This window comes from Leptopilina heterotoma, unplaced genomic scaffold (genome assembly GCF_015476425.1).
Source record: "Leptopilina heterotoma isolate Lh14 unplaced genomic scaffold, ASM1547642v1 Lhet_222, whole genome shotgun sequence".
NCBI classification, from domain to species: Eukaryota; Metazoa; Arthropoda; class Insecta; order Hymenoptera; family Figitidae; genus Leptopilina; species Leptopilina heterotoma.
This window is the reverse complement of record NW_025110940.1, coordinates 1-142,606: the sequence shown is the minus strand read 5'-3', so window position 1 is coordinate 142,606 and position 142,606 is coordinate 1. Positions and strand designations below refer to the sequence as shown.

The window sequence follows — 142,606 nt, the reverse complement described above, 5'->3', positions numbered from 1 at the left end:
CAAAAAAAATTTATCTACTAAAATAAAATTGTTTAAATTATATTAATTTAATAAGAAACATTATTTTTTAAGTTTTTACACGCGCGAATTGTTGCTAGTATTAAATTATTAAATAAACAATAAGCTAATTAATAATAATATTAAATGAAGGTCAAGTAATTAATGCATAATAATTGATAATTATTTATTAATAAATACTTAACAATAAAAAGTTGAAATATATATCTTTCGAAAATTTATAAATTTTTTTCCTTTTGTCACCGCATGGTCATTAACTTTTATAGTGAAAAATTATTATTAACAGGTCGTAAATTATATATTATACTTATGTAGTTTAGTGATTTTAATTTTGATGGATAATAAAGATCCATGAGCGTGAGGGATGTCCGGATATAAAATATATAGAAGGAAAATTAATAATACATCTCGCAGTCGTGGAGAAAACATTATTTTAGAAAGCCACAGCAGACTTTTGACACTTGCAGAAGCGCGACGAATCACCTTTATGGTACAATGCTGCTCCCCGCAAAAACAGTCATAATTCAGATTTGTGCGTGCGTGATTGCGTTATAAGGGAATGGAGAACAATAAGATTCTTATATATGTACTTGTGTCAAAAAAGAAGAGAGAGAGAGAGAGAGAGAGAGAGGTCCCCCTTTTCTCGTATTTTCACCCCTCGGAAAATTTTATAAATGTGGGCGTTCCAACTTTAATTAAGCATCAATTCTTTTCTCTTTATTAATAATATCATCATTTTTGTCGCATATATTCTATTTGTTAAAGTTACAAAATAATTTTATATTTTTACTTGAAAATCTTTTTTCCCGGCAGAGTCAGGGAAATCAGGGAAAAGTTAGGGATTTTTATTGAAAGTACTGTAAAAAATTAAATGTTTAGAATTTATAAGAAAATTCTGAATTTTTGTGTCTTTTTGTTTCCATGAAATTACCACGAATTCTAAAAAATCCCCTAAATTTTTTCTATTTCTGATGAGAATAATTTAATTCAAATAACTTAATTCCATTGAAAAACTGCCATAAAGTTATTACTTATAAATCATTTAATGAAGTATTACTTTGAAAAATTTTAATTTCAATTCTGTTGAAATTAGTTTCATTTAATTATATCAAAAATTGTAATGCAATTCTTCAAAAGAATTCAATTATATTGATAAGTAACGAAATTCTTGTCATAAATTAAATTATTTTCAGTTATTTTAATAAAATTCTTTGCAAACTTCAATTATTTTATAAAATAACAATATTCATCACAAGAATTTAATTATTTTCAAAAGTAATAAAATTTTTCGCTGAAATTCAATTATTTTGAAAACTTTTTTTTTAAATTCTTAAGATTTCAATTATCTTTATAAATAGCAAAATTCTTCTCAGAAATTCAATTATTTTCAGGAATTTTAATAAAATTCTTTGCAAAATTCAATTATTTTCAAAAGTAAGAAAATTTTTCGCTGAAATTCAATTATTTAAACATTTTTTTTTTAAATTCTCAAGATTTCAATTATCTTTATAAATAGCAAAATTCATCTCAGAAATTCAATTATTTTCAGGAATTTTAATAAAATTCTTTGCAAAATTCAATTATTTTAATAAATATCAATATTCACATTTATTTATTTATTTATTTATTAATATTAATTCCCGCATTCAATTATTTTCATAAATAACAATATTCTTCACAAAAATTCAATTATTTTTAAAAAATCTAAAAAAAATTGTCAACATTTCAATTATCTTTATAAATGAATAGCAAAATTCTTCTACAAAATTCAATTATTTTCAGGAATTTTAATAAAATTCGTTGCAAAATTTCAATTATTTTCAAAAATTTTTCTGAATCCAATGATTCTCAATATTCTACCTAAAAGAATTCATCTATTAAACAAAAATTCTGATACTTATTCTACACGAACATTCAATTATTTTCCAAAAAAAGAAGAATTTCACAGGAATTCAATTATTAAAAATCTTAAAAATAGAATTTGACAGGGAGTCAATTATTTTCATAAATAATAAAACTCATTGCAGAATTTCAATTATTTTTAATAAAATTTCAATCAAATTCCTCGAAAAATGTAATTATTCTTAAAAATTTTATTAAAATTCTTCGAAAGAATTCAATTATTATTTAATAATCTGTTGATAAAATTATGTATAAGAATTGAATTTTAAGAAATATTCAATTATTCAATAAATTATCTATGTTTGTATTTAAATGATTGAATTCTCGTAGAATTTTCTAATAAAATTTGATTTCAAAATAAATTTCAGTTATAGTTTTATAGATAATAATTGAATTTCGGAGAAAGTTACTAATAATAGCAATTTTTAGAAATAATTGAATTTTGTAAAGGTTTCAAATTAAAATCTTTGAAAATCTAAATTTTTTATAATTTTAATTAAAAATTCTATGAAACTAATTTTTTCCAAAAAGCTTATACCCAATGGGAAATTTACAACTGGCGTAGTACTGCGCCAGCACTGGCAGCACTGGCGGCAAGGCTGAGAGCCAGCACTGGCATGGCACTGGGATGATAACGCCGTCTGGCGCTGCCGAAGTACTGTCTGTCAGTGCTGCCAGACAGCGCTGGCGCAGCACTGGACCAGTGCTGGCTGAGAATATTGCCGCTATAAATGCCGTATTGTTATTAATTAGTCGTAAATTAATAATTATAAATAATTTAACAACAAAATGGTAAATAATATTAATAAATAGTTATTATTCATAAAATATTTCTCTTCTTAAAGAAATTGTATTAAAGATGGAGACTAACAATGGATATAGTAAATGAAGTAGAAAAAAATTGTTTATAACATTTAAAAATTAAATAATAAACAATTACAGTAAGTGTGCATTAGATTTTCATATTTTAGTACCTAACGATTGGAATCTAGAAATATCGCAAACCTATGAAAATAAACAAAATTGCTGACGAGGGGATTCGAACCTACGACCTACGGACTAACAGACTAACGCTCTAACCACTATGCTAACGACACATGTGTACAGAAAATTATTAATATCTCAGTATCATTCAGACATAAAATTATTCAGTCAAAGATGAGAAAAAAATAGGGATACGTTAGAAATAATAAATTGAAGTAAAATAAGTTAAACTAAATTTTTAATAATTAAATTAAATTACTTTATTTATTGCATTTAACATTTTACGTAATTCTTAAATTACGTGGTAATTTTTTAATAATTTTTTATTCATAGTAAGAAGTATAATAGTATTTTAATAGGAACCAAATTATTATTGAGATTAAAGTTTAAATTTTGTTTATAATTTTAATTTGTTTAAATAATTTATTATTTACAAAATTAGACAATTGTGTTAAATTGTTATTATTAAATTTAATAAGAATAAAAAATGAACAACTGAAAAGCAAAATATTAATTTTTTTCAATAAATTTATATTTATAAACATTTATAAACTTTTTTTATAATTTTTTTCAAGTTTATGTCAAAAAAGCAATGTTGGCAAAGAGCGTTGTGAACAATTTTTCTATACTCAGCCAGCACTTGCCGCCGTGGCTTGTCCAAGCTTTGGCGAAACAAGAATTCTGTACTGCGCCAGCACTAATTGTCGAGGCTCGGCTAGACTACGCCGAACAATCGTCTGAGTACTAAGCCAGTGGTGAACATCGGCACTACACTGGCATTTCCCATTGGGTAATAGAAATTTTTTAAAATTATTGCAAATTTTTATTTTCTATTGGTAATTGAAGAATTTCCGAATAATCGAAATCACGTAAAATTGAATTATAAACAAATAGATTTAAAAAGTCTTAAAGAAGAACTTTTTAAAAAGTTCTTAAAAATAATTGATTTAAAGAAGAATTTTATTTAAAAATTCTAGAAAATAATAATTGAACTAAAATGATGAAAAAATAATTTTGAAAAAGTTACAGTAACAAAATTCTTATTATTGTAATATAAAAATAATGATTTTATCACTCGGTCATCTTTAATTTATTATATAAAACATGAAGAAAGCGATCACTCCTAGTCGAAGACTCGGAGTGATCGATATCTTCATGTTTTATAACAAATATTTTTATTAAATATTGAATTTCAAAAGGTTTGAATTTGAATTTTTGAAAATCTTAGTTCCCATGAAAAAAAAATTATTATTTATTTAAAAAAGAAGTTATTGATGTTTTCGAATAATTTTACAATAAAAGAAATTCGTAATTGTAATAGAACATTTTTTTGAGTATCTAATCATTTTTAGAGTGAAGCAGAATATTCTTTAGGGTGAAGGAAAAAGTCAAAATTTTATCTGAAAATCAGGAAAAAACAAAGTTAAATTTTTGTGTCAACCTTGCTAAGATTATTATATTTTATTAGATAATTATTTAATCACAGATATAATTATTATTATATTATTTTCAAAAAATGTAAATAATAAAATTATATAAATATATCTATAATAAGGATAAAAGAAAAATTAAAGAAAATTTTTAAAAAAGTGTGTTTAAATGACAAATTTAAAGATATTTAAAAACCACTTTAGTCGGGGATTCACCATAAATTATATTTTGTAATAATACAGTATTCAATGTTTGTAAATATAATAATAGACGATTCAAAGAAAGAGAAAGAGAGAGAAAGAGAGAGAGAGAGTTGTTGATTTGTTTAGAGGAATTTTTCGATAAAGTTATTTATTCTATTTGGACTTTTAGGTCACGTGGCGTCGACATATTGTTCAGTCTCAGTGGCAACAACACCATGTAATACGACACGTGACCACACGAACCCCATGAGTGCTCTATTGCCAGCCATTAAGAACTGTTTACTTGATTTTAAGAGTCAATTCACTTTCAATATGTACACACATTGTATATTGAAAGAAAAAATAATAAAATAATAAAATTAAAAAAGTAAAGCAAAAATAAACAGTAAATATATCTAATAAATAAATAATAAAACTGTAATGAAAATAATAATAATAATAATAATAATAATAACAACTTTAAGTAACAAACAATAATAAATATTAAAACAAATTAAAAAAAAAATTTTTTTAATTTTTTTATGTAGATAAATAAACATAAGCCAATAAGCCACAATAATAAAAACATCTTTTCTCTATAAAAACAAAAAGTAAACGAAAATAAATAATATTCTAGAATTATAATTAAATTTCTGTTGCTTCAAGAATCAAACATAAATCTCAAAATTAGGTCAACATGTTAAGTTGCAAAATATAAAGTTTATCCATATATACATTTTACAAGAATATAAATTTTTCTAAACTATACATATCATCAATCAATTAGGTCAAAAGTCAAGCTGAAAAGAAATTCTTTAAAATTAGGTCACAATTCATAGGTCAAACCGCAAAAATAATCTAAAGATATATATATATATATATATATTTCTAAATATACACCGCTCTGAATATAGATCCAGAGTCGAAACCAAAATTTAAAAATAGGTCAAATGTTAAGTTACATACATATAAACAACAAAAATTAGGTCAAAATTTATTGGTCGATTTCGGTCGATTTACAAATAAAAACAAAAAAAATTTTAAACAAATTTAACAAGATCAAAAATAAAATAAAATTTAGGTTAAAAAAAATTATTCCATGATGGTCAATATATTCAAGTGGTCAATAGTTGAATATAAATAGAAAATTTTGTCCACGCCTGTAGGTCAATCAGTAAGCATAATTTTAAAAATTTTGCCAAATTTTTAAATAAAAATATTTATATAATTAAAATATTGTGTCAAATATCAAATTGTGTAAACTTTAAAACTAAGTCATAAATGTAGATTTTTTATATTATAAAAATTTAAGCTGTTTTAGGAAAATTTAGTTTTGGTAAATTTAGGTCAAGATTCGTAGGTCGAACAGGAAACGTATAACCAAAATATGTTTTGTACACATACTACAAACTTGAATTTAAAATTAGGTCAACATAACCTCAAAATTAGGTCAGAATTCGATTCACACACGAATCCTTCAAAAGTAGGTCAAGATTTTTAGGTCAAAGTAGAAAACATAACTAACAAATCTTATTTTATTTCTTTAATCGTATGGTTATAGGTCAAGAACTAATTAGGTCAATTAGGTCCATAACTTGCAAATTAAGACAAATCTAAGAGGTCAAAATTTTAAACTTAAACTTCAAAAGGTCAAATATTCTACCAACTTTTACTTAAAATTAGGTCAATATGTGTAGGTCGGTAAACGAATATAACTTCAAAATTAGGTCAATAGGTAGGTAGGTAAACATAACTTCAAAAATGTGGCCAAATAATAAATGAAAAACTCAAAATCTTTCTAAATTCACATTCTACAAACATTATCTAAAAATTAGGTCAATTTGACCCAAATCTGTGATTAGGTAAAAAAACCAGAATTAGGTAGGTATGTAGATTACAAGGTTATGTTTACAACTTGACCTATGAATTTTGAACTAATTTTGAAGGCTACGTGTCTGAATGGATTTTTGACCTAATTTTGATTAGGTGATAATAATGATAACCATCCCTTCCAAACTAAAAAAAGACCTAAGAGGGCAAATTTTAATACGTAACCTTCGAAATCAGGTCAAAATGCTAAGGTGAACTAAAAATCTTCCAATTTACATTCTATAAACATTTATTCAAAAGTAGGTCAATCATAGGTCAATCGGCGAACATAAATTCCGAATTAGGTCATAATTTGTAAATTATATTGTAATAGACATGTTAAATACGTTAAAATTGTAAAAAATATTTTTTCTTTTAATTAAATTACTTTAATTTAATTTAATCCTCATAACAATGGGATATCTTGAGGATATCCTCAGGATATCCTGAATAAAATGTAGAATATCCCAAAAAAGTCCACAGGATAACCTAGAATATCCGAAGGTTATCTATAGACTATCCAAACCGGGTTGAAAGATATTTTTGTGATATCCTTATGATGTTTGTAGGATATCCTCAGGATATACGAAATATATTTGAAAATATCCTCAGGATGTACTGAGAATATTTTAAGGATATCCTCAGGATAGGTTGATAATATTTAAAGGACATCCTCAGGATATACGGAGAATATCTCAAGGATATCCTCAAGGAAATACGGAGGATTAACTTATTTAATTTAAAATTGTATTTTAATTTCTAGGATTACTTTATATATATATATATATATATATATATATATATATATATATATATATATTTGTTATGATGCTATCCTAAGGATATCTTAGGATTAATATAAGGATTCCTGCGATAACTTAGGAATGCCCTTAGGATTTTTTTGGATGTCAAGAGGATATCTAATGGTTATACTAGGGACATCCGAAGGATATCATTATGATATCGTAAGAATAGGATCCAAACTGTCGGTCTCTAGGATATACTAAGATTATTCTAAGGATATCGTATGGACATCCTTAATATATCTTTAGGATATTTTTAAGATATCTTCAGATCATCCTTGTATATCTTTAGGATATAATTATATAATTGTTCTATGGATATCCTTATGATATCTCTAGGATAACCCCAGTATATCTAAAACGTCAATCTCTACGATTTCCTAAATTTATTCTAATGATATCTTTAGGATATTTTTAAGACATCTTTAGAATATCTTTAGGATATCGATATATTTAGGATATCCTTAGTATATCTTTAGGATATTGTTATGATACAATTATATAATTTTTCTATGAATATCCAAACCGTCGGTCTCTAGGATATCATGAAATTATTCTAAGAATATATTTAGGATATCGTTAGTATATTATATATTTTTAGGGTATTTTAAAGATATCTTTAGGATATCCTTTCTATATCTTGATTATATTTTTAGGATATAATTATATAATTGTTCTAAGAATATCCAAACCGTCGGTCTCTAGGATATCCGAAAATTATTGTAAGGATATCATTATAATATGCTTAACATATTTATAGGATTTGTTTAAGATTTTTTTAGGATATCCTTAGTGTATATCTGTAGGATTGTTTAAAGATATCCTCAGTATATCTTTAGGATATTTTTAATATATCTTTAGGATATTTTTAAGATGTCTTTAGAATATCCTTAGTATATAAGGAATATTTAGAATATTTTTATGGTATAATTATTTAAGTTTTCTATGGATATCCAAACCGTCGGTCTCTAGGATATCCTAAAATTCTTCTAAGGCTATCTTTAAGATATCCTTAGTATTTCTTTAGGGTATCCTTAGTATATCTTTAGGGTACTTTTTAATATAACTTTAGGGTATCCTTAGTATATTATCTTTAGGTTATTTTTAGGATATAATTATATAATTGTTCTAAGGATATCATTATGTTATCTTTAGGGTAACCCTAGAATATCCAAACCGTCAGTCTCCAGAATATCCTAAAATTATTCTAATGATATCCTAGGGACATCCTTAGTTTATCTTTAGGATACCCTTAGCCTATATTCAGGATATCCTTAGTATAGCTTTAGAATATTCTTAGTATAGATTTAGGACATTTTTGGATATAATTTTATTATATAATTGTTCTAAGAATATCCCTATAATATCTTTAGGATATCTTAATGATAACCCTAGGATATCGAATCCGTCGATCTAAAGGATATCCTAATATTATCCGTTGGATATCTTAAGGGCATCCCTAGGATATCCACGGGATGTTTTTATGATACCCTGGGATATCCAATGCTGTAAGGGAATTAATTTCAATTAATTTAAATTGCAAATAATAATTTACGCAATGCATTGTAAAATTTATGCAATAATTTATATTTATTTATTTTACTCTCATGTGATGGCAAAATTAAAAAAGAAAAGAAAACCTGTCTCCTTCAATCATGGTATTATATTAGATCAATCATAACAGGATGAAATTTTATGGAGGGCATTGATGTTGGTACAGTTTTAAAAAGCCACTCACCCTCTTTTAATTCTCCTTAGGTGACCAAAAGAGCGGACACAGCCGCAATATATATTTTTCAAGGGTGCGAGAGAAATAGGGGGAGTGGGGGGGATTCGTCTCTCTCTCTCTCTCTCTTTCTCTCTATATTGTATTGGATTAATTTAAGCATCAGGGGTCGTAGTTTGCAACCACATTTCAGAGGCCTCGGTTATATATATTATGTTCACAAAACTTGTGTGCCAAGTGAATCGTGTTTTAGTTATAAGGGAGAAAAATGGGGAAGAGATGAGAATGTCACATCCATATCAGAGTTGGGATATGAGATGCAAAGGGGGGAACTAATACTATTTTGTCACGTGACGCTCATGTCACCTGCCTTTGCACACGTGATTTTTCTAATTCAAATACCAAACAACACGAGATCTTTAACTTATAACAATATAATTGTATTGTATTATTATAATGCTTATGAAAAGATTTCAAAACCAAAGTGAAAGAAAATTATGGATTTGAATATATATAAATTAATAAAAATAAGAATAATAAAAATTTAAAGGAATTTACAAATTGTTGTTTTTATTAAATGATGATAAAATTGTTAGGAGATACCTTTTTAGAAACTTACATTTTTGGAGAATCAAAAGATTCGATTTTCAGTCACGGTCCAACCCTGGCTATAAGGGGTCGATTTCGAATTTCATTTTCATTTTTTACTTTCACAGATTTCTATTTTTACTTTCACTTTGACAGTTTTATATTTTCACTTTCATTTTTTCAGATTTCTATTTTTACTTTCATTTTTACAAAATTTCTATTTTCACTTTCACATATTTATATTTTCACTTTCATTTTCACTTTTAGTTGGAAAGATTTATATTATACAATTTAGTTTGTTCACATTTTTAGATTAAATATCCACAGCTTATAAACAAGACCTTAAAAGAAACAAAAATAAAAATATGTAAAAAGTAAGAAATGAAAGATAAAAATATATTAAAGTGGAAATGAAAGTGAAAATAAAAAGTTTTAACAAAATACTGCAAAGTGAAAGTGGTTATAGAAAAAGTTTCGTCAAAGTGCGGAAGTAATAATGTGACAATAAAAAAGTTAAAAAATATAATTCTATAAAAAAAAGTGAGAATACAATTCTATCATAATTATAAGTGAAAATAAAAATGTATCAAAGTAAAAGTGAATGTGAAAATGAAAGTGAAAATATAAATGTCAAAGTGAAAGTGAAAATTTGTCATAGTGATGGTCAAAGTGACAATAAAATGAAAATAAAAATCTGTCAAAGTGAAAGTGAAATCGAAAGTAAAAATAAAATCTGTCAAAGTGAAAATGAAAATGAAAATATAAATTTGTGAAAGTGAAAATATAAATCTGTCAAAGCGAAAGTGAAAATGAAAGTGAAAAGATAAATTTTGACTTTCAGAGTGACCACTTTTTTCATAAAAAAGAATTTTTTTAGAACTAAAATAGATTTTTTTCAAATAAATATTTTATTATTATTATTTTGGTGGCATTGGGGAAGGTGCATGAGGTGCTTCGCAGTAACCTGCGTTTTATACCTAAGCCCTTTATTAGCCCAAGCAAACCAAAGTCGAATCCTGAAACTCCTAGATCGATGTCGCACGCCACATCTAGCGAGAGCAAGTCCATCGACCCAAGGAAGCGCCCTAGAGAGTATGAAGGTCCGGAGACTGATTCTACTGTGACCACTCCCAAGGGTAAGAGGGTTAAAAGCAAAGAGACCAAGGCAAACCCTACTGCTATGGAGACGGAGGTGAGTAAGACTGCTTCGGCCAGGGTTGCTTCTTATTCGGAGGCTACTGTGGAAAATAAGCCTGAAAACGAAAAAGACTTCGAAACCGTCTCCATTAGGAAAAGGGAGGCCCGTAAAAGAAAGGCCTTGAAGAAAGCAGAAGAGAGGGAGAGACTTCAGAAGCGCCCCCCCCCCCAAATTAGAACCACGGAGGCAATAAAAATTTCGGCCCGGAATCCAGAGAACTACTATGATCTTATAAAACTGGCAACAACTTCGGTAAAGCCAGAGGAAACTGGCACCGAGATTCTGAAAATTAGGAGAACTTTTAAAAAGGAGGTTCTTGTTGTGGTCAAAAAGGGGGGTGAAACTTCAAAGTTCGCTGAGAAACTTACCTCCGTCCTTTAGGATGTAATTATTTTCAAAATTTCTGATAAAATTATTTACAAAATTCAATTATCTTCAAAAGTAAGAAAATTCTTAACAGAAATTTAATTATTTTCAAAATTTCTTTTTAAATTCTTGTCAAAATTTCAATTATGTTTATAAATATTAAAATTCCTCTGCAAAATTCAATTACTTTTAAACATTTTTGAAAAAATCTATTCAAAATTTCAATTATCTTTGTAAATAATAAAATTCTCCTCTGAAATTCAATTATTTCTAAAGAATTTTAATAAAATTCTTGTCAAAATTTCAATTACCTTTAGAAATAATAAAATTCATCCTCGAAATTCAATTATTTTCAAAAGTAATAAATTTCTTGGCAGAAATTAAATAACTTTCAAAATTGTTTTTTAAATTCTTCTCAAAATTTCAATTATATTTATAAATATCAAAATTCTTCTGCAAAATTTAATTACTTTTAAACATTTTTGAAAAAATCTATTCAAAATTTCAATTATCTTTGTAAATAATAAAATTCTCCTCTGAAATTCAATTATTTCTAAAGAATTTTAATAAAATTCTTGTCAAAATTTCAATTACCTTTAGAAATAATAAAATTCATCCTCGAAATTCAATTATTTTCAAAAGTAATAAATTTCTTGGCAGAAATTAAATAACTTTCAAAATTGTTTTTTAAATTCTTCTCAAAATTTCAATTATATTTATAAATATCAAAATTCTTCTGCAAAATTTAATTACTTTTAAACAATTTTAAAAAATCTGTTCAAAATTTCAATTATCTTTATAAATAATAAAATTCTCCTCTGAAATTCAATTATTTCTAAAGAATTTTAATAAAATTCTTGTGAAAATTTCAATTATCTTTATAAATAATAAAATTAATCTTAGAAATTCAATTAATTTCAAATATAATAAAATTCTTCTCTAAAATTCAATTATTTTCAATTTTTTTTTAAATTTCTCGTTAAAATTTTAATTATCTTTATAAATAATAAAATTCATCGTGGAAATTTTTTTTATTTTCAAAAGTTCTGATAAAATTCTTTGCAAAATTCAATTATCTTCAAAAGTTAAGAAAATTATTCACAAAAATTAAATTACTTTCAAAATTGTTTTTTAAATTCTTCTCAAAATTTCAATTATATTTATAAATATCAAAATTCTGCTGCAAAATTCAATTACTTTTAAACATTTTTAGAAAAAAATCTGTTCAAAATTTTAATTATCTTTATAAATAATAAAATTCTTCTCTGGAATTCAGTTATTTGCAAAAATTTTAATAAAATTCTTGTCAAAATTACAATTATCTTTGTAAATATCAACATTCTTTTGCAAAATTCAATTACTTACTAATGTTTTATAAATTTCTTTCCAATAGTTCAATTATTTTCATAAATAATAATATTCATCACAAGAATTCAATTATTTTCAAAATAAATAAAATTCTTCGTAGAAATTAAATTATTTTCAAAAAATTTTTAAAAAATTGTCAACATTTCAATTATCTTTATAAATGAATAGAAAAATTCTTCTACAAAATTCAATTATTTTCAGGAATTTAAATAAAATTCGTTGCAAAATTTCAATTATTTTCAAAAATTTTTCTAAATCCAATGATTCTCAATATTCTACCCAAAAGAATGCAATTATTAAACAAAAATTCTGATACTTATTCTACACGAACATTCAATTATTTTCCAAAAAAATAAGAATTTCACAGGAATTCAATTATTAAAAATCTTAAAAATAGAATTTGACAGGGAGTCAATTATTTTCATAAATAATAAAACTCATTGGGGGTCGTCCATATACCACGTGGACACTTTTAGGGGTGGGGGGGGTTAAAAAAAGTTTAAAAATGTCCACGATCCCATGTATTTTTGTGTCCACAAGGGAGGAGGGGGGGGGGGTAAAAAATCTTTGAAAAACTGTCTACGTTGTATATGGACGACCCCTTGCAGAATTTCAATTATTTTTAATAAAATTTCAATCGAATTCCTCGAAAAATGTAATTATTCTTAAAAATTTTATTAAAATTCTTCGAAAGAATTCAATTATTATTTAATAATCTGTTGATAAAATTATGTATAAGAATTGAATTTTAAGAAATATTCAATTATTCAATAAATTATCTATGTTTGTATTTAAATGATTGAATTCTCGTAGAATTTTCTAATAAAATTGGATTTAAAAATGAATTTCATTTAAAGTTTAGATAATAATTGAATTTCGGAGAAAGTTACTAATAATTGCAATTTTTAGAATTAATTGAATTTTGTAAAGGTTTCAAATTAAAATCTTTGAAAATCTAAATTTTTTATACTTTTAATTAAAAATTCTATGAAACTAATTTTTTCCAAAAAGCTTATAATAGAAATTTTCTAAAATTATTGCAAATTTTTATTTTCTATTGGTAATTGAAGAATTTCCGAATAATCGAAATTTCACGGAAAATTGAATTATAAACAAATGTATTTAAAAATTCTCAAAGAAGAACTTTTTGAAAAATTATTAAAAATAATTGATTTAAAGAAGAATTTTATTTAAAAATTCTAGAAAATAATAATTGAACTGAAATGATGAAAATAATTTTGAAAAAGTTACAGCAACAATATTCTTATATTGTAATATAAAATAATGATTTTATCACTCGGTCATCTTTAATTTATTATAAAACATGAAGAAAGCGAGTGATCAATTTCTTCATGTTCTATAACAATTTTTTATAAGTTATTTAATTTTAAAAAGGTTTGAATTTGAATCTTTTGAAGAATTTCAATTCCTATGGAAAAATGATAATTAAATATTTATTTAAAAAAGAAGTTATTGATGTTTTTGAAAAATTTGAAAGAAATTTGTAAATAGATGTAACAGAACATTTTTTTATTCAAACTTTTTCCTTTAAATTAAAAAAAAAATTTTTTAATTTCATTCGCATTTTACTAAAAAAAATCTCGAATAAGTCGATTAGTTGCATTTTTTCACAAAAATGTCGAAAAAAGTCACATTTCCTTATAGAAAAGTCGAAAAAAGTCGAAAAAGTCGCACAATCCGAGCCCTGAACTTTCATAGAAAAATGGTCCAATTTCCAATAATTTTCACCTGCAGAATGAATAAGAAAGAAGGGTTATTTTTAACATTTAAATAAATTTTAAAAAATATTAAAAGAAAAATAAATAAAATTACTATTAGGTTCTTTAAAAATTTTCTACCGCAAAAAAAAAAAGAAAGAAGAGAAAATAAAAATATGTCGTCACGGTTAAAATTTGTATTCTTCATTCATTTTTGAATTGCCTGCAATGTTTAGGGAAATTAAGGAAACAAGTTGTTGACTGTATAATAATTTAAACTCGAGGTAAAAGCATTAGAAATTTTTGGTGATGACCTCCTCTTGCTTTTAAACACCAGTGAACCCGCTGACTACCAGCGACAATCAAGATTATATGGAAGAGTATTTGTAATAGAACAATGACAAGGATTCCTTTCGCTCATTTCTCTCATCGGTAAGTTTTTCTCCTGTGGACATCTTGACGAGACGTGCCTGATGACACCGGGGGTGGTGGCGTCGCCGTTTACCGACACCTTAATGTTCATTTTATTATCCTCTCGCTTTCTCTCCTCTCTCTATACCTATATAGTTACTCTCTCATTCATTTTTTTTTTTTTTATTTTATTTTTTCTTCTCTCATTCATTCTCTCTTATTTTACCTATATGAGGGTTACCACAGGTCAGGGAAGTCAGGTCAGGGATTTTTATTAAAAAAGTACTGGAAAAAATTTAATTTTTAGAATTCATGAGACAATTGTAAATTTTAGTGTCTTTTTTTATGGCCCCATGAAAAGTATGAAATTACCATGAATTCTAATTAAATTTTTTCTATTTCTGGCAATAATTTGTAATAATAATAATATTATAATAATAATTTAATAATTTAATAATTTTTTTTTATTAAGGGTTACGACAAAAAAAATACAGAAAAATACTAATAATAATAATAATAATAATAATAATAATAATAATAATAATAATAATCATAATAATAATAAGAATAAAATTATTACTTAGAAATTATTTAATAAAAAATTTCAAAATTAATTGAATTTTAAAAGAGTGCTGCGTTTACAATAATTCATAAATAGATCAACTTCCAAAGGTTTTCATTTGAAATTTTAAAAAATTTGAATTTTGAATGAATTTCATTAGAAATTTTCAAAAACTTAAATTTAGAAATATTTTAATAATATTCAAATTCTTCTGAAATTAGTGTAAATTTTTTAAATTTAAAAAAATGGATTTATAGAAAATTTTTTGTTAAAAACACTAAAAAAATTAAATTTTGGAAAAGTTACAAATTATTGCAGAAATAATTACAGAAATTCAATTATTTTTGATAAATTATAACAATAATTCAGTTATTTTCATAAATAATAAAATTCTTTTCAGGAATTCAATTATATAAATAATAACACACGTCGCAAAATTTCAATTATTTTTAATACAATTTCAATCAGATTCAATAAATTATATTTATTTTTCTATTTCAATAATTGAATTCTCGTAAAATTTTCTAATAAAAATTGATTTAAATATGAATCTTAGTTAAAAACACTAAAATAATTGAATTTTGAAGAAAAGTTACAAATGATAGCAGAAATTCAATTATTTTTAAAAGTAATAAAATTCTTCCCAAAAAATCAATTATGTTCATAAATCTTTTAAAAATTCTCGTCACAATTTTAATTATCATTATAAATAATGAAATATTCTTCTCCAAAATTTAATTACTTTAAAAAAATTTAATAAAATTCCTTTGCAATAATTCAATTATTTTCATAAATAATAAAATTCTTCTCAGGAATTAAATTATTTTTTTGAAAATTTTAATAAAATTCTTAGCAACAATTCAATTACTTTCGTAAATAATAAAATTCATCACAGGATTTCAATTATTTTTTAAAAGTAATAATTTTCTTCTTGGAAATTCAATTAATTTTGAAAGTACTAAATTTTCTTCTTGGAAATTCAATTATTTAAAAAAATTCTAATAAAATCGTTCACAAGAATTCAATTATTTTCATAAATAATAAAATGCTTTTCAGCAAATAAGCAATTCAATTGTTTTAAAAAAAAATTAATAAAATTGTTTTCAGAAATTCAATTATTTTCAAAATTTTTTTTTATAAAATTCTCGTTAACATTTCAATTATCTTTATATAAATAGCAAACTTCTTCGCCGAAATTCAATTATTTTCAGGAATTTTTATGAGATTCATTGTAAAATTCAATTATTTTCGTATTTTCAGGAATTTTAATAAAATTAATTGCAAAATTCAATTATTTTCAAAAGTAAGAAAATTCAATTATTTACATAAATTTTAATACAATTCATGGCAAAATTTCAATTATTTTCAAAAATTTTACTTAATTTAATTTTTATCAATATATTCTACTATTTTAATAGAATTTGCTAAAAGAATTGAATAAGTAAACAAAAATTTTGATAATATTCTACACAAACATTCAATTATTTTTCTAAAAAATGAAAATTTTACAAGAATTCAATTATTTAGAATAGAATTTGTATAAATTTTATCGAAAAAATCAAACGATTTGAAATTTGGCGTTAAATTCATCACAAGAATTCAATTATTTTCAAAATTATAATAAAATTTTTTGCAGAAATTCAATTATTTTTAAAAGTAATAATTTTCTTCTTGGAAATTCAATTAATTTTGAAAGTAATAATTTTCTTCTTGGAAATTCAGTTATTTAAAAAAATTCTAATAAAATCGTTCACAAGAATTCAATTATTTTCAAAATTAATAAAATTCTTCCCAGAAATTCAATTATTTTAAAAAAATCAAAAAAAAAATTGTAGTCAACATTTCAATATTATCTTTATATGAATGAATAGGAAATTCTTCGACAAAATTCAATTATTTTCAGGAATTTTAATACAATTCATTTCAAAATTCAGTTATTTTCATAAATAATAGTTTTCATCACAAGAATTCAATTACTTTCAAAAGTAACAAAATTCAATTATTTTCATAAGTAATAAAACTCATCGCAGAATTTCAATTATTTTTACTACAATTTTAATCGAATTCCTCGAAAAATGTTATTATTCTTAAAAATGTTATTAAAATTCGTCAAATGAATTCAATTATTTCAAAAATGTTGATACAATTCTTTATGAGAATTCAATTTTAAGAAACATTCAATATATATTCAATAAATTATCTATGTTTTGTGTTTAAAGAATTGAATTCTCGTAGAATTTTTAATTAAAAAACTGATTTAAAAATAAATTTTAGATTAAAATTTAAAAAAATAATTGAATATAACTAAACCATTCATTTGGAGAATTTACAAATGTTTAATTATTTTCAAAAGTAATAAAATACTTCGCAAAAATACAATTATTTTCAAAATTTTTAAAAAAAATTCTCGTCAAAATTTCAATTAATTTCATAAATAATATAATTCTTCTCCGAAATACAATTATTTTCAAAAAATTTTAATAAAATTCCTGGCAAAATTTCAAATATTTTCACAAAATTTCCTCTGCTCAATCATTTTTAATATCTGCTATTGCAATAAAATTTTCACACAGAATTCAATTATTTAAAGAAATTTAAGTAAAATTCTACGCAAACATGTAATTATTTTCATAAATAAGAAAAAATTTCCCAGGAATTTAATTATTTCCTAATTTTTGTTATAAATTTCTTCGCAATATTCAATTTTTTTTTATTAAAATTTTTTTAGGATTTCAATTATTTTTAATTCCTTGAAAAATGTAATTATTCTCAAAATTCGTCGAAAAAATTTAATTATTTAAAAACTTGTTTATAAAATTCTTTATTAGAATTCAACTTTTAAGAAACATTTAATTATTCAACAAATTATTTCGTTTCGTACGTAAATAATTAAATTCTCGTAGAATTTTCTATAATTAAACATTTAAAATTGATTTGGAAATAAATTTTAGTTAAAATTTTAGATAATAATTGAATATTAAAAATAATATAGCTGGAATTTTTAGAAATAATTGAATTTTGAAAATGTTTCAAAGTTATTCAGTAACAAATTCTCTAGAATTATAATTATTTTAAAAAAGTCAAATTGAATTTTTTTTTTTGAAGTTATAATTAATTAATTTTTTTATTTTTCAGTACAATTTTATTTTAAAAATATTCAAGATTCTTAAAATTTATTGAATTAAAATTTCTTAGAAATCCAAATATTTCATAATTTCAAATAAACTTGATTAAAACTTAAATAATTTTTTTTTCACGTAATTTAATTATTATTATGTAATTTCTTCACAGCACTCAACAGTTTAAGGAATTTATAAGTTTAAAAAACTTTATTAAATTTAATTATTTTTTAAAATTGAAACTTTATTTAAGTAATAAAATTTTTCTCTGAAATTCAATTATTTTCAATTATTTTCAAAAATACTTTCTTCAATTCAATGATTTTCAATATCTGCTATTTTAATAAAATTTTCCAAAAGAATTCAATTTATTACTTAAAAAAGCTAAAATTTAATAAAATTCTACGCAAGCATTTAATTATTTTCAGAAATAATAAAAATTTTACAGGAATTTCAATTATTTATGTACAAATTTTTTATATGTAAATTTTTATATAAAAAATTTGTAAATAATTGCGAATAATTCCTGTGAAATTTTTATTATTTCTGAAAATAATTGAATTATTGCGAAGAAATTCGCAAAAATAAAATTTTTAATCTTTTTCATGTCAATTTAAAATAAACTTTATAAAAATTATTTTAGAATTTAAATATTTACAGCAGAAAGAAAAATTTAAGGCAATAAAGTTTAAAATTCATTGCGATATTATGAATCAAAATTTTTTATGGTGAAAAAAAATTTTCTAGAAGAAATTAAGTTTTTTGTTTTTTAAAAATAAATATTTTTGGACATCAAAAAATATAGAATTTTTTTGTAATAATTTTCAGAAGTTTTGTTATATTGCCATAGTATTTTTGATAGCATTCCCTGAAATTTCCTGATTTTCATGACTTATGACTTTTTTTAATTTTGTATTAAAAAAAAGAGATATTAAAAATTAAAATAAATTTTAATTATTATAATAATAAAGGGCCATCCATTAATTACGTTACAAATTGGGGGGGGGGGGTAAAAAATCTACAAAATAGTAACGAGGGGGGAGGGGTCTAAAAAATCTGAAAAATTGGTAACGTAGTTTATGGACGTCCCCTAATAAATATTAAATTTAATAAATATTAATTAGTAAATATTAATTATATAAATTATTTGAAAACTTGAAAGGAAATTTAAAATTTAATTTACCGCAATATAAGTTTAGCACGTGCACGGAATTTCTCATTCTCATTCTTTAATTATTTCTTTTTTTTCTCTCACTATTTTTCTGACACTTTATATTTTCTTTCTTTGTCTTCCTTTTCCATTCTCTCTTGCATTCTATTTCTCTCCGGGGTACTCGTAATGATATTTTTCGAAAATGTAAATATATATTACCAGACTATTGTAAACTATTTGCGTGATTAAAATCTCTTGTCATTACTATTTCATTTGTGGCATTTCTTGTATATTTAGAAGTACGCCTCATTTAGAATTTTTGCACCTGTCCGTTTCTAATCGCAGGTTTTCCACAGGTTCTAAGGTAATCTAATAATAGATCATCGTTTACGATAAGATACTTGCGGGATTTTCTTTTAATGTATTTTCATATTTCATTTGTCACAGTAGTTGCATTAGTTCAAAGTAATTTTTTTCACATTAATGATTTACTTTTTAAAGAAATAATTATATTATTAAAATTTTTAAATAAAGAAATTTCAAAAAATTTCTTTTTAAAATAATTCTTTATTTTTTAATTTTTTATTGTAATTTTTTTTTTATTATAATTATGGTTTCTGAATCATTTATATTATTAAAACTATTTGTCTAATTAAATTGTATTAAAATTACATTTATTGTAGAAAAATGTTAAAAGAAGTTTTTTTCTACTGTAAAAATAGAGGAGGGGGGAATTCTAATAAAAATCTCAAAAGAATCTAGAATTTAACAAAAATTATTATTTAAATTAAAAATATTTTTATACAAATTCTTCACAATTTAATTATTTTCACTAATAATAACATTTTTCAAGGAAATTCAATTTTAAAAAAAAATTCATAAAAATTCTAAGCAAGAATTCAATTATTTTCATAAATAATAAAACTCATCGAAAAATTTCAATTATTTTTTTTTCATACTATTTCAAATTAATTAATCGGAAAAATTCAATTATTTTCACAAATACCTAAAGTTTTTCACAAGAATTCAATTATTTAAAAAAAATAATTTCTTCATAATATTTAGTAGATATATATTTCCAAAAAAATTAATTATTCAACAAGGTTTTTAAAATTCTTATGAAGAATTCAATTATTTTTAAAAATAACAAAATTTTTCACAGAAGATCAATTCTTTTTAAACATTTTAATAAAATTTTTTGCAATAATTCAATTATTTTCATAAATAATAAAATTCTTCTCAGGAATTCAATTATTTTTGAAAATTTTAATAAAATTCTTAGCAACTATTCAATTATTTTCATAAATAATAAAATTCATCGAAGGATTTTAATTATTTTTAATGCAATAATTTTACATATAGGAATTGCTCGAAAGATGTAATTATTCTTAAAAATTTATTTTCAATTCCTCGAAAAAATTAATTATTTAAAAAAATGTTTTTTTAAAATTCTTCGAAAGAATTCAATTATTTACAAAAATATTAGAAATTTTCACAGGAATTCAATTATTTTCAAATATTTTAATAAAATTGTTCGAAAGAAATCAATTATTTTAAATACAATTTTAGTTAAATTTTTTTTTAAATAATTTAATTTTTCTTTTAGATTTTAATAAAATTTTTCACAAGAATTCAATTATTTACATAAATAATTCTTCGAAAGAATTCAATTATATCGATAAATAACAAATTATTCCTGAAAATTCAATTATTTTGAGGCATTTTAATAAAATTCTTTGGAAAATTCAATTATTGTCATAAATAACAATATTCATCACAAGATTTCAATTTTTTAAAAAAATTTTTGTATAAAAATCTTATTTGTAAGAATTCAATTCTTTTTATAAATAATTCTTCGAAAGAATTCAATTCTGAAGTAAAAAAAAATTATTCCCGATAATTCAATAATTTTGAAGTATTTTAATAAAATTCTTATGAAGAATTCAATTATTTGCATAAATAACAAAATTATTCACAGAAATTCAAAGCATTTTAAAAAAAATTTTCGCAATAATTCAATTATTTTTTTTATAAATAATAAAATTCTTCTCAGAAATACAATAATTTTTGAAAATTTTAATAAGATTCTTAGCAATTATTCAATTACTTTAATAAATAATAAAATTCATCGCAGGATTTCAATTATTTTTAGTACAATTTCACAGGAATTGCTCGAAAATTTTTTAAAAATTTAATTTCAATTCCTCGAAAAAATTAATTATTTAAAAAAATGTTTTTTTAAAATTCTTTGTAAGAATTCAATTATTTTCAAAAATATTCTAAATTTGCACAGGAATTCAATTATTTTCAAATATTTTTAAAAAATTGTTCGAAAGAAATCAATTATTTTAAATACAATTTTGATTAAATTTTTTTGAAATAACTCAATTGAGGCCTTGGATCCAATAACTCGCCCGACGCTCGGAGACTCGCGCTAATGCCAGTCGGGTAGCAGTGAGTGGCCCAGAGGCGCTCACTGCTCACTGACTGGTAGTTGCGCGTTCCTCCGAGCGTCGGGCGAGTTATTGGATCCAAGGCCTCAATTATTCTTTTAGATTTTAATAAAATTCTTTCGAAGAATTCAATTATTTACATAAATAATTCATGGAAAGAATTCAATTATTAAAGATAAATAACAAAATTATTCGCGAAAATTCAGTTATTTTGAGGCATTTTAATAAAATGCTTTGCAAAATTAAACTATTTTCAAAAATAACAATATTCATCACAAGAATTCAATTATTTTTAATAGTAATAAACTTTTTCTTGTCAATTCAATTATTTTAAAAAATTCTAATAAAAAATCGTTGTCAAAAATTCAATTATTTTCATAAATAATAAAATGCTTTTTATGAATTCAATTATTTTCAAAACAATTTAATAAAATACCACACAGACATTCAATTATTGTAAAAAATTTTAACAGAATTCTTTGTAGAATTTAATTATTTTTAAAAACTTTTTGCAATTCAATGATTTTCAATATCTACCATATTTTCATAAAATTTCGAAACATAATTCAATTATCTAAAAATTTTTCGTAACAATCTTTTTAAGAATTCAATTCTTTTCATAAATAATAAATATTTCGCAGGAATTCAATTATTTAAATTAGAGAATTTGCATAAAATTAGTAGAAGGAAATTAATTATTTAAAAATTTTTATAAAAATCTTCATAAACATTAAATTATTTTTGTAAATATTTAAATTTACTAACTTTTTTTCATCTACTTTTTGCTACTCTTTTAAAATTAATTATCAAGTGTGAAGTCTGCTTAATTTTAAATTCAAAACTTGAAATCAATTTTTAGGTCCAAATGGTCAAAAATAATATAATTTTATTTATAAAAAAATTTTTTCCTCATTAATTAAGAAATTGAATAGGTATTGAAATACTGAAAAAATATTGTGAAAAAAAAATTGAAATCCAATATGTTAAACATATAATATATTGCAAACCATAAGATTTTTTTCCACCGACTTTCGATTTTTATCATTAAAAAAATATTTAAAAGATGATTTACGAAAAAAGATATTTCTATACACAAGTTTTCCAAATTTTCTCAAATGACACAAAGTAATTTACTTATAATTGAAAATTATTATCGTTTTTTGATTATACATTCGTCATAATTAGTCAAAACAAAATTCACAAAGATGACTAATTTTTTTCACGCTTTTACAAATTATCGGATTTATCACGTTAAAAAAGAGGCCAAAAAAAAAAGAAACTTTTGCGAGAGAAAAGCTTTTTTTTGTAATTAAGGTACCGTAAAAAATCGTTTTTCGGAATTATTTCTTTTATCTAAAAAAAAATAAATTACCTTCTGCTCATTTTAGTCATAAATCCTATGCATTTATCCAATGGGAAATTTACAACTGGCGTAGTACTGCGCCAGCACTGGCAGCACTGGCGGCAAGGCTGAGAGCCAGCACTGGCATGGCGCTGGGATGATAACGCCGTCTGGCGCTGCCGAAGTACTGTCTGTCAGTGCTGCCAGACAGCGCTGGCGCAGCACTGGACCAGTGCTGGCTGAGAATATTGCCGCAATAAATGCCGTATTGCTATTAATTAGTCGTAAATTAATAATTATAAATAATTTAACAACAAAATGGTAAATAATATTAATAAACAGTTATTATTCATAAATATTTCTCTTCTTAAAGAAATTGAATTAAAGATGGAGACTAACAATGGATATAGTAAATGAAGTAGAAAAAAATTGTTTATAACATTTAAAAATTAAATAATAACCAATTACAGTAAGTGTGCATTAGATTTTCATATTTTAGTACCTAACGATTGGAATCTTGAAATATCGCAAACCTATGAAAATAAACAAAATTGCTGACGAGGGGAATCGAACCTACGACCTACGGACTAACAGACTAACGCTCTAACCACTATGCTAACGACACATGTGTATAGTAAAGTATTAATATCTCAGTATCATTCATACATACAATTATTGAGTCAAAGATGAGAAAAAATAGGGATACGTTAGAAATAATAAATTGAAATAAAACAAATTAAACTAAATTTTTAATAGTAAGAAGTATAATAGTATTTTAATAGGAACCAAATTATTATTGAGATTAAAGTTTAAATTTTGTTTATAATTTTAATTTGTTTAAATAATTTATTATTTTCAAAATTAGACAATTGTGTTAAATTGTTATTATTAAATTTAATAAGAATAAAAAATGAACAACTGAAAAGTAAAATATTAATTTTTTCAATAAATTTATATTTGTAAACATTCATAAACTTTTTTTATAATTTTTTTCAAGTTTATGTCAAAAAAGCAATGTTGGCAAAGAGCGTCGTGAACAATTTTTCTATACTCAGCCACACACTAAAAAAAAAGTCTTACTTTCAGCCTCTTTTTGAGGCTGAATTTAAGGTGTAAACGGAGTCAGCCCCGTTAGACAAGGACAGACTTATGTGAAATACATGGGCTGAATTTAAGGTGTAAACGGAGTCAGACTTTTTTTTTCCAGTGCAGCACTTGCCGCCGTGGCTTGTCCAAGCTTTGGCGAAACAAAAGTTCTGTACTGCGCCAGCACTAATTGTCGAGGCTCGGCTAGACTACGCCGAACAATCGTCTGAGTACTAAGCCAGTGGTAAACATCGGCACTACACTGGCATTTCCCATTGGGTACCTAGAATTATTAATCGATAAAAAAAAGAAATTAGTGAAGACGTACATTTTAAATTTTAGGTCAAACTCTTAGGTCAAAATTAGTGGTCAGGACCTATAAAAAACAAGTTCAAACAATTGTTAGATTGTAAAAAATTTTGAAAATAGGGTAAAAAAAATTTTAATTTTTAAAATTTAGGTCAAAATAATAGGTCAAATAATGGTTAAATTAACATAATCTCAATCAGGTGAGTAACTCCTTATAACTGACAAACTTGATACTTGATTTCAAATTCTAGTAAAAGAAACAAAATTTCAAGAAAAAAATTTAACTTTTTATTTTTATTGACCTAAAATTTAAGTCAAAATATCATAAAAATTTTAATATGATTGTGAAAAACGGACAAAAAACGCAATTCAATTAACAAACTTAAATATTCAAAATTAACTGAAAAAAACTACATTTAAAAAAAAGATAACAATGTAATTTTGATTTGCAGGTCACAAGGCGAATATAATGAAGAAAGAAACATAATAAAATTTTTATTTCTTTATTCACTGCATTTAATAAACACATTTTTAAAATTAAAAAAAAAAGAACAGCCTTTTTCAACAAGAAATTTATTGCACACAGTCGTTTTATTTATTTTTCCTTTTCTGTTGATGTATTTATGATAATTCCTTTTTTTTCATTGTGGTCAACGTAAATTAATTTTTGAAATTAATTTTTAAATCACAATCCAATTAAATGTCCACCTGAGGTATTGAATCTGAAGAAGATAAAAATGTTTCTTATTTATTTTTATTACGTGTATTATACCTAATAATAATAATAATTATTATTATTAATATTATTTTTGGGCCGTCCGTAAATTACAAAAAATATTTTTTTTGGAAAATTTGACCCCCTTGCTCCCCCCTCGTAAGATATTTTACATACATTAGCGCCATTTTTTCCATTGTTCGTAAGAACTAGCAAGACACCCCCCCCCCCTTCCCCCTAAATGTCTCACGTAATTTATGAACGATTCCTTTAAAAGATTTTCTTTTTGAAATTTAATAAAAATTCTCTTAATTTTTTAAAAAACGTAATTTTTTTAAGTTTTTCTTAAAATTTAAAAAAAAATTAAGAATTATTTAAACAACTCGTGTAGAAATCGCCAAGATATTTCTAACAATAATTTGAATGTAACATATTTTTTATTGAATAATTAAACTTTCAAAAACCACTGGAATATTCTGGTAATAAGTTCAATTCTAAAGTTTTTTAAAATTCAATTATTTTCCAAATTTTTAATTAGAATTTTTCAAAAATACGAGTATATTTCGAAAATAATTTTTCAAAGTAAACAAATAAAAGTCATTAAAATATAAAATTTATTTCAATGAAATTTGACAGAATTTTCAATTGTTTCAATTTTTTTTTTAATTATTGTTATCGGAACTACGATTATTTTTAAAAAGTTCTATTTACTTTTTTTCAAGAAACAAGTTTTTTCGGTATTTCTAAATCAAATTATTCAAAACTTAAAAAATTTAAAAACTTATTATTATTTATTTTTCCCCACAGGAATTAAAATTTCAAATAATTTCAATGAAGAAACTTTTGAAATTTAATTATTTCTAAAAATTGCAACTGTAATTCTTCCAAAATTCAATTATTGTTTTTTAAATTATTGAATAAAATTATTCAAAATTTTAAGAATTATGAAATAAAAAAAATGTAATTAAAAATTTTTTTAAATAAAAATTATTTATTATTTAATATTTATTAATCTTTGGATTGAAGCTGAAATTTGTCAAATTAAAAATTTTAAAATTTGAGATGAATTTGAAAATAAATTGAAATATTAAGATAAAATTGAAATTAAACTGAGAAAATTGAGGTAAAATTGAAATTAAAATTGAAAAATTTCAGACGGAATTGAAATTAAATTGAAATTAAATTGAGACGAAATTGAAATTAAATTGGAAATATGGTTAAAATTGTAAAAATTCAGAGGAATTTGAAATTAAATTGAAGATTCAGATACAATTAAAATTAAATTGAGAAAAATTCGGGCAAAATTGAAATTAAATTGAAAAAATTGAAAATTAAAATTAAAATTGAAAAACTTGAGACAAAATTGAAATTAAATTGAAAATTTGGTCAAAATTAAAAAAATTAAGAAGAATTTGAAAACAAATTGAAAATTAAGATAAAATTCAAATTAAATTTAAACGAAATTAAAACTAAATTGAAAAATTTGGTTAACATAAAACTTAAAATTGAAAAAATTCGATACGAATTTGAAATTAAATTGAAAATTGAGATACAATTGAAATTAAATTAAGAAAAATTCGGGCAAAATTGAAATTGATTTGAAAAAATTGAAAATTGTGGTAAAATTGAAATTAAAATGGAAAAATTTGAGACGAAATTGAAATTAAATTGAAAAAAATGAAACGAAATTGAAATTAAATTGAAAATTTGGTCAAAATTGAAAAAAATGAGAAGAATTAGAAAATAAATTACAAATCAAGATAAAATTGAAATTAAATTAAAATTAAATTGAAAAATTTGGTTAACATTGAACTTAAATTTGAAAAATTTGAGACAAAATTGAAATTAAATTGAAAAAATTGAGACGAAATTGAAATTAAATTGAAAAAATTGAGACGAAATTGAAATTAAATTGAAAAAAATGAAACGAAATTGAAATTAAATTGAAAATTTGGTCAAAATTAAAAAAATTGAGAAGAATTTGAAAATAAATTGAAAATTATGATAAAATTGAAATTAAATTGAAAAAATTGAAACGAAATTGAAATTAAATTGAAAATTTGGTTAAAATTGAACTTAAAATTGAAAAAATTGAGAAGAATTTTAAAATTAACAGAAAATTGAAATTAAATTGATAAAATTGAAAATTGAAGTAAAAATGAAATTAAATTGATAAAATTGAGCCGAAATTGAAATTTTATTAAAAAAATTGAAACGAAATTGAAAATATGGTTAATGAAATTAACCTAAACTTGAAAAAATTAAGAATTAGCAAATAAATTGAAGATTATTAAGATAAAATTGAAATTAATTTTAAAAAATTCGTACAAAATTGAAATTAAATTTAAAAAATTTAAAATTAAAGTATAATTGATATTAAATTTGAAAAAATTGAGACAAATATGAAATTAAAATATCTAAATATAAAAAATACTTTGTAAAAATGAGAGAAAATAGAAAAATTAATTTTAAAGAGAGAAAAAGATCGATACAATTAATTTTCAATTGGTGACCCTTTAGGGATGTTTTGTTTGTTTGATGAGAGAGAGTAGGAGATGGAGATTCTCGACTATGAAGGGATAGATTTGTCGTGCAGCTGTGTACACTGCTTAATGTAGAAAATGTTTAACTGGGGGTTATTTCATTTGCTGGTTAAGGTGTCCCTAATCCAATGCTAACTAACCTTTCGCTTAAAACCTTGTATCGGATCAGGAAAAGAGAAAGAGAGAGAGAGACAGTGCTAAGATCATTGCACACAATTAGATTTTAATCTCGATTTTAATCGGATTTTTCTGTTTTCAATAATTTCCCTCTCTCATCTCCCTCTCTCGCTCTATCTAATCTTTTCTAAATTTTTTAACCTCTATTACGTTTTTTTTATCGTAAATAATTAAAATTTTGCAAAAACTATTTCTGAAAATTAGTTTTTTTTTACCTTTCTTCTAATTTTCATCTTGATTTGTATTAAATGATTCCTGGGATTGATTAGAAATATTTTCCAAAACTATTTCTTTATTTGTAATTATTTTTTCTGCCTCTCTCGATGAATCGTATTCTTCTCCAAGTCTTCTGTAAGTTTCTGCTCGATTTTCCAAAATTTCCTTAATAATATCTATAAACAAAAAGAGAGAATATTTTATTTAATTTTGTATTTTTTTGTATTAATGTGCCGGTCAATTAAATAGATAATGTAATTTAATATCTAAAATTAGATTTTTACAACAAAAACAATTTTTTTTTTTTTTTTAATTTGAAATTCACAAATATTGTCAAAAAGCAATTTTTCATATCGCTCTTATTTTTACAGTTGCAATGAATGTTGGAAATAAAAATTTTTTAACATTATTATTTAACAATGTTATAAACAAATTAAGAATTGACAACAATTGAAGCTGAAAAAATAGTTATTTTCTCCACCGACTTTTTTTACTGCTTTCTTAATGAATCTTTGAGATAAAAATAATTCATCACAATTATTTAACAACTTTTTAAACAATTTCTTTATACAAATTCCGAATTAGCAACAAGTGAATAATTTTAATTAAAAATTCAAAGAAATAATTGAATTTTATAAAAGTTGCGCTTTTAATTTTTATAAATAATATATGAATAAGTATAGGAAAACTGGCTATTTAATTTATTATAATTATGTAAATTACATACAAAATTTTTTATTTTCAAAAATCAACTTCAATTTTTGATTAATTTTAGATACAAAAGTAAAAAAAGAACAACTTTATTACAATTCTTTAAAATAATTTAATTATTTTCAATACAATTTTAATTAAATTTGTCGAAAAAATTTGAAAGAGAGAAAAAATTTCACATATAAAAAATGTGAAAAATAAATCAATTTAAATAAATTTTTTTTTTTGCAATAAATATCAGAAAACTTATTCTCTAAATTTGAATTAGTAAAAATTTAAACTAATTAGAACAAATGTGATGCAAAATTTCTAAAAATTAATTTCGAAATAATAAATAAAGTGTAAATAAAAAAATAAAAATAAATAAAATTCTGTTTTTCTTAGAAAATAAATTTTTAAAAAACTACTTTGCATTAATTTGAATTCGTTTTTCTATAATAATTTATAAGTAACTATTTTTATATTTCAGAATATATTAAATTAATATTACTGATATTATTAATATAGATTGAATTTCAAAAAGTTTAAAATTAAAGTTTTAGAAAAGTTGAATATTTTAAAAAATTTTTAATGGAAAATTCTGAATAAGTTAGTTTTTTTTCACATTTTTTTTCACATTTTTTTGAAATTACTTATATTTTTAAATATAATAGAAAAATTTTCAAATTATTCGAAATTTCATGAAATTGTCTTGTAAACAAGTGGATTTTAGAAATATTTTAGTTTCAGGTGAACTTTTTTTGAAGAAATTGAATTTTTAAGGAACTTTTTAAAAAAAATATTAAAAATAGGTGATTGAATTGGAGAAGTATAAATTTTAGTTGAAATTTCCAGAAAATAATTGAATTGAAATCCGGAAAATAATTTTTAATAAGTTATAGTAGCAATTCTTATAAATTATTCAATCTTAAAGGATTTAAAATTTGAAATTTTTTTTGAAATCTTAATACCTGTAGAAAAAAAATAATAATAATAAAATATTTATTTAAAAAAAATCTATTTAAGTTCCAAATAATTTTACAATTAGAGATATTTAAAAATAAATACGTATTACAAATTTTTATTTTAAGTTTTAAATTTTTAGAAAATAAAGGAAAAAATTTTGCTCAAAAAAATGTTCTTATAAGAATATTTTTATAAAACATGAAGATAGCCATTGCTCCGAGTCGAAGACTCGGAGTGATCGATTTCTTCATTTTTTATTATAATAATTAAAGATGACCGAGTGATAAAATCATTGAATATTATTACTGTAACTTTTTCAAAATTATTTTCATCATTTCAAATCAATTATTATTTTCTACAATTTTTAATTATTTTTTCTGAAAATAATTGAAAAAATTTTATTATTTATAAAAATAATTGAATTATTGCGAAGGAATTTATAAAAAAATTTATAAATAATTGAATTCTTGTGAAATTTTTATTATTTATGAAAATAATTAAATGTTCGTGTATTATTTTGGGGAATTTGAAATTGATTTGAAAAGTTTGAAAAGTAATTGAACTTTGGGGAAGAATTTTGTTATTTATAAAGATAATTGGGATTTTGACAAGATTTTTTTTAAATTTGAAAGATAGTTGAATTTTATATGAAGAATTGCATCACTCTTGAAAATAATTGAATTTCTGCCATTATTTGTAATTTTTCAAAAATTGGATTTTTTCTAGTGTCAATTATTTCGTCCGCCATATTGTATCCACCATTTTGAATTTTAAAAATCTGACAAGAGTCGCACATTTAAGAAAGAAAATTAATTAATATTAATTAAATATTAATTAAATTATAATATTAATTAATTATTATTAATATTTATACAATTAATATAATTATAACTATAATATACTTATAAAAATAATTAAATAAAAAAATTTTTTTTTCTTTTCGTAAATTTTTTCACTTGATTTAAATTGCGATGAAATTATTCCAAGTGTATTTGCTTAAATAAAATAAACGTTAATGAGGGTCTTTTTCCATTTACGATAATTACAGGTGCGAAAACCTGTGAGAAAATGATGTTTCAAACTTAATAAGTATTTCGAGAGTTCTAGAGAGAAAGAGAGAGAGAGAGAGAATTGAAGGAAAAAAATGTGAAAACTTTACTTGACGATACACAGCCGAAAGGTACATGTGTTGATGGTTGATTATCATATTATTTATGATACTTTTTCTCTTTCTCCCAGCACTTTTACTCTTTCGAGAACAAGTAAGTAATAGGCTTTGAAAAATTTTTGTGTGAAAAGACGCAGACATTTTTGATCTTGAAAGATTTCAGAATGTCGCGACAAATTTTACCTGAGGGCTGGTTTTAACATTTAGAAGTCGATGGTTCGTTGAAAATTATTTTTATTTTCCAAGGATTTTGCAATTAGGATGAAGGAACCATAATTGTTCAGGAAATTAGTGACGTTACAAAGATATAAATTTATTACTCGAAAAATAAAGCCATCAATAGTAAATTAAAAATCTTGATTTTTAAAAAAGAACAATGAATATTTATTGTTTTAATGTAATTACTTTTTTAAAAAAATGTAATTATGAATAATAATAATAATAATAATAATAATAATAATAATAATATTTTTTACAACTTGTATGCTTACGAGAAATTTTTCTAAATTTAATTTCTTTTTGAAACATAAACTTATAGTTAAAATCATTTGGAAAAACATTATTATCATTGAGAACACCACTAAAAATGCTTTGAAAATTGCTATATAAAAATTTAAAAATTAATAAAAATTAAACATACCAATTAATAATTCCCTACTGTCGATCATGGAGCCAACTTCCTTTTTGACTTCTTTCATTAACCACGGCATAAAACCATCTTCCACATCTGAAAAATAAAATAAAGTTTGAAAATTTATCATACAGTTAAAATTAATTACTCTAATAAATTATTAGATTTTACTACACGCCGCAGAGTTAGGATTTTCTAAGGGCCCCCTCATGAGGGTCGTCACGTTACGTCAAAATTTATAGGTCAAATGTGACCTATTGTTATTACGAATAAATATTATGTCAGTTCTTAAAAATTCAAAATGGTGGATCCAATATGGCGGACGAATTTTTAAAAATTGATTAGATTCGTTTGAAACTTGTTACTCGGGGGTTTTTGGGTTCGTTGATTACAAATATGAAATCAGTTTTTCAAAATTCAAAATGGCGGATCCAATATGGCGGCCAAATTTTAAAAAATTGTTGGATTTCTATAATAACAAGTTTCAAACGAATTCGATCAATTTTTAAAAATTCTTCCGCCATTTTGAATTTTGAAAAACTGATTTCATATTCGTAATCAGTGACCCAAAAAAAATGAATTAAGCTATTTTTTAAAAAATAAAATAGAATAAGTGGAACATCTATATTTTAAAACTCACCAGCCTTAATTTCGTCTAATAAAACTCCGGACATTTTAAGGCCTTCAAGAACGGCCGGAAGTAATTCTGCAATATAACCGGTGAGAAGAACCGATGCCGCGACTCGATCCTCAGTCTCTTGTTGCACTCTCATTGCATCCTCGTGTTCTTTTACACGGCGAGTCTATAAATAATTTTAATTTTTAAATTTATTCTCTTTTTTTCATTTCTCTCTGTTTAAAAAAAAAGAAAACTTCTTTCTTATATATTTTTATATATTTATGTATTTATATTATATATTCTTATATTTTTTTTCTTTTCTATATTTTTATTTTTAGGCTAGTTTACTCCGTATTGATGACGTCATAATACCCCGACTGTGTAATCTAACTTAACTATAATGTACATAGTAAATTGTGAGGTATTAAAAAGCGTTGCAGATTAAATTAACACCAAAAAGGATTGAAATAATCTACATTGGTGATATTTCTTACTATGGCTAAAATTTTACTTCAAATCAAAACTTAGTTACTACCTAAGTTACTAACTTTCTAAGTAACTAACTAACTAACAAACATACTTACTAACTACCTACCTACCTAACTTACTAACTACCTTATTAGCTAACTAACTAACTTACTAACTGCCTTACAAGCTTAATTACTAATTAACTTACAAACTTAATTACTAATTAACATACTAACTAACTTAAAAACTAACTTTTTAAATAACTTAATAATTAGCTAACTAACTAAGTAACTTAATAACAAACTAACTAACTTACTAACTTAACTTACAAACTTACTAACTAATTTACTAACTGCCTTACTAACTAGCTTACTGATTAACTTACTAACTAATTTTTTAACTAAATAACTTAATGACGAAATTATTAACTTATTAAAGAATTTTTTAACAAACTTACTAACTAACTTAATGCTTAACGTACTAACTAACTTACTTACTAACTAGCTAACTAATTTACTAATTGACTTACTAAATAACCTACTGACTAACTTATTAACTTACTAAAATAAATTTTTAACTAACTTATTAATTAAATTACTAACTAACTTACTGATTAACTTACTAACTAACTTACTTACTAACTAGCTAACTAATTTACTAATTGACTTACTAAATAACCTACTGACTAACTTATTAACATACTAAAATAAATTTTTAACTAACTTATTAATTAAATTACTAACTAACTTACTGATTAACTTACTAACTAACTAACTAACTAACTTACTAACTTAACTTACAAACTTACTAATTAATTTACTAACTGGTTTACTAACTAGCTTACTGATTAACTTACTAACAAACTTACTAATTAACTTACTAACTAACTTACCAACTAACTTAAAAACTAACTTTCTAATTAACTTACTAATTAGCTAACTAACTAAGTAACTTACTAACAATCTAACTAACTTTCTAAGTTACTAATTAACTTACAAACTAATTTACTAACTAACTACCAACTGCCTTACTAACTAATTTACTAACTAACTTACTAACTGCCTTACTAACTAACTAACTTATTAACTTACTAACTGACTAACTAACTTACTAACTACCTTACTAGCTAACTTACTAACTAACTTACTAAATGACTTACAAACTTAATTACTAATTAACTTACTAATTAGCTAACTAACTAAGTAACTTACTAACAATCTAACTAACTTTCTAAGTTACTAATTAACTTACAAACTAATTTACTAACTAACTTACTAACTGCCTTACTAACTAATTTACTAACTAACTTACTAACTAACTTGTTTAATTACTAACTTAGTACGGTATTAAATAACTAAGTTATTTCATAACGAAGTTAAGTAGTTAGTTAGATAGTAACAAAGTTAAGTAAGTTAGTTAGTAACTAAGTTAAGTAAGTTAGTTACTTACTAAGTTAGTTAGCTAATTAGTAAGTTAGTAAGTTAATTAGTAATTAAGTTTGTAAATTAGTTAATAAGTTAGTTAGTAAGGTATTTAGTAACTGACATACTAACTAACAAACTAACTTACTAACTTACTAACTTACTAACTTACTAACTTACTAACTTACTAACTGACTAACTAACTTACTTAACTTATAGTTACTAACTAACTATAGTTAACTTCGTTACGAACTCACTTAGTTACTTAATACCTTACTAAGTTAATAAGTAAGTGAGTAAGTTAATAAGTTAGATAGTAAGTTAGTTAATAAGTTAGTTAGTAATTTAGTCTAAAAATTAGTTAGTAAGTTAGTAAGTTAGTTAGTAAGATAGTTAGTAAATTAGTTAGTAAGTTAATTAGTAAGATATTTAGTAAGTTAATTAGTATTTAAGTTTGTAAGTACGTTAGTATGTTAGTCAGGTAGTTAGCAAGTGAGTTAGTTAGTAAGCTAGTAAGTTAGTTAGTAAGTCACTTAGTAAGGTGGTTGGTAAATTAGTTAATAAGTTAGTAAGTTAATTAGTAATTATCTTTGTAAGTTAGTTAGTTAGAAAGTAAGTTAGTATGTAAGTTAGTAAGGTAGTTAGAAATTTAGTCTGTTAGCTCGTTAGTTAGTAAGTTAGTTACTAACTAACTATTGTCCCTATTAAAGCTAAATTCGTCGAATTTTGTCAAATCGTTGATTTCGTGTTTGATTTAAAGTAAAATTTCATTCACAGTAAAAAATAACACCAAAATGGATTATTTTGATCTTTTCTGCTGTTAATTTAATCATAGAGGGATTAAACTATTGTAGATTATTTTAATCCATTCTGGTGTTATTTTAACACCTCACGATTTACCGTGTAATTTTTGTAAGACAAAATTGTGTAATTTATTGTATTATCAAAATTGTGCGAAATAACTTAGTTCAGATGATATTGCATTGTTGGTCACATTTCACCCCACTGTGTTGAATTTTTATCCCGATATTAATTTGAAACTGTGTTCTATTTTTAGAGAAAGGTAGATTATGCGATTGCATAATTGCATAATTTTTTAAAATCAAGTAGAAACATTATAATATTATGTTAATTCATGTTTTAAACCTTTTACAACATGTTTCTAGAGCGCATAATATTGCATAATTTTTTACTCACTGCATAATTGTACTCTTTTTGCATAATGATCGCATAATAGGCTAAAAATTTTCAAAATAGTGCTTTTCTTATTTAAAAACCATGAACATTTTTTTCAGTTTCTTTATTTTTAAAATATTTTTTTAAATTAAATAATAAATAAGTTTTTAAACTGTTAACTAACTTGTTAAATGTTATTGAAAAATTAAATAAATCTTAAATTTTAAAAAGCAGTAAGTGCTATATAATTATGATGAGTAAAATCGTTTCCGGTCATTTTCCCGAATGTCTAATTTATCAAATGTCTAAAATCTCGAATACTTTTATACAAAATTTTGTATGAAGATGTTTCCGTTGTTAAAATTTTTTTTGGAATCTTAAAGAAACCACAGCAAAGATTTGTTTAGTGTTTGCCTCATTCAATTTCGTTTGGTCGTTCAAAAGTTATTTAATTATTATTATTTAATATCTGTTGTGTTAACAAAAATTTGTATAAACATAATATAAACAATTGTTTCGTTTTTTTTGCTGAATTAAGTGTGGTGGAAACATTTCTTTTTATGTGTAGATTAAAATTCCTGAATTTTATTGCAATTGTTTTACTTACTCCGAGAAAACTAAATTCTTACTTGGAGTCGCACATATATCCATTTCATAATAAAAAACAAAGAAATTTTTGGGTACATAAATCTTCGGGAAATTAGATTCGGGAAAAAGGTATTTGTAATTTTAGACATTCGGGATAGGACCTTTCAGGAAGTTGGTTTCGAAAAATAACCAGTAACCGTTTCAAATCAAAAAAAATTTTTCAAATGCAACATAATTTTGTAAAATGAACATTTTTTAGCGCATAATTGAAGCAGAATTCTTTTTAATTGCATAATTCTGCATAATCATGCTCATTTTAGCGCATAATTAACGCAGAATTAATTTTTTGGTCGCATAATTCCACATAATTGTACACAATTTAAGCGCATAATTCCGCATAATTGTGCACAATTTTAGCGCATAATTAGAGGGACTCAAAATGCATAATCTACCTTTCTCTATCTATTTTATTTGTAACCATATAGATTTTGTTGTAATATTCTCCTCCTGATTGTTGAAGTGCAATATTACCCCAGTTGGGATGAAATATAACTAAAGTCTGGAGGTCTATATAGACACCATTTACGTATGTAACATAATATGTAAAGTAATGTGATTTAAATAAATATTCTGATTTGTTGGGGCAAAGTGTCATAACAATTATTATAATTTTTTTATTTAAAGGGGTAAAAGCTAGGGTGATAGTCTTCACCTAAACAATAATGGGGTAATATGACACACAGTTCCCTTTTTCGTAGAACTGAAATTTCACAATTTTTGTGATTATTTTAACTTCCCTAGGGGGTAAAACAGTACAGAATAGTTGCTAAATAATATAAATAGTAAGTATAACATAGTAAGTATAAAGAAAAATATTTTTTTCAAAATACCTTTTCCTCTCGTATACGTTTGTCTTGATCCTCCAATCTTTGTGTCTCCTCCTTTTCAGCGGCGCGAAGTTCCATGAACCTTCTCTGTTGTTCTTTTAATGCCGCAATTTCTTCCTCCTCCAAAACTTCCATTAAAGCCTGTTCAATTGTTTTGCCGACCAGAACTTCAAGAATTGGTTGAACCTCACTGTCATAGTCAAATAACTATAAAAAGTTTTTTTGATTAACTTTCTAAATTCATGAAGCTGAAAAGAAATATTGTTTACGATTTTATGATTTTTTTAAAATAATTATTGTTATTAAAGACAATTATTAAAAAACAAAAATTCAAAAATTGAGCTCGACATAGATCGATTGAAAATTTAATGACGTAGATTTAGAAAGTGAAAGTGAAAGTGAGAATGAATGTGAAAATGAAAATGAAATTACATAATCGACCCCCTGAAGTAAATTTTTAAGAATTCAAAATGGCGGATCCAATATGGCAGATATATATTTTTTTGAAGAGGTTAAAATATTTGAATTAAAATATAAAAAATCGAGACTTTTAGTCAAAATTTATAACTTATATTATTCAAAACTATGTTTTTTTTTGTTTTTTTTTGACAATTCGAAAGAGTGCATTTTTGAAAAATTTGAAATATTAATCAATATTGCAGGAAGCTTGCCGTGATATTAAATATGCTGTATTTGAGAACAGAAGAAAATATTACAATTTTCTTTGTATAGAGAAATATAATGCAGAGAGTTAGGGTGCTTGACACGTGTATTCATTTTTTTTTTTTATTGATTTGATATATAGAAACTAGTTATGTTTAAAGACGTTATTAAATGATAATATATAATGTGAATAATTTAATATAAAAACTCACATCGCCGGCTTCAATTTGTGTGCATGCGTCTTGTCCAATTTTTTCCGGATAAAAAATTGGTGTTGCCGGCCGATCAACATAATGATCCGTTTGCGTCGCTACTTCTAGTTCATCAGGTTTTTCATAAAGCTGAAAAAAAGAAATTAAGAACAATATAAATAAAATTTTTTTTCATTTATAAAAATTTTAATTTTTACTCCGTCTTAATTTATCTTAAAAATTTTATTTAACATTTATAATCTTTATATCAATTGGCGAACATAACATTAAAGTTCGCCTCTTGGGGTAAAGTGGCGAACATAACCTCAATGTTCGCCTCTTGACATTAATTGGCAAACATAACCTCGAAGTTAACCTCTTGACAAAAATTGTCGAACATAACCTCTAATTATTGTTTCTATTAAATTTCAAATTAAATATGAAAGTTTAGGTAAAAAAAAATTGACTTAATTTAAAATGATGACAAAATTTAAAAACAAAAATTAAGAAAATAAAAACAAAATTATTTGTTTATTGAATTATTTGTAAATAAATAAAATAATTAAAATTTGTTGAAACTAGAACAAAAATAACATTTTTTTTTTTATATAAATATTTATAAAATTTTTACTTCTTCGAGATAAAGATCGGTTTGTACTGGTTCGTGTTTTCGGCCCAGTACAGGAGGAGGTGAACCAATTCGCATTAGCAGGGCCTTTGTCGCCTGTGAACGAGCTTTTCTTCTTGCCATTTCACGTTTTCTTATTTCCGCGTTTCTCATTGCTTGCGATTCGCCATCCAGCTAAAAATATTTAAAAAAAAAAATTTTTTTTTAATTCTCTGCCGTTGTTAATAACTTATCCCCACCAGAAGTTCAATCTAACGATTTCTGACCATAGCGGTCGTTAGCAAAAGCAGAGGATTAAATAAAACAAAAATAATTAATATTTACTAATAATTAAAACTTTTTTTACATTTTATTATTTTCATTTATTATTACAAGATTGACATAAAAATTAGATTTTGTTTTTCCCTTATTTCCTGACAAAATTTTCACTTTTTCCCTGACCCTAAAAATATTCTGATTTTCATCTCTAAAAATTATTATAGATAATCAAAAAAATATTCTATTACATTTATTTACGAATTTCTTCAATTGTAAAATTATTCAAAAAAAAAAAAAAAAATAACTTTAATTTTAAATAAATATTTAATCATTATTATTTTTCAATAGGAAAAAAGATTTTCAAAAATTTCGAATTCAAATAAAATTCTCCTTTAAATGAATTATTTTTAATAATTTTTGAAAAAGTTCTTCTGTGAGAATTTTTAAGTCCATTTTGTTTACAATTCAATTTTACGTGAAATTTCAATTATTTGGAACTTCTTCAATTAAATATTTGTTAGAAAATAAAAACTTTAAATAATTTTTAAAAATTTCGATTAAGTTTTTTGAAAAAAATTAGTTCCATAGAATTTGTTAGTTAAAAGTATATGAAAAATTCAGATTTTCAAAAATTTTAATTTGAAACCTTTACAAAATTCAATTATTTCTAAAAATTTCAATTATTGGTAACTTCTCAAAAATTAAATTATCTAAAACTTTAACTGTAATTAATTTTTAAATTAATTTTTATTAGAAAATTCTACGAGAATTCAATTACTTAAATAAAAATGTAAATAATGTGAATACTTCCTCCGAATGATTTTATTATTTATGAAATTAATTAAATCCCTGAAAAGAATTTTAAAATTTATGAAAATAATTGAATTACTACGAAGAATTTAATGCCAAATTTTAAAACATTTGATTTTTTCGAAAAAAAATTATGCGTATTCTATTCTAAATAATTGAATTCCTGTGAAACTTTTTTATTTTTTTGTAAAATAATTGAATGTTTGTGTAGAATTTTATCAAAATTTGTGTTTAATAATTGAATTCTTTTGGGAATTTTTATTATAATAGTCAAATATATATTGAAAGTCATTGAATTAAAAATTTTTTTTGAAAATAATTGAAATTTTGACATGAATTTTATTAAAATTTTAGAAAATAATTGAATTCTTGTGATAATGAATACTATTATTTATTAAAATTCCTGAAAATAATTGAATTTTGTCGAAGAATTTTCTTATTCATTTATAAAAATAATTGCAATGTTTACAACAATTTTTTTTTAGATTTTTTGAAAATAATATTGAATTTCTGCGAAGAATTTTATTAATTTTGACAATAATTGAATTCTTGTGACGAATATTGTTATTTATGAAAATAATTGAATTTTGTTAAAGAATTTTACTATTTATTTATAAAAATAATTTAACTGTTGACAATAAATTTCTTTTAGATTTTTTGAAAATAATTGAATTACTGAGAAGAATTTAATGCCAAATTTTAAAACATTTGATTTTTTCGAAAAAATTTATGCAAATTCTATTCTAAATAATTGAATTCCAGTGAATTTTTTTTTTTTTTAAATAATTGAATGTTTGTGTAAAATATTATCAAAATTTTTGTTTAGTAATTGAATTCTTTTAGAAAATTTTATTAAAATAGTCGAATATTAAAAATCATTGAATTAAGATAATTTTTGGAAAATAATGAAATTTTGCATGAATTTTATTAAAATTTTTGTAAATAATTGAATTTTGTCGAAGAATTTTGCTATTCACTTATAAAGATAATTGAAATGTTGACCATTTTTTTTAGATTTTTTGAAAATAATTTAATTCTTGTCATGAAGATTGTTATTTATGAAAATAATTGAATTTTACAATGAATTTTATAAAAATTCCTGAAAATAATTGAATTTTGCTATTTATAAAGATAATTGAAATGTTGACGAGAATTTTTTAAAAAATGTTTGTAAATATTTGAACGTCTGGAAAGAATTTTAATATTTATGAAGATAGTTGAATTCTTTCAAAGAATTGCGTTGAAATCATTTAACATTTATTATTTTAATTATTATTAATTATGAATTTTATATTTTGAATTTACAATATTTTATATTTTTTATTAAATTAATAAAAATAATAATAAAGATGAAAGAAGTTCAAAATAATAAAATTTACTTTATTAATTATTGTTAATAACAATTTAAAAATTTAAGTAACAAAAACTAAGCGTGCATCTTCTGAGTAGTGGGGGTAGAGCACGACCAATCAATAGGCGCATTTCAACGCTCGGCAACGACGTAAACTTAGAACTCTAGTTAATTTAATAATTATTGACTAAATACACGAAAAAATGTAATTATAGAAAGTTCTTTAATAGTAGAGTATATAGAATAATTAATTAATCATCTTTATAATAAAAATATTTTTAGAAATGGCCGTATTACATTTTTCCTTTGTAAACCCTTTTTTATTTTAAATAAATTATTATTATTATTACATTTTTTTATTATAATTGTACCTAATAATTTTTTTTAACATTCATTTTACGTTATACAAGCATAAATATAAAATAATATTAATAAAAATAAATAAAAATAAAATGAATGTAAAAAAGAAAAACTTACGTCACCAGTGGCGGAAGCAAAATTACTTCCACGCGCGACTCGCCGATCGAACATGATGTTCCCAAAAGGAACAGAATGATCACTGCAATAAAGAAAAAAAAAGGAAAAATTATTCACTTAAACCCCTTTTTATCAATAAATCACTAAATTAATTAATTAACTATTTTATAATAAATATAATTAACTATTTATTTCAAATATTATAATTAATAATTAATTAAATAATTAATAGTCTTTCAAAAGCTTTCGTGTTACAAAAAAAAAATTCTACACTATTTTCACACCGTGTTCGAAAAATATATTTTCGAAAAAAAAATTTTATAAATCATTTTTTTTAACACGAATAATGTATTATTAAAAAAATAATTATCAAAAATTGCAAAGAGGAAATAATCAATAGTTATTTTTGCATTTTTTTTTTATTTTCTTGTCATGTTTATTATATGAAAATAGAAGCGAAAATGAGAAAAATTTGCTTATTTCGAAGGGCAGGGGGAGGGGGGGGTGAAAAAGATTGAAATTAAAATACGTTTTTTAAATAGTTCAATTTTATTTTTTTTCTGTTTTGAATTGAAGTAATTTAGTAAATAAAAAAATTTTTTTGTTTATTCAATTAAATGTCAATTATATATAATTATTTAAAAATGTATTTTCATGACTAATACAATACAAAGTAAACTGAGTTATTTTGTTTACTCAAAAAGCGATCGATTTTGAATCCTATTTTTCAATAGAGTCCTACTTTTTTTTCTGGGACAACCTTTCTTAGTTCCTAGACTTTTATTTTATCGCGATAAGAGAGAAAAAGGTTTTATGTAACACTTAGATCGAGATTAGAAACTATGCCACTGTGTTATGTCTTCTAAAAAGACAAAAATTGGTTTTTTTTTTGTTTAATTACTTTTATTTTATTTTTTAATAAATTTTTTTAATTTATAGATTAATATTAACTTTAATAATTAAATGTGTTTTAAAAATTTAATCTTTTATATTAATCTTTTATGTTAAGTTTTTATTTATTTTTTCAAAATTTCCAAAAATTAAAAAAAGAATTTAATTTTTGTTATATAGTAATTTCTATTTTTTATATTTCATATATTAATTCAGTTTTTTTTATAGTTAATTCATTTATTTTATTTAAGTTCGAGAGTTGATAAATAATATTTAATGCAATTATTTTATGGTGGAAAAAATATTTTTTTTAATAATCTCCTTTTTATATTTACTCTTTTAAATATAAAATTTATTTTATTTACTTTATTTATTATGTATACTTCATGAAAGTTTTAATGAAAAAAAATAATGAATAATTTTGTTTTTGTTGAAAAATTCAGAAAAAACTTCTAATAAAAAAAAAATGCCGTCAGGATTCGAACCCCTTAATATTACGCTGAAAATCGAATGCGCTAACCAATAGACCATGAAACTCTTTATAAATTTATTTTTTTTTTCTTATAAATTTATTCAACGTCAAATTTTAATTTATTAAATTTTATTATTTGTTTTTCGTTCAATATTTAAAAAATAATTCAAATAATTATTTAAATTTTTAGTAATAATTTAATTTGATTAAATATAAAAAATGTAATATTATATATATTTAATGAAAGAAAAGTAATGAATCAATAAAAACAATTTATCAATTTTCATTTTTTGTTTCTTTTAGAATTAGAAAGTTGTAGTTTTTCGTACAAAACAGAATATTATAAAAATAAAATATAATTTTTTGAAAACAAAATTTTTTTAATCCAGGTTCAGAAAACAAAACTAAAACTGTAATGCAGAATATAATAAGAAGCCGTAATTCTTTACTAAGTACAAAAAAAAATATTTATCACGCAAAAAATAATGTTGTGCCAAATGAAAATTTTTCTTTCAATTTCACAGTAAAGAATTTTAAAATGTGTATCAAAATTTAGTTTCAAAGTTTACCCGCGTATTGGAAGCGTTTTCATTGTCCCCTCGATTGGTTCCAACTGTTTGGGTAACGCTCGTGGCGTCTGAGGGAATCTGCTAAGAAAAACAATTCCCGCTCTTACGTACTTTATAAATTTTTATTTATTTACTCGAAAAAAGCACTTATTTTGGGTTTTCTCTTTTATTTTTTTAAAAATATTTTTTATTAAAATTTTTGAGAATTAATTCTTTTTTTTGTCAAAACTTGTATGTCAATTTTTAATGCAAATTTCAACATAAATAATGTGTCGAATAATAATTTATTTATATTTGAAATAATCGAAAAAAAATGATAAATAAATAATAAGTAATGAAAATTTTTTTTTGAAACCTAAGGAACAAATTTTTTCAGAAGTGTGAGAAGCAGATATTTAAGAAAACATTTAAAAAAATAAAAAATTATAGACATTAAAATGTACATAGTTATGATTTTACAAAAAAAAATTAATTTAAAAAATTTTATTTTCAAAAGATTTTAAAATTTATTAACTAAAATTTGCAAAATCTCAAAAAATAGTAGAATGCATATATATTTTGATAAATTTTTCCAAGAAAAAAAATATTAAAAATTTTGTTAAATAAAAAATTATTTATGATAAAATTATTAAACTAATTATTACTATTACCATCAATTAAATATTTAATTAATAATTAAGCTAATTATTACGCTAATGATTATTATTGACATATAAATTGTTTTTTACTTTCAGTAAATTTACAATTAAAAAAAAGTCCATTATTTGCTAGGATTCGAACACATTGTACTGACGATGGCAGACAAGTGCGTAACTACTGAGCCATTTCGCCATTGTTTTAAAAATTTTCAAATTTAATTTTCTCGATAGAAATTTCTATGGTGCGTTCTACTATTTTCCCCAGAGTGAATATTTAGACTTGACTATTGTAAACATTTATTTGAAAATGAAAAAATTTCATACATTTTTTCAAAAAGTAAAATCATGGAATTTTTTTCTTTTTTATTACAACAATAAAAAAATACTAACAATTTTTAATTTAATTTGCAGTTAGAGAAAAAGAAAATGATTTCTCGGCGTTAATTTATTTTTTTTATTTGTTCGTGCTCAAAATTTTTTTAAACTTACGAATTTAGAAAATCGTTTCGTCTCATTCGTTTGGAACGCTCGTCCATCGATGATGCTGTTGTTATTGAAGAAGCATTCATTGGAAGATAATAGAAATCCTCAGTTGCCTTGAGTGCCGCCTGGCAACGTGAATTATGACTACTGTGACGTACTTCAGGTTTTTTATTAATCGACGCAAGATGTCGAAATCGTGTTCGATGAAAAAAATCAGTCTCGTCATTTGTCTCGGGAAATGGATTTCCATAAATAAAATTTGGCGTGATTCCAAGTAGGGCAGCAACTTCAGGTGGTGGCATTAAAAATTCTCCAGTCTTTACGGTTGTGAAGAAGGGTTTTGGATGTATCACTTGCTCGGAGGTCTTTTTCATTTTGAGAAAAGAAAAAAAAAATATCGTCAATTATTGTGATGTTCTTTTTATTTTCAGGAGAAATGTTTTAAAAATAAAATTCCTATACAAAATCCTAAATCTGGACAGTCGTAGGAGTTTGGCTTTAGGGTACTACTGATTGGATTTTATGTTTTAATTAAAGGATCCTGAATGGCTGATGCAAAATAGCTAAAGTTTTAAGTAATTGAAGAAGGAGAGGTGAGTGGATGATGCAGAATCGGAATGTTGACTGTTTGCTAGAAGCTGTTTAGTTGGGATTTAACAAATGTCAAATCAAGATTCAAGAAGAAGAACCTCTTAGTGGTGAAAATATTTTCGCAGGTATCCGAAAAGCTCTTCTGAAGAACACAACAACTTTTCAACACAACAAATTTTCGTTAAGACACAAAAATCCTTAACCACCAATTATGAACGGTTAAATTGTTTTTAAATCATTGATTAATTAATAATTTTTAATCGGGGTTGGTGAAACTGGCCCTAAGTTTCGCTACTTGACGATTATTTTCCGAACCCAATTCATAAACTAACGGAGCTCTATCAGATGATTTTAAAATCCAAATTTCTACATGCAGTGGTTGTTTGGTGGTCTAGGACTCAACTTATAACTCACTGTAAATCGTGAAGTGTTAAAATAACACTAAGGTGGATTAAAATAATCTGCAATAGTTTAATCACTCTAGGATTAAATTAACACCAGAAAAGATTAAAAATAATCCATTTTGATGTTACTTTTTACTGTGAATGAAATTTTACTTTTAATCAAACACCAAGTCAATGATTTGTCAAAATTCGACAAATTTGGCTTTACAGGGACAATAATAGTTAGTTAGTAACCAACTTACCAACTAACGAGCTAACAGACTAAATTTCTAACTACCTTACTAACTTACATACTAACTTACTAACTGACATACTAATTTACTTTCTAACTAACTTGCAAACTAAATTACGAATTAACTTACTAACTTATTAACTAATTTACCAACCACCTTATACTAAGTAACTTACTAGCCACCTTACTAAGTAACTTACTAACTTACTAACTTACTAACGAACATACAAACTTAAATGCTAATTGCTAATTAACATACTAACTATCTTACAAATTAACTTACTAATTAACTTGCTAACTAATTTATTAACTGTCTTACTAACTAACTTACTAAGTTACTAACTAGCTTATTAAATAACTAACTTAATTACTTACTAACTTAGTAAGGTATTAAGTAACTAACAATTTAGTTAGTTCGTAACGAAGTTAACTATAGTTAGTTAGTAACTAAGTTAAGTAAGTTAGTTAGTAAGTTAGTCAGTTAGTAAGTTAATTTGCTAGTTAGTATGTTAGTTACTAACTACCTTACTAACTAACTTACTAACTAACTTATTAACTTATTTACAAACTTAATTACTAATTAACTTACTAATTAACTTACTAATTAACTTACAAATTTGTAAGTTAATTAGTAAGTTACTTAGTTAAAAAATTAGTAAACTAGTAAGTTAGGTAGTAAGTTAATTAGTAAATTAGTTAGTGAGTTAGTTAGTAAATTAGCAAGTAAGTTAATTAGTGAGTTGGTTAGTAATTAATTTTAAAGTTAGTTAGTAAGGTACTTGGTAAGTTAATTAGTAAGTTAATCAGTATGTTAGTTAAAAAATTTGTAAAATAGTAAGTTAGTTAGTAAGACATTTAGTTACTTAGTTAATAAGTTAATTAAAGAGTTAGTTGGTAAATTAGTTAGTAAGTTAATTAGTAAGTTAGTTAAAAAATTATTTTAGTAAGTTAATAAGTTAGTCAGTTAGTTAGTTAGTTAAAAAATTAGTAAAATAGTAAGTTACTTATTAAAACAGTTAGTAAATTTGTTAGTAACTTAATTAGTGAGTAAGTCAGTAAATTAGTTAGTTAGTATGTTAGTAAATTACTTAGTTAGCTAATTAGTAAATTGGTTATCAATTAAGTTTGTAAGTTAATTAGAATGTTAGTAAGTTAATTAGTAAGTTAGTTGAATAATTATTTTAGTAAGTTAATAACCTAATCAGTAAGTTAGTTACTAAGGTAGTTAGTAAGTTATTTTGTAAGTTAGTAAGTTAATTGGTGAGTTACTTAGTAATTAAGTTTATAAGTTAGTTAGTAAGTTAATAAGTTAGTTAGTCAGTAAGCTAGTTAGTTAAAAAATTAGTAAAATAGTAAATTAATTATTAAAACAGTTAGTAAATTTGTTAAAAAGTTAATTAGTGAGTTAGTTAGTAAATTAGTTAGCAAGTTAATTAATAAGTTAGTTAGTAAGTCAGTTAGTTTGTTAGTAAATTACTTAGTTAGCTAATTAGTAAATTGGTTAGTAATTAAGTTTGTAAGTTAATTAGAAAGTTAGTAAGTTAATTAGTAAGTTAGTTAAAAAATAATTTTAGTAAGTTAATAAGTTAGTCAGTCAGTTAGTTAGTTAAAAAATTAGTAAAATAGTAAGTTACTTATTAAAACAGTTAGTACATTTGTTAGTAAGTTAATTAGTGAGTTAGTTAAACATTTAGTTAGTAGGTTAATAAGTTAGTAAGTTATTTAGTAAAGCAGTTAATAAATTAGTTAATGAGTTAATTTGTAAGTTAGTTAGTAAATTAGTTAGTATGTTAATTAGTAAGTTAGTTAAAAATTATTTTAGTAAGTTAATAAGTTAGTCTAGAAGTTAGTTAGTTAAAAATTAGTAAAATAGTAAGTTTCGTTATTAAGACAGTTAGTAAATTTGTAAGTAAGTTAATTAGTTAGTTAGTTAGTAAATTTGTTAGAATGATAATTAGTAAGTCAGTTAGTGAGTTTGTTAGTAAATTACTTAGTTTACTAATTAGTAAGTTTGATAGTTAGTAAGTTATTAAGTTAGTAAATTAGTAAGTTAGTTAAGAAATTATTTTAACAATTTAATGAGTTAGTCAGTATGTTAGTTAGTTAAAAAATTATTAAGTAAGTTAGTAAGTTAGTTAGTAAGTTAATTAGTGATTTCGTTAGTAATTAAGTTTGTAAGTTAGTTAGTAAGGTAAGTAAAAATGTTAGTTTGTAAGTTAGTTTGTTAGTAAGTTAATCAGTATGTCAGGTAGTAAGTTAATTAGTAAGTTAGTTAGTGAGTTAATTAGTAAGTTAGTTAGTGAGTTAGTTAGTTTGTTAGTAAATTACTTAGTTAGCTAATTAGTAAGTTAGTTAGTAATTTAGTTTGTAAGTTAATTAGAAAGTTAATAAGTTAATTAGTAAGTTAGTTAGGTAGGTAGTTAGTAAGTTAGTTAGTTAGGTAGTAAGTTAGTTATTTAGTTAGAAAGTTAATAAGTTAGGTAGCAACTAAGTTTTGATTTGGAGTAAAATTTTAGTCATAGTAAGAAATAACATCAAAATGGTTTATTTTAATCCTTTTTGGTATTAATTTAATCTGCAACGCTTTTTAATAACTTACAATTTACTGTGAGAGACAAGTAAAGTATTCTTCTTGTGGACAAATTATTAAAGTTAGAAGCATTTCTGGTGATGAAACCTAACACCTTCAGTGAGTTATTTATTATGTTATTTATGTGAATTTGAAAGGAGAAATTATATCAATTAAGGACTATGGTTGTTCTGAGTTGAAATATATTTGTTAATAGTTATTGGTTGGTGTTTTGGTTAGTTTTTGCGAGCCTAATGTTATTGTTAAATTGTTTGTGTATTTGATACTAAAGTGTTGTCGTTCTGTATCAACTTATTTGTCTGTATTCAGAACAACGAGAGTATTAGTCTCTCTAGACTGATGATAAAAATAATATCTGACGGTTGCATAGGAGTCTGTCAACCAGGCTGCAAATTATGTTTATATTCCTGACAACAAGTCTAAAAACTTGTTGGACTGAAAATTATGTTTATATTCCTGACAAGTCCAAAAACTTGTTGGGCTGCAAATTATGTTTATATTCCTGACAACAAGTCCAAAAGCTTGTTGGGCTGCAAATTATGTTTGTTTTGCTGACAACACAGAGAAAAACTGAACTCAAAATGAGTCGAAAAAGTGACTCATTATGAGCTGCAACAAAAATGAACCTCGCAGATGGCGCTACGTTCTATGTCATTTAACATGGACTCATTTTGAGTTGCAACAAAAATGAGTCCAAGTTTTTTCTGTGAACAAGTCTAAAAACTATCTGAGTTCAAGCAATCATTGACCCTGAGCAAGTTAGCAACTTATCGATACAAGAGATACTGGACTTCTGAAGGAGAACAGGACTCCGAATAATTTGTACGAACTGAAGTTTGCTACAATGGATATTAACCTAAGTGTCTACTTTCCATATGAGAAATGCAGTTCGACTTCAAATTAGGAACCGCCACAAACCTAACTTCTTAATAATAACCAAACAACTTAAATCTAATTAAAAAAAAGAAATAATCACTCAAGAGACCTGTGTCCTCCTCGAACTTCTCTTGCTCAATTGTCCCTCCTCCTGTTCCTGTATTCTCCTCAATTTCGCATTAAGCACCTCATTAAAATCCTCAGTCGATAATATCATTGATGCTTTCCTCGGTTCCTTATTATCATCACTCTGTAAATTACCATGACTCTTGCTCTGTTGTCGTATTCTCAATGGATTTGATTGATGACTTTGCAAACTAGCCAATACCAAATGATCATTTGATTTGCTAATTCGTCTACGTGTCTGGAAGTTATTCTTGACATTTTGGCTCAAGGTCATTGTCCTTGCGGAAGCTCTTTTAAAATTATCACCACCATCATCATCATTATTATTATCATAATCATCACCATTAACATCATAATCATCCAGATCCAGCTGGAGAATTGGTAGGGAAGATTCGAGATTGTCCTTTTGTAATATTGTAAATGCTGGTGAATTATTTTTTTCCAATTTATCATGAAATCCATTTTCCATTGCTGCTGTTGGTAAAATGGATATTCTCGCTGGCATTATACGAACTAACAAAAAAAAATATTTTTTTGTTTAATTCATCAATTTTGATTTTAAATTATTACCATTGTGTTATGAATTCATGAATATTTATAGGCAATTATTTTTTGGTATAAATAAATGTCTTTGACTATTTTTGATATCCTTGAAAATAGATATGTGATCGATCGTGATTGGTAGGTGGAGAGTGAGGGGGGGGGATTGGGGGAGGGGGGTCAATATACAATGTCGCGTGACTTGTCACAATCGGCTCAAGGTCTCAAATATATTGTCCATTCACGAAGTCTTGTGTCTCGATTTTACAGTTAATCTGCTGACCAATCCTGTCTAATATCTAATCTGTTGAATTGAAAAGTTAGTTTAGATAATGTTTACTATTTGACACAGCAATTAAACACAATAATGTAAATAAGTATAAGAAAAAATTAAAAAAAAAATATTTTTTTTTTTTGAAAAAGGGAAAAATTGAAAAAACAGTTGTGGAATATTTTTGAAATAAAATATTTGCAATATACAGACAGACAAATAGACAAACGCGGTTTGCCTTCATATATTCGGGAGCATAAAAAAGACAAATCGTTACAAATTTAAAAAAAAAAATTATTCTAATTAAATCCTTAATTTAATTACTCAGTTAATAAATAATAACTAAAACAAACTATTGCACTAAGTTAATTAGTTTAACTTCATTTATTTCTAATAACAAAAATAATAATTTCAAAATTTCTCTTGTCCTCGCTTGTCAGTTAATATTTTATATAAATAATAATTTTTAATGTTATGAACAATTTTATAAACAAATTCAATTTTTTTGTAAATTTTCTTAAATGCACAATATATTTTATAAAAACTATTTTTTCACTGTTTTTCGATAGAAAATAAATTCTCATTTTGATAATAATCGAAAATAACTTTTTAAAAATAAAATATCGAAGTTTAAAATTTATTTACAATAAATAAGATTAAAAATTATAAATTTTTAACAATAGAAATAATTATTTAGAACTTTATTTTTAAATTTAAACTATTTTAATAATTGTTGCTGAATAATAATAATATTAATATAATAATAATAATAATAAACAAATTCTAATTTGTTTATAAAAATGATTATAAATAATAATAATGATAATAATAATATAGATGTGATATAATGTTTTACAAATTCTAATTTGTTGAAACAATTTTTTTTATGAAATTTTTTATTAATAATTATGAATATTTCTAAAAAAATTTATAATAATTCAAATTATAATTATTTATTATATTTATTTAAACAGTGAAATTACAATATGTACACAAAATTTTAATTTATTTATAAAAATGATGAAGTTTATAAATTTTGAAAAAAATGTAAAAGGAGGTCGATTATGTAATTTTACTTTCACTTTGATAGAATTTTAAATGCAGAAAAAAAATTATTTCAAAGAGGAAATGAAAGTGAAAATAAAAATCTAAGTGAAAGTGAAAGTAAAATTCTGTCAAAATGTAAAAAATTAGAAGTGAAAATAATATTCTATAATAGTGAAAAGGAAAGTGAAAATAAAAAACGATCAAAGTGAAAATGAAAATGAAAGTGAAAATCGAAATAAAATTACAGATTCTACTCCCATGAATAATTATTATTGTTTTGAATTGATTATAAAAATATATTAATAGTCATAATAATTAGTATAAATGCAAAATAATTATTTTATTTGTTTATGAAAATATTTACGACAATATTATAAGTATAATATAAAAAGATTATATTTTAATTCGTTTATTAATATTTTTATAATTATTTTTAATATTACAATATTATAAATTAATAAAAAAAAAGATTTTTATTTTATTCTCTTACTTTAAAAGTACATTTATCAAATAAATAATTTATTATTAAATAAATTTATAATAATATAATTTTTTTAATAACAATTGTTAATGAAAGAAAAATCTAGTAAAATTTACCATAAAGGAAATTATTATAAAAGTAATAAATTTTTGTAATTTGTTCAATTTCTATAATAATTAATTAATAACATTATATTTATAAAATTTTTATAAGCTTATTACTTTTTAAGTCTGCGTAAATGTATTAAATAAATATTTGTATTAAAAATATTTGTCATAGAAATTAAATTTGTTTATAAAAACGTTAACAATCATCTCTATGTTAACAATAATTGTGGTAATGACTATTATCTTACAATAATTTCTTATTTGTTTATAACAAAAATATTAATAAATTTCATACATGACAAAATATTAATAAAAATTGTAATTATAATTTTACACTTTTATTAATTTTCGATTTTGTTTATAAAAATGTCCAATAAAAATTGTGACTATAATTATTATATTTCAATAATTTCTTATTTGTTTATAACAAAAATATTAGTAAAAATTGTGCAAAAATTGTAAGTATAATTTTACCTCGACTTTACATTCACATTGATTTTTAAATTTGTCTAGGAAAATGTTAATAACAATTGTAATGATAATAATTATTTCACAATAGTTTTTTATTTGTTTATAACAAAAATATTATTCAAAATCGTTAATATAATTTTACGATTATATTATTATTTATATTACTTTCACTATTATTACTATTATTACTATTGTTATTATTATTATTATTACTATTATTATTATTATTATTATTATTATTATTTATATTACTTTCACTATTATTACTATTATTACTATTATTATTACTATTATTATTATTATTATTATTATTTTTAATTATAATATAATTTTTTAATTTGTTTATAAAAATTTCAATAAAAATTGTAATTAAAAAATTATTTAACAATAATTCTTTATTTGTTTATAATAAAAATTTATAAAATGTTTAAAACAATTGCTTATTTAATAATCAGACAGACAAACATAAAATTCTTGATAGTTGTATAACAAAAGTTATAGCAAGTCATCAACCTGGTGTAAAAAGTATTTCTTTGATCGATCAATACCTACTTGAAGTTTGCGTCTAAGATAACACGTGTCACGCATGCAGGACAATTAAAAAAATCACAGTTAATGAAATTAAAAATTGAATTCAAGAATTGTTGAATCAGTATTTAAATTGTTTTTTAAATAAGAATTTAGTTGTTTAAATGAAAATCTAACTTTTTTCAAAATAAAAATTAAAATATCTTTTCAATTTCAATTATTCTTTTATTTTAAATTATTACTTAATTCAAAATTGTTTTTTTATTTTGAAATTCAATTATTTCTTTTTAATTCAAAATTTATGTTTTCTTTCAATTCCAAAATTAATAATTTTTTTTATACATGCGTCTATTAAAAAAAAATTATTTAAAAATCGAATTTTAACGTCAATAACATTTTTTATTATTTAAATTTTTTCTAAAAATTAATTTGAAAATTGTTTATTTGTCTGTCTATTTTGTATATATAAGTTAAATTTTGAATTTTTTTGAGTATTTTAATCTTTTTTTACTTGTAGTATTTAAAAAAAAAATTTTTTTTTTTTTAAATATTATTTGAGAGAAAATTTTTTATGTTAACAATGTTTTAGAAATATAGAGAGGGTGCATTTTTAAAAAAAAGTGCATTTAAAATTATTCTTCAAAAACCTACTTGTTGGATAAATTTTTTTTTTTTTATTTTCTAGATTAATAGTCTGTAGTTGTTCGGTGGAATTTCGTGACACTACTGAGCTGTCTGATAAAAGATCGTAGACTGGACAATGTCCTAAGAGGCAACGATTATAGAACAACCCTGTATATTTTTAAACACAGTCCACTCAATACCACTGACCACTCGCTTAGTGCGCATGCGCATTTAAATGTATTCAAAGCTATATGGAAAATTCTGTGCAAGCAATGTAACGTACGTCTCAGGTGAATGTGGGGAACCCCTCTTAACCCTGTAAAACACTTCAAGGTGAAAACCTTGAATCTTCACTGTCAAGTAAAAAACGAATTCAATTCTAATTTTTAACCCCCTAAATTTGTTTTTTTTAATTCTGTCATCGGTGTATTCATTTATTATTTATTTATAATTATTTATTTATAATTTATTATTTATAATATTAAAAATAATAAATAATTTTAGTAAATAAATAATACAAATAAATAATTTTTTGATTAATTATTATATTCTAATAATATTAAACATATTAATAAAAACAATTTACTGTTAATTCTTTATTAGCATAAACAATTAATAACAATTTATAATAATATATAATTTATAATTTAATATAAATATTTTAAATATTCGAGATTATTAATATTATTTATTATTTATGATATATTATTATTTATTATTAATATTAATACATTAGACTGTTAAAAATGATTTAAAAATTAAACTATTTATTTTATTCATACTTATTCAACATAATATGCGTGACTTTAAATATTAATTTTATTCACATTATTAACTTAGAAATTAATTATTAATTCTTTGTTTTTTTTTGTTTAATTTGTTTTAAGGGGAAGAAACGTCGATATTTTTATAACAATATCAAGAAAATAATTTAAATATTCCACAAAATTATTTCTAAGATCATTTTTTTGTGGGGAAAATAAATAAAATAAAATCGGACAGAAAATATTTTTTAATTTTTTAAATTTTTATTTTACTTAAAAATTGATAGATTTTGATATCCATGCGCGTAATTTTGTAGAATATATATATATGTTATCTTGAATGCACATTTTGATTACCAAACACCCAACATCCACAAATTTATTTTACTTTGTGAAAAAAATTTATATTGCAATAAAGAAGGAACAATTTTTTAATTATAAGAATAATAATAAAAGAATGTTTATGGCAAGATTTACAAGAAATTGACAAAATCGAAAATTAAATAAAGGGTTTTATTATTCATGAAAGAATTTAAATATTCATAAAAATAATTTAATTCTTGCGAAGAATTTTATAAAAAATGTTTAAATAATTGATTTCTTTCGGCTAATTTTATGCAAATTCTAATTTAAATAATTAAATACCTGAGAAATTTTTATTATTCATGAAAAGAATTATAAATTCTTACGAAGATGTTAACAAAAAATTTTTAAATATAATTGAATATTCTGTTTGGAAATTTTATGAAATTAGTAGATATTGGAAATCATTGAATTGCGAAAAATTTCTAAAAAATATAATTAAATTTGACAAAGAATTCAATTAAAATTTTTGACAATAATTGAATTTTTGTCAAAGATTTTGTTAGATTTTTTTTAAATAATTGAATTTCCAAGAAGAAATTTATTACTTTTAAAAATAATAATTGAATTATTGTGATGAATATTATTATTTATGAAAATAATTGAGTTTTGCAAAGAATTTTATTCAAATGCCTTTATAAAATAATTGAATTTTCGGGAATAATTTTGTTATTTTACGACATAATTGAATTCTTGGGAAGAATCTAAAAGAATAATTGAATTATTTCAAAAAAATTAAATTAAAATTGTATTTAAAATAATTAATTTCTTTCGATCAATTTTATTAAAATATTTGAAAATAATTGAATTCCTGTGAAAATTCTAATATTTTTGTAAATAATTGAATTCTTCCAACTAATTTTAAAAACACATTTCTTTAAATAATTGATTTCTTCGAGGAATTGAAACTAAATTTTTAAGAATAATTACATTTTTCAACAATTCCTGCAAAAATTGTATTAAAAATAATAATTGAAATCCTGCGATGAATTTTATTAGAATTTCTGAAAAAACAATTAAATTCCTGAGAAGAATTTTATTATTTATGAAAAAAATAATTTAATTATTGTGAAAAATTTTATTAAAAAACTTTTAAAAAGAATTGAATTTCTAGTAACAATTTTGTTATTTATAAAAATAGTTGAATTCTTCTTAAGAATTTCATTAAAATGCCTCAAAACTATTGAATTTTTGGGAATAATTTTGTTTTTTACTTCATAATTGAATTCTTTCAAAGAATTATTTATGAAAAGAATTAAATTCTTATAAAGATTTTTACAAACAAATTTTTAAATAATTGAATTCTTTTTAGAAATTTTATGAAAATATTAGTAGATATTGAAAATCATTGAATTGAATAAAGTTTTTAAAAATAATTAAATTTTACAAAGAATTCTATTAAAATTTTAAAAAATTGAATTTCCAAGAAGAAATTTATTATTTTTAAAAAGAATTGAATTCTTGTAATGAGTATTGTTATTTATAAAGATAATTGAATTTTGCAAAGAATTTTATTAAAATGACTCAAAATAATTTAATTTTCGGGAATAATTTTGTTATTTATTGACATATAATTGAATTCTTTCAATGAATTATTTACGGAAATAATTCAATTCTTAAGAAGAATTTTAGTCTAAAAGAATTATGTAATTGAATTATTTTTAAAAAAATTTAATAAAAAATGTATTTAAAATAATTGATTTCTTTCGAACAATTTTATTAAAATATTTGAAAATAATTGAATTCCTGTGAAAATTTCTAATATTTTTGTAAATATTTGAATTCTTCCAAAGAATTTAAAAAAAACATTTTTTTAAATAATTGATTTCTTCAAGGAATTGAAATTAATTTTTTTAGAATAATTACAGTTTTTGAGCAATTCCTGTAAAATTATATTAAAAATAATTAAAATCCTGTGATGAATTTTATTATTTATGAAAATAATTGAATAGTTGCTAAGAATTTTATTAAAATTTTCAAAAATAATTGAATTCCTGAGAAGAATTTTATTATTTATGAAAAAAATAATTGAATTATGGCGAAAAATTTTATTAAAATGTTTAAAAAAAATTTAATTTCTGTGAATAATTTTGTTATTTTTCAAAATAATTGAATTCCTCATAAGAATCTTATAAACATTGTTTTAAATAATTAATTTTTTCGAAATATAATATATACTATGAAAATTTTATTTTAAATAATTGAATACTTGTGGAAGACTTTATTTGTAAAAATAATTGAATTTTTCGATTAATTAATTTAAAATAAATAATTGAAATTCTTAGGTGTTTTATTATTTACGAAAATAATTGAATTCTTGCTTAGAATTTTATCAAACATTTCTTTTTTAAATTAAATTTCCATGAAAAATGTTATTATTAGTGAAAGTAAATTTAAATTATTCTGAAGAATTGTATAAAAATTTTGTTAAATAATTAATTTTTTCGAAATTTTTTTAAAAATGCTATTCTAAATTAATTATTGAATTCCCGTGGAAATTTTTATTATAATTATGAAAATAATTTTATTTGAATTTTATCAATTTTTTTTTAAATAATTGAATTCTTTTGCGAAATTTTATGAAAATACATAAATATTGAATATAATTGAATTTTGAATATTTTTTGAAAATAATTGAATCGTTTTAAAGAATTTGATTTGATTTTTCAAAATTTTTGAGAATTCTTTTTTGATTTCTACTGTTAGCGAATTTAAAGTAGTGGAAATTCTAAAAAAAATCCGAAATAGTAGCGTTTAGTGGCTAATTTAGTCGCTAATTACAAATCCGATGTCAGTTTTTCAAAATTCAAAATGGCGGATCCAATATGGCGGACGAATTTTAGAAAATTGTTTGGATTCGTTTGAAACGTATGTTACTCGGGGGTTTTTGGGGTCGCTGGTTACGAATATGAAATCAGTTTTTCAAAATTCAAAATGGCGGATCCGATATTTCGGACAAATTATAAAAACTTGATGGATTTTTATAAAAATATGCTTCCAAGGGTCTGTAATTTGCCTACTTATTTGTATAATTACCAAGATCAACCACGAGAAGGTTACAGAAATTTTATCCCATTTTTAAAAACTCATCCGCCATTTTGAATTTTGAAAAACTGACATCGGATTTGTTATCAGCGACCACAAAAACTTCCGAGTGACAATTTTCAAACGAATCAGATCAATTTAAAAATAAAATTCCTCCGCAATATTGGCTTCGCCATTTTGATTTTTGCAAAACTGATTTTATATTCGTAATTAGTGACCCGAAAAATCCCTAAATACAAAATATAACAAAAATTACACTTTTTTAAAAAAAAAGTCGGGCGTTAAAGATTTAAAATTTTAAACAGTTCAAACAACGAATTGTCCAACAACAAATGTAATTACACCAGTCCGGATGTCAATTTTTCTTCTTTCTTTTTTTTAAATAACTGACCAGAGAAATACACTCGATAATTTGAATATTATTTTTTTCTCTACTTCACCATGGATAAAATAATATGAAACATTTCGTGCCTTGGTTCATTTTCACTATTTGTATTTTATGAACTCTTGGTGTTTTAGAATAAGTGAGAAAGAGAGTAGGGAGGGGGGGGGTAGGGGTAAATAGGAGGAGCTCGTTTCTGAAACAAATTATATCACATCGTAAATTTTCTGATATATACATTCTCACTTGTTTCTTATTCTTGGCAAATTTTCTCGTTCGCTATTCTCATTTTGTTAAATATTACTTTCAAATGTTAAGTACCTGATTATTCTTTTGAGAATTATTTAAAACTATATATGTGAGAGAGAGAGAAGATCGCGTGTGCAATACCTGCAGAAATTATATTTCTCCGCGCGTATAATAATCGTACCGGAAAACAATTATTATTTTACTTATCGGCGACGAACGCATCAAAAGAAAATCGATTCGTATTTGTAATGGTCTTTTTACATGACAAATTTAATATTCGGCAATTTTCGATTGCGCGGTGAACTTGTGCGCAATGTTTGGATGCGCAGTAGACTTGTGCGCAAGGTTGGCATGCGCAGAAGAGTTGTGCGCACTTTCTACGTGCGCAGTAGACTTGTGCGCATTGTTGGCATGCGCAGAAGGGTTGTGAGCACTTTTAACATGCGCAGTAGACTTGTGCGCAAGGTTAGCATGCGCAGAAGAGTTGTGAGCACTTTTGACATGCGCAGTAGACTTGTGGGCATTTTTCTCATGCACAGTTTAATTGTTCTCAATTTTTCGCTGTCCACAAGTACTAATTACAACTTACAGCAGCACAATAATGGTCAAAATGATATAAAATCGCATTTTCATTATAAAATACAAACAGTAATTACTTTTTCTAAATTATAAGCTAATGTTACTAATTTAAAATGAACCTTCAACGTTTGACACACAAGGAAACCTAATAAAATAATAAAAAGAATTCTTTTTTTAACATTCTCCTTTTCAACTTGATAAATAAATAATAATTAATCAGTGTCGATTGGATTTCGTGACTTGAAAATTGTACTTCGCATTTTCTGTTGTATTGAGCTTGAGTTATAGGGTGGGAAGGAAGATAAAGAATAAAGAAGCGATAAAAATCGTAGTTCACCGGTCATTCCCTTTTCTGACGCTAAAACATGTGCAGAAGCGTATACAGTCCAGTCCCTGCAGGTGGTCGGTGCATTATCGATGTATTTCCTTTTTACAACTTTTGTCATAATTTTCTCTCTCTCTCTCTCTCTCTCTCTCTTTCCTCGAACTACAAGCCATTCAAGTGTTTATCACTATTTTATTGTATCGCTGATCAAATAGAAAAAAATATATAACGCATAATCATTTATTATTGGTTGCAATATAAAAGATTATTATTCTCTAAAAGTAATAAAAAAAATTATGTATTTATAGAAAAGCGAAATTGTTATTCAATTTTTGCAATATATTTTACTGGAAATTGGTATTTCAATTCTTGGATTGTAACCGAGTGATCTAGTTATTTTCCTTTTTTATTCTTAATAAATAAACAGTTTGCTATTCTAAAATAAAAAAAAACCTTTAAAAAAATCGTATAAAGAAATTTTTTATTTTAAGTTACATAACTTTTAATTTTAATCGAAAATAGCAAATATTTTCTAACGAGATTATTTTGATTATAAATCGAATTAACACTGAATGTACAATCGTATATTTTTCAGGTCTATTTATATATATTTGAAAAATTAGTCTACTCCCTCGGTGACCTTATATAAAAAATTGCATAGATTATGGACACTTTATATTTTTATTGTCCTTTTAGATTAATAGAAAAAAATCTTTTTCCTATATAATAAAACATTACTCTAAAAAATGTTATTTTTAACGTAAAAATTAGGTTAGATTTAGGTCAAAGTCACTGGGAAAAAAAAAACAGAAAATTAGGTCAATATTAAATAAAGAATATAGTAAAATGACCTTAAAATACAGGTCAGAAATTATTCGACGAATATACTTTTAAATTTTTCAGGTTAAAAAACGAAATAAACATTAGAAGAGAAACAGAAAATTGTGCGAATATAAAATTCCAAATTTAGGTCAATTATCACAGGCAAATGAATGCAATTTATTAAAAAGTATAAGTCATAGGTCAACAAATAAAATATCTAGAAAATTTCAAGTAATATCAGTATCTGTTCGAAGGTCAAAAAATGCAATAACTTTAAAATTTAAAAAAAGCTATAGGTCAAAAGAAATTAAAAATTTAGGTCAATAAACAAAGGTTAATAAATGCAAAATTTTTAAAATTAAGAGACAAAGGTCATAAGACTAATAAAACATTTAAATGTTGGTAAAAAAAATTAATGAGTAGTTAACCTTTATTTTTTAGGTCAAATTCCATAGGTCAAAAATCGATATAACTTAAAAATTAATATTTACAAATCGGTTAGCGATTATAATTCGCAAATTTAGGTCAACATTCACAAGTTAAAACATGCAATTTCATAAAAAATACAATTCGCAAGTCGTAATAGTAATATGAAATTGAATTTTAGGTCAAAAGTTGTAAGTAAAATAAGGGAATAAACTTAAAAGTTTTAGGTCAATTTCAGAAGGTGGAGAAGTGAAATATCTAAAATTAAAATGAATAAACTCACTTTGGTCAGTGGAAAAATAAGTTTTCATTTTAGGTCAACAATCACAGGTCAACGAATGAATTTTCTGAAAAATTTCAGAATTATATGTTGCCGACTAATAGAATATTAAAATTTAGGCCAAAAGAGACAAAAGTACTTGAAAATAAGTCCATGGCAATTTTAGTCAAGTTACAGGTCAATAAGCGACTATGACTTAAAAATTAGGTCCAAACTCAAAATTAGTACTCAAGTAGGTCAAAAAAATGACATTAGTTCAAAATTTAGATTAAGAGTTAAATACAGGTCAAGGGGATAAGAACTTCATAATAAGAACTCATAAAATTAAGGTTCAAACTCGCAAATCAATGGGCGAATATAATTTTAAAATTTAGGTCAATATTAATAGGTCAAGTGGTTGACATTTTTTTGAAAATTTACCAAAAATTCATACATAGATAAATACAAAACAATATAAATTTTTTTTTTAAATTGAATAAGAATTCAAAAATTTAGGTCAAAACAGGTCAAATTTGGTAATTAATTAAATAAATCCTAATCAAATATAATTATTAATTATAAAAAAATTTTGTTTTTAAAAAAGTATTATTTCATAGTTAATATATTAAATAAAAATTGAATATAATGTGCAAATAAAAATTATAATTACAAAATTATAATTATAATAACTACAAAATTAAAAATATTGACATTTTAGAATTTAAATTTGCCAACTAATATTTTTTTTGACATAATAAATATTTAGTTAAAAGAAAAAGAAATTTTTTTTTACCTAATTTTAGTTTATATTTTTAAAAATATTTTTTAAAATAAAAATGTTTATTTTGACATAATATTCTTCAAAAAGAAAAGAAATTTTTTTTTGCCTTTACATTTTGTGAAGAGTTTGAAATAAGTGCGTATATATATATATATATATATATATACGGTTTTGTGAGAGTTTAGCCACGCGATGCTCAAATTAAAGGAATTATAGATAAATTTTTTTCGAAGAAAAAAAAATTTCCTTTTTTTCAAACCCATACTTTTTGGGGGATAATCTTTTTTTCTTTTGATTTTACGATAAGAGAATTTTATCAAAAAAAAAAAAAATTTTTTTAAGTAAGGAAAAATTTTTTTACTGCGAAAGATATTAAACTTTCGCAGTAAAAAAATTTCAGTAAAAAAAAAACTTTTGATTAATTATTGATCAGAAAATTTATACTTGAAATTATTAAAATCTATTAAATTATTTAAATAGTAATAAGAGATTAAATAATTTTTTTTTGTTTTTTCTATTTGTTTGTATAATTGAAATAATAATAATTATTCAGTTTGTTCTGTTTAATTTTAGTTTAATTTGCTTTTTTCATTGATTTTTAAAAATTTTTTGATTAATACAAACTTTGTTTATTTTAATAAATTTATTCATATTTAAATTTTATAATAATTATTTTTTATAATTTATTTTTCAAATTTACCGTTGCCAGTTAATAATTAATATTATAATTATAATTATATTATATATAACATGTATAACTATAATTATAATATTATGATATATATAATTATAATTAAAATATTATTAAATATTATAATTATAAAGAAATGTAAATAATTATAATAAAATATAATTATAATATTATTTAATAAATGAAAATAATTATTATTTTATTCCCGTAATACCGTTTACACAAGAAAATAATTAAATGAAAAATAACGAAGAAGTAAATAAATATAAATAGATAAATAAACGATGTAAATAAAAAAAGTTAAGTAAAAATTGCTCTTCAAAAATTAATTTTTAAAAGACTCTAATATTAAATGAAATAGTGATAAATAAAAATAGCAGTTAATAAATTTAATTGAAAATATACTTACAGCGGTGGATTTCGATATCGTTTTTGAAATTGCAACATTGCCTGTGAGTTTTTTACAAATGTGTAAGTATCCTTTTTCTCCGGCAACGATGGAATGCGAAACGATTGTAATCCTCGATTACATATTTGGCACTGTTGGGCTTTTGTAGCCATTTTTTTCCTTCTTTTTTCTCTTTCCTTTATAACAAACTTGCTTTATTTCAATAAAATCTCACAATACAAAAACAGTCAAAAAAAATTACACTTGTTTGTTGGTTAAAAAGAAATATATACTTATAAACAATTAAATTTACACTTTACGATTTAAAGTGCTTTTCATTTAATATTGAAATTGAAGATTTTTTGTTTATCAAAAAAAAAAATATATTCTTTACAATGTATTTCACTTTTGACAATTGTATTTTTACGGTTCGCGTTTTATTTCGTGTTTCTATAAACAAACGGATCACATGGACTAAAATAGAGATATGTTATTTTACTTTGTTCCTGAATGTTGAACTTGATTTGTTGTCATAGTAACAAAACAAGAGATTCTCGTCAATATTTTCCTCATGGCAATTTAAAAGAGTGTCATTTTATGTTTGAAAATTTTATTTAAGTACATAATTCTTTAAAATGCATATAATCGATGATCCATTAATTATTGTAAATTTTGAATGTAATGTAAATTATTAATTTATTTAATTTTTTAATTATTTGTGTAATTATTGCTTACAATTATTTATTTTTATAATTATTAATTAAATTATTAATTATTTCTATAATCACTTATATTCACTAACTTAATTATTTAATAACTAATTTATAAATTTATTTGTACATTACTTAAACATATTTATTATATTTATTTATTTTATAAATGTATATAATATTTAACCTAATACATTATTCGAAAATTATATTTTTCTTTTATTAATAAAAACAAGTATGCAGGACGTAATATTACTGTAACATTACAAATAACCTATTTTTAGGTCCTCATTTATTAATTTATTTATTTACATAATTTGTATGTATTTATTTATAAATGCATTCCTATACATTTTGTTTTCTCCTTTAGGCGAGTAAAATTACTCACCTAAAGGAGAAAACAAAATTTCAAGTCAAAAACGTGGATTTTTAGTCGGTAGCGTCACTTGTGATTTTATTTTAGAACTACAAACAGAAATCAGATGGTAACGTATTATAATTTTGAAAATTATGTTAAATTTCTTTTTTACTAAAATCAAAATTAGTCTATTTAAAAGTAAAATTTGAAATTAATGTTTCCCAAGAATTATTGACAATTTATTTTCAACAATAATTTTTATTTTTCAAATACCGTATTGGGAAATGGTAGGAATTTTTCAACTTTGCTATTCATTTACCGACAGAACTGGATTGCTCAAGAGAGATTATTTATTACCATTTGTTGATAGCTTACCCCCTATTTATCGACTTAGTGAAAAGATTAAAAAAATAACAATTAATTTTAAGAATAGAGGTTTTGTATAGTTTTTTGAATAATAATTTGAAAAAGAAAAATTTGTAAAAAAAGAATTCTATTGTTTTGGTCAAGAAACATATTTTTTTTTTCTTTCAATCGTAGGATCATAAACGTTGTGAACTTCACTGACGTTAAATACTAGCATATACTTCACAAGAAAATATAAACATAACTTGTAAAAAAAGACAATGATGTAGTAGATATGTTTCAAATGAAAGTGTCAATAGAAAAATAAATTGAAGAACTAAATTATCAAACGTAAAAATCATTTGTTGGCCCTGAAAAGGGCCGATTGTTTGGTGAAAGTTGGGTAAAAATGCCTTCTTGGGCAAAAGAACAGCTTGGATGTTGGGGAGAACACCACCTTGGACGATGGTGACTCCAGAAAGAAGTTTGTTCAATTCTTCGTCCCCTCTCTGTGCCGTGAATGGCAGATGATCACAGTGAGTGCCCGCACCAATAAAAAGGCTGCAGGCGGATATAAATACGATGTTGTCACTGCGGAAAGTATCGATCGATCATCACCTTTCTGCTATGCATGCGTATGGATGAAATGTACAGTAAATTTGACAAAGGCGTTTGGCGGGTGTCAAATTTGCTATAAATATGATAGACTCCTAGTCCGAGACTGGGAAAATCCAAATATTAAGAAATTCAAACCCTATGACAGGAGCAATGTGGAGAATAATCAAATCAAAACGAGCAATCGTTATGAAGTAGTCATAAAGTAGAAAATGAAAAAATGGACCAGGATGAAGTAAACAAATCTGATAACAAACCTTCTGAAACTGAAAGTGAAACTAAAAATAAAATTATCAAGAAAACAAAAATTCCACCAATTATAATTCAAACCACAATTGATGACATAGGATTCTTTATCAACCTCATACACGAAGTAACCTCAGGCGACCCTGTGTTTACTAGAAATAAGGAATCTACAAAAATTACTATTTTACCTGATGCAGAAGAAGATCATATGAAAATTCAACAATTATTGAAAGCCAAAGAAATACCTTACTACACTTTTGAGAAAAAGGAAGAGAAACCTGTCAAAATGGTACTACGAGGACTAGCCTTTTTTGCAGATGAAAACGTTAAATCACTGCTTGAACAAGGAATTAAAGCAGAAGTAATTAAAATGAAACAAAGAAGTGATCTCCAAAACTACAATCCCTTGTTCTTAGTGACATTAGGCAAAAGTGTTAAAATCAGTGATGTGTACAAAGTGAAAAGTGTGTGTTATATGAGAGTTTCTTGGGAGAAATTTAAAAACAAACAAATCACCTTTGCCACATCCTGACATTTTTGATTTGTTTGTAAGTTAACGAAGTACACACAACGAAATATTCGAGGAAAATGATGTTCTGCACCTGAAATTCGCCTACTTACGTTCGATTCAGTAGAGTCCCCCACCAGTGCGCTCCCCTCTCTGTGCCGTGAGTGGCAGATGGTCACAGTGAGTTTCTGCACCAATCAAAAGGCTGCAAAAACCTACAAACTTGCAGTTTTTCATAATATTGCAATGTATCAAGCTAAGTGTATTATTGAAAAATTAGAAGTAACTTGCAAGGTTCTACGTGCATTGTTTTAAAAAAAGTAAATAATAATAATCGTTTGCCTTAACATTTACTGAATTTTTAGATTCATAAAATATCAAATTCATTGCAATGTTGGATTCAGTAGTTTAAATTTTGAAAATCCGACTCTTTATTCGGAATCAGTGACCCCAAAAACCCCCAAGTAACGAGATTCAAGCGAATCCAATTAGTTTTGAAATTTTTGTCCGCCATTTTGTATTTTGAAAATCTGACTTCAAATTCATAATCAGCGACTCCAAAAACCCCCGAGTAACAATTGATTTAATTGATGAAAAGGTGTTACACTTTTTTGACCCAGTTTATAATATTTCAGCTCCACAAGAAAGGGCATTCTAGAGATATTTTTATTATATATCCTTAGGATATCCTGTCCTCTACAAATCCCGATAATATTCTAGAGATATCATTAAAATTGGAACTTCTTTATTTTGTCTCAGGAGAACCATGAGAACAACAATTGATTTACAACAAATACAATATATATATATGTGACACTCCACGAGAAAAGGGACCTTATGGCAAGAGTAAATAAGGTCCCTTTTCTCGTGGAGCGTCATATGTATATAATACAAACAGTAGATAATTATACAGATCACGAAAAAAAATTTAAACCAAAAGAATCACAAAAATAAGGATTATAATGCAATCATGTTACAGAACAAAGACGCAAGACCTGCAGCTTTAATATATTGAGCATCATGATATAAAGATTACACCTATATCTGAACATTTTAGTTCTAAACCTCCTAGAAACTTATGATATTAAATAGAATCTGTCGTTTTATCACAAGCATATACTGTAGAATACAAATTAACGCATTTAAATTCTAATATAAATTATATAAGTACAGAATCAAATAAAATTAATCATGATAATTTGTAATTTTTTTATTTAAAGTGCCGACTTTAAATCGCAAAATAGAATGATATAGTTTAAATAATTACATGGATTTCAATCAACATATTTCTATTAGTTTAGAAAATCTTAAAATTGAAATAATATTTTATATGTTCTTATGATAAAATTTTACTTAAGAACTGTAAATTAAGAAGTTTTTGAAATTCTTTAAGGGTTCATACCACTTTGTCAACTTCAACAAATTAAATTTTTTTACGGATTTTAAAAGTATAGAATATCTCAAAAATGTTGTGTAAAATTTTAGGAAGATCTCAGCACTTTAAATATATTATTTTAGGTGACATTTGAACGCGTACAAAGGCTATGTACTTACATAGTTACTAGTTGAATCAGTAAATTTTTATATTATCAGTAACTCAATTCACATTTTTTCATGTTGTGTATTCTATTGTTAAATTTTAAATAATTAAACAATATTTTTTTTAATAAAACGACGTTTTCTATATAGTTAAAGAGTGTCTTTGTTAAAAGAAAAAAAATACCTAGATATAAAAGACCTAGATCAATAAAATTCACATGGATCGTAAAAAAATTCTCCAAAAAAGCTAAATTTTGAGGCATGTATAGTGGTATGAACCCTTTATTAACAAAGTATGACTTTCGTTTTCGACCAATCACTGTTTCTGAAAATGATCACCGTCAGCGGATTGATCGGAAAGTGAATGTGAATAAAAATAGAGAAGGCATAATTAAATATTTATTCACAATCTATATACATATTTTGATTTTTATTCGAAATGGTCAAAATTACGTACTTTTCCTTAATTTATGTACTCAGTTCGAGGCCTGTCTAATGAAATAAAAACAAATTAAAAAGAATGCAGAGAACTTTGAATTCAAACGTAAAACCATTTGTTGGCCCTGAAAAGGGCCGATTGTTTTGAATGATGACGATGATGAATATGAAAATTAACCGCCGAAACCGTAAAGGGTGCGGCCTTGACGTTTGAGAGCATAGACGACGTCCATGGCGGTGACGGTCTTCCTCTTGGCGTGTTCGGTGTAAGTGACGGCGTCACGGATCACGTTCTCAAGGAACACTTTCAAGACACCACGGGTCTCTTCGTAAATCAATCCTGAGATACGTTTCACTCCACCACGACGAGCCAAACGACGGATGGCGGGCTTGGTGATACCTTGGATGTTATCACGCAACACTTTACGATGGCGCTTTGCTCCTCCTTTTCCCAATCCCTTTCCTCCCTTTCCGCGACCAGTCATTTTGGCAGAGAATTAATTAAGTACGTTCAAACAGAACAGAGAACAAACTCGGAATGATGCTAAGCCGGCGAAAGTGCGCTGTTTTATTCCCTCTGGAGTTCCACTGCTCCCCTCCACGATCTGACCGACCAATCAGGATGTCAGTGTCCCCTTCCTCTTGACTAACTGGTGCAAGAGCTTCTGAAAGCTATAAATATGTGCGTTCATATCGCCGAAACCATTTTCCAGTCGTCCTTTGTACTTTAAAGTCGTAAGCAATGGCTCGTACTAAACAAACCGCGCGCAAATCCACTGGTGGTAAAGCACCAAGGAAGCAACTCGCCACCAAGGCCGCTCGTAAGAGTGCGCCTGCAACCGGTGGAGTGAAGAAGCCCCATCGCTACAGGCCCGGAACCGTCGCTCTCCGTGAGATCCGTCGCTACCAGAAGAGCACCGAGCTCCTCATCCGCAAACTGCCCTTCCAACGCTTGGTCCGTGAAATTGCTCAGGACTTCAAGACCGACCTGCGCTTCCAGAGCTCCGCCGTGATGGCCCTCCAGGAGGCCAGCGAGGCCTACCTCGTCGGTCTCTTCGAAGACACCAACTTGTGCGCCATCCACGCCAAGAGAGTCACCATCATGCCAAAGGACATACAATTGGCTCGTCGCATCCGAGGAGAACGTGCTTAATTTCTTTCACCTTCAAGAACAAACAATCGGCCCTTTTCAGGGCCAACAAATTTTTTTACGTTGAAATATTTTTGATTCTCTAAGGTAGTCGTACAAATAAAAATATATATTATTATTAATTATTATTATTTCTTATTGTTCTGCGAGTATTTTATAGAAAAATGTCGTCGGTTGGATATTTTATATTAATAAACTCAATGTAATAATTAACATATTCAAAGACTGGTTTAATTAGTTACTATAATGTAAACCAAGTCCGTTTCTGGGCCAATAGGCTAAAAAGTTACTAAAAGTTCTGACTATTTTGACAAAAACTACAGGTTAATTGACTATTTGATTAATAAAATCATTACTAATTTAATTTATAACGGACATTCTGAATAATTATTTTTAGCTAAAAATAAGAATTTCATGCCTTTGGACTTTTGACTACAAATTTCCATTTTTGACCACTTTACCAATATTATTGATTTCAATTTTAGAAATTGGAAACAAAAAGTTGGTACTTGCCCACAAAATTGAATTTAGAAAAGTTATACAATATAATTAAATGTGCTTTTCGATAAATATTTCGTTATTTTTGAACTGATGAAATTTTCACAGCATCCAATCAGTAATAATTAAGATCTATGGAAATTTCAATGTTTTACAGTTATTTTCACTCCAAGTTATTGAAATTTCACTAATTGTTTTTATTTCTCAATAAAAAATATGTGTATTTATTTCAACTTGAGAAAGACAATAAAATTCTTTTTTTATCTTATATTCAATACATACGATTAAATTTCAAGTTCTAGCCTAACTTCAATTTTCTTCAACTTTTTTCTTATTTTTTAGTAATATTATTCTTTGAAAAAGCTAAAAATTATTTAATCCATATGACTGATTGTTCAAAACAATGAAATAAAAGTTAAAAAACAATTCCATAAGAAAATAATAAAAATAAAAATTTGAATTCTTTCCACAATTTTGGATTCAAATAGCAAATTTATTAAATATTTCTTTACTTTCTAAATTTCCATGATGTAAAACGTAATTTAACATTGTCAATAATATTAGAAAAGATATAAACAGCGTAAATTCATATGGCTTGAAATAAAGAAGTTGAAGTCCACGACTTTGATCATTGAAAGAAATCTATTCAATAAATTTAAATATTGTTTATAATTTAATGGTAAAACAATTATCATCAAAATATAAACATGAATTTATTTTTATAAATATTTTTGTGGTGATATGGCTGCGTTATTTATAAATAATTTACTTAGTGAACAATTTTTTTCTTTGATCAACGTTGTGGACTACAACTTGGTGAAATATTACTGGCCCGTCGCCATAATTATTTTAAATATAAAAGTTATTCTTTTACAAATTTATAGAATTATTGAACATTCAAATAATAAATGTAAGGTTTTTACCTATTAGTTTTTAATTGTACAAAGTATAAAAACTAAAAAAAAAATTTAAACTTTTTTCAAGCATAGTACAGGTATACAAGAAAGTACAAAACTGATAATTCAGTTATACGTCACGAAAACATACATTTGACTGTTTTAAAATTAATCATTCATAGTAAATTTCAATAATATAATAAATTATTCTAAAAATTTAATAAATTATACATAAATGATGTTGAAAAATTATTAAAAACTTTTTATTATTGATCTAGACAATGCACTCTATCCCACTGCATTATGTGCCGAAAGTAAGAACTCATACCCGAACTGAAGCAACCGTACCTCCTTCAATTTATAACTTAAAGTACAAAAAGTTTTTTATCCGAAGAGGGAGATAAATAGAGCATTAAATTAAAAGGTTAATTTTTTAACAATTCAATTTGTTTCATTGTTTTTTATAATTTTCTGAACTTGTTGAGAATGATCACTAAAAGCAGAGTCTTGAAAATTGCTCATTTTTACAGAAAAACACAATGACAGTATAATGCTTTTTCTTAATATTAGACAACTAGAATAATCGTATAATAGAAATCAAATCTATTTGCAAGTGGAGAAAAACAATTAAAGATCAAAAAGGTGAATAAAGTTTTGAATGGTGTACCCAAGTTACCTAGAATTCAAACGAGAGAAAGCCAACGAGCGCTGGGGCCTTTCTTCACCGTCCGTGCGTTTTACTATGTCGATGAGCGCAGGGAATTGTGTTTATTACTGTTTGAACGCTTGTGTTGAAAGCATCTCCAAGTTATTGAACACTTTTTGTAGTTTTCCAAAAAAAACTTTAGTACAATGGCAGACAAGGTAGAATCCCCAGCTGTACCTGCAGTGGCAACTCCGAAGAAAGCAGCCAAGGCGCAGAAGCCCCGTGCCAAGGCCAGTCACCCACCAGCGTCTGAGATGGTGAACGCGGCCATCGCCACTTTGAAGGAGAGAGGCGGCTCTTCGCTCCAAGCCATCAAGAAGTACATCGCTGCCACCTACAAAGTCGATGTCGAGAAGCAGGCTCCCTTCATCAGAAAGTACCTGAAGGCTGCAGTCGCCAGCAAGGCTCTGATCCAGACCAAGGGCAAGGGCGCTGCAGGGTCCTTCAAGTTGAACGTCGCCAAGGCCGAGGGCAAGGCCAAAGCCAAGCCCAAGACCAAGACTGCCGCCAAACCCAAAGCTGCTGCAGCACCAAAGGCCAAGAAAGCAGCTTCTCCAAAGAAGGCCGTGGCAGCCAAGACCAAGAAAGCCGTCGCCGAGAAGAAGAAGACCCCGAAGGTTGCGGCCAAGCCACCGAAGGCCAAGTCCACCACCGCCAAACCCAAGGTGACCAAGGCTGCTCCCAAGAAGGCGGCCAAAGCTTCGCCCAAGAAAGCTGCAGAGCCCAAGGCGAGGAAGCCCGCGGCAAAGAGGGTTGCCAAGAAGTAAAGTGAAATAAAATTGATAGTGGATGATTGAAAACAAACGGCCCTTTTCAGGGCCACCAATTACTTTTTACGAAAGAATTTTCTTTGTCTCAAACATAATTATTCAGAATGGTATCTCCATTTACCAAGTTGAAAATAATTTATTTTAAAGATTTTGTAATCTTAAATTTCGTTTTTCATATCGATTATAACACAAACAGGGTGTCTACTAACCGGGAAATAGCCGGGAAACGAAATATCTAAATAAAATTTTTATCAAATCGTGTGCTATGTAAGGGAACAACTGTCATTGGTCGATATATCAGGTCATTAAAAAATTTACAAGAAAAATAAATCTTTTGCTCGGAGAATTTTACCTATAAGCATTGAGTATTAGAGGAAATAATTTTTCTTGTGTTTGAAATTATAAAATTAAAATTTCTGTTTTATTTATAAAGTGTTACTAAAATGTTTAAAAGATTTACTTAGAATGACGTTCAATTGTTAAATCCTGTACGGTATTAAATTTAAAAAGGGATGGCAACCGAAATTTTATCGGTTTCGGTTTTGACTTTTCTGTATTCTTCTAAAAAAAATTCGGTTTCGGTATTTCTGTTACGGTTTTTTTCAAAGAATTAGGGCTTCTGTATTTGGGTTTCGGTTTTTAATGTAAATAATTACAGTTACGATTTCTTAAAAATTTCGGATTTTTGGGTTAAAGCTTTCGGTTTTTCGGTTGTTTTCCTCGGACAATATATGAATGAAAATATTTGTGTGCATTTTAATTATTTAGAATTAAATATGTATAATAATTACTCATAATTTGTTTATAAATTTGTTTTATATTTTATAAAATGGCCATAGCGTTGTCAAGGAAAAAAAAAATTCTAAAAATTTTTTGAAAAAACGTTTTTCTCCCTAACTTTTACATTATTTGACCTAATTAGCTAAAAATTGGTATATTAGTGTATTTTTACAGGCTGATCACAAATTCGATGGCTGCTAAATGAAAACACATTATTCGCGAGAGCGTTTATAAAACACGTAACTCACGAAAACAAATAGAAAATATGCTTATTTAAAATGACAGATTTTTTAAGGCTGTGTGACAATTTTTAATTTTTATTATTTTTAAAGTGTTAACTAATTGCAAAAATGTAAGTTAATAAAATTGTTTTATTAAAGCTAAATTAACTTTAAATAATAAAAATTCTTTATTTGGCATTTTATATTCACTTAAAATGAATAACAAAATTTTTAAAAATTAGCCTAAAAACGATTTCAGATGAATAACGCTTTTTCTATTTGTTTTCGTGAGTTACGTGTTTTATAATTTCTCTCGCGAATAATGTGTTTTCATTTAGAACCCATCGAAATAATTAATTTAAGAAAATTTTTTTAATTAATTATTTGTAATCTGCTAATTTGTTCGTCTTTCTAGTTTTCGGTTTTTTAAAAATTTCTATTTTTTCAGTTAACGGTTTCGGTTGCCATCCCTGAATTTAAATAAATTATATATGTAAAATTCTGTATACTTTTCAAGTGTAATTATTTATTGACAATGAAACGGTGTTATTTTATAAACAAAAACAAATTTTTAGTTTCTTTAAAATTTTGTTTTATACTTGTTTATTATGATTAATATTAAATTATCACTTAATACATTAATATTGAAGGTGTTATTTGCTTCATCATATAATTGTAGTGAAAAAAACGTTAATATCTTAAACCGGGAAATAACCGGGAATTCAAAAACTGAAAAATAGTAGACACCCTGCACAAAGAATGCAAAAAAGTATTATGTCCTTATGTTGAATATGTCAAATGTCAGTGAAACAAAATTTTTGTCAGTAAAGTCAGGGAAACGAATTTTTTGTCAGTAACGTCAGGGAAATTAATAAAATGTGAATTTTTTCGACTTTTCTTCCAAACATTGCAACAAAGTACAACAATTTTTAATACTTAAAAAAGTCCAACTTATTTTGATTTTTATAATGCGAAAAATAACTATAAACAAATATTTAAGAAATTGTTTTTGAATCATTTTTTAACATAATTAAATTTTTCAAATATTTCTATAATAAAAACCTTTTTGAGTAGTTGAAATTTTGAAAAAATATTAATTTATTTCAAGTATTTATTTAAAATTTTTGAAGAATTTGAATTGCAAATTTTGAAAATAATTGAAATATCAAAAATTTTAATAGAAAATATTTAAAGGTAAATTTAAAAATGAAAATTAATGAAAATTAGCTTTTAATTTTTTAAAATTCAATATTTTCAGTATTTTCAATTACATATTTCCAAAACTTCAAATACATACAAAAATAATATTTTAGAATTCTTGGAGAATACAATTATTGCAATTTTTAGAAATTATTCAAATTCATAAATTTTACCCATTTTCTGTAAACATTCATATATTCCTGTAAAAAAAATTTTGTCAGGTAAAGTCATTTTAATGTCAGCAGGGTGGCCGCAAAATTTTATTTTCAAAATTCCCTGACTAACAAAATTCCCTGATTTTCAGTTTTTCCCTGACTTGCGGCCACCCTTAGTCAGTAAATTGTCAGGGAAATTGTCTGCAACACTACAACCAATATTTCCTACATTGAAAAAAAAATGTTTTTCAGCGCGTTTGTGCTAATTTATTACTGCTCAAAAATAACGTGTATTTAGATGTTATGTTTTCTTGCAGCAACTAAAGTCTTTTTCAGTTTCTGTAGTAAATCAGAAAATTATAAATGTGTGCATTAGAGCTGTGCAAAATAATTCGAACCGAACTGTTTGCATTTTTTCGCCTAGTTCGAATGTCGAATATTCGACATTTCGGCGCCGACTCTATTCTCGCGATTTGAATCAATAGAATTTAACTGAAAATCAGTTAAAAATTACTGTAATATCAGTCATTTTTCACAGTTCCCCACTTTGTTCCAAATCATGTTCTGAGATACACTAAAATACATAAATGTATATGACATACTAAAGGAAAATTTTGCACTTGGTAAACAAACTTTTTGCATCCTGGGCCTGAAAACTTTCGTACTAAAAGTAAAAAAAACTCACACGTTCAATAATAGTTACTATATTCTATTTATATATAAAAAATGTTGGTTCTGCTTTTAAATATTAATGCAAAGAACATACAATTCAAACGTAAAAATATTTGTTGGCCCTGAAAAGGGCCGATTGTTTTGTGTGAGGGTGAGTATATGGAAAGTTTAAGCTTTCTTTTCTGTCTTCTTCGGCAAAAGAACAGCTTGGATGTTAGGGAGAACACCACCCTGGGCGATGGTGACTCCAGAAAGAAGTTTGTTCAATTCTTCGTCATTTCTGATGGCGAGTTGAAGATGACGAGGGATGATTCTGGATTTTTTGTTGTCACGAGCTGCGTTTCCGGCCAACTCCAAGACTTCAGCAGCCAAGTATTCCATAACTGCGGCTAGGTAAACTGGAGCACCAGCACCAACTCGCTCGGCGTAGTTTCCTTTGCGCAAGAGACGATGGATACGACCGACTGGGAACTGGAGTCCAGCCCGGTTGGAGCGGGTCTTTGACTTTCCCTTGGTTTTGCCACCTTTGCCACGTCCTGACATTTTTGATTTAGTTTTGAATTAACGCAGTACACACAACGAAGAATACAAAGCGAATGATGTTATGCGCGAGAAATCCGCCTATTTACGCTCTCCCCACAGGCCACGCCCTCCATTGCGCTTCCCTCTCTTTGTCGTGAGTGGCAGATGGTCGCAGTGAGTGCCCGCACCAATCAAAAGGCTGCAGGCGGACATAAATACGATGCCGATCCTGCGGAAAATATCAATTCACCCTGAATTGCCTTTGTGTTCAGACGTACACTCTCTGAAAACAACTATGCCTCCTAAAGCAAGTGGTAAAGCTGTCAAGAAAGCCGGCAAGGCGCAAAAGAACATTACCAAGACCGACAAGAAAAAGAAGCGCAAGAGGAAGGAAAGCTATGCCATCTACATCTATAAAGTGTTGAAGCAAGTGCACCCCGACACTGGAGTCTCCAGCAAGGCCATGAGCATCATGAATTCGTTCGTGAACGACATCTTCGAGCGCATCGCTGCCGAATCTTCCCGCTTGGCCCACTACAACAAGAGGTCCACCATCACCTCCCGGGAGATCCAAACTGCCGTCAGGCTTCTCCTTCCTGGTGAACTCGCCAAGCACGCCGTCTCTGAGGGCACCAAGGCTGTCACCAAGTACACCAGCTCCAAGTAAATTCTGTCCACCTTTCTCGAAAAACAATCGGCCCTTTTCAGGGCCAACAAATATTTTTACGAAAGAATTATTTGGTTCTACAACAACACAGTTTGTGTATGCAAAGTGTTGTCATTTTTCTTAGTACTAATTCGTGGGTTCCGGATGTTTACATTCGCCCGGTGCATGGTTATCGATACATTTTACACATATATATTCTAAGAAACAATTCGAAGCTATACATGACCCAATGTCTGACATTTCTTACACTGTATACTTTCTCTTTTTTCAATTTTTCCCACCTGATAACTTAGTGATTAATGTATTTAATTTTATAAAAGAAATTTGATGTTAGCTGTTCTAAGAAAAAATGTAATGTTGTATTCTCTTTTTGAGATGTAAGGTCTTAAAATTTTTGAAATGCATATAATCATAGAAATAATATTTTACTTTCTGACACTATTTTTAAAAAATTTCTAAGAGTTCGAAAAAAACCAGGAAAATTTCGTTTTCTTACACAAGTCCTGTTGGAGACACGTAAAAAAGGCTTCGGAAAGAAAATTATTTATTGTAACTATTTTATTAAAAATAGAAAAAGAAAAAAAAGCCAACAGCACGCGGTATTCCCAAGCGGTCACCCATCCAAGTACTAACCGCGCCCAAAGATGCTTAACTTCAGTGATCGGACGAGAACTGGTTTGCATTTGCATTTGTAATTGTTTATTTATTGCCAAAATTAATAATAATACAAGGTTTCACAATAAACGATGAAATCATTTTTACATTATTATAAAGGACTTACTGGCTAATACAAAGCTCTCGAAGTCGCGTACAATATTTTATGCCCACGAATGCATATATTAGTTAATATTTTTATTCTATATTAAAGATATTTTTTCTAATTCCCAGGAGAAATATTCAATTTGCTTTTTATCGATCAGAAAGGGCTTAAGAAAACTGATCATTTCGCTATTTTTGTTTTTATTTTATGGATAATAATGAAAGAAAATAACCTGAATAAACTATATTATAATAATTAAATTTAACAATAACAATGAATAAGAAAAAAATGAGATAAATAATTAAACTAATTTATGAACTAAGAATATTTACAATGTTAATCGATGATTTTCTTTTAATAAGATACAATTAATATAATTGGTTGGCTAATAGTTAATACATATTTTACATAATGGATAATATTTACAATAATTAGAAGTATAAGGGTAGATTTATATTGTTTCTAATTCTTATTTACAGTTTTACTTAGAATAATAACTATTTACAATATCTTAATAGTTATAAATTTAATTTTTTGTTTTTGATTTTAAGAATGGGATTTTAATTTAGCTATTCGTCTAACCAAAAATATTTTTTGATGTTTTGTCTGTGTTTGTCTTTAATTTCCTTGTTTGTGATGAAAGTGGTATATCGCCATTCATCATTTGGTATAGTAGTGTCTAAGTGTTTGTCGTACAGAAACGATTTCTTCCTAGCATTTCTTTTGTAATGGTATATTACTGGGGCACCGTGGGTGTCCTGTATATAACCATTTTTGTCCAGGTAAGGAAACGCTTCTGGAGGGACAAAATTGGTTTTTATTACGTTTTCAAAATAGTTGTCATTTGGATAGTACATAGAATAAATTAAGCTATTGTCAGTTACATTTCTTATACTCGCAAAATAATTCCTTGTTATTTTAATTATTTGTGTGTCAATTTTATTAATATTAGCTAGGTTGTAAATAACTTTACTCGATATGTATTTTTGGAAATTCGACTCAGCTGATCTATATTTTCCTAGACATACTCTTAGGCATTTTCTTTCGAATACTCTTATTCTTTCTACAATGGATGCACTTAAATTGTACCAAATAGGACATGCATATAGTAATATGGGTCTTATGAATAACATGTAACAGTTGATTTTTATTTTATAATTTAAATGTTTACTATACATTAATCTTCTTAATTTATTGAAAACTTGTTTTGCATGTTCTATTTGTGTGTCTATGTGTTTTATAAAGTAGAGTGTTTGGTCTATGTTTAGTCCTAAATATTTTACAATTTTCTTATTAGGCACTGGTTCGCCATCATCTTTTCTTTCTTTTATTTGAAAGTTTTTCCAGCATTTTTTTACGTTTCGATTGGCTTCGGAGAGGGGACCTCTAAACAAAATAGTTTCGCATTTGGAGACGTTAACTTTTAATTTCCACGTGTAAAGGTAATATTGTACATTTTCAAAAAGTTGTTGTAATGTTTCTTGTATTTCTGAGACTTTTTTTCCAACGACGTATATTATCATATCGTCTGCAAATGCGATACCTTTTTTGTTTTCATCTATATTTATGTCATACATTTTTAGTATTTCGTAAATAAAGATGTTAAATAATATCGGAGATAGAACTGTTCCTTGTTGTAAACCGTTTTTAACTAAGAACTCTTTATTTAATGTTGTGGTACCGTCCGTTACTATAAAACTTTTGTTTGTTATCATATTTTTTAATAATTTTATTAGATGTTTAGGGAAAGAATTTTTTAATAACTTAAATATTAATCCATCTGTCCAAACAGTGTCAAAGGCCTTTTCAAGATCAATTAAACAAGCTCCTACACATTTTTTATTGTTAAGAGCTTGAGAAATGTCTGACGTTAATTTGTTAATAGCATGGATTGTGGAGTGCTTGTGTCTAAAGCCATATTGTTGTTCAGGGATAATGTTTTTCTCTCTACATATTTGTATTAAAGGGTCTTTAACAATTTTTTCGAAAACTTTACTTATATTGGGAAGAAGGCTTATAGGTCTAAAGTCACTCGGTTGTATACTGTTTTTTCCTTTCTTGGGGATAGGAATAATTTTTGACTTTTTCCAGTCAGTTGGAAAATGACTGTTGTTAAGTATATTATTGAAAAGAATGCAATAATTCTCTATTATTTTTGGTGTTAAATGCTTTAATACAATATTAGGAATTCCATCAATGCCTGATGATTTTTTATTATTTAAGTTTCTAAAAATTTTTGATAATTTGTATCCTGATGTAAAATAATTTGGAAGTTTTTCGTCAAGTAACTGAATGTCATTTGCTTTCAAGTTATTATCAAAGTTAACTATTGAGTTATTATTTATTTTATCATTTTCAATTTCTTGTTCTAAAGTGGTAATTTTTTGTTTAATGATTTTATTTAGTCCTTCTCTTCCGTAGTTGGAAAATTTTGTGTGTGTATTTTTAAAGTGTGTACCGATTATTTTGAGTTTATCTTTATTATTGGAAATTATGTATTTGTTATTGTTGTCAATTGGTAAGTTTTGTGCAGGTATTCCCGACTCTAGTAGTAGGGTTGCATTTTGATTATCAATTTTAAGTTGGGGTATGGCAACTTTACCTTTGGTTCTGAATAATTTATTCACTTGAGGAAACATGTTTTTTGGATCGTTTGCAGGAATATTTTTTATTTTTTCTGACCAATAATTATTTATGGATTTAATGAATTCTTGTTTGAGGAGAGCTTTTAATGCTATTAGTTTGTTTTTTAGAGAGTTTAATTCTCTTATTTTATTCTGATTTTGAAAATTTCTATAGATAATATTTATTTGTGTTATTATTTTACTTTTTGCTTTTTGAATTCTTTTTATAACGGGTGTTTGGTAAATTTCCATAGAGTTTTTACTTTTAATTTTTGGTAATGAGTTACTCATTGCTATTGTTATACATTCATTAATATCCTTTAAATAATTATCAATTTCATCATTTGATAGATTTTTATTGGATGGTATTCTAATGTCAGAAATTTGGTCTAAATTATTTTCAAATTTTTCCCAATTTGCTCGTCTATAATTAAAATTGTGGTTATGTGTAGCTTTTTCTAAAATAAAATCTATTTGTGTGTTGTAAGAAACATTCAATAGAATTGCGTTGTGATCGCTGTCATATTGTAAAGTTTCAAGTTTGTCTGTGTTATTGTATTTTTGTACCTTAAGTCTGGAGTCTAATATTCCTAAGTCAAGATATGAATTTCCTCGGGGGAAGGAGGGGAGACTTGGAGTGTATAATTTTAGTTTATAATTTATTTCATTGTCATCTATCCATTTTCGTAAAAAAGTTCCTCTTGTGTTGAAATTTTCATTTAACCAACTAGTGTGTTTAGCATTTAAGTCACCTGTCATTATAAAAAAGTTGTCAGGATCGTCTAAATTGAGAATTTGAAATAATTTATCAATTTCTTGATTAAAATTTAATCTGTTTCCGTATGCAGCGTAAGCAGATATGACAAAAAGCCTTTGATTGTTTGGTAAAGGGATTTTTATGATAACAGTTTCTAAGTTCTGAAACTGTTCTATTTCCGATAGAATTATTTGTTTAAATTTAAGGTCTTTTCTTATGAGTATTGCAACTCCTCCGCCTAATATTGTATTTGGTCTATCTCTTCTAATTAAAGTGAAATTTTGGAAATCTAGTTTATGTATAGGATTTAGTTTTGTTTCACTTAAAGTAATTATATCTGGATTATGTTTTTTTATGAAGTTTAAAAGATTATTTCGCCTTTCATTTGTTACAATTGAATTGACGTTTATTGATATTATTTTTAAATTTTTGACAGTAATAGTATTTTTTAGGTTAGGATTTAATTTACTATCCATTTTGAACAGAATTAGAATCAGTTAGTAGTTCAAATAAATCGTCTATTCTTTTGCTATTTTTTTCTACTAATTGTGTAATTTGAAGTATCTGTTTTGTTAAGTTGTTTAAGGTTTCTTGTAGGTTTTGTGCATTATTTAATGTATGTTGTTTATTGTTTATTTGTTGTTCTATATGTGGGTAGTTATTTTCTGTGTTGTGAAGTGTTTTTTTTTGTAAGATGTTTGAGAAGCTTGTTTCTTTTGTTGTAAAATTGTTGTACATTCTATCTTTTGCAATCCTATTTTTTCTAATTGTTTCCAATTTCTCATGCATTCTTTGTTTTAATTCTATTTGTTTTTCACATCCCCTATAAGAAGCTGGATGACCATATTTTTTACATGATACACAATATACTTTTTCTCTTTCTATTGCATTCGTGGGCTCCGGTAGTTTACAATTACCCGGTTCATGATTTTCGCTGCATTTTACGCATCTATAATCTAAGTTACAATTCGAAGCTACGTGCCCCAATCTTTGACACTTTTTACACTGTATGCTATCTCTCTTTTTCAATTTTTCCCACCTGATAGTTTGGTAGTTAACATATTTAATTTTATGAAGCAAGTTTGTCTGACTGTTTGGAGTCAATTGTACTAAAAACAAGGGTAAGATTTTATTTTCTTTTTGAGATCTAGGAGTTGTGAATCTAGTAACTTTAAAAAATTGAATATTTTCTGATTCAAATTGTTTAAGATTTTCAAGTATGTCCGCGGGATCTGTACTTGAATCTAAACCTTTCAAGAGAAAGGATTTTATTTTTTCGTCTTTTATTGTGTAGGTAAAGAATTTTGAACTCGTAGCTTCGAGTTGTACTTTGGCATTTTTGAAATCTACAATGTTTTCTGTGTATAAAGAGTGTTTATCTTTGTTTATTCTTTTGATGTGAAATTTGTCTGTTTTTAAATGTTCTTTTATGAGGCTTACCGTTGTTGTCTGATCTTGTCCGTAGATAATGATCGGTGGTGGTTTACCTGCTGATGAATCCTTGCTGCTGCTGGTCGAAATTGGTTTATTGGATGTATTGTCCTGAGGGTTGTTGATCTGCTTATTGTTGCTGGTCGCAGTGGCCTTGGTTGAGGATGATGGGGAATTTTTATTTCCATTTTTTTCACTTTCTTGATTTTTATGAGGTTGGGGAAAACCCGTCACTGGATCGTTGGCTGATTTTATTTGTCCCACATCTGTTTACATTTCAGTGTTGAAGTTTTTGTTCTGCATTTTTTCCAATTTTTCTATTCTTTGAGATTGTTGATGAATTGTTTGTAATAATTCATCAATAATTTTTTGTTGGGTTATATTGTTGTTAAACATCTCCTGATATTCTTGACTTGATATTTGCGTGTTATTCGTCATTTTTGCTGCATTGATTGGTACTATCAGAGAATCTTTTGCAGAGGAATCAAGTGATGATTTTTTATCTGGGCTAATGTTTGGTTTAACATACGGTTTCTGAGTCTCCGTCTTCTTCGGGGTTATTTTTTGCGCCTTTAGTGTCGTTGCTTTTGATTCTTTTTTAGGTGGTTTTGGCATTGCTTCATTTTTCACCATGATAGTATTTTGTAAGAAAAATGTTGGTCCATTTTCACTCACTGATTTATGATAGATTTTACTCCACTTTTCACTGTCAGTATTTTTTATTTTATCACTATCACTTTTTGAATTTGAATTACGCGGTATATCGGCTGTTATCATTCGCGCGGGCGCGAAACTCGGCCTATGGGCCGCCGTGATGGCGGGTTATTTTAAATTTCGTATTTTAGAATTTTTGAAAACTTGGGATCGGTGAGCTGGCTCTACCTGCTCCAAGGTACAACTTATCCCTTCAATAGTTAGAAAGGTACTGACGAGAACTGGTTTTTTCATCGTGGTGTGGCCGTTGCCTGTAAACTCAAGTGTTCTAAAAGTTTTACATTAGTACATGAGCAAACTGTCTATAATACTCTTTCTTGTAAATATCGTCTTTTTTGATTTTCACGCATTTTCAAATGAGTACATTAGTAGCTTTCAATTTGAAATTCACTTAGTTTGAAGAAATTTTGCTTTCTCTCAAAGGAAGCCTTATTAGTGTTGTCGACTTCCGCTCTTATTAGAATCAATTATTTTTTCAAATTTCCAATTGCAGTATATATATTTCGTCAAAAAGAACAAATGTTCTTCATCAGGCCCATTTCTTTATGCATTTTCTTTTTCTTAAACCAATCCTAAAAATACTCAACCTCTTTTTCCCTTTCTACAATATTTTCATCCCTGAATTTTCTTTAAGAAAACGCCAGTTATACTTATCATTCAGTTCTCAACAAATTATATCAAACGAGTTCTCCCAAACATTCAAGTTCTAAATCCTCAAAATTCAAATTCTTTAAAAGTTCTAAATCTTCAAATTCAAAGTCTTTATTTCAAAATTTACTAATATTCAACGAGTTTCAACTTCAACTTTATCTACAGTTCCAGTTCCAGTTCAAATTCGGTTCATCTAAAAATTATATTAAAAAAGTGAGTAATAACATTTAATTGCTGTCAAATTTTTTCCTTTCTAAAATCTTGACACACATATTCCTATTCCTGGAATGAATTGTACTACGTTAATCCTTGGATTGATCTTAGTATAAATTCATTCCAACCCTTTTTTTTATTATTAAAATAATGAGGCTCCGGATCTTAAAAGGGCACACGCGCGAACACACGGCAAATAATTTGGCCCCTGGAGATAAAATTTTGAAGTTGTTCAAAATGAATTTTAAATTATTGTTTCTTATACAGAATTTCAAGGCGAAACTTTTTTTCTAATAAAAATTTTTTATATAATTTCTCGTTTTCACGTAAATTGAAAAAAACGTGATTTTTTAAGTTAAGAAATTTTAATGAATTTTTGACTTCAACTCGTGACTACTTCGTTAAATATTAATATTTTTCCACAAAATTTACACACAATATTCTTCAAACTATTCCAAGAGTGAAACAATATTTGGAAATTTAAAAAAAAATTGTATGTCAAAGTAAATAATTATTTAAATAATTTTGTCGGAAAAATGATTCTCCTATTTTCAATTGAAAAAGTTGAGTGACGAATTTTCGTTTTCGGAAAACTTTCAGCGACAAAAATGTTCATTAATATGTTAGGAAGTTTTTTGGAAAATATCTTGCCATTTGATAATAAATTAAAGACAATAGAGCAATTTTAACATCGTCGCGCTCTGCTGTAAAATTGCGGCGTGGCGGCACACGTGTAGCATGGCCGCCATTACAAGACCAATGTATATATAGTTAGACATTGTTTACGTTTACAGCAGAGCGCGACGATGTTAAAATTGCTCTATTGTCTTTAATTTATTATCAAATAGCGAGATATTTTCCAAAAAACTTCTTAACATATTAATGAACATTTTTGTCGCTGAAAGTTTTCCGAAAACGAAAATTCGTCACTCAACTTTTTCAATTGAAAATAGGAGAATCATTTTTCCGACAAAATTATTTAAATAATTATTTACTTTGACATACAATTTTTTTTTAAATTTCCAAATATTGTTTCACTTTTGGAATAGTTTGAAGAATATTGTGTGTAAATTTCGTGGAAAAATATTAATATTTAACGAAGTAGTCACGAGTTGAAGTCAAAAATTCATTAAAATTTCTTAACTCAAAAAATCACGTTTTTTTCAATTTACGTGAAAACGAGAAATTATATAAAAAATTTTTATTAAAAAAAAAGTTTCGCCTTGAAATTCTGTACAAGAAACAATAATTTAAAATTCATTTTGAACAACTTCAAAATTTTATCTCCAGGGGCCAACTTATTTGCCGTGTGTTCGCGCGTGTGCCCTTTTAAGATCCGGAGCCTCAAATACAATTGACTCCTAAAAATATATTTACCCTTGATTCTGAGATCAAGTATTAAACTGTAGAACAATCTCAGTTCGTAAAAGATCTCATTCCTTTTTATTTAAATTCTACCATCCTTAATTTTCTTCCAATCAAATCAAAGAAAAAAACAACAAAAGTAATCCCAAGCTATTGGACGCAAGTCTAGGCTTAAAATAGTAAATCACAATTAAATTCAAATAAAATTTAACAATTTAATTAAATTTAAAATAAAGTATCATTACGAACCATAATTCATTATTTTTGGGACGTAACAATAGCACAAACAATATTCGTGAATTTCGAAAACAAGTGCATTATGCATCAAATAAGGTTAGAATGTAGGTAAGCATGATTCACAATATTACAACTTACTGATGGATTGCACTATAATCCTTTTATCATAAAACTATGTTAATGAAAAAAATTATTCAAACGTAAAAAAGATTTGGTGGCCCTGAAAAGGGCCGATTGTTTTGAATGATGACGATGATGAATATGAAAATTAACCGCCGAAACCGTAAAGGGTGCGGCCTTGACGTTTGAGAGCATAGACGACGTCCATGGCGGTGACAGTCTTCCTCTTGGCGTGTTCGGTGTAAGTGACGGCGTCACGGATCACGTTCTCAAGGAACACTTTCAAGACACCACGGGTCTCTTCGTAAATCAATCCTGAGATACGTTTCACTCCACCACGACGAGCCAAACGACGGATGGCGGGCTTGGTGATACCTTGGATGTTATCACGCAACACTTTACGATGGCGCTTTGCTCCTCCTTTTCCCAATCCCTTTCCTCCCTTTCCGCGACCAGTCATTTTGGCAGAGAATTAATTAAGTACGTTCGAACAGAACAGAGAACAAACTCGGAATGATGCTAAGCCGGCGAAAGTGCGCTGTTTTATTCCCTCTGGAGTTCCACTGCTCCCCTCCACGATCTGACCGACCAATCAGGATGTCAGTGTCCCCTTCCTCTTGACTAACTGGTGCAAGAGCTTCTGAAAGCTATAAATATGTGCGTTCATATCGCCGAAACCATTTTTCAGTCGTCCTTCGTACTTTGAAGTCGTAAGCAATGGCTCGTACCAAGCAAACCGCGCGCAAATCCACCGGTGGTAAAGCACCAAGGAAACAACTCGCCACCAAGGCCGCGAGAAAGAGCGCGCCTGCAACCGGTGGAGTGAAGAAGCCCCATCGCTACAGGCCCGGAACCGTCGCTCTCCGTGAAATCCGTCGTTACCAGAAGAGCACCGAGCTCCTCATCCGCAAACTGCCCTTCCAACGTTTAGTCCGTGAAATCGCTCAGGACTTTAAGACCGACCTGCGCTTCCAGAGCTCCGCCGTGATGGCCCTCCAGGAGGCCAGCGAGGCCTACCTCGTCGGTCTCTTCGAAGACACCAACTTGTGCGCCATCCACGCCAAGAGAGTCACCATCATGCCAAAAGACATCCAATTGGCCCGTCGTATCCGAGGAGAACGTGCTTAATTTTTTTCGACCACACAAAACAATCGGCCCTTTTCAGGGCCAACAAATTTTCTTACGTTGAAATATTTTTAATTCTTATACGAACATGCCTTACTATACTATAAACAACCTTTTTTAATATCAATTAAAAAACCTTTTAGTAGCGTTTAAAATGATACTGCATCTAGTTATTTTTCAATATTACATTCTTCAATTACTCATCGAAAGAATTTGTTGTTTTGACGAAATCTACAAGTGAATGTAACTAATAGTTCACTATTTTATTATTATTATTAGAATTTTATGAAAAGCACTGGAAAAAAACCACTGCCAAGTTGTATATTTTTTTTATAATTTTGGTGCTCATTTCATGAACACTTTACTTCCTCATGGAGATAAAAATAATAGAAATATATGAATAACTTTTTATAAATATAGTAAAAGTGATTAAATTTTGAGTCAATCAATGTATTTTTAAATACCCTACAAGATAGTTACAATAATTTAATAGTTAAACAAAAATTTTCAAACAAAAAAGTATTGAGAAAATGTCATTTTTCACAATTTTTGGTTTTTAAAATACCAATAATTTCGAAATTTATTATCGAAGTAGGTTCAAAAATAGGTCAATCGAAGCGTTTTTTAATGCTCTACAAGTTGATAACGAGAATTTTAAAGTTACTTCGACGTTTTCCAACAAAATTTTCAAAAAAGTCTTATTTTCTAAAATTTTGTATTTTTAAAAGTTAAATAACTCCGGTTAATATGGACGAAAAATGTTTAATTAGGGCTTAAAAGATGCGTCTAAAAAAACTCTACAAAATTATGGAAAAACATTTATAGGTGTCCTAACATTTTTTTAAAGTTATGGGCAAAAAACGTTTTTTTTCAAAATTAAAAATAAAAAAAAAATTTAGTTAAACTTTATTATTATATCAGAAAGTACTCTCACTTTATGTCCGCAGGTGAGATCTACAATTTAAAAAAGAATTCAACCCAAAAGCTCTTCATAATTTCGAGATATTTATGAAAATGTGATGATAACACACACACACACACACACGGAATGACATTTTTTAAAAATGTCATTTTTGAACTCCTGAGGTCAAAGAACATAAAGATATGTCAAAAAATCGAACTCGAAAAATTTTGGTATTACAATACTTCCTCTATGAGGAAGTAATATAAAAATAAATAATATTCTGTTTTTCTACAATAATTTATAAGTAACTATTTGTTATATTTTACAATGTTAAATTAATATTACTAATATAGATTGAACTTAAAAAAGTTTCAAATTGAAGTTTTATAGGAAAGTTGATTTGTACACGTTCTGAATAAATTAGCATTTTGAAACATTTTTATTCCTTTTTTGAAAATTACTTATACATATTTTCAAATCATTAGAAATTTTATGAAATTGTTTGTCTTGCAAACAAGTGATTTCCTCTTCGGCAGTCTAAAAACAATAATATATAAAAAATATAAAAATAATAAACGAGTTTACAAAATATAAATATAATATTATGAAATTACAATGAACACAAAATAAAGAGAGTTTTAAATTTCTTACCGACATAAATCAATGATATAGTTTACATCATCTTTTACAAATCGTCATAAAATTAAAAATAAAATTTGTCAATTTTTACGTAAAACCTATAAACGTTGGAAAACAATAGGAGTTGGAGTCAATAACAAAAATAAAAAAATAGTAAAGTGAAAATAATAATAATAAAATAAATAATAGATTTAAACTACTAATAACATGTCGAGTCATGAGTGACCCTGACAAAATTCAGTGAATTTTGCCAGACATGTGATATACCCGTTATATTTTTTATTATAGCTGAAATGTTGAAAAAGAGAGAAACAAAATAAATTCCTTCGTAAAAATGTTTGGTGGCCCTGAAAAGGGCCGATTGATATAGACGAGCTGTGAAAATGTCTTTGAATTAACATTATATCTACTGCTTTGCAACTTTCTTAACCGCAGTCTTCCTGGGCTTCGGAGAAGCTTTCTTGGCAGCTGCAGGTGCCTTGGATTTCTTGGGAGAAGCCTTCGTAACTTTGGGTTTGGCAGCGGTAGATTTGGCCTTTGGCGGTTTGGCCGCGACCTTTGCTGGCTTCTTCTTCTCGGCTACTGCTGGTTTCTTAGCCTTTGGTGCTTTCGGCTTAGCTTTTCCCTCAGACTTGGCGACGTTCAATTTGAAGGAGCCCGCAGCACCTGTTCCCTTGGTTTGAATCAGGGTCTTGTTGGCGACGGCCGCTTTCAGGTACTTCCTGATGAAAGTAGCTTGCCTCTCAACGTCGACTACGTACTTGCCGGCAATGAACTTCTTGATGGCTTGCAGAGACGAACCTCCCTTCTCGTTCAAATGAGTGATGGCTGCAACGACCATCTCTGATGCTGGCGGATGAGCGGCCTTCACACGAGGCTGTTTCGACTTTGCAGCTCCCTCGGAAGGTGCAACTGCAGGCGCAACAGTGGATTCTGCTTTCTCTGCCATTTTAAAATTGAATTTCTAGTTTATATTCAAAATTGAAGACTAACTTTAGGATGCACTCGATGCAACTAGTCAGGCTGTAATGAAAAAATTTCCAGGTTCGCGGCGATATAGTAAAACGCACGAACGGTGAAGAAAGGCCCACATTGCAAATGAACGTCGATTTCTCTGAACTTGGGCAAACTTGGAACTATATTTCAAATTTTTAACAGACAAATAATAATTTGTTTATAAACTTTTAAATCACTAAAATAATGGTTGATAACTGTAATAAGTTTCAGATGTATTTGATTAATTTTTTATGATTTATAGAATGTGGGTGAGTAAATAAACATATTTTTCAAAATTTTGAACATTACTATGTGACACTGTCATTAGTAAAGATTGATATAATTATACGCAGGGTTGCTACGATTTTCGTTCAATAAAATTCCATGACTTTTTCATGTTTTCCAGGGCTCGAGAAATATTTTGTATAGAAAAATTTTAATTTTTTACTTGTTTTATTTCTTTATTTCAATTTATGTACTTATGTACTTTATTCTAATTAGTGATTTGATGATGTTGGCGAACCAGTCCATTGAAATGTAAAAAAAGCAATGAAATATTGTATTTCATTTATTTCTTTTTTCCAGAATCGAATAGAAATTATTATTAAAATACTAAGTAAATAAAAATTTCTATGAAAACAGTGAAGTGATACTTTTTTATGTAAAACGAAATTGTAAATTTAATAAAAACACACACAGAAAATGTATACTTGTCTCACAGCCAAATATAAATTTATTTGTTCCGAATAAAATGTCCACACATTAAAACAATGACAATTTCATCAAGAAATTCAAACCTTTTTTACTTTTTAATACCGTAAACTGGGGATGTTAGGAACAGATTTCAAATTTAAAGTTTTGCAACTTTTTTGTGTATTGAAATATTGCCTTAATTTTTTCTTTCTTTTCTTGATCTTGGCGAGCACATTGAAGGGTTAAATAATTGTCTTGATCAAAGCTGGAATTTTAAGAAAAAACGACGCATTTTTTCGAAATTACAAAATAGGGCTATTGGGAACAAGGCGGTAAAAACCATTAAAAAAAGTATATTTAAAGTTAAAGAAGTTATTTTTTATTGCTCAAAAGTAAACACATAATATAAAACAAATGTAAAAACAAAACTAGAAGAGCGAATGTGTGTTTTAAACGTTGCTGGTATCATCAGTTGAGGTCGATGATGGAATCACTAGTCGTTACAATTTCGAACTATCTTTGAACACTAGAAACCAAATAAGGTGATAAAAAACAAAATAAATTACGAAAAACTTACATTTTGACAACACACTTTAACAATTCGGACGAAATAATTGTGTTCCTTAGGGGCCGTACACATAATACGTCACGCGGCTAGGGGGTGGGAGGGGGTCTGAGAATTGCGACTAAGTGTGACATAGGGGAGGGGGGGGGAACTCATGTGTTACGTCACAATCTTTTAAATTCAAAGATTATAAGAAATTAAATGTGACAATGTCACTTTTTCTAAATAAAACAAGTTAAAAATGCTTTAAACTATTTAATATCTATTATGTACCTATATTTAACAAATATTGGTTTATTATTTATAATATAATATGATAAATAATATATTCTCTTAATTTGAATCAGTTAAAAATCTTGGTTTTAACTGACAATCAGCAGTGACTGACTTTTTGCTTCTGAATCTGTTAAAAATATAACTGAAAAATTGTCCAAAAAACACCGAAACTTTTCTAAATATGTATATATTAAAGATTTACTTGCATACACTACCGTCGGGAATTATCGGTACGGCTGCACGCGCAGGGCCCAAAACATACCAATCTTTAAATCACGATTTCTTTGTAAATACAAATGTCAGAAAATTAACAAATATACAATTCGAAAGATTATTAAATTCTACGATTAATGATATGCAACTGAAAATTTTAATAATTTATACAAAGCTTGCAGCAATCTACAAATTTGACAAAAAAAATTTCAAAATAAAATTTTTTTAGAAATTATTTCAACCCTTGCACATTTTTTAAAAATTGTAGGAAAATTTTAAAACTTATATAGGTGTAATCATTTAAGTTTCATCTTTAATTTAAGACCAAAAGAGTTAAAAAATCTTATTCGGTTCGTGAGATATCATTATATACGTCCGAGCATGTTTTTTGACAAATGCACACTGCAAAAATAGGTGTCTTTTTTGATATCTTAAAATAAGATGTAAGATGGAAAAATGGTATCTTACATCTTAAAATAAGATGTTTTCTAAAGCATCCCTAGTAGAAAAATTTGGTGGCGCTAGTAAGGTGCCACTCTCGCACGCCATTGCGCTGTATAGTGGCGCTGACAGCATTTGAAACACTTTTGTAGTCTAGCGCCTTTCTCGCATTCTGCTCGCAGTGCTAGAATGCGAACATAACAGAATGTACATAACCTCACCTGCCAAAAATTTATTTCGCGAATTAAACAATTATTCTTATATGTCATTTCATTTGATGACTTTAAATAAAAGTATATATAAAAAATATTTACAAATTATCTGTTTACAATGGAAATTATACATATTTAAAGAATTAATTACACGTTTCGTTTTAATAAATGTAATCACACTTCTTAAACTTGTGGAATTATATATACATATTAGTTTATGAAAATTATCTCCAAAAGTCTAAATTATTATTAAAAAATCACTTATAATTTAATTGCAAAAGTTATGTTCTTATTTAAAACCAATAAAACTGTTCTGACAGGTCAATTAAAAATAAAGAAAACATAAATCCAGTTCGAGGTTATGTTTTCTAATTTGAATTTAGAGAAATTAATATGTTTAATTCATCAAAAGTATTTATTGTTATTCTTGGTGATAAATTGTTAGATTAATTACTTAAAATATTTTTTAAAATCTCCTTAACAAAAAAACAAACACCGTTGATATTTTATGCAACAGCGATATTTGTGGTTATGTTGCATTCTAGCAGAAAGTGCTCGCGCCATGCAAGGCGCTAGAAGACTTCGGCGAGATAAACTGCCATACAAATTCCAGTGGTGGCGCTAGCATATATCTAGGCTTCCATTAAATTTTTCTACCTGGGATCTTACTGATATTTAAGATGCTTTATATGTTTTAGCAGTGATGAAGATATTTCTTCCATCTTAGAAAAGTAAGATACTTTTGTAAGTTCTTTAAAGTATCTTAAATTAAGATGTTTCTGTTGCAATAAGATGTTTAGCGATAAGTTACTTGAGAATCGTAAGATGCGCCATAAGTGTAAGTTATTAAAAACTAAGATACATATAGTGTTTTCCATAAGAGCCCATAGTTAACCTTAAAACTTTTTGCCCCAAAAATACCATAGAAAATGTGTACGAAGATACTTTTAACATCTTAAATTAAGATGTTTCAAGTAACTAAAAAGTGTCTACCAAAACATCTTAGAAATGACTACCAAAACATCTTAAATTAAGATACTTCTTTTTGCAGTGCATTGAATTAGTCGATTTTGAACGTTTTTTGGCTGAAAATGCTCGGCCGTTTATAATGATATCTCTCGAACCGAATAAGATTTTTAAAATCTTTTGGCACTAAATTAAAGATGAGATTTCAATGATTACACCTATATAAGTTTCAAATTTTTCCTACAATTTTTAAAAAATGTGCAGGGGTTGAAATAATTTCCAAAAAAATTTTATTTTAAAAATTTTTTTGTCAAATTTGTAGATTGCTGCAAGCTTTGTATAAATTATTAAAATTTTCAGTTACATATCATTAATTGTAAAATTTAATAATCTTTCGAATGGTATATTTGTTAATTTTCTGACATTTGTATTTACAAAGAAATCGTGATTTGAAGATTGTTATGTTTTTGGACCCTGCGCGTGCAGCCGTACCGATAATTCCCGACGGTAGTGTACTTCGAAAAATTTACTTGCAAAGTTTAGTTAAAATTGTGTAAAGATTTAAATTTCTCACTCCAATAAATATTTATCGTCAAATTTTCTTAAAAATATAGCTTGAAACTTTCCTGAACATTTGAATTACATTTTCGACTATAATTTCGTGAAAATTTTTAGGAAAGTTTCGCGCTAAACATTTATTGAAGTAGGATATTTAAATCTTTACACAATTTTCACTAAACTTTGCATTTAAATATTTCGAAGCTTGCGAGTAAATCTTTAATAAATTTTTAGGAAAGTTTCGGTGCTATGTAGGTAGTTAAACGTGACTAAATGAATCAATAAAAAAAATTGTATTGAAACATCAGTTATTTTTAACAAATTGTCAGAAAATAGTATATTGTGCAACAAGTACAGAAAGAAGCTGTTTTCAAAGTCGGAAAATCTTCTTTCGTACGTGTTGCACACAGTACTTTGTGCAACACCTTTTGGTTTTGATAAAAAAAAAGCTGTTTGGAAACGCTAGTTGACGCCAACATACCTACTGTTTAGCAGGGTTTGGAACGTATGTTACCGCACGTAATATACGTGGTTTTCTACGCGTATATTACTGTAAAAAACAGGTATTCTACAAATAGAAAACAAATACCTATGTATATCACCAAAAAAACCTAAAAGTTTAAGAACTTTGCGGCACTAGTGCAGCAAAGTACTGTTTTGCGCCTACTTTACAGGCATGCAAAGTATTACTTTCCTTACAGGTGTTGCACAAAAAAAAATATTTTTAACTGATTCAATAATTTAGAGTGTAGGATATAAAATATAATGTCAAATGTATAAAATTTACATTGAAATTGGCCCTCGAATTTAAGCCTCACTATCACTTCGGGCGGATAACCTTTAAGGTAACTGTCCCTGATCGTGACGGCACAAGCAATGTAGAGGAGGGAGAAGAGCAAACATAATTCACTGTTTGCAAACTCTCCGCTATTCAGATTAACTTGCATCATAGCAAAGGCGCCTCATCAGTACTGACGAGGAGCATGGCTAAGTTGCACACAGGCATCTCACTAATCCAAGAACCATGGTTAGTAAGAGGTGTCATTAGGGGGCTTGGTGGGGCTGGTCTAGTTTGTTACAGGGACTGCAGAGCTGCCAAACCCAGAGCGTGCATTCTTACTAAGGGTGTCAACGCAACTCCACTATTGGATCTGTGTTCAGGGGACCTAATGGTGGTGGCAACTAACCTGGAGGGTATAGGTAAGACGGTCGTAGGATCGGCATATTTTCCATATGATAATAAAAATAATCCGCCAATTGAAGTTCGTAGGTTGGTGGACTACTGTATGGAAAAGGGACTTCCTCTGCTGCTGGGCTGCGATGCAAACTCACAACATACGGTGTGGGGGAGCTCAAAGGACAACCAGAGAGGACAGGAGCTACTGGAATATCTAATCGGAACGAATCTAGATATTCTCAACACGGGTTCGACCCCGACTTTTAGCAATGCGATTAGGCAGGAAGTGATTGATATCACTCTCTGCTCCAAAAGCATTGGAAATAAAGTAAGAAGATGGAAAGTTTCTAATGAACCTTCTCTTTCTGATCATTCACAGATAGTCTTCGAGGTGGAGTCTGCGGTCCGATCCGAAACTAAGTGGATTCGTAATCCCAGAAGGACGGATTGGGCTAGTTATATCTCAGAACTTCGAAGGACACTTTCTGGTTTACCGGGTAAGATAAGAGATTATCAGACCCTGGATGAGGCGGCCAATGATTTTACAAAGGCTATTAAGGCAGCTTATGAAAGTAGCTGCAAACCGACAAAAGTATTCTCGGGAAAAGAGGTGTGCTGGTGGAACGAGAGATTAGAACATCTCAGGAGAGAAACCAGGAGACTCTTTAAGCGTGCCAAGAAAAGGCGCACGACTAATGGTTGGTCTGATTTTACGAAAATGAGAGACGACTATAGGTATGAACTAAGGAAAGCAAAACAAGACAGTTGGAATGCTTTCTGCTCTAGCATCGAAAAAGGGAAAGAGGCGGCCAGATTGGATAAGCTGCTCGCTAAGAACCCTGATGCAATTCTGGGCACTTTAATGTTGCCGGACGGGACTTTCTCTGAGTCGGACGATGGAACCTTGGCTTGCCTGGTCCAGGAACACTTCCCGGGCTTTTCGAGGTCTGGGGAGGGCGGATCCGATCCTGAGCCGCCAACAAACCTTCCGCAGGCTGATTACCGGTCTCGGAGGCAGTTGGCTAACAGGATTGTGACTGCCGAGAGGATCAGATGGGCCACGGAATCTTTCAGCCCTTACAAGTCTCCGGGTCCTGATGGCGTCTACCCTGTCCTCTTGCAAAGAGCGATAGATGAGGCTGTTGGACCATTGGTAAGACTTGCTAGGGCGAGTCTGACTCTGGGATATGTCCCAGTAGCGTGGAGGGGTACAAAAGTTGTATTCATACCTAAAGCGGGCAAGAACGGTTATACCTCACCGAAGGATTTCCGTCCTATTAGCCTTACATCCTTTATCCTAAAATTAGTTGAAAGGTTGGTGGATAGATATATTCGCAGTGAGATTTTGGAGCGGTTCCCGCTACAAAAGGATCAATATGCGTATAGAGCGGGATGCTCTACGGAAACAGCTCTGGCCAGAGCAGTAGACCTAATTGATGGGCAACTGCAGAATCAGGGCTTTGCTGTGGGTGTTTTTATGGACATAGAAGGAGCTTTTAGTCAGGCCTCTCCGGAATCCATAAAAAGAGCTATGACAGCTTTTAATATTCCTACAGGAGTGGTTGATTGGACCTGTCATATGTTAAAAAACAGGAACCTCTTATCAACTAAAGGAGACTCAGTCCTGAAAGGGACAGTCAACTCTGGATGCCCCCAAGGAGGTGTTCTTTCACCCTTGCTCTGGTCCTTGGTAGTGGATGAACTACTGAGAATTCTGACCGAAGCAGGATACCATGTAATTGGTTATGCGGATGACATTTTGTTAATCGTTCGCGGTCCCCACCTTGAAGTTATACTCGAAGTGGCCCAAAAAGCGTTAAACCTGGTAGATAAATGGTGTGAGAAGGTGGGTTTATCTGTAAATCCGGGGAAAACGGAAGCGGTTATCTTTACCAGACGGTACAAGTGGAAAGCCTCGTGCTCACTTACGCTGTCCGGAAAAGAGATCAAATACACAGAGCAGGCAAAATATCTAGGAGTAATCCTGGATAGCAAACTGCTCTGGAAAAAGCATTTAGAGGAAAAATGTAAGAAACTTACAGCTGCTCTTTGGCAATGTAGAAGGGCCATTGGTGGTAGCTGGGGTCTCAAACCGGATACACTATTGTGGATCTATGAAGCAATTCTGCTCCCTAGGCTGACCTATGCTTGTGTGGTCTGGTGGGGTATAGTTGAGCTAAAAACAGCACAAACAGAATTGGAAAGGGTAAGGGGGATGGTACTTAGAGGTATAACGGGGGCGGTGCGTACAACTCCTACTGCTGCCCTTGGTGCCCTCTTGGGGCTAGAACCCTTACACCTTACAATTAAGGCTATGTCCAAGTTGTGAAATGTAAACAAACCAAAAGGTTACTATACCAGCACTAAAATCGCAATTTTTCGACAGCCAATTCTCCCACAAAAAATAACAATTTTACACTTTTTCTACAAAAATGGAAAATTAGAGTTTCAAAATGTCCAAAAATATCATTTTTGGCTATGAGCAATAAAAAGCAATTAGTAAAATAACTAAATAAAATGACCTGTAAAATGGCATTTTTGACACGTCGCGAAAAATAAACTGTTTGAGTATATCAACCGCACGGATGATGAAGAAGTCTTATGTCAGCGATTGGACCTTCAACATGTGGAAAGGGAAATTTTTCCCTTTCCTCCTTGAAATTACAAGAGAAAGGGTAAAAACTTCTTCATCGTCCGTGCGGTTGATATAGTCAAACAGTTTAATTTTTCGCGACGTGAACTCTGTTGCTCGCTGCGCGTGCGCAGACCGTACCAAGGTCGCAATGACATGACCATGCAAAAAGGCACATTTTTTTTTTGACTGAATCTCAGTGGTTTTCTCATTTTTTCAGTTATTCAAAGTTTAGTTACCAAATTCGATACTTTAGTTCGCCATTTCCATAAAGAAAATGTGAATTTATATTTATTTACGCAAATGGGAACCGCGAAAAAATGCTTCACTATTCGGTCTATAATAGGGCATTTTTTCGCTGTTCGCATTTGCGTAAATAAATATAAATTCACATTTTCTTTATGGAAATGGCGAACTAAAGTATCGAATTTGGTAACTACACCTTGCATAGCTGAAAAAAATAAGAAAATAACTAAGTTTCAGTAGAAAACAAAATGTGCCTTTTGCATGGTGATGTCAATGCATTCTTAGTTTTGGTTTTGAATGATACTCAGTGGTTTTCTCATTTTTTCAGCTATGCAAGGTGTAGTTACCAAATTCGATACTTTAGTTCGCCATTTCCATAAAGAAAATGTGAATTTATATTTATTTACGCAAATGGGAACCGCGAAAAAATGCTTCATTATAGACCGAATAGTGAAGCATTTTTTCGCCGTTCCCATTTCCGTAAATAAATATAAATTCATATTTTCTTTATTGAAATGGTGAACTAAAGTAACGAATTTGGTTACTAAACTTTGAATAACTGAAAAAATGAGAAAACCACTGAGATTCAGTCAAAAAAAAAATGTGCCTTTTTGCATGGTGATGTCATTGCGACCTTGGTACGGTCTGCGCACGCGCAGCGAGCAACAGAGTTCACGTCGCGAAAAATTAAACTGTTTGACTATATCAACCGCACGGACGATGAAGAAGTTTTTACCCTTTCTCTTGTAATTTCAAGGAGGAAAGGGAAAAATTTACCCTTCCACATGTTGAAGGTCCAATCGCTGACATAGAACTTCTTCATCATCCGTGCGGTTGATATACTCAAACAGTTTATTTTTCGCGATGCGTCAAAAATGCCATTTTACAGGTCATTATAATTAGTTATTTTACTAATTGCTTTTTATTGCTTATATTCAAAAATGATTTTTTTGGAAACTTTGATACTCTAATTTTTCATTTTCCTAAAGAAAGTGTAAAAATGTTATTTTTTGTGGGAGAATTGGCTGTCGCAAAATTGCGTTTTTAGTGCTGGTGTAGTAACCTTTTGGTTTGTTTACATTTCACAACTTGGACATAGCCTTAAAGCAGCGGCGGTTAAGGCTGCCCTGCGGTTAAGTGGTCCTGTGGGCTGCAGGGAGGTGGGCAGATGGCGTCTCCCAAAGAAATTGGTGAGAATCCCCCTTCTAAGTATGATTAGGGACAGAACTGTCCCTTTGTATCTCTTCGACAAAAAGTATAGGATTAATATACCTAGTAGAGAAGATTGGATAAATGGACTGACAAGTATTCCAGCTGACGGTGAAGTCTGGTACACAGATGGATCAGAAGGCGGGAATGGAGTCGGTGCAGGAATCTATCATGTAACCTCCCAAGTGGGACACTCCTTTAAGTTAGGGACCACTGTTACTGTGTTACAAGCCGAAATTGTGGCAATATTTTATGGTGCTGTTGAAGCCTTGAAAAATTGTCACAACAAAGATATTTTTATCCTTTCGGATAGCAAGGCGGCCATTTTCTCCTTGAAACGATACGTATCAACATCACGGCTGGTCGGTGATTGTCATGAAGCACTTAACAAACTAGCTGAAACGAACCGCGTTACCCTCCTGTGGATCCCTGGTCACAGTGGATTCGCGGGAAACGATAGGGCGGATGAGCTAGCCAAAGAAGGGGCTAGAAAACAACTTATTGGACCTGAACCTCCCATTGGTGTTTCCAACAAATGCTTGACACTGGAAATTAAACAGTGGATAGCTGCGGAACACCAAAGGGAATGGCAGGTAACTAAGGGCTGTAGACAAGCCAAGGTACTCATGGGAAGTAGTATTAACCCTATGAGGAAAGCGGAATTCTGCAAATTAAATAGAAAAGAGGCAAAGATCATAACGGGGCTATTAACTGGCCATGGTGATCTGCGCTATCATAGGCACAAAATGGAGATCCTAGACGACCCGAAGTGCCGTAGGTGTGGAGAGGAATATGAAACCCCGATACACATCTTGTGTCACTGCCCTGCACTTGTGAAGGAGCGGGAACACATTACGGGCTACTTCTTTCTGGGGGAGACCGTTATTGCTACCAGAAACCTGGCCGAAGTCCTCCTGTTGTGGAAAGGACTTCGGTTATAGGGGTGGCTATGGGGAACGTAAAGGGATTACCCAAGCGTTAGTGGCGTTGACCTGCAAGGTCCTAGGTCCACAACCCTCTTCTTAATAATAATAATAATACATTAAAATTTACGTGTGTGACGTGACGTTGTAGGGGGAGGGGGAGGGAGGGGGGTTCAAGGTTTGTGACGAAGTGTGATATAGGGGAGGGAGGGAGGGGTTAAAAATGGTCAAAAATTGCGTGACGTATTATGTGTATGACCCCTTATATGTATATACCCGCCGTTTGTGAATTTTGGTTTTTGTTTCTAAAATCTTACTGTAAATAAAAAATAAACATATTTATTACTTAGTGAACTCAATAAAGTTTCCCATAAGAAAACCCATTAATAAAAAACAATCATTAGCTGGAATTTAAACCATGTCCTCTATTCATGTATTATTACTCCAAAAAAATTGTGCTTTTGTCTAATTACCCCAGATGTGATAAAAGCAGGGTATAAAACTAAATATATATATTAAAATGTTTATTCCTTTCTAAAAAAAGACATGAGCTAAAAGAATCGAATGCACTCGAAAATGTAAATCGAAGGGTGTTTACGACATTCGCTCTCTGAGCGCTCTGAAATTACGAAACGTGATTGGTTGGAAAAGGGGAATTGTGAATCGGGTTAAGGGAATTGTGGATTTTGATTAGCTACAACTCTAACTTGACAGTTTCGTGCTCTACTTTCACGCTCCGTTTATCTCCGTGGGGCGAAAAAGCAGAGCAGGAAACTGTCAAGTTAGAGTTGTTACATTTGTGTAGTTAGAAAAAAAGTAGTTAAAACTACCATATTCAGCAGCATTTTAACTACACTTCCTCAGTTAGTGGAACCAAAATGAAGTAGTTGGTTTTATGTAGTTGAAATAACTACTTTACGTAGTTGAAATAACTAACAGATGCTTGTAAATGACTCAACTATAGTGTAGTAGTAAAAACTATTGTTAAAAATAGTTAATTTTAGAGGCGCATGAAAAGTCTCCAATTTTTATTTTCCGAATCTTTATTTTATCGAAATTCTTTTTATCTAATAAGAATTAATTATAATTTCTTTTAATCGAAAGAATAATTGTCAAAAACATTATATTTTTTTGAATGACTAATCAGCAGAATGTTTAATATTGCGAAAGAAAATTTTTTATAATCTTCAAATAACTGAATTATCATTTCTAAAAATTATTATTTTTTATATTTCTTATTTACACTATTTTTTTTTATTTTCGAAATGTCAATTTTGATAAATATTATTTTATAGATTTGATAATAATTATAATAATTATATTCCCGAATTATTATTCAATATAATTCAAATATTACCGAATTACCAATTCTTAAAAAATTTATTGTTCCTAATATCTTTTTTTTATAATGTGTAAATGTTCTAAATTCTAAAGTCTCTAAATTTTATTTTATCGAAATATCATGTGTTATAAAACTTTTTTCTTATAAAAGTTTTTCAAAATAATTTTAACTTTTTTGAATTAACATTACTCATAATTTTCTTTACTCCTAATCATTCTTCTTTATAATATTACTTTATTTTCTAACTTGTATTTCTTCTAACTATAACTTTACTGAATTGTCACTCTCATAATTATTATATCGAAATAGTATTTTTCAAAATTTTTGTAATATCTAATAACTTTTTATATAAATTTTTTTATTGTACAATAACCAATTTTTATAATTTTATTTTATTCAAATAATTATTTCGTATAACTTTTTTCTTACCGAAATTATATTTTAAATAATTTTTTTTAATCGATTTTTTATTTTTCCTAATATTCATTTTTCCAAATAATTCTTTTTCATTTCTTTTATATTTCCTAATTCGTATTTTACATAACATACATTTTTTTCTAAGATTTAAATTCTCTAATTTATTATTTTCCTAACCTATAAATGTCATAATAAGAATTGCACCGAATAGTTATTTCACCTACAAAATATACGGTTTCGACGTTTCCCATCTCTGAAGAATATGGCGCCAAATTTGAAAAAAGTTTATTATTTTATTATTTAAAAATTATTAATTATTACAAATATTGTTTATTATTATTATTAGGAACAATAAATTTTTTAAGAATTGATAATTCGGTAATATTTGAATTATATTGAATAATAATTCGAGAATATAATTATTATAATTATTAAGAAATCTATAAAATAATATTTATCAAAATTGACATTTCGAAAATAAAAATATTAGTGTAAATAAAAAATATAAAAAATAATAATTTTTAGAAATGATAATTCAGTTATTTGAAGATTATAAAAAAATAAATAATTTCATTTTACTACTTGAAATAGTTAATTTAACTATTTTTTACAGTTGTTACAACTACAATTTGTTACGGGCGCCTATGGGAACTATGAAAATTTAGTTACTGCAACTAAATGAAGCAGTTAGTATGACTAACAACAAATAGTTAAGATAACTGTTTTAGTAGTTAAATTTACTGTAAAAATGGTATTTATTATTACATTTTACAGTTAGACTATAACTATTCTGTCATAGTTCATTTTACTAAATAATGTTACGGGCGCCTATAAGAACTACAGGAAATAGTAAAAAAGTAGTCAAATTTACCATATTTTTTTTGTGTGTATAGGGGAGGGTGGTCCCATACCGACCCCCTAAAGTGCAAAGGCTAAAAATGTGCCAAAAATGTGGTGTTTCTTTGTCTTCGTCAAAATTTCTTTGAGTAAAGGAACTATTTTTCAATGTTTTCTGACGGTTGCCGAGGTTTCTGATTGTCATTAATAACAGTCTGTAATGAACTGTTAAATTATTTTGACTTCATTTAAATACATGTAGAAATAGAAAACGCAAGCAATAATATTCTTTGAGATCAATACATTTATTAATTAAATCGTAAAAAGGTTAACATAAGAAAATACACGATGATATCTCATCACGGCCCGAGACAAACTGAAAGCGTCATCGTTCTGCTCAACTATGGGCCCACGCGCATGCGCTTTCGATAATAAAGAATAAACTAAACCACTAAATTCAAAGTTTTATTCAATACAAATAAAGAAAGTCATTATTATTATTGAATATTCTACACTCGGCTATCCTGAAGTCATCTGTCCTCAGATGTTGCCAACACTATTTACACTTCACTCATCATCGATGCTGAATTCGCTCCACGGTTTCATGTGATCACTAGCTGTAGATGTTTTTCTTGGACCCTCACTTTCGCCGATCTTCTCCACTATATAACGATTGTTCCTCAGAACTTTGATGATTTTGTACGGTCCTAAAAATTTCGAACAAAACTTAAGTCCTGATCCGCCCTGAGTCCGCTGAATGGCCACGATGTCATTTTCGTTATAATCATGAGGTTCTTTTCGCTTTTGATCGTAACTTCGCTTGTTTTCAGCTTGCATCTTCTGAATCTGAGCGTGTGCTATATCTCTTGTTTCATCTCGTTGCTCTTGAAAGTCTATTAGAAACTCTTTTTCTATAGTCTCCCGCATTCGTAAGTCCTCCTTCAATTTCATGGGTACACCAAACTGGAGAACAAATGGAGAGAATCCTGTACTTCGACTTGATACATGATTAAGATATTGCTGAGCCTTTCCAATATATTTATGCCAGGTATCTGGATGAGGCATAGATAACTTGGTTAACACAGGAATGAGTGTCCTATTCACACGTTCCACTTGCCCATTACCTCTAGGCACACCTGTAACGATTAAGTGATGATCGATGTTTTCATATCTACAATACTCTTCAAATTGTTGGGAGGTGAACGCTGTCCCCCGATCCGACACAATTCTCTTGGGGTTTCCAAAAACCAAGGCCTGTTTTGATAATCGGTCTACTACTTCCGCTGCTGTCGTGCTCCTCGTTGGATACAGCCAAACGAACTTCGTGAACGCATCTACTATGACCAATATATGGCGATAGTTCTTCTTTGTCGAAGGCATCGGTCCTAGATGGTCAATGTGATATGTATCCAAGGGCAATTCTTTTGGAATAACATGTAGGAAACCCTCCTTTTTTCCCGACTTCTTCTCCGCAAGAATGCATGCTATACAATTACGGATCACTTTATCCACCTGGCCTTGCATGTTCGAAAACCAATAATCGTCCTTGATCAACTTTATTGTTTTGTCACTAGAAAAATGTCCTTGTTCGTGTATTTGTCGTATTAAACCTACTTGCATGAGCTTTGGTACAACAATTAATTCTTCACCGTTCACAATTCTCAGTAGAAGTCCATTTGAAACACAATATCCTTTGATCTCGTTTTGGTTCACTTGCTCTTTTAGCTTCTTAAGTTCTTGATCCGCGTCTTGACTCCGTCGAATTTTCTCTGCTACACTTGATTCGCATTCCCTGATTACCATCGTTGCCGGTAATGGATGCCTGCTAAGAGCATCCACATGCTGCATATTTTTCCCAGGTCTGTGTATAATCGTGTAACGGAACTCTTCTAAACGCAGAGCCCATTTAGCAATTTGTCCACATAAGTCTTTTTTTTTCATGGTCTGTGTAAACGCTTTACAGTCCGTGACGATAACAAAATCGATCCCGATTAAATACACTCGAAATTTCTTAAGTGCTTTCACTATGGCCATCACTTCTAGCTTGTAACTGTCATATCGCGACTCGGCAGGAGACGTCTTTCCGCTAGCATAATAAATTGGGTGCATTTTGTCATCTTCGTCGCTTCGTTGCAACAAGATTGCTCCAAAACCTAAAGCGGAAGCATCTGTATGCAGCTCCGTTTCAGCACTGGTCCTATAAAGATGAAGAACAGGTTTCTCGCTTAAAGCTCTTCTTAACGTCTCGAAAGCATTCATTTGCGCTTCTCCAAACTTGAACTCCACATTTTTCCTTAATAAATCCGATAATGGTCGTGCGATGAGAGCATATTGAGGTATGAATTTACGGAAAAATCCAGTTAGCCCTAAGAAACTCTGAAGGGATCTTGCATCTTTTGGAATCGAAAAATGCTTAACGGCATCTGTCTTGTCATCACTTACTGAAATCTTCCCGGCTTCCACCACGTGGCCTAAATACGTCACTCTCTCACGTAAGAACTCACACTTTCGCCAATTAATTTTTAGTCCATAATCACTCGCCACATCTAAAACACGGCGTAATCTCTGCAGTCCTTCTTCCACATTTGAAGATGGAATTAACAGATCATCTATGTACAATATCAAGATTTTTTCAGCAATTAACTCCCAAAAAACTGCCAAGATATATCGACTAAAATATGCCGGCGAATTACAGAAACCAAAAGGTGCGCGATTGAACTCATATTGACCACTAGGCACTGTAAACGCGGTATATTTGCGACTTTCCTCTTCGATAGGAACGTGGAAGAATCCATCCTTTAAGTCCAATGTCGTGTAGACCTTCGCGTTCTGTAATTTATCAAGTTGTTCCTCAATAATCGGCTGGGGAAAACGAACCTTTACCGTCTTGCTGTTGACACCTCTATAATCAACACAGACTCTTATTGTTCCGTCTTTCTTTCTTGTCGGCACTACCGCGCTTGAGTAATCTGCTGTTGATCGTCTAATAATATCTGCTTCGAACCAACGATACACTTGATCTTCAACTTGATTTTTCTCTTCTTCAGCTAACCTACGAGCTCGTTCATAGACTGGAATGTTATCGGTCAACACTATGCGCATTTCAACACCTGTCTCCTTCGATTTCTCTGGACTATAATTTCCAATCAGTTCCGTCAATTCCTTCTTCACATTATCGTCTTTTATATGATTCAATTCTATCTCACTTGTGTCGATCGCGTCAATTCTAAAAACGTCTGGTACCTCGTCTTCCATTATTTTCGAAATGGTTATTTTACCTTTTTTAACGTTCAGCTCTACTGTATTTAAAAAGTCTGTTCCGAAAATCAAACCGTTACGAATCACATCATTTGAAACTACTTGAACACCAATCGAATATATTTCGTCATCGATAGAAACGTCAACATAAATACCACCCAATGTTTGGAATTTCTCAAGGCCTGCACCACGAAACTGTATCTCACTGTCTTTCATTACTGGTCGACCGATCTCTTTGTATTGTTCCTCACGCATTAACGTTATATCACTTCCCGAATCTATTAAAGCAACTATTTTAACTCCATTTACAATCACGTCCTTCTCGCACTTGCCAGTCACTCGAGTTACCAAATTGCAGCTCTTATTCTGCTCTGAACTCTTAACGTCTTTGCTACAATTTCTAGCGATATGCCCGAAGTTTTGACACTTGAAGCACTTAACTCCCAAAGATTTCTTCGGACACTCTTTCGAACGATGCCCCACTTCACCACAAGCATAACATCTGTCAGATTTCTTGTTACTTTTCACTTCACTGACTTTGTCGGGCTTCTTCGTAGAATCACTCCTCTGTGCCTTCTGTAAATTCGTCGTTTCCGGAGTTGTACGCTTTATCCTTTCGTATGCCTTCAATCGTTCCTTGAACTCGCTATATTTCGTCGTACCGTATAATATAATTTTACTCGATTCGTCATCCGAAATTCCTTTTATGATATATTGTATTAAAGCGTCTTCTTCAATAGTACCTCTTGAAGCCAACTCTTTCATAGCTAAGGAGTACTCTCGGATTCCTTCGTCTTTCTTCCGTTTTCTTTCACTCAATAATTGATGCAAGTCGGCACTGTTCAATCTGGAGGAGAACTCATCTGCTAAGCAATTTTTTAGTTGCTCCCAAGTTTTAATCGCCTTTTCTCCTAGAATGAATGTCTTCGCTAAACCCTTAAGCGACTTCTTAGCAAATATGAGCATTCTTAGGTCGTCCCAATCAAATAATAATGCTGCTTCCTCGAAATCACCAATCCACCTTTCTACTGGGTAATCATCTTCACCACTAAAAGGTCGGATTGACTCTTCCACATCTTTATAGCTCAACGCAAATCTAACACTATTTTTCGCGCACTCATGCTCGGCTTGGTTTTTTCTGTTTCCACTAGATTGTATTACACTTCCATTTCGTGATTGATTGTGGTTGCCTTCGTCGTTTTCATCACCGTCACTATCCTCTCCCTCCTTGTCCTCTTCTTCATCCTGAGAATCGTCGTCCTCTGACATAGGTATAAGAGTATTTATATCCATGAGCGCAAATATAATATTTCGTCTTATTTGCTCCTTCGTCCCTTGGTGATCAATGCCCAAAAGATTACAAACAGAGACGAGATCGCCAATTGAAAATGCGCCCATGAATTCCATCTTTTCCCGAAACTCGTCAGAATCATCACCAAACTTAAATCCTCCACTGTCTCTTAATCTTTGGCGATTGCCTCTATCACCTTCTACACCGAAAATTATTCTATGAAGAGCCACAATCGTTGAACGCGAGGCTAACTTAATTTTGCCCTTAACAGCACTAATTTGTCCTAAACACTCCATGTTCAATGTTACTAACACTCAATCAAAACAAATTTACTGTCCGTTGTTCTAGACGTTTCGCAGATACACGTTCAATCACGTGATCCCAAACCACAATGGCCGCCAAAGTAAGCCTCGTGGCGCACAATCTTTTTTCAGCGTCCTTTTTACGTCTTTCTTGAGCGTCGTCTTTATACGCTCCTCTTGAATGTCGTCTTTATACGTCTTTAGTTAAATGTCGTCTTTATACGTTTTTGTTAAACGTCGTCTTTATACCTCTTTTTAACTTAATGCGCTTCAACGCCTACTTTTGTCCTTGCACTAATACTTTCCTTTACGGCTTCGCGTTTTCCATCTCGTCGAATTCATCCATATACCGAATCCCCATATCCCGGACGAGCCCCCAATTGTAGAAATAGAAAACGCAAGCAATAATATTCTTTGAGATCAATACATTTATTAATTAAATCGTAAAAAGGTTAACATAAGAAAATACACGATGATATCTCATCACGGCCCGAGACAAACTGAAAGCGTCATCGTTCTGCTCAACTATGGGCCCACGCGCATGCGCTTTCGATAATAAAGAATAAACTAAACCACTAAATTCAAAGTTTTATTCAATACAAATAAAGAAAGTCATTACTATTATTGAATATTCTACATACATTTTTGGACCTTTTTCTGAACAAAAAGGTAAATAAATGAATTATTAGTAACTTTACTCTGACAAGCTTATTTGTGTCTTTAAGTTATGTTGACATATTTAAACTTGAATTAATATTATTACTTTATTTAAATAAATTTTAAGGCATTTTTTAAAATGATACTACATATAAATTGTTAAACAGTGTCTAAATTTCCAATATAATAAATAGAAGCAATGGTTTTGCCTGTTTTAATTTTCGCCCTATTTCTAGTAAAATATATACGAATTTTGTTATTAATTTTTTTTCGTTTTCGTACTTAACAGCTTCCAAAGATGTCGATAAGTACACCTTTTCTTAATTCATATCGCCTTGTCAAGAACATTTTACAACTGACAATGAATAAAATATTTAACCAAAAGAGAATTTAAGTTAAGTAATAAGTGCTGTAATTGCTAGTAAAACATTTTATAAATTCCTAAAAAATAAAAGTAAATATGCAAAACCTATCCTCACTTTATGTGAACAATAAGGAAGAAAAGAATAAACAATTACAATGTAAAAGTATGGGGGTCGGTTTCGGACCACCCCCACTATTTTCACAAAATGTTTTGCCAATCACTTATATCAATGGAATCTGTTGTGGCATCGAGAGAGAATGAGTAATACAGTAGAGTAGGGATTTGCCGCGAAAAACGATGCCGAATTTTGTCGAAATATGACGATGATGTGATGACGAAACCTGCGAACGATTAGATAAGACTGACCGGCTGAAAAGAAAAGACGCGTTGCGTGAAAAGTATAATTTTGTAAATGTTCCAAGTTTCGAATTTAATAAAAGTCCTTTTTTACATTGTGGAGTGCTTTTAAAACGTGGTGTGTTTTTTATTCCCTATCCTGGTCCCAAAATAATCAATTTAATTTGAATGTTGCGCGTGGAAGTTAAGGTCATACACAATCAAAATTAATTTCGTAAAAATTTTCCTGTATTCAAAAAACACTGTTAGTTGAGTTAGAACTTGGATGGGTGACCGCTTGGAAATACCGCGTAGTGTTGACTTTTTTTTAAATTAAAAACTTCATGCAATAAAATTATATTTACCAATATATAGAGTTTATTGTAATACGTTTACTCGCATTGTTTTATTATAGTGTTCTATAGTACTACATCAAATTAGCATTTACTTTTTAGACAAAACTAAGTAAAAACTACAAGTGACTTCATGAAAGTTAGTTCTTATACTACACACAAATACCTAAATTCTAGCAGTAAAAAAATGTACAGTAATAATTGTTTAGAACTAAATAATTCTTTCGTAAAAATATTTGTTGGCCCTGAAAAGGGCCGATTGTTTTGTTGAGGGTGGACAAGAATTTACTTTGAGCTGGTGTACTTGGTGACAGCCTTGGTGCCTTCAGAGACGGCGTGCTTGGCGAGTTCACCAGGAAGGAGAAGCCTGACGGCAGTTTGGATCTCCCGGGAGGTGATGGTGGACCTCTTGTTGTAGTGGGCCAAGCGGGAAGATTCGGCAGCGATGCGCTCGAAGATGTCGTTCACGAACGAATTCATGATGCTCATGGCCTTGCTGGAGACTCCAGTGTCGGGGTGCACTTGCTTCAACACTTTGTAGATGTAGATGGCATAGCTCTCCTTCCTCTTGCGCTTCTTCTTCTTGTCGGTCTTGGTAATGTTCTTTTGAGCCTTGCCGGCTTTCTTCACGGCTTTACCACTGGCTTTAGGAGGCATGGTTAGTTTTCAGAGAAAAGTACGTCTGAACTCGAAGAGAACACAAAGCGAATTGACGTTAAGCGGTTTACGGTTTAAAGCAGTATTTATTGTTCTTCAAAATAGTTTTGTACATAGTAATGTTACAATAAGTTTTTAAAGTAATGAGGTAACCATTTCTAGAAGAAGAAATATAATCCTATAAAATAATATTTTTGTGTTTTACAATGTTATATTGTCGATTTTATATCATTTTTGTTGTAATAAAATAGGTAAAAATAGCAGGAAAAACCTATATGTTTTCAGTTGTGTACTTAGCCTAAGACTAGAGTATAAAATAAAGACTATAATTAATACTAGATAACAACGAGTAAAAGAGTAACTTATAAATAGATAACAATTGGAGTAATTAAGTGTAATTACATTAGTATGTGATATGGCATTTTGGTAATTGTTTTGAATGGTACGTTGTTTTTTGTGTACATAATAACATCATCAAGTTCAGAAAGATGAGATATTTGATTTTTATAGAAATTTATTGTTAAATTTCTGATATGTTCTTTTATTGTTTTAATTTCATACTTTTTTCTAATATCGGCGTTTCTGTCTTTAGGATTAGCATTAACAATCATTCGAAGACATTTATTTTGAACAATTTCAAGACTCTTTAAATTAGTATCACATGTGTTGCTCCATATAGCTACCGCATATAACATTACTGGTATAACAATGCTTTTATAAAGTATTAGTTTATTTTTTATGCTCAATGAGCTTTTCCTACCAATAAGGCTATGTAAAGCTCCTATAGCTTTAAAAGCTTTATTCCTGGCTTTCTTAATGTGTGGGGTAAAAGTCAGATGCTTATCAAGAATTCCTCCGAGATATGTGACTTTAGTTTGCTTATTTATAATTGTATTGTTGATAACCAAATTTGGTAGGTCATTTTCATCACGTTTTCGTGTAAAAATTATATAATCAGTTTTTTCGACATTTACTTTTAATTTCCATTTGTGAAAAAATTTGAGGAGGATTTCCAAATAAGCATTTAACTTTTTAATAGCAAGTTTTTGACTTAGCGACGTTACATAAGCTGCAGTATCATCTGCAAATATGGCTATTCTTGGTATGCTATCACAGACAGTACTTTCATCTACTTTAACGCGAGGAACATCATTGATATAAAATATGAAAAGCACAGGTCCAAGTATGGAACCTTGCGGCACACCTGCCGCTATGTCATATTCTATTGAATTATTGCCTTTAACTGAGACAATGAATTTTCTATTTTTGAGATAATTTTGTAGTATTTTAAGTATATAAATGGGAAAGCTGTGGTTCCTCAATTTTAGGAGAAGTCCTTCAAACCAGACAGTATCAAAGGCTTTCTCCAGATCAAGTAATACAAGAGCAGTAGACTTATTAGTGTTCATGCTAGTACTGATATGATTTGTTACCTTGAGAAGTTGGTGCAAGGTGTTTCTTTTACACCTGAAACCAAATTGCTCTGGTATTAGTATTTTGTTTTTATTTTCGAAATCTAAAATTCGGTTATAGATAATTTTTTCAAGAATTTTACTAATTGTGGGCAATAGGCTAATAGGTCTATAGCTTGCTGGTAGTTTTTTATCTTTACCAGATTCATGAAATGGCAAAATGTTAGCTTTCTTCCATTGAGATGGAAAATAGGATAATTTAAAACAGGCATTAAAAATATATGTTAATTGAACCACAGCTTTCTTTGGTAAGTTTTTAAGAACAATATTTTGAATCCCATCGAGTCCCGGTGCTTTTCTAGGTTTGGTGCTACGAATCGCTAATCTAATTTCTTTCGGTGAAGTAAGAATTATTTCATCTTCGTCGAAAGACAGACTTGCAAGCTCAACGTAATTGTCATTAGCTAATTTATCAGTCTCAGGATCTCCCAAATTGCTTGTCATACTATGAACTTTTTTGTATTGTTCCGCGAGCAGGTTAGCTTTCTCTGTGTTATTAAAAACTAAATCATTTCCATTAGTCAAAGCAGGTATAGTACTAGAGTTAGTTTTCAAGAAATTTTTTGACGTTTTCCAAAGTGAATTATCAGAGACTTTTAAGCTTTCCAACTTTTTACTCCAGTTGTCATTGTTAAATTTTATGATCTTTCTAGAAATAGTGTTCGTCAGCTTATTTTTTATTTTTCTAATTGATTCACTTGGAGTTCTTTGTAAAATTTTTCTTAATTTATTTCTCGTTTTAATAAGTTCTAAAATATCAGAAGGTAATTTATAATTATTACAAATTCCTGCTTTGACGAATGGAACTGACTTATGCAGAGAGTTATTTATGCAAGTTGTTAATTTTTCAACACTATCGTCAACTTGCAAGTCTGTCCTTAAATTATTATTTATTACAATATTATTATCAATATTTTTTCTAAACGCAGTCCAGTTTATATTCTTATAATTTGGAGTTTTAAGGATATGGCACTCTAAATTTGTGATTCCAGCAAGGGTAATAACAACAGGGAGGTGGTCGGAGTTAAATTCCTCACAGATATCCAGTTCAATATTATATTTTAAATTTTTTGAAAGGCCAATGTCTACTGTACTGGGAGAGTTTCTATTATATGGATATAAAGTATATCCATCTGGGGCAAGTATATTAAACATTTGTTTAATTGCAAAATCTAAAATTAGTTTACCATTGGCATTATTCGATTTACAGTTCCAGTAAATGTTTTTAGCATTTAAGTCACCGTAAATCAAGAGTTTATTACCAGTATTATTCAGGATATTCAAGTCATTTTTTAATATTTTCTTTTTTGGAGGTATATAAACAGACATAATTGTTAGGTTATTTGACAATTTAATAGCCACAGCCTCAAAACTTTTTATATTTAGAGGAACTTCTGTAGCTTGGATATCGTTTTTTAGGAGGATCATAACTCCACCACCCCAAGAGTCATTATCTCTCTCTTTCCTAAAGCATTGGTAGCCGGAGATGTAAAATTTTGTATTGATTTTTAATTTAGTTTCATTAAGTAGTAAGATGTCTATTTTATATTGGTTTAAAAAATGTTTAATTTCGCTAATTTTGTTTCTAACTCCATTGGCATTCCAATGCATTATTCTGAGTGAAGACAGGTGACTCTTATTTACTACCATTACCTTGAGTTAACCTATAAAATACTTGTAATCTTGCTATGTCATTTGTGCAATGCGAAAGTTCTATTGTATTGACGTTAAGCAGCGGAAACTGCCCTATTTACGTTCTCTTACAGTTGTGCTCCTACATTTTGATTGGTGCGGGGACTCACTGCAACCATCTGCCACTCACGACAAAGAGAGGGGAGCGCAAGTTGTGGGCGTGACCTGTGGAGAGAGCGTAAATAGGCGGATTTCAGGCGCAGAACATCATTCGCTTTGTATTCTTCGTTGTGTTTACTTCGTTAATTCAAAACTAAATCAAAAATGTCAGGACGTGGCAAAGGTGGCAAAACCAAGGGAAAGTCAAAGACCCGCTCCAACCGGGCTGGACTCCAGTTCCCAGTCGGTCGTATCCATCGGCTTTTGCGCAAAGGAAACTACGCCGAGCGTGTGGGTGCAGGTGCTCCAGTTTACCTAGCCGCAGTTATGGAATACTTGGCTGCCGAAGTCTTGGAGTTGGCCGGAAACGCAGCTCGTGACAACAAGAAGTCGAGAATCATCCCCCGTCATCTCCAACTCGCCATCAGGAACGACGAGGAATTGAACAAGCTTCTCTCTGGAGTCACCATCGCCCAGGGTGGTGTTCTCCCCAACATCCAAGCTGTTCTTTTGCCCAAGAAAACCGAAAAGAAAGCTTAAATTTTCTACCCACCTTTCAAACAATCGGCCCTTTTCAGGGCCACCAAATATTTTTACGTTTGAATTCTATGTTCTTTACATTAATATTTAAAGGACAACTAATATTAATAATAATTTAATTATTTGGAAAATACATCAAAAATTGTAACAAAATACTTGAAAAAAATAATTGTTTTTAATTAAATTTTACAAAATTTCAATTATTTTATTTTTCGATATAAAAAATGGTGGAAATAGCACGTAATAACGTACTAGGCCGTAATTGTGTACATTTATTTACCTTATTCGTAATCAGCGACCTCGAAAACAGTTTAATATAATTGTGTGAGACATTTTTTTGATAAGATAATGTATAGTGCCTGAGATTTAATGTAATAAAAGTATCCTTCAAAAAAGTCTAGTTTTGAGCAGCCATATTGGATTTTGGTTTCTGAATTTTTAAAATTTGGATTCAGCGTCGAAAATACCATAAATAACGTATGTGTTAAAAATAGTTATTTTCGGAATTTCTGTAGTACCTACTTTTTAAAATTATTTTTTACAGATTTTAACGAATTAGCAAAAATTCATGGATATTTTCTGAAAAAATGATATTAACATATTTTAATGTCAGTAAAAATATTTCCATCCTAATTTAAAATGTATACTGAAAGGTAAGGTGGAATTGACCATTGCAGTACTTTTTTAAAATTTTGATAAATATAAGAAGTAAATTGAAATTTGTTATATAGATTTTAATTTTAAGCTTTTGTAAAAATAAGCCTATTCGCAAGAGCTATGAATTATTTTCGACTTGACTACTATTCTAAATACTTATGTTTGAGACAAAGAAAATTCTTTCGTAAAAAGTAATTGGTGGCCCTGAAAAGGGCCGTTTGTTTTCAATCATCCACTATCAATTTCTTTTCACTTTACTTCTTGGCAACCCTCTTTGCCGCGGGCTTCTTCGCTTTGGGTGCCGCAGCTTTCTTGGGCGAAGCTTTGGCCGCCTTCTTGGGAGCAGCCTTGGTCACCTTGGGTTTGGCGGTGGTGGACTTGGCCTTCGGTGGCTTGGCCGCAACCTTCGGGGTCTTCTTCTTCTCGGCGACGGCTTTCTTGGTCTTGGCTGCCACGGCCTTCTTTGGAGAAGCTGCTTTCTTGGCCTTTGGTGCTGCAGCAGCTTTGGGTTTGGCGGCAGTCTTGGTCTTGGGCTTGGCTTTGGCCTTGCCCTCGGCCTTGGCGACGTTCAACTTGAAGGACCCTGCAGCGCCCTTGCCCTTGGTCTGGATCAGAGCCTTGCTGGCGACTGCAGCCTTCAGGTACTTTCTGATGAAGGGAGCCTGCTTCTCGACATCGACTTTGTAGGTGGCAGCGATGTACTTCTTGATGGCTTGGAGCGAAGAGCCGCCTCTCTCCTTCAAAGTGGCGATGGCCGCGTTCACCATCTCCGACGCTGGCGGGTGACTGGCCTTGGCGCGGGGCTTCTGCGCCTTGGCTGCTTTCTTCGGAGTTGCCACTGCAGGTACAGCTGGGGATTCTACCTTGTCTGCCATTTTACTAAAGTGGTTTTCGAAAAACTACAAAAAATGTTCAATAACTTGGAGATGCTTTCAACTCAAGCGTTCAAACAGTAATAAACACATTTTCCTGCGCTCATCGACATAGTAAAACGCACGGACGGTGAAGAAAGGCCCCAGCGCTCGTTGGCTTTCTACCGTTTTAATTCTTGGTAACTTGGGTACACCATACAAAATTTTATTCACCTTTTTGATCTTTAATTATTCTTCTCCACTTGCAAATAGATTGAATTTCAATTATGCGATTATTCTAGTTTTCTAATATTAGGAAAAGCATTACACTGTCATTGGGTTTTTCGTTAAAAATGAGCAATTTTCAAGACTCTGCTTTTAGTGATCATTCTTAACAAGTTCAGAAAATTATAAAAAACAAGTGAACAAATTGATTTGTTTAAAAATTGGCCTTGAAATTTAATGCTCTATTTATCTCCCTTTCTGGATAGAAAAGTTATTTTACTTTGAATTATAAATTAAAGGAGGTACGGTTCCTGCAGTTTGTGTATGAGTTCTTACTTTCGGCACAAAATGCAGACACACAGTGTACATTGTCTAGATCAATAATAAAAAGTTTTTAACAATTTTTTCAACATTATTTATATCTAATTTAATAAATTATTTGAATATTTTATTGTGTCATAGAAATTTACTTTGAATGATGGACTTGAAAACAGTCAAATATATATTTGATTGCCGTTTAACGCAGTATTATCATTTTTTTACTTTCTTGTATACCTGTATTATGCTTGAAAAAAGTTGAAAGTTTTTTTTTTTTAGTTTTTATACTGTGTGCAATTAAAAACAAATAAAAACCTTACATTTATTAATTGAATGTTTTAATAATAATAATAATAATAATAATAATTACTATGAAATTGTAAAAGAATTAAATTTATGTTTAAAATAATTATTGCCCGTATGAATTTACGTTTAGGATTGGTAATATATTTTCGAACGTTATTTACAATGTAAAATTACGTTACGTTACGCAAATTTAGAAAGTAAATAATTACTTAATAAATTTGATATTAGAATCCTAAATTGTAGAGTGAATTCAATTTTTATCATTGTTTTATATTGTGAAATTTTTTATCTTTTATTTCATTGTTTCGAACAATCAATCTTATGGATTTCAATCATTTTTAGCTTTTTAAAAGAATAAAATTATACTAAGGAATAGAAATAAAAACTTTTTGTAAACAAATTTGTTTAAATTGCAAACTTAAAATTGTAGCGATAAAAATATCGCAAATATTGGTTTTGGTGTATGAGCAAAGTTTATATTTACATGTGTGTAATACAAGAAGATGCTACGAATTTTGTCGTACTTTGACGAATTCTTATGCGGTTTCCTAAATGAGAATGAGTAGGGAGAAGTAGATAGAACTGCTATCTGCGAGTCAATGTTTCGTCGTTTTCTGTAAGAAAAAGCATTTTTTTTTTCGACATATAACTTGTGTGCGAATTTATATATGGAGAAACAATATCCGCCTATTGGCCTTGATGTAATTTGGGTCACATTTCATTGAACAATTGCGTCTAAAGGGAAGGATATTTCTCATAAGGAAATTCATCAAAACATCAATTCAGTATATAAGGATGAATAAGATGTATTTTAATTAACAAATCCTTCAATTATCACGCATATATTTGAACCTTATGACGATGTCGAAGCAATGTTCCCGTCACTGAGCCTTTATTGATGAAAAATGCAATAGAGGAATAAGCGACAAACAGACAAATTAATACGTAAGATATTCTCGATTAAATATTATAAGGAAATGAATGATAACTAAACTTTTATCAAATTATTTTTATATTTTATAATGTCATTATTTTATGATTGTATGTAATTGTATGATTTCGTGTGTTGTGTGTTAGTGGGAATGTAAATTTATATCAATCATGACGTCATGATTTATAGTGAGTTGTAGAATGTAAATTATTATCTTAAATGTATTAATTTGTGCCATTATTCAAAAGGGTTTATTTTTCCTTTTCTACACTGCAAAAATAGGTGTCTTTTTCGATATCTTAAAATAAGATGTATGATGGAAAAATGGTATCTGATGAAGATATTTCTTCCATCTTAGAAAAGTAAGATACTTTTGTAAGTTCTTTAAAGCATCTAAAATTAAGATGTTTCTGTTGCAATAAGATGTTTAGCGATAAGTTACTGGAGAATCGTAAGATGCGTCATAAGTGTAAGTTACTAAAAACTAAGATAGATATAGTGTTTTCCATAAGAGCCGATAGTTAACCTCAAAACTTTTTGCCCCAAAAATAACATAGAAAATGTGTACGAAGATGTTTTTAACATCTTAAATTAAGATGTTTCAAGTAACTAAAATGTATCTACCAAAACATCTTAGAAATGAAAGATACTTCTTTTTGCAGTGTAATTCGATAATTCAATTAAATATTTATTTTGTCCTGTTATTGCTTCCTCATAGAGGAAGGATTGTATTAGCAAAATTTTCGAAATAGTGAAGAGCCAGTGATTTAAATAGTAATATTTATAAAAAAACAAATGACGAATAATTATTGACTCCTAGGTTTTCTCTGTTATATTTGATATATTGCATTGAATGTATTATTGAAAATTTACCATAATTATGCAGTATGATTTACTTCTACAAAATTTTGATTAAAAACAGGTTTTTAATTGATACAAAAAAGCGTTTATAAAATAGTAGTAAAATATATGTTTGTATATAAGAATTAAAAATATTTCAACGTAAGAAAATTTGTTGGCCCTGAAAAGGGCCGATTGTGTTTTGAGAGTGGCAAGGAAATTTAAGCGCGTTCTCCTCGGATACGACGGGCCAACTGGATGTCTTTTGGCATGATGGTGACTCTCTTGGCGTGGATGGCGCACAAGTTGGTGTCTTCGAAGAGACCGACGAGGTAGGCCTCGCTGGCCTCCTGGAGGGCCATCACGGCGGAGCTCTGGAAGCGCAGGTCGGTCTTAAAGTCCTGAGCGATTTCACGGACTAAACGTTGGAAGGGCAGTTTGCGGATGAGGAGCTCGGTGCTCTTCTGGTAGCGACGGATCTCACGGAGAGCGACGGTTCCGGGCCTGTAGCGATGGGGCTTCTTCACTCCACCGGTTGCAGGCGCACTCTTACGAGCGGCCTTGGTGGCGAGTTGTTTCCTTGGTGCCTTACCACCAGTGGATTTGCGCGCGGTTTGTTTAGTACGAGCCATTGCTTCGAAGTTGAGAGTTCGAGGGACAACTGAAAAATAATGCTTTAGGCATTTCATTTCATTTTGAAACCCTCTTTATTTATCAAATTTATTAAATACAAAGAAGTGTACATATATATTTTCATAATATAGTATTTCGCACCTGTTATTTAGTATCTAACTTATCGAAATATTTGTAAATTATAATTTCGTCATATATTTATGATTTCATTCTTGCTTGTACATTGAATTTTGAATTTTTACTGGTAAAAAGGTCGTTATAAAAAAAAAAGCCAGTAATTGTTGAAAATAAATAAATAAAATTAAAAATTAAAAAAAATTAAAAATAGTTAACAAAATATAAAATTATTTGACATACTCAACAATTACAAATCAGCATACAAAAATAGAGCCGCAGTGTGAGTAAGCTGGAGCTTACTAAATTAGCATCGTTATTTAAGACATAAGTAATGAATATGGAAGTTTATGTTTTATTTTAAATGGCTTATTTTCATGAGTAATCATTTTAAAGTTTTTTAAAGCGTTAGCTTTAAAAATTTGTTCATTATAAAAATTATGGGTAAGATTAAAAATAGTGTCGTTGATATGTGGAATTTGTAATATTTGTCTGATTTTTTTATTTGATGTTCTTGGAGGTACATCAACTAATCTTCTCAGCAATTTACTTTCAAATCTTAATATTTTACTCATGTTAGCATTGCTCCACACTGGTATGGCATATAATGCCACCGGTCTCACTAGGCTTTTATATAAAAGTGTTTTATTATTAATATTAAGCTTACTCTTTCTATTTAATAGGCTATTTAATAGTCCTGTAACCTTTTGCCCCTTAGTGCAAGCATTATCGATGTGTGTTCTATAATTTAGTTTATGATCCATTGTAAGGCCAAGATACTTAACACTATCACACATTTCAATATTTACACCATCTATTGTAATTTTAATTTCACTTTCATTCTTTTCCTTTTTTCTTTTACTAAATACAATGAACTCAGTTTTACTGGCATTAATTTTCAATTTCCATCTGTGGTAGTACCTCAGGAGTGTATTCAGGTGTTTTTGTATGTATTCTGTCGCTTTATATTTTTTCCATGAAGAGGAAAAAACAGCTGTGTCATCTGCGAATATTGAAATTTTCGTATTCTTGTCTAAAGGAATGTCATTAATATAATAAATAAATAAAACTGGGCCCAGAATAGACCCCTGAGGCACTCCCGCTGCAATAATTCTATATTGCGAGTTTTCGTTGTCAAGTACAACTCGGAAAGATCGTTGTTTCAAGTAGCTTACAATCAACTTTATAATATATGAAGGCAAACCTAGTGTTGACAATTTATAAATAAGACCCCTGTGCCAGACGGTATCAAAAGCCTTCTCAATGTCAAGAAACACTGCTGCTGTGTGTCTGTTAAGATTAAAATTTATTGTTATCTCATTTGTGACTCTAGCTAATTGTTGAATTGTACTATGACTTTCTCTAAAACCAAATTGTTCGTTGATAAGTTTATTATTATTTCTTTCAAAAATTTTAATTCTATTTAAAATAATTTTTTCAAACAATTTGCTAAGAGTTGGTAATAAACTGATTGGACGATAGTTTTGTGGAAAAAGATTATTTTTGCCAGTTTTATGAAAAGCTAATATGTTTGCTTTTTTCCAGTCAGTGGGAAAATATGACAATTTAAAGCAAGCGTTAAAAATGTAATTTATTTGAACAACAGATTTTTTAGTGAGGTTTTTTAGAACTACGTTTTGTATACCGTCAGGACCAGGGGCCTTTCTTGGCGCTACATGTTGTAATATTTTTTTAATTTCACTAGGTGAAGATAATTCTATAGTCTTTGGATCGAAATTGCTCTTTTGTATATCACAGTACGCTTTATTTACAATTTTCTCTGTGTCTTTATCTCCAAGGTCGCGAGTGAGATGATGCACTCCCTCGAAATAATCTGCCAATACATCAGCCATTTCTTTTTTATTATAAGTTATTCCCGATGGACCATGCAATTTAACGATTGACCCTGGGTTGACCTTAGTAAAAATTTTAGCGGTTTTCCAAATACTATTATCTTTAATATTAAGATTTTTCAATTTATTATTCCAATTATCGTTATAAAATTTTTTTATTTTTGTTTTAATAAGATTAGACAAATTATTTTTAGTTTTCCGTAAATAATCTAATTTAGTTCGCTGATATATTTTGCGGATTTTATTGCGCTCTGCTATTAAGTTTTTAATTTCTTGGGATAAAGGAAGACGAGCCGCCATATATCTCTGTTCTTTCTTAGGCACAGCACAATCTATGGCATTGTTAATTAGTTCTGTAAGTTGAGTAACCGAAAAATCAATTTCATCACATGTTTCAAGTTTATTGTTAATCGTTAAATTGTTATTTAAGTGAGTTCTAAATTTAGTCCAATCTGCATTTTTATAATCTAAAAAATTTTTTTGTTTACATTGTATCTGTGAATTATTTATTGTTAATAATATTGGTAGATGGTCGGAATCCAACTCATCAATAACTTCCACTTCAATATTTTTATTTATATTTTTATTAATTGCTATGTCAATGAAACTAGGTAATGAATTGCATGCATGAGGATACAATGTTGGTTTATCCGGAGGAATTACTTCTAACAAATTATTTGAAACATAATTAAAAACTGTACGTCCGTTTTTATTGCTTCTACTGCAGTGCCACAGACTATGCTTTGCATTGAAATCACCAATTGCCAAAATTCTGTTATGTTTACTAAAAACTTTATCCAATTGAGCAGTTGTTAGGTTTTGATTTGGAACATAAATTGAGGCTATAATTATATTATTTTCCAATTTTATGCCAATAGCTTCTACATTTTCAACTTTAAAATCCACCTGGATAAAATCTATATTTAATTTTACTAGGATGGCGACACCGCCTCCCCTACTACCATTATTTTCTCTATCTTTTCTAACAGTTCTATAACCAGGAGTAACATATATCTTTTTATTATTTAATTTAGTTTCATTAAGTAAAAGTATATCTATTGCATGTTTATCTAGGAAGTGCCTCATCTCGCGCTGTTTATTTATAATGCCATTCGCATTCCAATGTGCTATTACTAAATTATTTTTTTTACAATCCATTACTAAACTTTAATATATATTCATTAAATATTATGGCATGTTCTAACTTATCATTAGTTTGATCTAGCGCAAATAACAATTCTTTGGCCATTTTTATCATATTTTTTAAATTATATTTTTTTGCAATAAGCTTACCCACTTCCGCAAGTTCCACAAGTAGAGGCGAGACGTGTTGAGGTGAAGTGTCGTTTTCCTTTGTCCAGGGATTGCTTTTGGATGTAGAGGGTTCCTTGTCCATTACATTTTGTTGCACAATAGGTGCATGTTGGGCTGACTCGTTGGCGACTGGTTTCAAGGCAGGATAATTGGTGACGTCATTTTTCGGAGGGATGTTATGTTGTTGATTGCTTCTCTTACTTGGTCTAATGTTTTCTCGAAGTTTCAAGATTTTTTCAATCCTTTCCATGTATTTCGGACATCCTTTATAGTTCGCTGTGTGTTTACCTCCACAGTTGGCACACTTTGCTTCAGTGTCCTTGGATTTAGTACAGTCCTTTGTAGGATGTCCTTGTCCACACTTGACACATTTTGGTAAATTGAAACAATTATTAGTTCCATGTCCAAACTGTTGACACTTATAACACTGAGTAACACCACTAGGATTTCTATATTCTTCCCAGGATATTCTTGTAAAACAAATAACTTTTAATTTTTTTAGTAATTGAAGTCGGGAACCACGCATTGAATTATCAAATGTGACGAGGTATGGTGGATATTCTTGGGGTCTATCACTTCTCACTTTCATGACACTAACACTCATTGGGTTAAATCCATTTTCAGATAAATCCGAAATTATTTCTTGAGTATCCAGTCTTGGAAGTCCCTTGATGACCATCTTTTTTAATTTTTGAGAGCTTGCCGTGTAGGTATGAAATGGAATATTCTCTCCTTTTAAATAGTTCATGATTTCCAAATGATCAGGTATTCCTTTAGGATAGATTGTGATAGCATATGTTGAGATTTTGATTATCATGTTTTTTGTAATTTTCTTGATGTTATTATATATGTTGAGTCTTGAGGTAGGTTGGATTGTTGAGTCATTTATAATTATTGGTGGAGCTTTTTCATCTTTAGAATTTGAATCGTCACTGTCCATGTCTTCCTCGTCAGAAGCTGGGAGTCTGTTACTTTTTGAAAGTCCATTATTGTTAGGGTCCGAGGATTTAGTTTTTATTCTTTTTCTCTTTCTTGGATTTGTCATTTCTCCGTCTCCCATTGTGATGGGGAACGGTATAAAATTGTGTCGCGCACAGAAGGATTGACATCCTGATTAGTCGGTCAGATCGTGGAGGGGAGCAGTGGAATTCCAGAGGGAATAAAACAGCGTACTTTCATCGGCTTAGCATCATTTCGAGTTTGTTCTCTGTTCTGTTTTGAACGTAAACCTTATTCTCTGTGAAAATGACTGGTCGTGGAAAGGGAGGAAAGGGATTGGGAAAAGGAGGAGCAAAGCGCCATCGTAAAGTGTTGCGTGATAACATCCAAGGTATCACCAAGCCCGCCATCCGTCGTTTGGCTCGTCGTGGTGGAGTGAAACGTATCTCAGGATTGATTTACGAAGAGACCCGTGGTGTCTTGAAAGTGTTTCTTGAGAACGTGATCCGTGACGCCGTCACTTACACCGAACACGCCAAGAGGAAGACCGTCACCGCCATGGACGTCGTCTATGCTCTCAAGCGTCAAGGCCGCACCCTTTACGGTTTCGGCGGTTAATTTATCCATCATCGTCATCATCAAAAAAAACAATCGGCCCTTTTCAGGGCCACCAAATAGTTTTACGTTGGAATTCTTTTTTCAATTCATTTTAATTTCTAGCTACTGCCGTCTGTATAAGGCGTTTTTATATTACATTATAAACAATAGAGTTTATATTTTTTGGTATTGTAATTATTCAGGGTGTATACTAACTGGGAAACGTAATTTCTAAATAAAATTTTTATGAAATCGTGTATGTACTATGTACGGAAACAACTATCATTGCTCGATATATCAGATCATTAAAAAATTTACGGGAAAAATAAATCTTTTATTCGGAGAATTTTACCTCAGCATTCAGTATTAGAGGAAATAATTTTTCTTGTGTTTAAAATTAAAAAATTAATTTCTGTTTTATTTATAAAGTGTACGGTATTAAATTTAAAAATAAATTTTACGTAAAATTCTGTATACTTTTCAAGTGTAATTATTTATTGACAATGAAACGGTGTTATTTTATAAATAAAAACAAATTTTTAGGTTCTTTAAAATTTTGTTTTATACTTTTTTATTATGATTAATATTAAATTATCACTTATACATTAACCCATTAAGGACGGGATGTACAAAATTTGTACACAATGTTTGAGGACATATTTCAATAATAAAATGCTACGAGAAAATTTTTTGAGTACACATTTCTTATGTGTCGAGAGTCCCTCTTTCGAATGGCGTGCTCAAAAAGACTAAAAAATGTTAAATAAACAATTTATTTAACAATTTATAACAAAAAACACGATTTTTTAAGAATTTTAAATTGGTTTTTTTAATTTTTTTTTGGCTCAACCCTTCAGCATACCTTCTACTGTTATAAATATCGCGTCAAAAATAGTTGGGCTACAAGATAGGACTATTTTGGGGATTAAATTTTTAAATGGCTGCCACAAAATGGCGACCAAAGTTACTTTTTTTGAACAATATTATAAACAAATGGAGGAAATTTTCAAAAATAGTTAACTTTGCTTGAAACTTGTCACTCGGGGGTTTTTGGGGTCGCTGATGACGAATATGACCTTGTTTTTTAAAAATTCAAAATGGCGGATCCAATATGGCGGACGACAAATTTAAAAAACGATAGTATTCTCTTGAAACTTGTCACTCGGAGGTTTTTGGGGTCGCTGATGATGAATTTGACCTCATTTTTTCAAAAATTCAAAATGGTGTATCAAAAATGACGTACGAAATTGAACTACACTAGCGGTCAAAATTGAGAGACCACCCATTTTCAGACGAATGAAAATCGTATTAAAACATAAAATTTACTGACACTAAAATTTTTTTTGTTTATTTTCTGAAAGTTGATAAAATTTTGGAAAGAACAAAATATTTTAGAAGTCGTTTGGCCAATAATTCATTTAAATATTTTTAAAAAAATCGTCATTTTCAATGTTTTATACAAATTTAATTAATTTTTAAATATATTTTCTAATAAATAGTTAAAAATAAAATAGTTAAAAATAGTTTAAATAAAAAAGTTTAAAATAGTTTTTAGTACAGAAAAAATTTTTCAAATTTTTTGAATTTTCTTGGTCCAAGTTTGACGGTCTACACTTTCTAAGAAAAAAATTACTCGTTAATGACTATAAGTGATTCTTATAGTGTAGCAAATTACCTGTAAAATAAGCCTAACATCATTAACAAGCGTTCATTATTTTAAAAGTTATTTAAATTTTTGTAAAACATTAAAAATGGCGATTTTTTAAAAATATCTAAATAAAATAATGTCAAAATGACTTCTAAAAGATCTTGTTCTTTTCAAAATTATATCATCTTTCCAGAAATAAAAAGAACAATTTTTTAGATTCCATGTTTTTTATGTTTCAAAATGTTTTTTAATTACCTGAAAATGGGTGGTCTCTCAATTTTGAACGGTAGTGTAATTTGGCGGGAAATTATAAATCAGTGAATTTTGAAAATACAATATACTATCTATATCAATTACATTGATTCATTATTTTTAAAGAACTAATCCAATTTAATTTCTTGATTATTTAATAAGTTCATAATTATTAATATTCGAATATAAAATAATTTGCAGGAATTTTCAAAGAGTACGTTTTAAATACATACTATATTTAATACATTAATTATGATAATATATTATTTATTAAAAGTAATTAAATTAATTTTCGAAATTATTTATTATATAAAAATCAAAATTAATTCATAATTATGAAAATATATATAATTTGACGAAAATTTTCAACGTATTTATTGTCAGCAATGCAATCAATATTTTTTCAAACAGTGTTTTTCAGAATCACACGAAAAAAAAATAATTAAAGTAAAAGTAGATTAAAAATTTTCTAAATAATGTTTAAAAAATATAAAAGGCAACAAAAATATTAAAAAATTTTTAAAAATGAAAAAAAGATTCTTTAAAAACGGTTTAACTCCACGCAGTGAGAATACAATGATTTAAAAAGTTTTTCGTCCGCCATATTGGATACGCCATTTTGAATTTTTTAAAAACAAGGTCATATTCGTCATTAGCGACCCCAAAAACCCCCGAGTAAGAAGTTTCGTGAGAATTTGTATGATTCTTAAAAATAAGTCCGCCATATTGAATCCGCCATTTTGAATTTTCAAAATATAAGGTTATATTCGTAATCAGCGACCCCAAAAACCCCCAAGTGACAAGTTTCAAGAGAATACAATCATTTTTTAAATTTGTCGTCCGCCATATTGGATCCGCCATTTTGAATTTTTAAAAAACAAGGTCATATTCGTCATCAGCGACCCCAAAAACCCCCGAGTGACAAGTTTCAAGCAAAGTTAACTATTTTTGAAAATTTCCTCCATTTGTTTATAATATTGTTCAAAAAAAGTAACTTTGGTCGCCATTTTGTGGCAGCCATTTAAAAATTTAATCCCCAAAATAGTCCTATCTTGTAGCCCAACTATTTTTGACGCGATATTTATAACAGTAGAAGGTATGCTGAAGGGTTAAGCTATAAAAAAATTTAAAAAACCAATTTAAAATTCTTAAAAAATCGTGTTTTTTGTTATAAATTGTTAAATAAATTGTTTATTTAACATTTTTTAGTCTTTTTGAGCACGCCATTCGAAAGAGGGACTCTTGACACATAAGAAATGTATGTGTACTCAAAAAATTTTCTCGTAGCATTTTATTATTGAAATATGTCCTCAAACATTGTGTACAAATTTTGTACATCCCGTCCATTTAAGGTGTTATGTGCTTCATCATATATACTTGTAGTGAAAAAAACGTTAATATCTTAAACCGGGAAAAATCGGGGAATTCAAAAACTGAAAAATAGTAGACACCCTGTTATTTCTTACATTTAGGTACAAGTAGTCAATTTAAATTGAATTTTTTTTAATATTAGTTTATTAGTCGCCCTATACAAAAAGACGTCATTTTCTGCCAAAATTGATACTTCACTTTTGACTGTGGATTCATATAGTGTTAGTACAGGCGCCCTGTCAAAAAAAGGTCGATTTTGTGACATAAATCCAACCCAATAGGCAAAAAAAAAAAAAACGTTTTTTGATAGATTAGTAGCATAGAAACAAAGGCCAACAGTTTGCACCAACTTACACTAAGCGCGTTTATTGTTATAAAACTTTTAAGATGACAAAATCAGTTTTTTTGAAGTTTTTTGAGGATTGTTCTTTTCAGTGAAATTTTAGAGAAAAAAGTTGTAGAGCTTAAGAATATCTAAAAAAATGAGAGGTCGCACGATATTTTTCAAAAATTTGTTTACGAGTTACATAATTAAAACCATAAAAGTTAAACGATTTTTAAATATTTTATAATTCATTTAATTATTACTAAATCAATCTTTCCCTTGTCAAAATTATTGCTTTTGAGGCCCTTAATGAGCATAAAAAATTTTGACCCAATCGGATTAATAGATTTTCCATAATCTGATTGTTAATTAACAAACTTTTTTTTTGCATTGAATGTCAAATTTGTGAATCGTTAAAAAAAAAATGTTTTACAAGTTGCATTTTACTCTTAAGGGTCTATATTTTAAATATCATGTACTGCGGAATAAAAAAAGAAATTTTTATTGCTAAAAAATAAATTTTTAAAAATGGAAAATTTTTTCACTATAAACAATGAAGCATATCTCAGTCAAATTTTATTTTAGAAAATCGGGATAGATACTACTTTATTCCTGCAACTTTTAAGACCAAAATGATTAATCTAGCTTGAACGGTATTAGAAATAATTTTATTTTTTTAAACAAATCCAGACAATTTGTTTATTAATATTTTTTAATTTTTTTCGTTTTTCGTTTCGCCGGGTTAACGCTCACATCATGTTGTACAGCACTTCTCCTTTTTTTATAACTCAACAAAGATTTATGTTGCGACTAGTTTTTTTATAAAGAATTTTGTAGGGGAGAGGGCCCCAATATGGACATTTCCTATAAAATTTTTGTTTAAAGTGACAGCATCTTCTCAATTTTTTTTATTTTTGTTGTTTGTATAGACGAAGATTTTTATGCACATTTGAAAAATAAAACCAGTTTTTTTTTCTACTGCGCATATCACCTGAATTTTTTGTCAAAAAAAAGTTTTATTTCCGATTTTTCTCAAGTCGATAAAGTTATTTAAATTTTTGATTTTAGATAGGTATTTATCGTTATAATATTATTTATTTTACATATAATAATATTCTAAAATGATTTTATTAATATTTTGTTTGTATACAATTTTTTTCTGGGTTTCAAAAAATGGTGTCATTTACCCTAAGATGGACACCACATTTCAATGTATTTATTTTCATGCTTTCGATTACACATTTTTTAAATAATTTTGTAAGCCTCGTAACTGAGATTTTTTATTTTTACCGCCATGGAATGTAGAGCTATCGATAGAGAATTCGATATATCGATATATCTTAACTTGGCAAATTAAAGTAAAATATGTTATTTTTTTTTATTCTCAAGTTATAAAATTAAGATTTTTAAAAATGTTATTCCTAGTAAATAGAATAAAATGATTAAACATTAGTTTAAAAATTAATACAGGATGTTTATCTTTAATTTACCACACTTTAAAGTGATTTTTAAGAAGGTGTCCATCTTGGGGCCACTTTTTTTTTGGTCAAAAATTTTAACAATTAGAAAAAATGCTATAAAAAATGTTTAAGTTCAAAATAAAATTTTATCTCAGTGGCCATAAGTTACCTAATAAATTGTACTTTCATTTAGTATAAAACATTTTAACATATCTTATTCGGTTTGGATTTTAGAGCCATCAATCGAAGAGGTTTCCATCTTGGGGCCCTCTCCCCTATAGTCCATGTAAAATGTAAAAATGGTACAATTTCGTCGTACCCAGAAACCTCATACAAAAAGCAAAAATTAAGAAAAAATAATCAAAGCTTTCTTTTGTCATATCTGCGAGAATCCGCGAAGGGATCACACAGATTAAGAGAAATTATAGTTTAAGTTATGTCTTTTTCCCAATATTTTTTATAAGACTAAAATCTGTAAATAATGTACATATATTTCTTGTTAAATAAATATTGGTTTACAAACAAACAAACAAACGATGAAAAAACCAGTTCTCGTCCGATCACTGAAGTTATAAGCATCTTTGGGCGCGGTTAGTACTTGGATGGGTGACCGCTTGGGAATACCGGGCAGTGTTGACTTTTTTTAAATTAAAATTTATCCAATTTAATTTTATCTGACTAGTTTATTATAATTCGTTTATGTACTTTCGTTCTTTTAATATAGTATTTTTTTAAACATTACTGTCTTATATTATTTATTTTCTTATTGTTTAATATATCAAATTAGCATTTATTTTTTAGCCAAAACTAAGATCTCAATCGATGTAAAAATGCGTTTAACTGTTAGTAAATATGTATCCATAAATAAACCAAACAACAACTCTTTCGTAAAAATATTTGTTGGCCCTGAAAAGGGCCGATTGTTTTTTGAGAATTGTGGTCAAGATTTACTTGGAGCTGGTGTACTTGGTGACAGCCTTGGTGCCTTCAGAGACGGCGTGCTTGGCGAGTTCACCAGGAAGGAGAAGCCTGACGGCAGTTTGGATCTCCCGGGAGGTGATGGTGGACCTCTTGTTGTAGTGGGCCAAGCGGGAAGATTCGGCAGCGATGCGCTCGAAGATGTCGTTCACGAACGAATTCATGATGCTCATGGCCTTGCTGGAGACTCCAGTGTCGGGGTGCACTTGCTTCAATACTTTGTAGATGTAGATGGCATAGCTCTCCTTCCTCTTGCGCTTCTTCTTCTTGTCAGTTTTAGTAATATTCTTTTGAGCCTTGCCGGCTTTCTTGACAGCTTTGCCACTTGCTTTAGGAGGCATGGTTGTTTTCAGAGAAAATACGTCTGAACCTAATGGCAAATCAGAATGAAATGATATTTTCCGCAGGGTCGGCATTGTATTTATATCCGCCTGCGGCATTTCGATTGGTGCGGGCACTCACTGCGACCATCTGCCACTCACGGCAAGGAAAGGGGAGCGCAGTGGAGGGGGAGACTTGCTGAGAGAGCATAAATAGATTGCTTTTCTATTGAAAAACATCATTCACTTCGAATTCTTCGTTGTGTTTACTTCGTTAACCTAAAACTAAATCAAAAATGTCAGGACGCGGCAAAGGAGGCAAAACCAAGGGAAAGTCAAAGACCCGTTCCAACCGGGCTGGACTCCAGTTCCCAGTCGGTCGTATCCATCGTCTTTTGCGTAAAGGAAACTATGCCGAGCGTGTTGGTGCAGGTGCTCCAGTGTACCTCGCAGCTGTGATGGAATATTTGGCTGCCGAAGTCTTGGAGTTGGCCGGAAATGCAGCTCGTGACAACAAGAAGTCGAGAATCATCCCCCGTCATCTCCAACTCGCCATAAGGAACGACGAGGAATTGAACAAGCTCCTTTCTGGCGTTACCATCGCCCAAGGTGGTGTTCTCCCCAACATCCAAGCTGTTCTTTTGCCGAAGAAGACCGAAAAGAAAGCTTAAATTTTCCACTCACCCTCACACAAAACAATCGGCCCTTTTCAGGGCCAACAAATATTTTTACGTTTGAATTCTTTGTTCTTTACATTTAATACTTCTCATATGAAAACTAATATTTTCATATGATATGAAATAAATGCAGTAAGTTTTATTTAGCTATGAAGTCTGACAATTTCATCTGCCTTCCTGACTCACAAAACAGTATGTTGCACATGTTTCATGAATTGTTGGGTGTATTAATTTTTAACATGCCTTATTATATATTATTTATAAATCCTTTCCATTTTTGCTTCCTCTCAAAGAAGGAAGCCTTATAGTGATGTAGAATTTCTTAGAATCGATTTTTACAAATTTTCAAGTGTAGTATATACTAGACGACAAATTGCGCGCGCCAACAGTGTTTCGAGTTTGACGATGAAAAATTAATTTTCAAAACATAATTTATAAAAAATAGACATATTTATATAAAATAAATGATCATATTTTGTTTATTATAAAAAACATTTATTACATGAAGTAATACGAACAAAATCATCAAAAATTAGGCCTAATTTTATTGAAATTTACTCTCTAAATCAGAATCAGTAAAATTCCTACTTAAGATTAGTGAAATTTGACTAAGAATCAGTGACTTTATTCTCGCGATTTGAATCAGTGGAATTAAACTGAAAATCAGTTAAAAATGACGGAAACTGAAAATCAGGAACTAAAACGAAACTAAAATTTCGAAACGGTTCTTGGTATTTATTCAAAAATAAATTTTATTTACTTATAAAATACATATACATTTATTTTATAATTAATTCAGGGTGTCCTGAAAGTACTAAGAAAAAAATTTCCTGACTTTCCCTTGACTCTTCCCTTCCCTTTTTTATAACAAATCTTTAACAAAAAAAATTATGTGAGCTGGTAAATATTAACGTAATTTTATGATAGTGAACTTAAACACTTTATTTATCATCATTATAAACCTTCTTTTGTTGTAAACAAAATATTACACACATAAAATCTAAAAAAGACACAGATAAAGTAATCTAATTATTTGTTTATTGAAAAACCACGATCAAAAGCCGCGTTCCCGCATGAGATAAAATTAAAATCATTTTCACAAAGTTTTCCAAATTAGAAAAGCCTTTTGATGATGATTTCAAAAATGAAAGAGAACCAATAAACGAAAGTGATTCACTCATTCAAGTATCTGGTCGGCTGAAAATTTAAAAATTAAAAAAAATCTATTTCTTATGCAATTTAAAAAAAAATTCCTGATTTTGATTAAAATTCCCTGACTTCCCTGACCGCTGGACAGGGAAGTCAGGATTATATATTAATATATTAATTATAATATAAATTTATTATAATATAAATATAATTTTATTTATAAGTTATAACAAAAAATTGTAGGATAATAAAAAAATTAATAATAAATAAATTTTAAAATACAATATACCCTCAGAATTTGTCAGCACGAACGACGGGCGAGCTAAGAAAAATTGCTGCTGAAATTAAATTAACATAGTTTATTATTGGAAAATGATAGCTACTTCACTAAGAAAACATTATACTTAATTCAAATATAAAAATAATTTTAGATGATTTTGTAATTGAAATTAGTTTATAAGTTTAATCCCAATATATAGAAAATATCTATTTTTGAGATTTTTATCTCCTAAGACATTTTGAAAAAAATTGATTAATTTTTCTAATTTCGTGCACCCTAAAAAGAGTAATCTCATAGTTAAAGAAAAAATCCTCTTCTAATATTCTCTAAAGTTTTCTTCTCCAAAGGAAAATATTCCAATTTATTGTATATTATTTTTATTCTTTGGTGGTTAATAATAGAACAAAACAATTTTTTGATGTTCAAATGTCAGAAAAATTGAATTCAAAAGAAATAAATAAAGGAATAAATATATTAATAATTGTAAGTAATTAACTATTAGTTATTAATTATATTTATTTAATTAAAAACATTTAATTCAGTGCATCAAATTAACTTTCCTTCATAAGTTCATAATCGTAATTAGTAAATAATATGCGAGAGAAAAATCCTCTAAAGTGAAGAGTAATAATTTTTATACCATATATAAGAGGAAAATATGCATTCAGTTTAGAGGATTCGGAATCAAATCAAATTTTAGAAAAACATACTTGGACATTTTTTAGATATTTCAAAAACTGTTGAATAAATTTTAAATTTCAAAGACTTAAATAAAATCTCTGAAAAATATAAAATAATTTTTATTTATATATCAGTCGAAGGAATTTAATAGGCTTTCAAACAATCTAAGAACCAAGTTTCTATCATTTTGTAACAATAAACTATATGTTAATTTAATTTCAGCAGCAATTTTTCTTAGCTCGCCCGTCGTTCGTACCGACAATTTCTGACAGTAGTGTATATTTTATTTTAAATCAATAATATAATTATTATTAATTTCAAAACGTTATATAATAATAAAATTCTTTTAACAACCAAACACTTTTATTTATCATTAATGTTGTCAGTTTCTTCTGACCTTCTTTTCTCTGTTGGTTTATGTCTTTCTTTAATAATTTCCCGTGTAGAAAAATTGTTGAGTTCTAGTGTGGTGCCAGAAAGACAGTCTATTCTCTAACTGGGCGCTGAAAAGACTGTCTGACCATGGGCTAATCAGACCAGTGACGATCGAACCACGCGTTGGTCCAGACTGGACGTGCTAATCAGGGCTAATGAGCAGTGCTAATATTTAAAATTTTAGGTTCGATTTCAATATTTCAGTTTTTTAATTTTAAATAATTTACCCAAATTTACTCAGTTCTCACGTTTATTCAATGTAATGTGAAAATATGAATTATTAATAATAATAAATATTATTGTTATTCATATATATGTGTGTATATGTATTTAATGACAATAACTTATTATAATAATAATTATATTATTTTCAAATAAATAATATACTGCACTAGCAGTAAATATCATTTAAAATAGTAATATTGAAAAATAATTTTAATAAAAAAAACAATTTGTGTTAATTGGTACATTTTTTAAATTCATTCTTTAACAGGCATTTAACATTATTTACAAACATGTTTACAATTTTAATTTATAACACTTATACAGATTAAATATAGTAATTTTATTATTTTATATAACACTTACAATGAAAAATATCCGCTCGCATGTGGAATCGAACTCACGCCCCCCACCCTTGACGACCCGACTCGAAGCATTTAAACCGCACGGCCACTGAAGTCTGAGTGTGAACTCAGACTAACTTACTATATCAATGCCTGTATCATATATTCTGTTGCTTATAAGGACGAAATTAAAACTATGACTAAAATTATTACACATAATAATCCCGAATTATTTTAATTATTATATATAAATATTTAAATAAATAATTCTTACTACAATTATAATCATTAAACAATTCTGAAATTAACTAAGAAATTTTGAATAATAAAAAAATTCTGAGAATTTTATTATTTATAAAAATAATTGAATTATTAAGAAGAAACTTATAAAAAATTTGTAAATACTTATTGAATTTTTGTGAAAGGTTTTTTATTTATGAAAGTAATTAAATTTTTGCTTACATTTTATTTTGCCAAGAATCTAGTTAGAAATTTGGAAAATAATTGAATTTCAGAGAACGATTTTATTATTTATAAAGATAATTGAAATTTTGATGAGAATTTAAAAAAATTTTTGAACATAATTGAATTTCTGTGTAGAATTTTGTTACTTTTGAAAATAATTAAATTTCTACAATAATCTGTAACTTCTCCAACACTCAATTGTTTATAGTGTTTTTAACTAAAATTCTTCTACAGATAAATTATTTTTAATAATTAATCAAATACAATATGTTAAAAAATTTATCTAATTTCAGGAGAATTTGAATTATTAGGCATTTTTCAAAAATCTAAGATCTTTAGAATTTTTAATTAAACTCATTGAAAATTTTATTTATAATAATTCATATAAACCTACAATATTTATTTTTTAACGATTCTTTAGATTGACTAAATTATTCCATTGAATTTTGAAGTGACAATCCATGTTTAAATTCAAAGAAGACCGACAAATCGGGCACTAAAGTCTTGATTGTACTTTGATTTGTACTTTAAAAATTTTGAATTCTAGTGATGCCAATAAAGTCCCATATAGCATACAGTTAAAAAGTCTAAATTAGACCGTCCAGAAAAATACTATATAGCACACAGTTAGACCGTCCAGATTAGACCGTCCAGATGCGTCTAGTTGGGGCAATCTCTGGACTCCAGACTGCCCCAAAATTTTTCTACACGGGATTCTTTTAGAATTAATCTTTTTAAATTTATAGATAATACACACTTCTTAGATGAAGCAGATAAATTTACGTTTTATTATCTGCAATGAAAGACATTAGTAAAATTTTTATATTGAATTTAAACTTTCATAACATTTTCTAACATTTAATTTTAACAATTTTAAATATTTTATATTAGAATAAATTAAATATTAATATTATTTACATAAATCGCGTTAATTAAGATAACGATTTTCACGAACGTATTTCCAAAATAGATTGAGACTATTTTTCTAAGTACTTGAAAGACGAAGATGATGAAAAAGATTTGGGTAAAGGGAATATAGTCCTCTTACGCACACTACTTTTATTTTAATGTGTAAGTATATGTTCGTATAGTGATGAATGAACCTGCTCTTAGTCCAGGCGCCCTGTCAAAAAAAGGTCGATTTTGTGACATAAATCTTATCCAATAGGCAAAAATGTTTTTTGATAGATTAGTAGCATAGAAACAAAGGCCAACAGTTTGCACCAACCTACACTAAGCGCGTTTATTGTTAAAAAAACTTTTAAGATGACAAAATCAGTTTTTTTGTAGTTTTTTGAGGATTGTTCTTCTCAGTGAAATTTTAGAGAAAAAAGTTGTTATTAAAAGTTGTAGAGCCTAAAAAATGAGAGGTCGCACGATATTTTTCACTAATTTGTTTACGAGTTACAGAATTAAAACCATAAAAGTCAAACGATTTTTAAATATTTTATAATTCATTTAATTCTTATTTAATCAATGTTATGTTTGAATTCGATTGTTTATGATTGAATTATTCTTAATTTGAGAGATTTTATAATTTAATCGAATTCGGACTTAACTGTATTAAAAAGAATTTTTAATAGTCTTAAATTAATAAAACACTCAGTATTTTAATAGTAAGAAATGAATGTGAAGTTTATTTCAAAAAAAATACTGTTATTAAAAATTTAGGATCCCCCATTTAAGTACGTTATCAGTTCAACGTCTCCGATTAGACGGTATTTTTTAGTTGAAAGAAAAAGGGAAAAGGTGGTAATAGTAAGGTAGAATTTCAATAAAGACATTGAGTAATATGATGTCACAAGAGTCTGTTTATTCAGTACGTTTAAATAGATTAATATTAATTTTATTACAATTGATATTGTCTTATCATTATTACAATGTGTACCCCTTTTAATTTATATTAATTAGGTCTTAAAAAAATACCCTTTATGACATTACATTTAATAAAATAAAATCCAATACTTAGAATTGTGACAATAGAAAAAAATGTAACTTATGAATATACTTCTGTTTTAGACAGAAAATGATATTTATAGGAATTAACTCATAAGTGTATGTGTGTGTAAATGTGTAGAAGTAATTACAGAATAATTGTTTAATTAACTCACCAATTATAACTTATTAGAATTTATATCTCTTTTTTTTAAGACAGAAAAGTCTCTTATTTCTGTGTCTTCCAGTTACACCTGTAGTAATATTCACGTGTTCACTTTTACTTCTCTTTTTTTTTATCTCTTATATTCTTTTTCTTTTTAATGGCCTTTAAATAAATTCCTCTTCTTTTATTTTAAAAAAAATCAAAAAGATCAAAATTGATTTTAATATTTAAAATTTTGGGGTCACCAAATTTTAAATTTGTAATCAATTCTGAAATTCTTTATTATACGTAGAATGAAAGAAACAAATCTTCAAACCACAAAAAACGAGGTTCAATATTTTATTACTATTCTTTGCTTTTAAAATTCTCTTTTTTTTGTTAATAATCCTTATTAATTTATTCTTTTCTTCACACAAACCGTTTTCTCAAATATTTCCCACTTTTAATTCTATTTATCTCCAATAACTTCTTTAATATTTCCTTTTATCTTTATATTTTCAAATAAATCACTTTGTTTCAATTATAATCTTCTATAATCAACTTTAAATAATCATTACTTCACTCAATATTATATATTTTCACAATAGCAATCAATTAAACTCAATTAATTCAAATTATATAAAATCAACCCTTAAAATTGGGGAAATAAAATACAAAACCTCCGCCTTTTTGCGGGAAAAAATCACAAAATATAAAAAATTGGTAACGTCCGCTCTGCGGGAAATACTCATTAAGACTCCTCGATTAATTGTCGTGGACAATCGGTCACACCCTGGAAAATCGACTAAAATCGGTAAAGTGGGAGAATCCGTTGCACACGGCCCACCAAACCTTGCTGTTGCCAAGCAAGCTTTTAGCAAACTTGCAAATTCCTCAAGAATGGCGTGATATAGTTTGATACTTTGTATCCTGTTTCGCCAATATGCATTCAATTTAGGTATTCTCCACAATATTATTTAAGAGAAGAAACTCCTTTCTTTAGAGAAATATCTTTTTAATTTAAGGGAGTCGATAAATTACCAAGGGTTGTAGACGATTTCCATACTTGATAACATTTATTTTGTATTTCCCAATCACCCAATATTTAGGTAAAAACCATTAAAAAAAATGTTTAATTTCGAATTTTCTTAAATTCAGGTTGTAGCGATATACATAGTATTATGAGAGAGTAAGAGAAAGATGTTATTAAAGTATGCGTAAAGGCAGAGTATCGAAAAACTATATGTGAGTGCAAAGATCCGGAAAGCCTCGAAAATGCCTTCGGGAACCGACGTAGAAATAAGTAGGGAGAGACGATTGAATTTTATATTTCGTCGTCTTAATAGCTAATGTCTCGTCGCCCTTCGGTCGAGTGAGCGATCTTCGCCACAGCTTATGTATTTCGCCGAGAACTCATAAGGTAAAAGTGTAAAGTTGAATCTATATTGAGTGATCGGTTGTAAAATATTATTTTGTCTTATAGAGTGGCGAATTATTTGGGAAAATCGTTCCGCTTTTGATGGTTGTGATTTGGGAGATTTTTGATGCACAATTGGGATTTTTGTTTGCAAAACCACATTGCTGGAAGAATCACCTGTACGATTTAGCGTATGCAGTTGTCATTACTCCGGATAAATCTTGGGAACATTGTCATCTAACGTAACCACGGAAATAAACCGTCAATCTCCAACCTGAGATCAAACCACAAATCCAGGCGATCGATCTAATTAACCTTTCGAGGGCGGCGAACATCAATTGACATTGGTCCGTATTTTATTGTATTTTTTTATAACGTTTATTCCTCTCTCTTTGATATATGTAAAATTGAATATGTGTGTATAGAATGAATGTGTGTATGATATCTTATTGTATGTGTGTGTATAATATTTTATGTTTATCGTGATACTTCGTTTAATCGAACGTTGATTGTTGATAATTGATTATAAGGTGAATAAGACGATATCTCTCTTTGTTAAATAATTTTGTATTAATTTTATGTCTATGCTTTTGAATTAATTTGTTCTTTTTGCTTCATTTGCTCGAGTCATTCTAATTGAAATCTTGTAATTATTTATGTGACCATTTGTTCGTGACTTTTTTTTATGTTCGATATTTCTGTAAAAGTAAATTGTATGGTTACAAGGTATAATAAATAAAATATTTGATAAATACAAGTAAATAATTGATGAGAGAATCATATAAAGAATTCTTTTTACCCCTTTTTTATGTGTATGTGTTATTTAATTTAAATTAACAAGCTTACCCATTTATTAGATTCTATATAATCTTAATAAAATTAAAATGTATTAATAAAAAAATTAAAGTAGTTGCGTTTTGAACGTAACAATCAATCTTTCCTTTGGCAAAATTATTGCTTTTGAGGCCCTTAATAAGCATAAAAAATTTTGACCCAATCGGATTAATATTTTTTCCATAATCTAATTGTTAATTAACAAACTTTTTTTTTGCATTGAATGTCTAATTTGTGAATCGTTAAAAAAAATTTTTTTCAAGTTGCATTTTACTCTTAAGGGTCTATATTTTTGATAACATGTATTGTGGAATAAAAAAAGAAATTTTTATTGCTAAAACATACATTTTTAAAAATGGTCAATTTTTTCACTATAAACAATGAAGCATATCTCAGTCAAATTTTATTTTAGAAAATCGGGATAAAAACATCTATATTCCTTGTATCATCCTACAACTTTTAAGACCAAAGTGATTAATCTAGCTCGAACGGTATTAGAAATAATTTTTTTTTTTCAAAAAAATCCAGACAATTTGTTTATTAATATTCTTAAATTTTTTTCGTACAGATTTGAACTTTTAATATATATAACTTTAATATATATAACTTTTAATAACAACTTTTTTCTCTAAAATTTCACTGAGAAGAACAATCCTCAAAAAACTACAAAAAAACTGATTTTGTCATCTTAAAAGTTTTTTTAACAATAAACGCGCTTAGTGTAGGTTGGTGCAAACTGTTGGCCTTTGTTTCTATGCTACTAATCTATCAAAAAACATTTTTGCCTATTGGATAAGATTTATGTCACAAAATCGACCTTTTTTTGACAGGGCGCCTGGACTAAGAGCAGGTTCATTCATCACTATACGAACATATACTTACACATTAAAATAAAAGTAGTGTGCGTAAGAGGACTATATTCCCTTTACCCAAATCTTTTTCATCATCTTCGTCTTTCAAGTACTTAGAAAAATAGTCTCAATCTATTTTGGAAATACGTTCGTGAAAATCGTTATCTTAATTAACGCGATTTATGTAAATAATATTAATATTTAATTTATTCTAATATAAAATATTTAAAATTGTTAAAATTAAATGTTAGAAAATGTTATGAAAGTTTAAATTCAATATAAAAATTTTACTAATGTCTTTCATTGCAGATAATAAAACGTAAATTTATCTGCTTCATCTAAGAAGTGTGTATTATCTATAAATTTAAAAAGATTAATTCTAAAAGAATCCCGTGTAGAAAAATTTTGGGGCAGTCTGGAGTCCAGAGATTGCCCCAACTAGACGCATCTGGACGGTCTAATCTGGACGGTCTAACTGTGTGCTATATAGTATTTTTCTGGACGGTCTAATTTAGACTTTTTAACTGTATGCTATATGGGACTTTATTGGCATCACTAGAATTCAAAATTTTTAAAGTACAAATCAAAGTACAATCAAGACTTTAGTGCCCGATTTGTCGGTCTTCTTTGAATTTAAACATGGATTGTCACTTCAAAATTCAATGGAATAATTTAGTCAATCTAAAGAATCGTTAAAAAATAAATATTGTAGGTTTATATGAATTATTATAAATAAAATTTTCAATGAGTTTAATTAAAAATTCTAAAGATCTTAGATTTTTGAAAAATGCCTAATAATTCAAATTCTCCTGAAATTAGATAAATTTTTTAACATATTGTATTTGATTAATTATTAAAAATAATTTATCTGTAGAAGAATTTTAGTTAAAAACACTATAAACAATTGAGTGTTGGAGAAGTTACAGATTATTGTAGAAATTTAATTATTTTCAAAAGTAACAAAATTCTACACAGAAATTCAATTATGTTCAAAAATTTTTTTAAATTCTCATCAAAATTTCAATTATCTTTATAAATAATAAAATCGTTCTCTGAAATTCAATTATTTTCCAAATTTCTAACTAGATTCTTGGCAAAATAAAATGTAAGCAAAAATTTAATTACTTTCATAAATAAAAAACCTTTCACAAAAATTCAATAAGTATTTACAAATTTTTTATAAGTTTCTTCTTAATAATTCAATTATTTTTATAAATAATAAAATTCTCAGAATTTTTTTATTATTCAAAATTTCTTAGTTAATTTCAGAATTGTTTAATGATTATAATTGTAGTAAGAATTATTTATTTAAATATTTATATATAATAATTAAAATAATTCGGGATTATTATGTGTAATAATTTTAGTCATAGTTTTAATTTCGTCCTTATAAGCAACAGAATATATGATACAGGCATTGATATAGTAAGTTAGTCTGAGTTCACACTCAGACTTCAGTGGCCGTGCGGTTTAAATGCTTCGAGTCGGGTCGTCAAGGGTGGGGGGCGTGAGTTCGATTCCACATGCGAGCGGATATTTTTCATTGTAAGTGTTATATAAAATAATAAAATTACTATATTTAATCTGTATAAGTGTTATAAATTAAAATTGTAAACATGTTTGTAAATAATGTTAAATGCCTGTTAAAGAATGAATTTAAAAAATGTACCAATTAACACAAATTGTTTTTTTTATTAAAATTATTTTTCAATATTACTATTTTAAATGATATTTACTGCTAGTGCAGTATATTATTTATTTGAAAATAATATAATTATTATTATAATAAGTTATTGTCATTAAATACATATACACACATATATATGAATAACAATAATATTTATTATTATTAATAATTCATATTTTCACATTACATTGAATAAACGTGAGAACTGAGTAAATTTGGGTAAATTATTTAAAATTAAAAAACTGAAATATTGAAATCGAACCTAAAATTTTAAATATTAGCACTGCTCATTAGCCCTGATTAGCACGTCCAGTCTGGACCAACGCGTGGTTCGATCGTCACTGGTCTGATTAGCCCATGGTCAGACAGTCTTTTCAGCGCCCAGTTAGAGAATAGACTGTCTTTCTGGCACCACACTAGAACTCAACAATTTTTCTACACGGGAAATTATTAAAGAAAGACATAAACCAACAGAGAAAAGAAGGTCAGAAGAAACTGACAACATTAATGATAAATAAAAGTGTTTGGTTGTTAAAAGAATTTTATTATTATATAACGTTTTGAAATTAATAATAATTATATTATTGATTTAAAATAAAATATACACTACTGTCAGAAATTGTCGGTACGAACGACGGGCGAGCTAAGAAAAATTGCTGCTGAAATTAAATTAACATATAGTTTATTGTTACAAAATGATAGAAACTTGGTTCTTAGATTGTTTGAAAGCCTATTAAATTCCTTCGACTGATATATAAATAAAAATTATTTTATATTTTTCAGAGATTTTATTTAAGTCTTTGAAATTTAAAATTTATTCAACAGTTTTTGAAATATCTAAAAAATGTCCAAGTATGTTTTTCTAAAATTTGATTTGATTCCGAATCCTCTAAACTGAATGCATATTTTCCTCTTATATATGGTATAAAAATTATTACTCTTCACTTTAGAGGATTTTTCTCTCGCATATTATTTACTAATTACGATTATGAACTTATGAAGGAAAGTTAATTTGATGCACTGAATTAAATGTTTTTAATTAAATAAATATAATTAATAACTAATAGTTAATTACTTACAATTATTAATATATTTATTCCTTTATTTATTTCTTTTGAATTCAATTTTTCTGACATTTGAACATCAAAAAATTGTTTTGTTCTATTATTAACCACCAAAGAATAAAAATAATATACAATAAATTGGAATATTTTCCTTTGGAGAAGAAAACTTTAGAGAATATTAGAAGAGGATTTTTTCTTTAACTATGAGATTACTCTTTTTAGGGTGCACGAAATTAGAAAAATTAATCAATTTTTTTCAAAATGTCTTAGGAGATAAAAATCTCAAAAATAGATATTTTCTATATATTGGGATTAAACTTATAAACTAATTTCAATTACAAAATCATCTAAAATTATTTTTATATTTGAATTAAGTATAATGTTTTCTTAGTGAAGTAGCTATCATTTTCCAATAATAAACTATGTTAATTTAATTTCAGCAGCAATTTTTCTTAGCTCGCCCGTCGTTCGTGCTGACAAATTCTGAGGGTATATTGTATTTTAAAATTTATTTATTATTAATTTTTTTATTATCCTACAATTTTTTGTTATAACTTATAAATAAAATTATATTTATATTATAATAAATTTATATTATAATTAATATATTAATATATAATCCTGACTTCCCTGTCCAGCGGTCAGGGAAGTCAGGGAATTTTAATCAAAATCAGGAATTTTTTTTTAAATTGCATAAGAAATAGATTTTTTTTAATTTTTAAATTTTCAGCCGACCAGATACTTGAATGAGTGAATCACTTTCGTTTATTGGTTCTCTTTCATTTTGAAATCATCATCAAAAGGCTTTTCTAATTTGGAAAACTTTGTGAAAATGATTTTAATTTTATCTCATGCGGGAACGCGGCTTTTGATCGTGGTTTTTCAATAAACAAATAATTAGATTACTTTATCTGTGTCTTTTTTAGATTTTATGTGTGTAATATTTTGTTTACAACAAAAGAAGGTTTATAATGATGATAAATAAAGTGTTTAAGTTCACTATCATAAAATTACGTTAATATTTACCAGCTCACATAATTTTTTTTGTTAAAGATTTGTTATAAAAAAGGGAAGGGAATAGTCAAGGGAAAGTCAGGAAATTTTTTTCTTAGTACTTTCAGGACACCCTGAATTAATTATAAAATAAATGTATATGTATTTTATAAGTAAATAAAATTTATTTTTGAATAAATACCAAGAACCGTTTCGAAATTTTAGTTTCGTTTTAGTTCCTGATTTTCAGTTTCCGTCATTTTTAACTGATTTTCAGTTTAATTCCACTGATTTAAATCGCGAGAATAAAGTCACTGATTCTTAGTCAAATTTCACTAATCTTAAGTAGGAATTTTACTGATTCTGATTTAGAGAGTAAATTTCAATAAAATTAGGCCTAATTTTTGATGATTTTGTTCGTATTACTTCATGTAATAAATGTTTTTTATAATAAACAAAATATGATCATTTATTTTATATAAATATGTCTATTTTTTATAAATTATGTTTTGAAAATTAATTTTTCATCGTCAAACTCGAAACACTGTTGGCGCGCGCAATTTGTCGTCTAGTATATACTACACTTGAAAATTTGTAAAAATCGATTCTAAGAAATTCTACATCACTATAAGGCTTCCTTCTTTGAGAGGAAGCAAAAATGGAAAGGATTTATAAATAATATATAATAAGGCATGTTAAAAATTAATACACCCAACAATTCATGAAACATGTGCAACATACTGTTTTGTGAGTCAGGAAGGCAGATGAAATTGTCAGACTTCATAGCTAAATAAAACTTACTGCATTTATTTCATATCATATGAAAATATTAGTTTTCATATGAGAAGTATTAAATGTAAAGAACAAAGAATTCAAACGTAAAAATATTTGTTGGCCCTGAAAAGGGCCGATTGTTTTGTGTGAGGGTGAGTGGAAAATTTAAGCTTTCTTTTCGGTCTTCTTCGGCAAAAGAACAGCTTGGATGTTGGGGAGAACACCACCTTGGGCGATGGTAACGCCAGAAAGGAGCTTGTTCAATTCCTCGTCGTTCCTTATGGCGAGTTGGAGATGACGGGGGATGATTCTCGACTTCTTGTTGTCACGAGCTGCATTTCCGGCCAACTCCAAGACTTCGGCAGCCAAATATTCCATCACAGCTGCGAGGTACACTGGAGCACCTGCACCAACACGCTCGGCATAGTTTCCTTTACGCAAAAGACGATGGATACGACCGACTGGGAACTGGAGTCCAGCCCGGTTGGAACGGGTCTTTGACTTTCCCTTGGTTTTGCCTCCTTTGCCGCGTCCTGACATTTTTGATTTAGTTTTAGGTTAACGAAGTAAACACAACGAAGAATTCGAAGTGAATGATGTTTTTCATCAAGATTCAAGATTCAAAATATATTTATTGAAATAAATCTCTGTACAATTACAAAAGATTGTATACATTGCGATTTGATATTAATAATAGGTACCTAGTACTTTTTCCGCACTTTCACCCTATATTGATGACTAGTATTGATTAGCGAATTACAATTTTAGCGCATGCAGCACTTCGAAGTGATTTTTTAGTTACAGGAAAAATATTTAAAAAGAGAAAAACCTGTTATTTTATTTAAAAATAGAATATGTAAATATAAAAATATAAAATATATAAAATAATTTTAATTTAATAACAATTGATAAGGGAATTTATATTTATATTTAAAAGGCATATCCTCGATAGAAGAATAAATTATAAAATCGTTCTTAAGGCCTTCTATGTTGATATTTGCATAGAATTTGTCAGTGAGTTTTTTAATATGTAGTTCCATTGGTTCAATATTGCATTTTGAATGAAAATATGCTTTCTTTAAATACCGCATTATAAAAATAAAAAACAAATGAATTGCACAATCAATATACATTTAAAAAAAAAGGAGTAATGCAAAAAAAAATAAAAAAAAAAATTACAAAAATATAGTAAAAATAATAATTCAATATAAATAA

The 142,606-nt window shown here is 27.9% G+C and overlaps 16 protein-coding genes across 17 annotated transcripts; 7 read left to right on the top strand and 9 right to left on the bottom strand.

The window, feature by feature from the left end:
• Positions 1 to 25,075: 25,075 nt before the first annotated feature.
• On the bottom strand, positions 25,076 to 62,397 carry LOC122502189 (radial spoke head protein 3 homolog B). 2 transcript variants are annotated; one of them, XM_043612125.1, is made up of 11 exons: positions 62,268 to 62,397; positions 49,087 to 49,616; positions 44,291 to 44,649; positions 41,232 to 41,313; positions 38,339 to 38,509; positions 37,729 to 37,857; positions 36,857 to 37,060; positions 32,335 to 32,497; positions 31,704 to 31,790; positions 28,239 to 28,415; positions 25,076 to 25,310 (listed from the first exon to the last, which is right to left on the bottom strand). In XM_043612125.1, the coding sequence occupies exons 2-10, from the start codon at positions 49,606 to 49,608 to the stop codon at positions 28,246 to 28,248; spliced, it is 1,887 nt and encodes a 628-aa protein (XP_043468060.1). In that variant the 5' UTR covers positions 49,609 to 49,616; positions 62,268 to 62,397; the 3' UTR covers positions 25,076 to 25,310; positions 28,239 to 28,245. The 2 variants fall into 2 exon arrangements, with proteins under 2 accessions (XP_043468060.1, XP_043468058.1); XM_043612123.1 differs by lacking the exon at positions 62,268 to 62,397 and adding an exon at positions 53,200 to 53,286.
• A 2,097-nt stretch (positions 62,398 to 64,494) lies between these two features.
• On the top strand, positions 64,495 to 65,052 carry LOC122502216. The gene has a single exon (XM_043612153.1). The coding sequence runs from the start codon at positions 64,495 to 64,497 to the stop codon at positions 65,050 to 65,052; it is 558 nt and encodes a 185-aa protein (XP_043468088.1).
• Positions 65,053 to 67,119: 2,067 nt separating this feature from the next.
• On the bottom strand, positions 67,120 to 67,557 carry LOC122502208 (histone H4). The gene has a single exon (XM_043612145.1). The coding sequence runs from the start codon at positions 67,488 to 67,490 to the stop codon at positions 67,179 to 67,181; it is 312 nt and encodes a 103-aa protein (XP_043468080.1). The 5' UTR covers positions 67,491 to 67,557; the 3' UTR covers positions 67,120 to 67,178.
• Positions 67,558 to 67,725: 168 nt separating this feature from the next.
• Positions 67,726 to 68,197, top strand: LOC122502199 (histone H3). The gene has a single exon (XM_043612136.1). The coding sequence runs from the start codon at positions 67,748 to 67,750 to the stop codon at positions 68,156 to 68,158; it is 411 nt and encodes a 136-aa protein (XP_043468071.1). The 5' UTR covers positions 67,726 to 67,747; the 3' UTR covers positions 68,159 to 68,197.
• Positions 68,198 to 70,311: 2,114 nt separating this feature from the next.
• LOC122502194 (histone H1B-like) lies at positions 70,312 to 71,052 on the top strand. Its single transcript, XM_043612130.1, has one exon. The coding sequence runs from the start codon at positions 70,402 to 70,404 to the stop codon at positions 71,020 to 71,022; it is 621 nt and encodes a 206-aa protein (XP_043468065.1). The 5' UTR covers positions 70,312 to 70,401; the 3' UTR covers positions 71,023 to 71,052.
• A 3,121-nt stretch (positions 71,053 to 74,173) lies between these two features.
• Positions 74,174 to 74,663, bottom strand: LOC122502203 (histone H2A-like). Its single transcript, XM_043612141.1, has one exon. The coding sequence runs from the start codon at positions 74,594 to 74,596 to the stop codon at positions 74,222 to 74,224; it is 375 nt and encodes a 124-aa protein (XP_043468076.1). The 5' UTR covers positions 74,597 to 74,663; the 3' UTR covers positions 74,174 to 74,221.
• A 145-nt stretch (positions 74,664 to 74,808) lies between these two features.
• Positions 74,809 to 75,280, top strand: LOC122502198 (histone H2B). The gene has a single exon (XM_043612135.1). It carries the CDS (start codon positions 74,871 to 74,873, stop codon positions 75,240 to 75,242), a length of 372 nt encoding a protein of 123 aa, XP_043468070.1. The 5' UTR covers positions 74,809 to 74,870; the 3' UTR covers positions 75,243 to 75,280.
• Positions 75,281 to 84,211: 8,931 nt separating this feature from the next.
• On the bottom strand, positions 84,212 to 117,513 carry LOC122502212. The gene is made up of 3 exons (XM_043612150.1): positions 117,049 to 117,513; positions 115,923 to 116,295; positions 84,212 to 84,575 (listed from the first exon to the last, which is right to left on the bottom strand). Exons 1-3 carry the CDS (start codon positions 117,176 to 117,178, stop codon positions 84,263 to 84,265), a joined length of 816 nt encoding a protein of 271 aa, XP_043468085.1. The 5' UTR covers positions 117,179 to 117,513; the 3' UTR covers positions 84,212 to 84,262.
• Positions 84,781 to 121,105, top strand: LOC122502211 (histone H3-like). Its single transcript, XM_043612149.1, has 2 exons — positions 84,781 to 85,160; positions 120,778 to 121,105. The coding sequence occupies exons 1-2, from the start codon at positions 84,832 to 84,834 to the stop codon at positions 121,103 to 121,105; spliced, it is 657 nt and encodes a 218-aa protein (XP_043468084.1). The 5' UTR covers positions 84,781 to 84,831.
• Positions 87,144 to 87,811, bottom strand: LOC122502196 (histone H1A, sperm-like). Its single transcript, XM_043612133.1, has one exon. The coding sequence runs from the start codon at positions 87,729 to 87,731 to the stop codon at positions 87,189 to 87,191; it is 543 nt and encodes a 180-aa protein (XP_043468068.1). The 5' UTR covers positions 87,732 to 87,811; the 3' UTR covers positions 87,144 to 87,188.
• On the bottom strand, positions 107,286 to 107,759 carry LOC122502204 (histone H2B). Its single transcript, XM_043612142.1, has one exon. It carries the CDS (start codon positions 107,701 to 107,703, stop codon positions 107,332 to 107,334), a length of 372 nt encoding a protein of 123 aa, XP_043468077.1. The 5' UTR covers positions 107,704 to 107,759; the 3' UTR covers positions 107,286 to 107,331.
• On the top strand, positions 111,064 to 111,823 carry LOC122502202 (histone H2A-like). The gene has a single exon (XM_043612139.1). It carries the CDS (start codon positions 111,132 to 111,134, stop codon positions 111,504 to 111,506), a length of 375 nt encoding a protein of 124 aa, XP_043468074.1. The 5' UTR covers positions 111,064 to 111,131; the 3' UTR covers positions 111,507 to 111,823.
• LOC122502193 (histone H1B-like) lies at positions 112,259 to 113,129 on the bottom strand. Its single transcript, XM_043612129.1, has one exon. It carries the CDS (start codon positions 113,036 to 113,038, stop codon positions 112,418 to 112,420), a length of 621 nt encoding a protein of 206 aa, XP_043468064.1. The 5' UTR covers positions 113,039 to 113,129; the 3' UTR covers positions 112,259 to 112,417.
• Positions 121,106 to 127,058: 5,953 nt separating the features above from the next.
• LOC122502185 (histone H2B) lies at positions 127,059 to 127,495 on the bottom strand. The gene has a single exon (XM_043612113.1). It carries the CDS (start codon positions 127,457 to 127,459, stop codon positions 127,088 to 127,090), a length of 372 nt encoding a protein of 123 aa, XP_043468048.1. The 5' UTR covers positions 127,460 to 127,495; the 3' UTR covers positions 127,059 to 127,087.
• Positions 127,496 to 127,671: 176 nt separating this feature from the next.
• Positions 127,672 to 128,261, top strand: LOC122502215 (histone H2A-like). Its single transcript, XM_043612152.1, has one exon. It carries the CDS (start codon positions 127,735 to 127,737, stop codon positions 128,107 to 128,109), a length of 375 nt encoding a protein of 124 aa, XP_043468087.1. The 5' UTR covers positions 127,672 to 127,734; the 3' UTR covers positions 128,110 to 128,261.
• A 13,143-nt stretch (positions 128,262 to 141,404) lies between these two features.
• LOC122502214 (histone H2A-like) lies at positions 141,405 to 142,123 on the bottom strand. The gene has a single exon (XM_043612151.1). The coding sequence runs from the start codon at positions 141,929 to 141,931 to the stop codon at positions 141,557 to 141,559; it is 375 nt and encodes a 124-aa protein (XP_043468086.1). The 5' UTR covers positions 141,932 to 142,123; the 3' UTR covers positions 141,405 to 141,556.
• Positions 142,124 to 142,606: the final 483 nt, after the last annotated feature.

Excerpts from the sequence above, each read along its gene's own strand:
- LOC122502189 (XM_043612125.1), bottom strand. The coding sequence starts at position 49,608 with ATGCCAGCGAGAATATCCATTTTACCAACAGCAGCAATGGAAAATGGA. Across the intron at positions 38,510-41,231 it reads TTGCTTCCGCCACTGGTGAC|CTGGATGGCGAATCGCAAGC; the intron begins GTAAGTTTTTCT and ends AAATATTTTTAG. Across the intron at positions 32,498-36,856 it reads AACGTATACGAGAGGAAAAG|ACTCGCCGTGTAAAAGAACA; the intron begins GTATTTTGAAAA and ends AATTATTTATAG.
- LOC122502216 (XM_043612153.1), top strand. The coding sequence starts at position 64,495 with ATGGACCAGGATGAAGTAAACAAATCTGATAACAAACCTTCTGAAACT.
- LOC122502208 (XM_043612145.1), bottom strand. The coding sequence starts at position 67,490 with ATGACTGGTCGCGGAAAGGGAGGAAAGGGATTGGGAAAAGGAGGAGCA.
- LOC122502199 (XM_043612136.1), top strand. The coding sequence starts at position 67,748 with ATGGCTCGTACTAAACAAACCGCGCGCAAATCCACTGGTGGTAAAGCA.
- LOC122502194 (XM_043612130.1), top strand. The coding sequence starts at position 70,402 with ATGGCAGACAAGGTAGAATCCCCAGCTGTACCTGCAGTGGCAACTCCG.
- LOC122502203 (XM_043612141.1), bottom strand. The coding sequence starts at position 74,596 with ATGTCAGGACGTGGCAAAGGTGGCAAAACCAAGGGAAAGTCAAAGACC.
- LOC122502198 (XM_043612135.1), top strand. The coding sequence starts at position 74,871 with ATGCCTCCTAAAGCAAGTGGTAAAGCTGTCAAGAAAGCCGGCAAGGCG.
- LOC122502211 (XM_043612149.1), top strand. The coding sequence starts at position 84,832 with ATGGCTCGTACCAAGCAAACCGCGCGCAAATCCACCGGTGGTAAAGCA. Across the intron at positions 85,161-120,777 it reads CTCTTCGAAGACACCAACTT|CTTATTCTCTGTGAAAATGA; the intron begins GTGCGCCATCCA and ends TTGAACGTAAAC.
- LOC122502196 (XM_043612133.1), bottom strand. The coding sequence starts at position 87,731 with ATGGCAGAGAAAGCAGAATCCACTGTTGCGCCTGCAGTTGCACCTTCC.
- LOC122502204 (XM_043612142.1), bottom strand. The coding sequence starts at position 107,703 with ATGCCTCCTAAAGCCAGTGGTAAAGCCGTGAAGAAAGCCGGCAAGGCT.
- LOC122502202 (XM_043612139.1), top strand. The coding sequence starts at position 111,132 with ATGTCAGGACGTGGCAAAGGTGGCAAAACCAAGGGAAAGTCAAAGACC.
- LOC122502193 (XM_043612129.1), bottom strand. The coding sequence starts at position 113,038 with ATGGCAGACAAGGTAGAATCCCCAGCTGTACCTGCAGTGGCAACTCCG.
- LOC122502212 (XM_043612150.1), bottom strand. The coding sequence starts at position 117,178 with ATGTGTGATAGTGTTAAGTATCTTGGCCTTACAATGGATCATAAACTA. Across the intron at positions 116,296-117,048 it reads TAGCCTATTAAATAGAAAGA|TTGTCCCTCGAACTCTCAAC; the intron begins GTAAGCTTAATA and ends ATTATTTTTCAG. Across the intron at positions 84,576-115,922 it reads AACTTGTGCGCCATCCACGC|AATGACTGGTCGCGGAAAGG; the intron begins CAAGAGAGTCAC and ends ATTCTCTGCCAA.
- LOC122502185 (XM_043612113.1), bottom strand. The coding sequence starts at position 127,459 with ATGCCTCCTAAAGCAAGTGGCAAAGCTGTCAAGAAAGCCGGCAAGGCT.
- LOC122502215 (XM_043612152.1), top strand. The coding sequence starts at position 127,735 with ATGTCAGGACGCGGCAAAGGAGGCAAAACCAAGGGAAAGTCAAAGACC.
- LOC122502214 (XM_043612151.1), bottom strand. The coding sequence starts at position 141,931 with ATGTCAGGACGCGGCAAAGGAGGCAAAACCAAGGGAAAGTCAAAGACC.